Consider the following 116,354-nt stretch of genomic DNA (forward strand, 5'->3'; position numbering starts at 1 on the left):
AGTTTCTGAAATAAATAACCAAACACATGTAATCGAAATTTGCATTGTACCAAGTTGACGGTGTAAGTTGCTGGGTTAAAGTGGTTGCAATATGTTTGTCTGTTCCTCAGCTTCCCTGTTTTTTTAAAAGACAATTAGGATAAAGCGAATCTTTGGTATTGTTTATATTTCTTGACATACTATTGATGTTATGACAAGATGTTGTAACAAATCCAGTGTGAGGCATTTTTGCGTTAGTGGGGAGCATTAGGTGTTGAAGGTTAAACGTTTAAATTCCCATCTATGGGTACGTTTAATTACCACAGGATTCACAAGTATATCCCATCTACACCCAATTGGAATATTGAGTTAGAAAATAAACGCTAAACAGCCAAATATTTTCAGTGTTGATGAGAAAGTGAAGAACAACTGCTCAACAACCACAACCGCAACAACAACAACCAAATACATGAGGGGAAAGTGGGGGTGTTTGGTAAGTAAAGTACCTGATTGTTTAGACTTTAGACGGAAATCAGCAGACTGAATGAAAATGGTTTAGATGTTTACGTGCATTGCGTAGGTTCTTATACCAACACAATGTACTTACTCACTTGCTGAACAAATTCCAGTTTAAACACAAGTTTGCAACAGTGTTTGCGCAGTCAAACGTAATTTTAACACACACATAAAAGATATTGGCTAACTTCGCCAATCGTGAATAATTATTACCTTTTTTTTCAAAACTACTGTGGAACAAACCAATACTCAGAGACACGAAGCGAGTTACAAGCAATGTTGTGATTTTGCATTTTCACTTGTTCGTTTAAAAGTGAACTAATCCACGAAGCACATGGTAATGATTTTTTGATATGATACCTCGTCCTTGTTTAATGAAAGAGCGTCGAACTTGTGAATAAATAACCACATTAAAAGTTTATGATCGGTAACTTCTCGACACTGCGCAATTACCTGTGTCTCGAAAATGTTTGTGTTAAATACGGCAATGTCACAGCCCCGAGACAATCCTTTTATTTCAATTGGTTCCTGTCTGTGGCGCAATCGCGACCATTTTAAGCACTATTGCATGTAGTAGGATTACGTTGCGCAGGCGTTGTTATATACCGGTGGGCAATATCAATTGCTCATAGGGTGAATATTATACTTCGCATCTCACTTAGTACGTTTACTAGTTAGTTCTCGCTTTCGTCCCAAATTGTATTTGTTCGTCAAGCTTATCTTGCCATTTTTGTTTTTGCTTTACATAATTTTTGGCTGTTTTGCATCTTTACCTAGTAACAAAAATTTTTCTATATTTTGAAGTAATTCAAGGAAAACCTTAAGTTTGAAGGGATGCAAATGTATGAGGTTGCTGTTATGTAGGTAGCAACTCCCAAACATACGTAAGTTTATTTGAAGGTCGATCGGTACTTTTATGGTGCCTCGACCAGGGCGACGTCTTGAGGGCCATAACAGTCGCTACAAAAACAAATCACTTGGCAGAGGTATTTAAGACGTTACTGGTTTACCACCAATATCTGTACACTGCCAGTATGTGGGAGCGGAACGCCACTAAAACTTGACTTATCTGTAAATGGTGGCCATTATACCTAGTTGATGTAAAAACTTAAACAAAACTTGTGAGAACTAAACATCTTACAATGCATGACAACCTCCTAGTGGTGATCACATATCCGGGTATAAAAGTCTAGAACAAGTTTGCTGTCATGATGTCGGTTGCTGTCGATGTGTCGTTAGACGTTGTTAGGTGTCCAACATGGGCACAGTTATCTGATAAATTGAGTTTGCAAGCAAAACGTTTGCGGACACAAACTTCGCAGATTTTGTGCCAGAGATATCTATTTTAAAATTTACTAACGATAAAGCCTAAAATATTAATTCCAGCATCAGCAACAAATGGAGGGGGGGATTGAGATGGTCGAAGATCTCGAAGTGGTTGAGGTGGTCGAGGTGGTCGAGGTTAGACAACAAACTACTGTGCGATGGGAAGAAGGATTGCATCAGTACGATCTCAACCCTTAACAGAGGACAACGCTTCGACCACGATGAAGATCCTCAACTTTGCAAACATCGGAAACGCTGCATCACAAAAGACGGACTTCCCAATATTCCTCTGTCAAAAATCTGCGACGGTTTTATCGATTGCAAGGATGGAAGTGACGAATATCCAGAGAAAAAGTGTAAAAAGGAAGGAAGATTCTACTGTCCAACGTTGCACAGAACCAAAGTAAGAATTTTCCAATTGAACACAGCTTAATTGCAATAGTTAGTTGGAGTTAAATCCTTTTAAAGTTGTATTTTAACTACAAAAGACAAATTGGTATCGGTGTGTGTTGTTCAGTATTATTTGTCATAATGCCCTTTGTAGAATTTTCGTTAACTGCAAAGACGGTTAAGTATTTCCCAGATTCTTGTGACAGATTTCTGTCAACGAATCGGATGTTTGTGACCTCACAATTAACTGCGATGATCAAAGTGACGAACTAAACTGCACAAATGACGGAAGGTTTTATTGCGAAAACAAAGATCCATTGTTCGTTAAAAAGGAAAAGGTAAACTCACGTTGACGATATTTAAAAATTTTTATCCTGTGGCAAAGATGTTTTAATTCCGTGCAAGCGAATTTGAATTCGGACTAAAGTTATGGGGCGAGCGGCTGTGAAAGTATCATGAGCAATTCAGAAATACTATTTCTCCGCATGTAGAAATAACACACGAGAAACTACTAACTTTTCTTTTTCATAACTAAGTTAAATGACGTCCACATGAGTAAAACTTTGATTCACCCAATGTTAAAAGCACTAATTTAAGTGCGACCCACTGCACAAATCAAGTAAAACGAATATTTACTTTTCATCAAAGTGAACAGGCATACCTCAAAGGCGTGATATCAGAAAAAAACACCAACCGATTATCATTATTTTTTGCCGCCATTAGCCTTTTAGCCAATCAGAGCGTCACACGCCTTCCTCGTACCCAAAAGTACACGAGTATATTGCAATGCACAATTTTTGTCGAATTTCCATTGTTCCGTTTTTCACCAATTACATAGAAGACTTGATTTCGTAATTTACTGTTTACGGACGCCAATATGGCCGACCTAACTACAAAGTTATCATAAATTTAATTCATGCAGAAATTCAATGGAGTCGGCGACTGCTCTGATTGGTCAGACGAGTGCCCAACAAATACAAAAAGGATCAACGAAAACATATTTTCATCACGATATCAATTGATTGCAAACCCAATTCTACGAGCCATGGTGTGGATAATGGGGATGTTCGCCATTGGCGGTAACTTGGTATACTTAATCAAGTTTGTTATGTCTTTGTTGCACAATAAAAACATGTGTTATATTAAAAAAATAATTTTGAGGTTGTCATGGTGATGGAAGGCAAAACTTTGGCGAAGACAGAATCACAATCTGCTGCATTTCGCACAAACCATCTGCTCGTTTTAAATCTATCTGTTTCCGATCTACTCATGGGAGTTTATCTGCTCATGCTGGGGGCTGCTGGTGTAAGATACTCCGGAAAATATTGTGCCAAGGACCTTATTTGGAGATCAAGCGGAAGTTGCACCACAATGGGTGTATTGGTTTTGCTTTCAAGCGAAACATCGGTGTTTACAATGGTTCTGCTGACCATATTCCGACTGTATGCTGTGAGAAACGTGAGTAAAACAATTGTATTTGGTTAAAGCCTGCTGTTGCCAACTTCGCTGAAGCGGTGACGGCCCTTTCCAAACGTTCATGACAACTTTCTTTCCCGAATTCTTTCATCTCCAGAAACATATTTGTTGTCACTGCTACAGCAATAGCTGGTTTCTCAGCCTGACATGTTAAACGAAACTGACACGAATATTCTTGTACGCAAGCTTAGCAAACCCCAACGTGGTTGAAATGGCGCTGTTCGGGAACCACAGTGTATAGAAAGAGGGAACAATTTTCAGTCAGATGGAATTCGAACTGACATTTACATGCCCCGTTCCTCGATTAGACAAACCACCGATCTTGCAAACTTATTGTTTCAAATCAAAACATGTTAACGCATTTTTTGTTTCAGCCACTCGAAGCATCCTTGAAACCAGAATTGAAAACAGTCATCCTTTCCATTATTCTTTCCTGGGCATTCTCGTTTACAATTGCTTTTATTCCACTCACAACTCAACTTCAACATTTGTTTGAAACCAAAGCTTGGATGAATGAGAATCCGTATTTTGACAATGTTGCGGTCGACTTTTCTGGTAAGATATTGTCGTAGATGTTGGTGTTCAAACCAGTTTCTAATGAGACTAGCGTTACGTATATAGACATGAATAACTTCATGGATCGATTTGTAAATTTCCAACACAACTTCACAAGCAACGATTCCCAAGTACTCAACACTGCCATCATACGAGTAAATGATGCTAATTCCTGGATGGATTTTATGGATATTCTTGAGGATTACAATTACACTGAGCTATAATATTTCTGGATATTTAGGGTTCGATCGTATTTATTCGAGTAAAATTTTTAATTTTATCGCCACAAAATTATTTATGTGCAGATATTACAGCAGCAGCAGTGTTTGCATCAGCAAACTGTATGTAACAACCAACGACAAGGCATGGGGATATTCAATCGCCATCATTACTCTCAACTTCCTAGCCTTCATGTTTGTGGCAATTGCGTACTTTTGGATTTACAAGAAGTCAACTGCCAGTGCCAGGCAAGTGAACGAGAGACCTGGAAATGGAATGATGGCAAGACAAAACAAAGGTAAGCGCATTCGTATTTGCAGACATAATATTCCAATAATGCAGATTGTTTCGGCAGAAATGCAAAAGAAAATCGTCCGACTGATAATTACCGATTTTTTTTGCTGGGTTCCAATTTCTATCATGGCATTTGTAAACTTCAGTGGATTCCATCTACCCCCAGTGATGTACGCTGTTTCAGCAATCCTACTCCCCATCAACTGTTTTCTAAACCCTCTTATCTACTCCAACGCCCCGAAACTGCTTTATGATAGAGTCCGTGATGGCCTACGTGCCGTTTTCAGGCGTCAAACACCGGTAGACGACCAACAGGAAAATTTGGTTGTCGTTGAATACTTACTTGTAGTAGAAGCAGAAACCGCTCTGTAAATAAATCTTGCATACAATTTGTGGAAAATATGAAGTGCTTTTCGTGACGAACTGACAAAAACGAATCATTTTTTGTCATTTTTAGGCCTTACAATGATGCGGTGATTTTCCTTGCTTCCATTAATTTTTCCACATCAGTTTGTTTTCTATGGAATTGAGGAAACATTTGAGGGCGTTGATGTCGTCCAAAGTACCAACCATCATGTGAGATAAAATATAATGAAGTTGGAACAAATGGCGATGGAGTCGGCGCGTCTAACTAAAATCCCTTTTTAGTTCCTGCTTCTATTGGTTTTATCAATGACACCAATTTTATTCGAGCGTCTCTTAGTTTACTCGACAGTTAATCTCACCACGAACAATCTTTACAACTGATTGTCAGTTTGTGTGTAAGTTACATTATTATATTTATGTTGGTTTTCAAACTGCGTTGTTTGTGTTTTCAGTGATACTGATGATGCCTGCAAGCACAGGCGAAATATATAGTCTATGTATATACGAAAATTATGAAAAAAACGTCTCAGGATTATTTAAGCGAGCTGTGGTCAGCTTAAATAATTTGTATTTCGCGCAAAAAGATTACCACGAGGGGTCAAAACAACGAGATCGCTTGTCTTACGTCTGCAACCGCACATCCGGTGGATGGTTTTACACCTGCATTTGAAGGTCGTGTCATCCGCAGGGATAGCACTTGGTGTGCTGGTTCTTGGGAGAAGGGCTCATTTATTTCTTTTCTTGCTTTCCACCGTAAGGGGTACATGTTGATGGTATGACTTGCACACGAACATGAGACTTTTTTGCTTTGATGGTTATTGGCTTTGTCAACGAAAATGTCGATGCTTGCGTAGATGCGCCACCCTCGGGATACCAGTGCGTAATCGTTCAGCAGAAGAGCTATACCTGAAGAGTTATAAAGCCTGTAAAAAGCAGTTGATGCTTTATTCAGCAAGTTGTGCGGTGAAGAAAAGCGAGCAACACAAAACACACGTTTATAAAGCGGCAACCGCGACACAAGGAAAAGGCAATGTACGCTTTAAAGCGCATGCGCACAATTTGGTCCACCACACTGCAGTTTTTATTGTGTTAAGCCTTTTTATGGACGACATGCAATATTTTATGGCTCAGGTGGAAATTTTATTACCTTATTCCGCCATCAATCGTTCAGGTGTCTCGGTTAGACGGAAAACGTTCGGCGTTCCACTAATGGGGGTTGCTTCCTTTGGCGTTGCTGCCTGTTTTACGCCTAGCTTTCATATCGGATACCTTTGATTACCTTTGATTAGCTCTTCATTTAGCTTGATCTTGTTCTCAAGGAAAAAAGCCTTCGCCCTGTTTATCAGGACATCTGCTTGTTGATTCCTGTTGCAGAAAAAAATTATTCGCTCGACGCCTCACGTGACCGGATACGCATGGATGTGTTGCCGCTAGTGGGCAACACCTGACTACCAGTTGCGAATCAAATTGTGAGCGCTCGACCAAAAAGCCGAGTAAAGGAAGGATAACGCTGGCATTTTTGCTTACCTGAATATTTTTAAATACCTGCTTAACGAACGTAACACAAGAACAGAATCAACCTAGCTTAATCAAGTCGACTCATTAAAATCAGTGTTGGTAAAAATTGGTATTCCAGGTAGTACTCGAGCACCTTTCTATGATTTGAGGAAATAGTTCGAATTTACAAAATCGTAAGTGATCTCAAATGTTTGTTACAAAGGTTTGTAGTTTGTTACTCAATTAGGTGGTACGCGTCGAAATTGTTTTACCTCCAAGTGGTACGCAATTACAATAAGTTTGGGAATCACTGCATTAAATCGACTCCAACATTATATCCTCGCCCTTAAGCGCATAACAATCTCGTAAGTAAACTTGGCAGATGATAAGTATATGATCGGTTTGCAGGGTAAATTTAACGCCATGTAGTCAACGCCGAAATACATACAAAAAAATAGTTGGAAAAGAAACATAATAATCTGTATTCACTGTACGTGTTACACTTATTGGTAATTGGTCATGCCATGCGGTAGAAAAAAAACTAGAAAAAGAGTTTAACAGATAGGCCTATAGCAAAAATGCAATAATTAAATTCTTCGTTGAAATATATAAATGCTAGTGGGAAATAAGGATTCCGTCTAAACTGAAAGTTGGAATTAGTTGGGAAAAAAAAGGTTAAGAACCACTGGCGTATGGCTTCGAGCGCACTGGTTTATCATTTGTCGACTGAATGTGATGCTTCTGGATTGAAACGTTGCCAGGTACATTACTAAACACTCTTGGGTTGGCTCATAGGTTTATTCCTAACTTAATGCCCAATATTTCTGCGCCGCCGCCGCTCTCATCGGCGTCGATTGCATCATTGCAAAAAGCGGTACTTGACTGAAAAGAAACGACTGTCGGTTGTTTGTCGATCGTTTGGCAATCAAGCTTCACACGTCACATATTTTTTAAGCATAAATGACTTTAACGCTCCTTACAACCGACAAGTGCGTAGTTGTTAAGACCATTTTTCCGCGTAACTTTAAATGGGCCTTTCCACTGCAGAAGCAGCTTGTTGTGGGGTCAGCGCCATGTCCCTACAGCAAACTGACGTGTCCTGGTTTTCCTATTGAATATCTTTTGCATCGTTGCCTTACTATAGTGTAAGCCAACGCTAGTGTGGTCTGTAATTTTTCTCGCAGGTCGATGGATACAACTTCTTCGTCCCTTCCAGTGTTCGTCCATATTTCTCTCGTAAATTTCGCGAACCGATCTCTCGTAAATCAATTTGAAGAACGGAATTCCCGTTGACACTTGCGGAACCTCACGGTATGCAAAAAGCAACGCGTTAATTAACCTGTTCCAATGTTTGGGTTGATAGCAACACGGACATTTTAACATCTTTCTCCACAAGACCGTTGCACATCGCGTGGTATGGCGTAGTTGTCGGGTCTCTCTGACACAAACTGTGTACCCAAGTTGCTCAAGACTTCGTCTGGGATTCCGAGTCAACTGCTTCGGTCGATATCGATTTCAAAGTACCTTGTTGCGTGGTCTATGAGCGTAAAATACTTTCCAAATTTTGCACTACTTAAAATTCCCACATCTCCTAGTATTTTTTTTTCACCAGTTCAAACTATGTCTTCCTTGACCAAAGAGACGCTAGTCGACAAAACTTTTTTCCGGTCGACAAAACTTCACACGCACATACCTCTGCTGTTTCTTAATGGATTTCGATAATTTATTGGCACGATGCATATATTAAAAATTCCTTGCCACGTATTTTGCAACCATCGTTTATTGACTTTAATTAAATTTTATTCATCATTTGCCTTAAAAACTACATGCAGGTATCAATTTTTATCTCATTAAGTTTATAAACTGTTTGTCCAATTGACGAAGAAGAAAGTGACCGACAGAAAAGTAAAACCAAAACTGCAATGTGCGTAACTCAAAGTTAAGCAAGGGGATCGAAAATTGTGTATATATGCCTTAACAGTTATGCATAAAAGCGGGTTTGTACCAAACAATAGCACAAGAATAACAATTGTAAAAAGACTTCTGCCATACTGCCCAATTGCCAGTGTTTTCACAATCAATAGAAAAAATTATGACATTATCAAACATTCGAGTTCGACCAAATTTGCATATTTTTCCCCTGCGGCCCAGGCACTATTCCAAACGCAAAAATAGTACACAACAAAACATCATCAGCATTTGGGCGGATCTAACACAACTACTGGATACGAGAGATGTCCGGAATGTGAAATCCAATGTGATTTGAGAGAAAATCTACGCAAATGTGAAAACAATTACGATGATGGAGAATAAACAAAAAATTGACGTGGGCACCGATAAAATCATAAAGGTCATAAAATCGAAATTAATCGAACAGAATTTTTTGTGTTTTGCTCACGGTCTTGTAGGTAAATACCCGTTGCTCTGGGAAACCCAGCGAACACTGGTGACTGTGCAATATCTTGTTGTTGATTATGTTAAGGCACGATAAAAAAACGTTCGTTTTGATGCAGTAGCTCCGCGCCCAAAAATATCATATGTACAAGTAACTTGTCGATGACGTTTACCAAAATATGAAGCAAAGAGTTAGCAAAAAACAGTGAAAGCTGAAATTCAAAAGCTTATTTGCATACTGTGGGCTAATGTACAAGCTTACATTGATAACATGATGGAAACTATGAAATAGCAACTAAATATACAGAAGAATCGTAGCGAAGTGTGGTCACAGCGATGTGAGTATGAAGAGTTTGGCATAGCTACACATCGAAATCGTAGCGATAATGAGGATCATTCATCAATAGTGACGAGGCATGTACGGACTAGATGGTATATAATGGCCACACGTCACTCTTTGGGTCAACAAAAATTTTAACGCTCGAATTTTTTAATCGCAGATTCACAACGAAATACAGCGTTTTGGCCTCAACGACAACAAGTGTACGTTCTTTACCATAAAAAAGTAATGACACTACGGTCTTTAAAACTCACAATGAATCTTTCAATTATGTATCACATATATCCCGCCAACTTGTATCAAATCCGCAAGAGCCAATGGTCGATATTTACGTTTTTCTACATGGAAAGTACGGTGTTCAACAAAGTCAGGGTGGCGACAACCATAATATTAATTTTAAAATACACAGGGATGCCAATATACACAGCTTTTGGTACGGGAGTTCAGTTTACTCACTTCAGTAAGATACGGACGTGGTAAAACAGATCAAATCGACTCCAGTCCCATGAAACGTTTCCTTAAATATTTTTACAGAGGTTACAGAAATGGTAGCGGCTACTGGCAAAGAATGGACACTAAATTTCATAACACTTTAGTAAGCCGCTGGTCGCTATAAGCCAAACATCTACATGAAATTTTACACACACTAACAGGCAGTTTTATGTACTATGACGTTTGAGGCCAGCCACAAACCAGTCAGGACATTTGCCCTACATCAAGCACTACGACTTTTGTGTTTGGTATTACACAACTTGCTACTTAACACGGGGAAGAATACTGCGGCATGTTTCCACCAAACTCTTGAGTTCTGGGTTGCCTGAAAATAAAATCACTCGATTAGCATTGGTAAAAATCTAACTTTAACCCAAAATGCCTATGATCATATACTCACAGCAGTAATACATAACAAATCAGAATTTTTTTGCATGATTGTAATTTTTTTGTTATTTTCAGAAAAAAAAACGCACATGATCCGAATTTCCTGCAACAAAACTTCTAATTCTTACTATATTATGACTTACTTGTGGACAATTCCGACAAGAACTCTTCAAACGACTCCATTTTTGACTCGAACCAATGATCTTCAACACTCATTGTGATAACACACATTAATTTTCTTTCAACCACACGTGGGTCGGCCAGCAAAAAAGCCATTGTCATCAACAGTTTGGGGTTCAGATCTGCATCTGTCTTCTTTACCTTCAATACTTCATCAAAATCGGCCAGTGACATGTTGTACACATAGAGGAGTGCCAGGTAATATGGCCGTCTCTTCAGTGGGGTGTTTCCACTGGAGCTCAAAGCTTGCTGAAGCTGATCTTCGATGTAGACTTTTGGACTTGTATCCGGAACACCCAGGGATTCCTGTACAAGATCTTCCAGGTAGGCATTTAGTTGATCAGATACAACCTCAATTCTGCTCGCATGAAGTTCATTCTGGGGAGGGACAGTATTTTAATTACAAAAAGTAACAAAAACAGAAGAAAACATCTAAAAACCAACCATTACAATGCAGTAAACAAACCTATTGAATCCATATAATTGTGCTACTATAAAATTATTTTAGTAACAAGTGCATAACAATACATTTGCACAAAGGTCATCTTATGAACACACCTGTCTTGCAAGCATGTGTCGGGGCAGGTTGGGAAACATGGACAAAATCTGATGAATATAGTTTGGTCCCCTTGTTCGCAGCAGGAACTCACATCTGTGCAAAAAGGTAAACTTACATGAAAAACAATGTGTCACTTAGAATGAATGGCAATCGTTTCGTGCTTAATTACAGCAAGCCTGATTTACTCATAAAAAACACAATGTAGCAACAAAATGGTTTGTATGAAAGGTTTTTGGATACTTACGTTGGAAACTGTTTTGCATGTTCAGCCCATGGTTCGTCTTTATCATCCAACTTCTGCAATTCTCCATTACAGTAGTAACACTTTACTCTATCTCGCTCTCCTTAAATAATAACCAGAAATTTAGTAAATAGTGATTTCTTTATTTAATCATAAGGTTCACAGGGCAAGGCATTATATTCCAGGCATTGCAGCCAAGCTGGATCAGCTACTTTTTCTGACAAGTCATGGAGCGAGATCTGAAAAATCAAGCTCCCGGTAAGGTTTGAACTCACGACACTGGGCTAACCAGACCAAATGCTCTACCAACTGAGCTACAGGAGCTAAATGGTTTCACGGGGTATATTGTGGCCAAGGTACTCTGGGCGAAAGCGCAAAACTTGTTAGGCGATCTTCACATATGAAGGGGGTCTCCACCACCGCACACAGACAATGCAGAAGCAATACCATGCTATAAAAAGGCAGGATCGCAATCGCCTCACTGTGTAGGCCCCTTATATTTGGCAATTACAGCTCTATTTTTATCATAATTAAAGGTTCACAGGCTTCACAGCCAAGCTGGAAAAATTCTTTATTTAACTCATGCACAACACGAAAATATGTTAACCTCCATTAACAAAAAAAATATTACATAAAGATGTTGTGTTATACCCATACATGACATACAACAACACTTTTTGTTGATAAAATTTGTTCTAGTTAATAAAAAGATAATTATCAACAAACCACCTCACCAAGATAAAAAAATCCAGCTCTTGCAAGTTGCTCTGGAGTGGCAGAAGTTTGTGATTGCCATCCGTGCTTAAACATTTCCAACCTTGATTCCTCATTTCTCAAAAAAGGGTATGCAGGCTTTCCAAAAGCCACAGAATCCTGGTGATTTCTCTTCATGACACAAACACAGTGGTGAGAAAATAATGAGAAAATCAATAAAGCTGTTTATGCAGATACATTAGTGTTCACCACAAACTATTACTCTAGAAACCATTGGTTAAATAAACTCTATAATGTATAATAGAAACATGCACAAATACAAAAGTATTTACCAGTGTTTCAGTTCTTCTTGGTGGCAGAGGGTTTTCAACAACTGTGCCTATTATAAACACTGTGTAAAAATCGACAAGAAAAAAAACAAAAACAGTTCGACATACCTTGTGATCTAGCAGTATTGTTGTAAACACTCTGAAATAGAATTAACATAGTTAACAGTTGGGCAGTTGCACATCAGTGTCATTTATAAGTAATAATATACACATAAATATGAAATATTACTGATTTACACTTTCAAACACCAAGGGCATTTATAAGCTTCATTGTATGACTTACCACACTTGGGGCAATGCCAGTATCAACACTTCGAAGGGGTCGATTTGACATGTGGCAATCAGGCTTGTGCCACTTGGCCAACTTGACATTATCATCAGGTTGCCAATTGTCAGCATATTTTTCACAACTGCAAACAACAATTGGGCCACAATTGAACTAAAATAAATGGTAAAGACTGCATATACTGTTCAAAAAGAATTCATACATAAAAAGCCTTTTATTTGCAGAAAAATGGCGCCAGCCTTTGCAATCCAAACAAAGGGTCAAATTAAAATAAGATTCAAATCAATTCCTTTTTTTATGGAACACAGGCCCAGAATTTCTGAGAATATGCTTGCATAAAATTATATAAGGTTGTTTCTGTTGTATATAACCACGTACTGAGCCAACCCAGTACTTTTAATATCTCTATTTTATCTAATATTTTTATAATTGTTTTTAGGTTTACTAGAAACTCAGGATCAGCAACTTTTTCTGACAAGCCTGGGTGATATTTGAAAATTAGGCTTCTGTGAGGTTTGACCATTGGCTAATCAGTCCCTATGTTCTACCAATTGTGATACATGAGCTGGAAGAGATTTAATATAGTAAAGATACATTGCTGCTCACACAAGCAAATTGCAAGATGACCTTAACAAACATGTTTTTTTTTATGTCTTATGTCTGTACAGCAGCACATTTTTCATGATGCCACATATTTAAATTTTGGTAAGAACTAACAAGAAACTTAGTGAGACATGAAATTACAAAAAAATGCTTTAACACAAACTTTTAGTATCTTGAAAGGTGCCAACATTTTATTATTATGGACTATACAATATGAAATCAAAATGCAGTTGTAGATTTTAGCTTAATAACAGAAGCCCACGTGTTATGCATAGAGTTGATTCAAAACTTGTCTTCTAATAATCTACCAACATTTCCATAAACAATAAATGTGGTGTAATGGTAAAGTTTATATTCATACCTAAAGCACTTCACTCTGTCTTTATATCCAGTGTAGTAAAATCCAACCGATGCCAGAAGTGTGGGGTTACCCAGAGCTGTTTGAGGAAAATTGGCGAATGTTGTCACCCTGTATGCTTCTTTATGGGGGTCTCCTGGGAGAATGTACAGGCAGCGTTGGTCTGGTGGCTCTTCTTGACTGAATGTAAAAAATTAAATAGTCCAATGTTGCATAAACTTTTTGTCTGTCAAAACTGTAATGGTAAAAAAAACCTAGCGAGCTAAGTTTTGCGACTCCAAATATGTATTAGTTCAGTAAGAAAGCAGTGTAACTGGCTCTTTGCATGCCAAAGGTTGCCGGTCTTAGCCAAAATGCACAAAGCAATTTTTCAATTTTTGACAAGCTATGGAACCTCACACTTTATAGACCAAAGGAACCTACTGTGGGAAATGCTATGGTAGTCTTAAAAGCAGTTGCCGCCGAAAAAAACACACTGCACACTTTGTGGCACGTCACCCGAGTCTGACCAATTATTTGATGAATTAGTTAACCTCACCTTTCGTAAATCCTGCCATTGCCCACAACGATATCCTGCAAATAGTTCAATACACATTAAAGTATATTGGAATGCTGGCATTGGTGATAACATATAGTTTGTCAACTAGAATCAAGTGATGCATATTTCACAAGGATGTAGAACATACCACAATCATGGAAACACTAATTTCCAGGTTAAAAACAGCCAATTTTGTATGCGAGACAAATTCATTTTTTTTTTAAATTGCATCCTCAGTGTCTACAAAAAACTGTTTAATATTTAATTGTTACCATGATTGTCGTATTATTATACATTAAGTGAAAACGGTCAGAATCGCATGCAATAGAATAAGAAATGATTCCCAGAATTACTTTACTAGATGTACAAGATTTTAAAAATATGCTATAAAGTGTTGAATAAAGAGAACACAAATAGCACCTCATTTACCTTTTGGATTTCTTTATTATCCTGCAGTAGTGCACTACATTTGCTCCACAATTTGTTGTGACCTTCGTTAGGCTGTGGTTCTAGCAATACAAAAATTCATTTAAATTCTGTTTTTTTTTCAACATTACATACATAGTTTATTCGAGTATAATTTGGTACAGCACATTTTATTGGAGTATGTAATTTGATTTTGAATATATACAATTCATTTTATACTGGAACAAATCTTTATGTTGCACAATAATCATTTCAAACCAAAACAAATATATACCTGATAAAATCCTTGTTAAATGACTTTTTAGAATATCTTTTTTTTTGTCATACCATTCGATAACTCGTTGATTCAATGCAAAACACAATGGAATGTTTGGATTGTTCAACAGATATGAAACAAAAATCCACACATATTCATTCGTAGCACCATCTGTAAGCATCTGTACAGTACTTTCAAAATCAGACAGTGAGACATATCCAACCAAATACAAGGCAATGGCCATATCTTTTTCAAATATTTCTTTACTGACAAAACCTTCCGAACAGGCAGATCGAACGTATGCTTCATATTTGGTCATGTGGTGTGGCCAACCAGTTGATATTTTCTGTGATAAACATTCAATCAGGTATCGATTTACAAACTCTGCAATCTCCGAACTTCGCCAATCCAAGGGAACATTTGACTTTGAAGGTAGTCCTTTTGAATGTGTGGCCTTGCTGTAGTCGTTATCTGTCTGCGACATATCTGAATAAAAATAAATGCAAAACGTTGTCTCTTGGATATTATCAACAAAGCACCTTAGTTATTACATCATATAAAGATGTGTAAAGCTGCAAACCTTTGTATTGAAGAGCTCTAGGCTTTTAGACAAAAAGCCATAAGGTTGAAAGTTGGAGCACATAATATACATAGTTATCACTTTTGCTAATGTCAAATGCAATACTTTTGACTATTCTAACAGCAATCATGCAGAATCTGCAATCTTTTTTCTTGTAACACAATAATACATCGATGGAAGATGAAGTCTAACAGCACTGCAATGCAGTGTCATAATGACACCACTTTTGTGTATATTTTGTTACAGTTACTGACAAATAAATTGCAAGTCATATGCTAGATGGGAAAGGTTGTAATTGTTAATTGCCCGCACAATGCACAGATTATCATAACATCTGTTGTTAAATGCTGTTTGGAAAACTGTTATTTAGCACAAAAAAATTGTGAATGTGACAAAAATTAGTGCAATATTATTAAATTGCTTTGTGATCATAACAGAAACATCTGGGAAGTTGTGCAATATGTTCAATGCATGTGTGTGTTAAGCAAATTCTGTTGCTCTAAATTATGTAGCCGGGTGGTTGGTCATTCTATTCTGTTCGGTTCTATTCCATGGATTTATGTAAGCAGCTAATTGTGGCAAGGTTTAAACATTATCATTGTCCTCCTTGTGTATGGACACTTGGTAAGAATGTAAATGTAAATATCGTTTGGACCTAGTGAATATGCAGTATTACAAAGAGGGACAGCAGACCAGGGGTAGTGTTAGAAGGTACCTGATAGACCTGGCCGAAGAAAATTATCATTTAAGTCATATGACAAAAATGTCTTTGCTTTCTCCAAGACCTACATTAGTTAAAATAAACTTTAGAATAAAATGTTGTCTTGCATGCAGTGGGCTGTTATATCCGTGGCTAACATTTATTAAAAAATAGCACTTAATTCATAAAAATGCACATTTTTAGCAGCAATGCCATGTGTTCAGTAACAATGCTCTGCAACTGGAAAAGTGTTTTTAGCTGCATGTTAAGTGATGTGCTGTTTTTTCATGGATTGTGTTTATTTAGCTATCTAAAATAAGAAAAGAATGTGGTCAAACTTTTAATTTTGAAAAAGAGCCAAAGTATCTGATTGCTGTAATGGCACCAGCGTCTTTGTATTACTTTTGCCACAAAAATTGTCAACAGGAAGTGACTGATACACATGCTAAATATGTTCATAAAAGAAGAGCACATTATTGTATAGAAGATTACAAAAAAGTTAATAAAATGATGGACTGTGGTTGATAACAATAGTGTAATTGTGTATGCAAAGCATGGCCATGTAGAACACTTACAATGGTGCAAATAGGAAAATCAACACCTTGAACATGGGCTCTGGGCTTGACTCAACAACCTATTATTTATTGTTTTATCAGTGCCCATGCTACTTTATTTCTTTTGTGTAATTAATCTGTTTCGTTGTTTTTGCACAAAATGCCTATAGCTTGATTTGGATTAAGCAAATTTTTTAGATATTTTACTGTGTGAAACATATAATGCTACTCAGCAAAACATTTTTTAATAACTGTGAATTGGTTCTAATATATAGGTTATGACTAACACAGGAGTAAGCTATAAATGTGCAACCATTGCATCACTTTAGTTCTATGTTTTTTAAGGATTTTTAAGATATTTATAGTCCTGTCACAGAAATGTAAGGCTATTTTCTTGTGTGTGAAAGAGGTCTTTTCTTTTACACCTTTGTCATAAAGATAGTCGTCATACAAAGCAACCACAATGCAGTAAGGTCAAATTTAGGGTTGAATGCAATTTTCAGTGTGTTTGGTGAAGTTTCAGTGCATATTTTGGCTTTTTCAGTCAGCTGGTTATTTGGTACTGTGTGTAGCCAATAAGTTAGTCGTAAATGTTCAAGGGGGATAGCTAAAAATTTATTCAAAAAAGTATACCATCATTTGTCATTTTATGTTAGGCCTGCCTCTTCTTTTCACATTCGGGTCAAAATCAGTTGCAGGATAGTTGCTTATATTTTATGTGTTATTGCAGATAACCTTCAAAACTTGATTTTGGGGATTTAATACTGAAATGGCTCCTTAACATTTTATTTGATCTATCCAAAGGCTTTATTACATAAATTAACCTTGTGTAATAAAATTACATACATCTGGAAAGGACTGTTGAGTTTTTACAACATACAAATAAGTTGTCCTTTTCAAAACATGTTATGACTTACTCATTAACTGGTGTCTTTAAAATCTTCAGCTAATATCCAGGTGTGATGATACAACAGAATGCAAATCTCATTTCACAACTAAATGACAACATGAAGTCACATGCATGTACACCTGTGTAAATAACAATAATTAAGTTTTAAACAAACATTTATCACAAGTAAAGATATGTGAAGGTGCAACATGAACAAAATACTGATAATAGTTTATTATTTAACAAAATTACTTTTCAGCAAATTGGAGTTCAATAACAAACATAAATTATATCATTAATTATTGAGCAAGAATGGCCACAGAACCAGACCCACATGTAAACAATATTTAGTATTTGTCAAACACTTAATTGGTAAAATACATGTATTTTCCACACCAACTAGGCAGCAAAACCACACACCACAGACAAATTGTTGCCAGATGAACTAGTTGTTGTTAATTCTAACCTTTATTCTTCGCATAAATGAAATATATACCAATATTCTTCGAAAATTTATGCTTGTCTAAATGCAAAATTTGTCCCACAAAAGGACTTGATGCGATACTCCATGCATTCAATTAAAAACCAGGAATTTTCAACCTTTTTTTTTACAAATCGCACCCTTTATAACATTACAAGATATAAAATCACAAAAACAATGAACATGTAATTTTTTTTAATGCGATGGTGTTTTCCTCTGATCTTTCAAAATGCTGTACAATATTGGCAACCAGTATGAAAGCAGTATTGAAACCTTGAATTTGTCCCATAGTGGCATGAAAACAGCCAGAAAAAAAGGACAAGCTAGGCCATAATACTTATGTCGTGCAGCACAATTTAACTACAATGAATCTGCAATCTTGTTTTTTACACAAAAGATTTTTTCAAGTCAATTGTATGCAATGCAATATGGCCTACTGTGACGGTAAAAAGATAGGAGGTAACATGTGTTTAATCACACAGCAGTAAAACTCACAGCCCGAAGACGATATTTGAAATGTGTAGCAGACTTGTCATGCAAAAAATCAAACACCAAATGTACGAAAACCAATAATAGCCACGTGGTAAACAAAATCACTCCCGTTGAAGAACCCCGGTCTAAGCCAATGCATTTTCAGCCATTTAAGTGATGTCAGACCCACTATTGCTGCAAAATCAGAACCATGAACATGCATTTATAGTATAGTCAGTTGGGGTAATTATCGGACAGTTGAAGTTATTGGGTAATTAGTGGACGCCACCATAGAAAAAAAAGGATGGTTCCCTCGAACTTTATCTTGTGCATGTGGTAAGCTGGAAGCCTCTTACAGTTAAAAATACGTTGTGTTGTTTCTTCTGTGAAACACTGATAAAAAAAATTTTGTGAAAGGGGATTCTTTCACACACTTTTTCAAACTAAGTGGATATAGTAATTCGCTAAGATTTAACAGTGTTTTAATGATTTGAAATTTCATTTAGGAAACACTAGCAGGTCAAGCCCTTAAGTTTTCAATGAAGGTTAACTTTAACCTCTATCTAGTCTGTTTTCAATGAAGGTTAACTCAAACCTTTACCCAGTCTGTCCTCTTAGATAAATGTGTCCAATAATTACCCCATGCACATTTTTGCATTCAGCGGTAAATTTTGGACACTGACTGACACTAAAGTCCCTTTTTTTTTGCTTACACAGCCAAAACCGCCAATTGCTGTTGTTGTGAGTCAGCTGATCCAGGAAAAAAAGAATCAAAACAGAGATTTACCACGTGTTTAAAGGCAGTGGTGGGATTCAGCCGGTTCGCACCGGTTCTACAGGTTTAGCACACTTACGTAGACAAGTCGGGTCACGAAAGAATTGATGTCACGAAATTTTATTCGACGCATGTCACGGTTCGATAAATACGCAGTAGTCGCTACAAGGTGACCATTTGACACGAGAAGCCACATATGCACATCTGTATCTTGAAGGGGGACAGTGCTTGCGGACTTATTTATTGGCATATACAGAAGTGTTTGTAACATATGGCTTTGGGCAGTGGATGTAATATTTAAAGAGTTTGGTGCAATCTACTACAAACTACTTTCCATATTTTAGCATTTTGATCGGCTGTGTCTCAAAAACCTGTAGCCATATCAAGCCATTGTTTTCGCCAAAATTTTCATAAAATTATGACCATTTCATAGTTTATTTGTTTTTTATTTTAATTTTTCATGTCACATTCACTTCAAAGTTTCGACACTGCTAATATTTTGTTTATTAGTCATTGTTGAGCTTGTCAAGGACCTACGACGATAAATGTGAAGTGTAATACGTTTGATGCTTTCCTTCACTGCGGAGTTCACTTTGTACAATTTTACACTTTGTTCGCCAATACCATTGAGCACCGCGTATGCAATTTGATCACAACGCGTTTAGTTGCGGTTAATTCTTCGCCAAAACCTGAATTTTACGTATTGGTGCTTGGTACTGTAAATAACTCTAAGGGTCTCAGAGATATTTAACAGGGTCTCGATGGCCTGAGTGGTTATTGGGTCTCTTTGATGGTTAAACCTGCTTCTGCCCCGTTCTATAAAGCACCCAGAACCAAGATATCTTCCCGAATAATTGTATTCATTTCTGTTATCTTCTTCATTACGACGGTACATTACAACTTTCAATACAACGTTATTAGGATGCCAGCAAAATAGAATCAAATAGAATGAATTGAACGGTCTAAACTGGGCTCTTTAACGCTCTCCATTTTGAGAGCTGATTGGTCAATAATGTCACGTGATATCATGAGGCGCTTGAAGTAATATAATACAAGAACATAGGTGTGATGTGACATAAGCATAGGAGAACATTTTATGTGGTAAACAGGATGTTGAATGAATCACTTTACTCGAGAACATTCGATGAATTTATCATATGGGCCGCAGCATGGGATTATGCAGTACATGTGCAAAGCTGCGCGCAAAACATTACGCAATACAAGCACTGGTTTCTGTGACGTATGTTACACACGCAAAACATTACGCAATACAAGCACTGATTTCTGTGACGTATGTTACAGTACTTACTTTCTTCGTCAATTTCTGCTTTGCCTAAACCAAAAACAATTGCCACAAAATGATTTACTGCAACGCTACACGCGTTTAATTAAAGAACTCCTAAACCAATGCATTTTCAGCCAAACTTTTTACCTGCAACATTGTGACGTCATACCCATTGATGACCCGAAGTTCGAACCATGAATATCGAGTAATTTAACATTCATATCCTTTTCTGCGGCGGTGCTAACGTGGCAGGAAGTACAGACGGAGAAAAGTGTGGGAAGCACAACATATCCCATGCAAAATCGTTAAAAAATTATTTTGTTTTTCGAAAAAATGAAAAATGCATCATGTCAAGTAGATCTAAGAAAAAAAAAGTTTTTACCATAATTCAAACTTGACTACTAAGAGAGAGGGTAACTCTGAATGTTAGTTAAACCAGAGGAAGTATGTGTAAATGAGCACCGGGTACCTACTTTTATCTGTTTATGGGACTAATTCCGGTTAATCGAATAAGATTGCGTTACTTTTTTAACTATCGCTAAAAACACAAACATCGCAGACTGAAATATTTATCTCAATAAAACCTTTCAATCACATTACTCGATGGTTTTGCGATGGCAAATTGCAACACACTTTTTAAATAACAAAAATAGGAATGCAATTGTAAAATTATACCAAATATAATTATTTTGTAGAAAAGAAAATCAAAGAAATTTACACGAGGTAGGATTGAAACCAATGCAGAAAAAAATGGACTGACTGAGCGATAAACGTTGCTAGGTCTCATATCGTAAAAAAATGCATGTATACAGATGCATATATGTGATAGATGGTTTGCCACATGCCTGGTTGCCAGTCCAACAATTACATGGTTGGTATAGCTGTGCTCTCTAAAGTAAGAGGGCTGCATAATAATGATTTTTTTAACAGTTTTAAAAGAGGATGACAGGCATTTCTGGGCTTTTGGAAGAGCCATCCGGCTGCAATGGACGGAAAATCGAAAAATAACCAAACACAATCAAAAATCAAAACGAAACACATTGCATCACATTTATACACTACTACGAAGGTGCACAAAGTCTAAGTCACAGTTGAAAAAAGACAAAAAAATAGTGTTGTGTACAGGTACCAACCCAGCAAACAATTTGACGTAATTTCTACGTAGATTTCGGGTTGCGTTTTGGTCTAATCTACGTAGTGTCGGAATGTTTTTTTTACGTAAATCTGTCGACTCGAAACTACGTCTTCAAAACGTTTTCAAAAACGTCAACCACAGACGTAGAAATGACGTTCTGTACAGTAACGTTCAAAACCAACGTTGGCTGGACATTCGTTATAACATTACTTTTACGTAATACTGTCGACTCGAAACTGCGTCTTGAAAACGTTTTTGAAAACGTCAACCACATACGTAGAAATGACGTTCTGTACAGTAACGTTCAAAATCAACGTTGGCTGGACATTCGTAACAACGTTATGTTTACGTAGAAATGTCGACTCGAAACGATGTTTTCCTGACGTAGCTGTTTACGTCGCGAAAGGACATTTGTTTTACGTTACATTTTACGTCACAGGATTCGTCTATAAAACGTTTACGCGAATGTTTCTTCAACGTAAAAACATTGACTACTGTGACGTTGTTTAGCCATAGTTTCGGAACGTTGGGCTAACGTTGCAATTAACGTCTAATCTGACAACGATCTGACGATTTTGAAACGTTCTTTCAACGCCAGATATACCTTTCAAAAAATTTAGATTTTGTTAATTAATAATTTTTGATTTATCTTACCAACGCCTGCACAATAAGCACCACCTGCAGTTTGTCAACATAAAATAATTTATTAAAATAATCCCAGCACAACAATACTATGCTAAATCCGTCAATATGAAGACAGTGGTGTCGTATAATCCGCTGCTGGAATAGGGGTACTGCAAAAACAAAGCAAGAATATCACCAATCAATATAATTAAAGTTTTATACAGCAGTGTCACACACTAAGACACAGTTTTAAAATTTACACAAAAACATACCCTTTAAAAGTCGCCACATTGCCTTTCTCTCCGCATTGCCTTCTCGGTGCATGCTTAAAAAAACAACCCACTTCCTTTTGATTTCTTGGGGGCAGAATGTAGTTTTTCGGCAAGCTCCTGTAAAAATGGAAATTTAACTTTAAAGTGCATTAAACAAGCCGTGACATGTACCGCAGTACCGGGACATAATATGTTATACCCATAGCAAGTATTATCTGGAAAAAAGATTTGTATACTCTATAATTATAATTTAACACCCTATAGTTGATTTAAATAATCCGCTACAAGTTCATTATTATGGTATCCAGACAAAACCAGCACCTACTTATTCATTTGTCCTGTGGGTGTTTCGTTTTTTTCCACATTCCCAGAAGTACCGCCGAGAAAATAGAATATCTAAAATCAGGTTTTGGTGTAAGATTTAAAACACATGTCTTTGATAATTTTGGAACCAACGTAACTGTACATGAAATATGAAAAATAGCAATATATACAATACAACGATAAAGTTAAATTACCTTTACTTTCTGTAGGTTCCTTGTCCTGCTTTTCAGAATGATTCTCATGGAACTTTTGAACTTAACAAACAAATAATTTCACACCAAAGCCATTTACAAACGATTAAGCTGCAAAACAATCCAAGTACATTAAAGGCCAACAACAAACACAACATTTGCTAAATAGAAGCAAACAAAATATATGTTGTAAGGGTATGCTATCATAGTATAATACTATAATATCATCTGATGCTATTTCTGTTTCTGACATGTCAAAAGACTGGAGGATACCAATAAGTTTGATTTGACTCGCAGCCAATACCAATAATATATCCCTCCCGAGAGGAATCCAACGGTACTTTGAAAAACTTTCCCGCCAACCGGCTTCTCTCCCACAAGCCGCGGCAAGGGCAGATAGCGCTAAATTTTCTTTCACGAACATGTGAGGTATGCGGTGCGTTGACTTGCCGAACTGTGACCACACGCTGTGGCAAATCCATAAGGGACGAACTATAGCGAGGTCGGTGGACAGTCCCAATTAATCACAGTGTGTGTGTCAAAGGGATGTAGAATTTGTCGAACTGTGTACGGGACAAATACTGCGCATATGACGTTAATATTTGCAAATCATCACTCTAAAAACAACTGACCTTGCCCCATTTCCTAAAAACAGATGTTTAGAAGCATCTATAAAACCACACAAAGGCCTTTCCATCACGTTTACGTTTTCTTTTGCAATTTTGGAAAGACTTGTCCTTCACTATCCTGCGATGCAAAATTATGCACAGTATTACAACACTCTGTTTTGAGTTGAATTACAAAAACCGCTTTCTTTTAAATGGCTTTTAAGATCGAAACGACTAAGCATTGCTACGTGCGCAGACAATAGCCGACCGCGACGGTCGTGCCTTGTCTTTAAACAAGTTGTCAGTCCCCCATTCGTTTGTTTCAACTTCAATCGAAATCAAATTTTGCACATTATTAGAACACTCTATTCTGAGTTAAACTGCAAAAACCGCTTTCTTTTAATTGGAATGGCTTTCAAGAGCGAAACGATTAAGCATTTCAATGGGCCGGTCATTAGCAAAGCGCGCCGGTCGTGCCTTGTCTTCAAACAAGTTGTCAGTCTCCTATTCGTTTGTTTCAACCTCAATCGAAATCAAATTTTGCACATTATTAGAACACTCTATTTTGAGTTGAACTGCAAAAACCGCTTTCTTTTAATTGGAATGGCTTTCAAGAGCGAAACGGTTAAGCATTTCAATGGGCCGGTCATTAGCAGAGCGCGCCAGTCGTGCCTTGTCTTTAAACAAGTTGTCAGTCTCTCATTCGTTTGTTTCAACTTCAATCGAAATCAAATTTTGCACATTATTAGTACACGCCATTTTGAGTTGAACTGCAAAAACCGCTTTCTTTTAATTGGAATGGCTTTCAAGAGCGAAACGGTTAAGCATTTCAATGGGCCGGTCATAAGCAAAGCGCGCCAGTCGTGCCTTGTCTTCAAACAAGTTGTCAGTCTCCCATTCGTTTGTTTCAACTTCAATCGAAATCAAATTTTGCACATTATGAGAACATGCTATTTTGAGTTGAACTGCAAAAACCGCTTTCTTTTAATTGGAATGGCTTTCAAGAGCGAAACGGTTAAGCATTTCAATGGGCCAGTCAATAGCCGAGCGCGACGGTCGTGCCTTGTCTTTAAACAAGTTGTCAGTCTCCAATTCGTTTGTTTCAACTTCAATCGAAACCAAATTTTGCACATTATTAGAACACTCTATTTTGAGTTGAACTGCAAAAACCGCTTTCTTTTAATTGGAATGGCTTTCAAGAGCGAAACGGTTAAGCATTTCAATGGGCCGGTCATTAGCAAAGCGCGCCAGTCGTGCCTTGTCTTCAAACAAGTTGTCAGTCTCCCATTCGTTTGTTTCAACTTCAATCGAAATCAAATTTTGCACATCATTAGTACATGCTATTTTGAGTTGAACTGCAAAAACCGCTTTCTTTTAATTGGAATGGCTTTCAAGAGCGAAACGGTTAAGCATTTCAATGGGCCAGTCAATAGCCGAGCGCGACGGTCATGCCTTGTCTTTAAACAAGTTGTCAGTCTCCCATTCGTTTGTTTCAACTTCAATCGAAACCAAATTTTGCACATTATTAGAACACTCTATTTTGAGTTGAACTGCAAAAACCGCTTTCTTTTAATTGGAATGGCTTTCAAGAGCGAAACGGTTAAGCATTTCAATGGGCCAGTCAATAGCCGAGCGCGACGGTCGTGCCTTGTCTTTAAACAAGTTGTCAGTCTCCCATTCGTTTGTTTCAACTTCAATCGAAACCAAATTTTGCACATTATTAGAACACTCTATTTTGAGTTGAACTGCAAAAACCTCTTTCTTTTAATTGGAATGGATTTCAAGAGCGAAACGGTTAAGCATTTCAATGGGCCGGTCATTAGCAAAGCGCGCCAGTCGTGCCTTGTCTTCAAACAAGTTGTCAGTCTCCCATTCGTTTGTTTCAACTTCAATCGAAATCAAATTTTGCACATTATTAGTACATGCTATTTTGAGTTGAACTGCAAAAACCGCTTTCTTTTAATTGGAATGGCTTTCAAGAGCGAAACGGTTAAGCATTTCAATGGGCCAGTCAATAGCCGAGCGCGACGGTCGTGCCTTGTCTTTAAACAAGTTGTCAGTCTCCCATTCGTTTGTTTCAACTTCAATCGAAACCAAATTCTGCACATTATTAGAACACTCTATTTTGAGTTGAACTGCAAAAACCGCTTTCTTTTAATTGGAATGGCTTTTAAGAGAGAAACGGTTAAGCATTTCAATGGGCCGGTCATTAGCAAAGCGCGCCAGTCGTGCCTTGTCTTCAAACAAGTTGTCAGTCTCCCATTCGTTTGTTTCAACTTCAATCAAAATCAAATTTTGCACATTATTAGAACACTCTATTTTGAGTTGAACTGCAAAAACCGCTTTCTTTTAGTTGGAATGGCTTTCAAGAGCAAAACGGTTAAGCATTTCAATGGGCCAGTCAATAGCCAAGCGCGACGGTCGTGCTTTGTCTTTAAACAAGTTGTCAGTCTCTCATTCGTTTGTTTCAACTTCAATCGAAATCAAATTTTGCACATTATTAGTACACGCTATTTTGAGTTGAACTGTAAAAACCTATGTGCAAAACGAATTCTGGACTTTCACTCTCATTTTGAATGTAATCGCTCTCTGTAATGGGAAAGTCCGTATTTTAGGTGTTTGTTTGATTTCAAAGAAAGCAAATTTAGCAGTTTTGTGAAATCCAATCCTGAAAAGTTTCCTATTGCACTAGAATTGACGCGAAGGGAGTCGGTCGACGTTGAGCAAAGGAATATCTGAAGCGTAAACAATTGTCAGATTTTGACTGATAAAACCTTTTTCCCATGTGAAACGTTTGCGGCCAAGATTTAATGGCTGCATCAACGGGGGATAACGCGCCAAGAGTTTAAGCGAATGCGAAAATGATTTTTGTTCTTAACCCAGATAGTTTGTTTGTAATTTAACTTTCTGAATGATGAATCAAAAGCGTGTTAATAACAATGTCTAGCCCACTTCGCCTCAAATATTAACGATATTTGACAACACTCTTATCTGGCCTATCTTGTCAATAATAATATCCTGCTAAAATACTCACAATTATATTTTTTTAAATATATCAAATTAACATTTTCGCTACGTTTTACGGAACGTAAGAATACAGGAACTAGGACTTTCCGAAAACAAGGTTAACATTGACGTGCAATTGTGGTCGCATTCGGGTTGCATCGAAACGTATCAAATCAACGTCTTTCTTACGTTAACATTGACGTGCAATTGTGGTCGCATTCGGGTTGCATCGAAACGTATCAAATCAACGTCTTTCTTACGTTAACATTGACGTGCAATTGTGGTCGCATTCGGGTTGCATCGAAACGTATCAAATCAACGTCTTTCTTACGTTAACATTGACGTGCAATTGTGGTCGCATTCGGGTTGTATCGAAACGTATCAAATCAACGTCTTTCTTACTTTAACATTGACGTGCAATTGTGGTCGCATTCGGGTTGCATCGAAACGTATCAAATCAACGTCTTTCTTACGTTAACATTGACGTGCAATTGTGGTCGCATTGGGGTTGCATCGAAACGTATCAAATCAACGTCTTTCTTACGTTAACATTGACGTGCAATTGTAGTCGCATTCGGGTTGCATCGAAACGTATCAAATCAACGTCTTTCTTACGTTAACATTGACGTGCAATTGTGGTCGCATTCGGGTTGCATCGAAACGTATCAAATCAACGTCTTTCTTACGTTAACATTGACGTGCAATTGTGGTCGCATTCGGGTTGCATCGAAACGTATCAAATCAACGTCTTTCTTACGTTAACATTGACGTGCAATTGTGGTCGCATTCGGGTTGCATCGAAACGTATCAAATCAACGTCTTTCTTACGTTAACATTGACGTGCAATTGTGGTCGCATTCGGGTTGCATCGAAACGTATCAAATCAACGTCTTTCTTACGTTAACATTGACGTGCAATTGTGGTCGCATTCGGGTTGTATCAAAACGTATCAAATCAACGTCTTTCTTACGTTAACATTGACGTGCAATTGTAGTCGCATTCGGGTTGTATCGAAACGTATCAAATCAACGTCTTTCTTACGTTAACATTGACGTGCAATTGTAGTCGCGTTCGGGTTGTATCGAAACGTATCAAATCAACGTCTTTCTTACGTTAACATTGACGTGCAATTGTAGTCGCGTTCGGGTTGTATCGAAACGTATCAAATCAACGTCTTTCTTACGTTAACATTGACGTGCAATTGTAGTCGCGTTCGGGTTGTATCGAAACGTATCAAATCAACGTCTTTCTTACGTTAACATTGACGTGCAATTGTAGTCGCGTTCGGGTTGTATTAAACGTTTCAAATCAACGTCTGGGTTACGTCAATAATTACGTGCAAATATGGTCGATTTGGGGTTTTCTGAAACGTATCGAAGTTACGTCCCAGTTACGTTAAAATTTACGTACATAAATAGTTGCATTAAGGTTTTTATCTAACGTATATAGTGAACGTTTTACTTACGTTATTTATGACGTACTTTTTTGGTGAAGACAACGTTCATTACTAACGTCAGTGTTACCAACTTTCATACGACGTTTAGTTTGAAAATTACCTGGTATGCAACCAATTTTCGACTTTCCAGCGACGTTGCGAACGTCGAAACTACGTTGTGTGTTTGCTGGGAAACCATATAAAGAATACAACAGACTACAAACAAAAGCTATAAAAACATGACGTTTTCTTAACTTGGAGTAAACTGCGATAAAATTTGAAAAGTAAGTACGTTTCACTAGAACCTGCTTCAAAAATTTTAAGTACAAAAATGCGGACAACGTAAAATTTCGCAAAAATTATAAAATTCTTCAACCAACCGTAGCTCCACAAATGCGTACGTTTTCTGTTCACGGAAATTCTACCGGAGGTAAAAGCAAACGAGATATCGTTGCGGAAAATTATGTTAACTTGACTTGGTTACTGTAAAGTTACCTAAACCAGCAAACCACGTTTACCACACACTAAAATGTATATTATGTAGTATTGAGCAAAAAGCATCACGCGTCAAATATTCTTTCAGCATGTTCGAATTCGTGATTTTTACGCTCCTTGCAACCGACGGCAAGTGTGTACTAGTTAAGACCATTTTCCGCGTAACTTTAAATGGGCCTTTCCACTGCGGAAGCAGCTTGTTGTTGGGTCAGCGCCACGTACGTGTCTTGGTTTTCCTATCGAATATCTTTTGTATCGTTGCCTTACTGGCCAACGCCAGTGTGGTCTGTAATTTTCCCCGCAGGTCGATGGATACAACTTCTTCATCACTTTCGGTGTTCGTTCATATTTCTTTTAATATTGTCAACAGGCCGCGAACCGATCTCTCGTAAATCAATTCGAAGGCGAAAATCCAGTTGACACTTGCGGAACATCACGGTACGCAAAAAGCAACGCGTTAATAAACATGTTCCAATGTTTGGATTCATCGCAACACAGGCGTTTTAACCCCTTTAAAGTACCGTTGTACTTCTCCTCGAGACCGTTGCACATCGCGTGGTTGTCAGGTGTTTAATCATTAGAAGTCGGTTGACTTCTGGAATGCAATCTGATCAAAACTGTGTACCCAAGTCGCTCAAGATTTCGTCTGGGATTCCGAGGCGACTATACATGTCAACCATAGTGCCCCAGCAACTGCTTCTGTAGACATTGATTGCAAATCAACCGGTACCTTGTGTTACGTAGTCTATCAGCGTAAAATACTTTCCAAATCTTATACTACTAATAATTTCCAGCATTTTTTTCACTGGTCCAAAGTATGTCTTCCTTGCCAAATGTTTTGCAACCAATTGTTTATTGACTTTAATTGAATTTTATTCATCATTTGCATTAAAAACTACATGAAGTTATCAATTTTTATCCAAGTAATTTTAAAAACTGTTTGTCCCATTGAAGAAGAAGAAAGTGACCGACAGAAAGGTAAAACCGAAGCCTGCAATGTGCGTAACTCAAAGTTAAACAAGGGGATCGAAATCGTGCATATATGACATAACCGTTATGCGTAAAAGCGGGTTTGTACCAAACAATAGCACAAGAATAACAATTGTAAAACGATTTCTGCCATACTACCAAATTACCAGTGTTTTTACAATCAATAGAAAAAATTATGACATCATCAAACATTCGAGTTCGATCAAATTTGCATATTTTTCCCCTGCGGCCCAGGCACTATTCCAAACACATAAATAATATACAAAAAAGCATCATCAGCATTTGGGCGGATCTAACACACCTGCTGAATACGAGAGATGCCCGGAATGTGAAATCCAATGTGATTTGAGAAAAAATCTACAAAAATGTGAAAACAATTACGACGATGGAGAATAAGCACAAAAACTGACGTGGGCACCGATAAAACCATAAAGGTCATAAAATCGAGCAGAATTTTTTGTGTATTGCTCACGGTCTTGTAGGTAAATACCCGTTGCTCTGGGAAACTTAGCGAGCACTGGTGACTGTGCAATATCTTGTTGTTGATTTTGCTAAGGCACGATAAAAAAACGTTCGTTTTGATGCAGTAGCTCCGCGCCCAAAAATATCATATGTACAAGTAACTTGTCGATGACGTTTACCAAAATATGAAGCAAAGAGTTAGCAAAAAACAGTGAAAGCTGAAATTCAAAAGATTATTTACATGCTGTGGGCTAATGTACAAGCTTGCATTGATAACATGATGGAAAACAGCAACTTAATATATACAGACGAATCGTAGCGAAATGTGGTCACAGCGATGTGAGTTTGAAGAGTTTGGCATAGCTACACATCGAAATCGTAGCGATAATGAAGAACATTTATCAATAGTGACGAGGCATGTACGGACTAGATGGTATACAATGGCCACCCGTTGCTGTTTGGGCCCACAAAAATTTTGACGCTCGAATTTTTTGATCGCAGATTCACAACGAAATACAGCGATTTGGCCGCAACGACAATAAGAGTACGTTCTTTACCATAAAAAAGTATAATGACACTACGGTATATATCCCGCCAACTTGTACCAAATCCGCAAGAGCCAATGATCGATATTTACGTCTTTCTGCATGGCAAGTAGGGCATTCAACAAAGTCAGGGTGACGACAACCATAATATTAATTTTTAAATACACAGGAATACCAATATACACAGCTTTTAGTACGGGAGTTCAGTTTACTCGCTTCGGTAAGATACGGACGTGGTATAACAGATCAAATCGACTCTAGTCCCATGAAACGTTTCCTTAAATATTTTTACAGAGGTTACAGAAATGGTAGCGGCTACTGGCAAAGAATGGACACTAAATCTCATAACCCATTCAAGCCTAAATATTTCTACGCACACTTCAGTAAGCCGTTGGTCGCTATAGGCCAAACATCTATACAAAATTTTACACACACACTAATAGGCAGCTTCATGTACTATGACGTTTGATAGTGCGAGGCTAGCCACAAACCAGTCAGGACATTTGCCCAACATCAAGCGCTACGACTTTTGTGTTTGATATTGCACAACTTGCTACACGGCGAAGAATACTGCGGCATGTTTCCACCAAACTATACAGTTCTGGGTGGCCTGAAAATAAAATCACTCGATTACCATTGTTAAAAATCTAATCCTAACCCCAAATGCCTATGATCATATACTCACAGCAGTTATACATATCAAATTGAATTTTTTTGCATGATCGTAATATTTTTTGTTATTTTTAGAAGGAAATGCACATGATCCGAATTTCCTTCAACAAAACTTGTAATTCTTACTATATTATGACTTACTTGTGGACAAGTCCCACAAGAACTGCTGAAACGACTCTATCTTTGTTTTGAACCAATGATCTTCAGGGACATCAAACATTAAGTCAGAAACCATGTTTGGGTTGGCCAGCAAAAAAGCCATTGTCATCAACAGTTTGGGGTTCAGATCTGCATCTGTCTTCTCTGACACCATCACTTCATCAAACTGGGCAAGTGAGAAATTGCATACCGAGAGGAGTGCCAGGTAATATGGCTTTCTCTCAGGTGGGATGTTTCCATTGGAGCACAAAGCTTGTTGAAGCTGATTTCTGATGTAGTACTTTCGACTTGTCTCCCGAACACGCAGGGATTCCTGTACAAGATCTTCCAGGTAGGCATATAGAGCAGATACAACCTCATTTCTGATTGCATAAAGTTCATTCTGGGGAGATACAATAGCATTTTATTTGCAAAAAGGATCAGAAGCAGAAGAAAACATTTAAAAATCATCCAGTGCAATGCCGCAACAAACCTAATGAATCCATAGCATTGTGCTACTATAAAATTTCGTGAATTCCTTTGGTAACAAGTACATAATAATAGATTTGCACAGAGGTCATCTTATGGACAAACCTGCCTGAGAGGAGTAAGTTGGTTCGAGTTCTGCCTTGCAAGTGTGGGTCGGGGCAGGTTGGGATACATGGACACAATCCGATGAACGAATTCTGGTCCCTTTCTTTGCAACAAGAATTCACATCTGTGCAAAAAGGTAAACTTGCTTAAAAAACAATACTGTCACCTTGAATGATTGGCAATGGTTTCGAGCCTAATTACAACAAGTCTGATTTATTTGTAAAAAAACACATGTAGCAACAAAATAGTTTGCATGAAAGGTTTAGATACATACGTGGGGAACCATTTTGCATGTTCGGTCCACGGCTCATCTTCTTTATCCCAGTTCTGCAAACCTCCGTTGCAATACCAGCATTTCACTTGATCACGTTCACCTGAAAAAAATAACCACAAATTCAGTACATAGGAATTTCTTTATTTAACTTACACAAAAAGAGTTCACCTCCACTAATAACACGTCAGCAACATTGATCACCTCAGCCACAAAATCAGGCAGCTCAGGTTTGAATCCCGGTGCCGACCAAGGGAAGAAAACCCTGACAGAAAATCACAACCCAATACATGATGGTGAAAACAAAAATCCATGCCGAATCAGACGTCGACAAGAGGTCGGCGTCTTGCTCTGGAAGTCCAGGAAGCAATGGTGAAAAAAGGGCTACTTGATGAAGGAAGTGGATTGGACAAGACAATCTTGATGTGATGATCTGCTATAACAAGTCAAAACTGTCTGTACAAGGTTATGGTAAGAGGACGCACACACTGAGGAAGACACAACATCCACATTACATCACAGAGCAATGACTGCTTGATCAGAAACGGACAATCGAGAAACACAACCTCGCAATCTCTGTAGAGATCGCGAATCTGCAGGAAGACTGCCATTTGCATCAGTCTGACAACTCTCAACACGATGAGGTTGAAATGCAGGTGGCAGAATATAATACCAAGGATACACTGCATATCGGCAGCGTCAGGCGCTAACTAGACTACGACAGTCCAAGGAATTGACGAAATAAGGAACAAGCAAATAGAGTTGCAATGCTGATTGACAGACTTCCAGCATCTCAGACACCAACGGCCAAAGTGGTTCAAGATAAACTGTTCAAACTAAGAACCTTGTGTATTCCGCCATTATTGAGAGACCTGACTACAACATCTAAGTCTAGACAGCCTTCCCGGAACGCACAATGCATTAACCCCTGCGAAAGCAGCGACGCACAGACACAACACCTACTGACCAAGAGAATCGTAAAATAAAACGTAAAACAAAAAACAAAACTTGTTGTTAATAAGGTTCACAGGCTTCGCAGCCAAGGCATTGCAGCCAAGCTGGATCAGCCACTTTTCCCGACAAGTCGGAGCGAGATCTGAAAAATCAAGCTCCCGGTGAGGTTTGAACTCACGACCCTGGGCTAACCAGGCCCAACGCTCTACCAACTGAGCTACAGGAGCTCAGTGGCTTCACGGGGTATATTGTGGCCAAGGTACACTGGTGCGCAAGCGCACAACTTGTCAGGCGACCTTCACATGCGTAGAGGATCTCCACCACCGTAATCAGACAATGCAGAAGTAATGCCATGCTTACGCATAGCAAGGCGGGATCGCCCCACTGCGCAGGCCCTTTATATTTGGCAATCACAGCTCCAATATTCCGATCATAAGGTTCACAGGCTTCGCAGCCAAGGCATTGCAGCCAAGCTGGATCAGCCACTTTTCCCGACAAGTCGGAGCGAGATCTGAAAAATCAAGCTCCCGGTGAGGTTTGAACTCACAACCCTGGGCTAACCAGGCCCAACGCTCTACCAACTGAGCTACAGGAGCTTGTTGTTAATAAAGTTTGTTGTAGTTACTAAAAAGATAACTATCAACAAACCACCTCACCAAGATAAAAAAATCCAGCTCTGGAAAGTTGCCTTGGATTGGCTGAGATTCGTGATTGCCATCTGTGATCAAACGTTTCCAACCTTGATTCCTGATTCCTCAATGAAGGGTATGCAGGATTTCCAGATGGAAAAGAATCGCAAAAATTTCTCTTCATGACACAAAACACAGTGATGAGAAAATCAGTAAAGCTGTCTATGCAGATGTTAATATTTCAAACAACTGTTAATTTAATCTACCATAGGTGAAATGAACTCTGCAATATATAAAAAAGCATACAAATACTTACCAGTGTTTCAGGTCTTCTTGGTGGTTGAGGGCGTTCAACACCTGTGCCTATTATAAACAACCAGTGTAAAAACTTCCTGCAAACCACAAGTAATAAAAACAAGGTTCAACTTACCTTGTGGTCTAGTTGTGTTGTTGTAAACATTCTGCAAAGGAAATATTATATTTAATAGTAGTGCAGTTGCAAAAAACTAGAAATACACCACAAAATTGTTATTCCTTTTTAAATTAACTGTTTTATTCATAAGAAAATACATAAAAATGATATATTACTGATCCACACTTTGTAATACCAATGGCATTTATAAGCATTATTGTATCACTTACCCCACTTGGGCCAATGCCAGTATTCACAATTCTATGTGGGGGGGTTCCTAACTGCAGTGGAATATTCCCATTTCGAGGTACGTGATTTGACATGTGGCAATCAGGCTTGTGCCACCGAGCCAATTTGACATCATCACCAAATTTCCAATTTTCAACACATAGTCCACAACTGCAAAAAGTAATTAGGCCAGAATGGTACAGACTGCATAAATTGTATATTACATGAAACATAGACAGAAACAGTTGTTTGATCTTACAGTAAAACAGTCTTGCCATTAATATGGTTTTACAAATAGTTTGTTTGTGAACATAAATGGAACCAGCCCTCGTAACCCTAACAAAGGATCAAATTAAAATAAGATTTAAATCGATTCCCTTTTTTATAAAAACACAGACCCGAATTTTCCTAAGATGTATTAAGTCTGTTTCTGTTGTATACAACCATGTACTGAACCAACCAAGCATTTTTAATTTCAGCATTTTATGTAATATTTTTAAGGTAATGCTTAAATTCATACCTGAAGCACTTGACTCTGTCTTTATATCCAGTGTAGTAAAATCCAACTGATGCCAGAACTGTGGGGTTAACTGGAGCTGTTTGAGGAAATTTGTTGAATGTTGTCAACCTGTATGCTTCTTGATGGGGGTCTCCTGGCGTAATGTACACGCAGCGTTGACCTGGTGGATCTCTTTGTCTGAATGCAAAATACAATTAAATAGTCCAATATTGCATAAACTATCTGTCTGCCAAAACTGTTGTCATGGTATGTCCCCTAAAAGAGAAATAATTTTTCCAGCTCAATTGTTTGTCATTCGTTTTATTCTTTTTAGTCTAACGCCTTTTGTTATTTTGTTGCACTGCGACGGAGGTCAGCAACCCATGGCTCCCGGACACATATGGCTTACCACCCCCCATATGACTTCATAAATATGACAGACACATTTAGAAACAAACACACACAGTAAATAAAACACAAACATTTAAACTATGGTGCATTTGCTATTTCTATTGCTGTATGTTTTGCATTATATACACATAATGATGATTAATTTGTTCTTGTCCAATAAAGTTTACAAAAATCTAGCGAACCTAAGTTTGCGACTCCAAACATGTTTTTGTTCAGTAAAAAAAGAAGCAGTGTAACCGGCACTTTGCATGCCAGTGGTTGCCAATCTCAGCCAAAACACAAAAAGCAAATGTTCAATTTTGCCAAGCCATGGAACCCCATACTTGATAAACTAAAGGAACCTACTGTGGGAAATTTAACTATTACGCCTCATGCATTGAAACTCAAACACAGTTTTTGGAGCCTATGATTTTGTCAACCAACGTTTGGAAAAGTATTGGGCGACCGAAGCTGGAGTCCACTAGCGTTGCTTACTGATCCGCCTCCCGTCATCCCCTTAATATTATTGGTTCTTGCCGGTTGAAAGTCCACATTCCAAATACAGATATCATGAGCGTGCTCACGTTTTGCATAACACAGCTTGACAATTTCAATATTCTGGGAAGAGACTGCATTAAGAAACTGAAGATTTCTTTCGACAACATTTTGTATGGAACAAGAAAGCTGTCCACAAAGTTGGTGTCTCGCATGAATATTTCCAAGAAGAATATATGTTTTGCATTATCCAGTGTATCACAAGTCAAGGCCGGTTCCGTTTGCACTGCTTGACAATTTGAACCAATGTTACGAAGCAGGAATTCAAAACGAAGTATGGATGCTAGTGCATTTTAACGATTGGGGTAGTTCCAGTACGGAAATCTCCATTACCAGGTCGGACATCTGGTAAAGTGCGTTAATCCCCAATAGACACACGCCGCCAGCCACTGACGTTACCAAGTGATCTAATGCTGCAATTGGGTGGAGGTCACGGTTTTACCAAGATAGACCTGGCAGATGCCTACAACCAGGTTAGGCTTGGCCCCGAAAGCCGAAAGAGGTTAGCGCTTAGCACTCATCGAGGTGCTTTTCTTCAAAATGTTTTGCCATTCGGAATTTGATCGGCACCGGGTTACTTCCAAAAGTTGATGAACGACATCACACATGATTTACCTTGTTAGTGGCTCTTCTAAGGAAGATCGTTTGTGGAATTTGCGTTGGTTGCTTTACTGTCTTGATGAAAAGGCAAAGCGTCGAATACCTTGGGCATCTTCTCACTATGGAGGGTATTGCCAAAGGTAGTAAAGTCGACGATGTCATTAAAATGCGGCCACCAGAAACTGAGTTAGATCATTTTTGGGTGCTGTTCAGTTTTACAGCAAGTTTCTACCCCCGGAGTTTTCAACAGTCACAGAACCATTGTACAGGCTAGCGAAAAAGGCAGTTACATGGAGGTGGCAAAAGAAAGAACAAGAGATTTTCAAGTGATTGAAACATCGTCTTTTTTCAGACAATGTTCTTACACATTTTGATCCATGCCTTTCGATTAGAATAGCATGCGATGCATTCAGTGTAGGAATTGGTGCAGTTTTATTTCATTGTGTTTGCGGATGGAAGCAAATATTTCAAAAACACTTACTGAATGCCAGATCCAGTAGGAAGCTTTGACAATTGTGTTTGCTATTTGAAAGTTTTTTCAGTTTCTTTTTGGCCGAAAATATATTTTGGTGACTGACCACAAACCTTTGTTGATTTTCGGACCGTCGAAAGCTGTTCCAACGCTCGCAGCAAATCGTTGGGCAAGATGGGCGCTGATACTCAATCAGTTCTCTTACGATACTGAGTTCAGAAAAACTTCCGACATTAACAATGTTGACACTCTTAGTCATCTTCCAGCTTGAAAGGATCTTACATTTGATCAGGAGGAAACTGCTGTTGATACGGACACAGTATGTCTGATTACAATGTTGAGTAATCAAGTGAAGCCCGCAGATGTGACAGCTATTGTGACAGAAAAAGACCGGATTCTGTCCGAGATCATGAGGAATATTCAAGAAGTTTGGCCAAATAAACGTTTCGACAAGGAAAGTTCGCTCAGTCGTTGCAGTCAGATTGCGGACTCCCTTAGCATCAGTCATGGTTGCTTGCTGTACGGCTGCAGAGTTCAACCCGAAGTTCTCAAGTTGTTGCATCCAAGACACTTGGGAATGCAAAAGATGAAGCAACTAGCTAGAACAGCTACAGACCAAATATCGACAAGGATATTGTGGACATGTGTCACAAATGTCAAAACTGTGCTGAGCACCGAAATGCTCCATCCAAAGCTTTATTGCATCCTTGGGTCTTACCCGAAAAACCTCGATGTCGGCTTGGTTATCCCAATACACTAATCACTGATAACGCCTTGACATTCACCTCTGACGAACTCAGAAGGAGAGAGGGATAGTTCACTTCACCGGAGCTCCATACCACCCAGACAAATGGAGCAGCTGAACGTCTTGTTCAGACTTTTAAACAGGCATTAAAAAAGTCTGTGAAGCCTCCAAAACAAGCAATCATGGAATTTCTCATGTAGTACAGAAGGACGCCGACTGGGAATGGTTATTCGCCAAGTCAACTTCTCAACAATCGGCAAATGCGTACGAAGATTGACGCGCTTATACCTTTACCCCTCCAATATTGCTCAGGGAAAATTGTCGAGAGAAACTTCTGCTGCCAACTCGTCGGAACATCGCAGTGCACAGACTGTGTACAAAGTAGGGATGCCACGCTACGCATTGTATAAAGGCCCAAGGAATTCTGGCCGTGCACCGCGTTGGGTTCCAGCTGTCATGAAGGAGATTCACAGCACCCGATCTGTTGCAGTGAAAGTGATGCCAAGCGGACAAATATGGATTCGCAGAATTTATGTGCTGGAATGTTAATTGAATTTCCAGCAATAAAGGTAGGTCTCCCTGAACTTACATTGATTCTATTATTTTGTGCTATTCAAAAATACAACAGTTTTATCAGTGCCCAACTGCCTATGCTACTTTATTTCTTTTGTGTAATTCATCTGCTTAGTTGTTTTTGCACAAAACGCCTATAGTTTGATTTGGATTAAGCAAACATTGTACTGTGTGAAACATATAATGCTATAGCAGCAAAACATTTTTAATGCATATAAAGCCTGTGAATTGGTTCTAATATATTGGTTATAGTCATAACTTATGACCAACACATGGAGTAAGCTATAAATGTGCAACCATTGTAACAGTTTAGTTTTACCTTTTTAAAGGATTTTAAAAATATTTTTAGTCCTGTCACTGAAATGTTAGATATTTTCTTGCTTGTGAAAGATGTCTTTTTGGATGCCAAATGTCAATTCAAGTCTTAAATCACTGTTTGCATAGGTAGTCCTCTAATAGAGGCACATAACTATGGTGGCCCATCGCTATCACACACATTTTAACAAAAAAATATCAAATGCGTATTTTGTTTTGCATTATGACTTTATTTTTAATTACGTTTTTAAAAGCGATAATAAATTGAAATGGAAAACGCATTTTTAAAATTAACTTCGTTTTAAAACAGATTTCAAACTTGACTTTGAGATGTATTTTGAATGGAACTTTCAAATAAATTTTTAATATCACTTTCAATTTTATTTTGGAAATCAATTTTACATTTCATTTTCAATTTTATTTTAAAAATAGTTTTAAAATCTATTTCGAAAACCATTTTCATTTTGAATTTCATTTTCATTTGAAATATGCGATTTTTTAAATCCCCACGTAGCCCAGCGCTATCAATCCCATACACATACAATAGCCATTGGCCCAGCGCTATCAAATTTAATAGAAATCATACAACGTTCTAAACAAACTTCGTAATTAGTGCTGCAATAAAGTAAAGTGTTGTTTGGTTGCAGACGATGTATTTATTTGTTCCACATCGTTCTGTTGTACTTGTTTGTGCCATGCGAGGCTGAATTAAAACTAGACAACAATCTTCTTTATCATTCCAAAAAGTTGCGCCAATTTTTGGGAACGAGATTGCATTGACAGCCTGCGATGCCAACAATAGGTTTTTGGGGGACTGGAGGATATAATGGTCCAACGTTCATCTTTAACACCGTGTGGAAGAATAAAAACAATTAAACTAATGCAAGTTTATGCACCGCTGCGCTCGAATCTTGAACTTGATTTTAAGTTTCTTGGTCTTATTTTGGCATTTTTTGCAAATTTTCTTATGATGTCATATTTTTGCAGCTTTGTAGAATTGATGGTCTAGTCACATCCAGGTGCAAAAGTTATAATGTGGCAACAAAGTAGTGATTTAAAAGCTATGTTACAAAATTGTGTTGCAAAAAACATGAAGCGAAAAGAAATTTTGCAGTTGGTGAAGAAAAGGTTTTCTGAATATTCTTGGAGTGTTGCAACTCTAGACCGAAGACTTCGCTATTTTGATATTACATACATAAGATACGACACTTCTTTGAATGAAGTTTGTGCTGCTGTTGATAAAGAGTTACAGGGACCTGGAAAACTGTTAGGTTATCGAGCAATGAATCAAAAGCTACGGTGTAAACATAAAATTTTTGTGCCAAGGCATTTAGTTCAGAAAGTGTTGCAAGAAAAAGACCCTGAGGGTGTTGCTAGTCGAAATGTAAGACAGAAAATTAAAAAACCCAAACAACTGTTTGCTTGTAGTGGCCCTCTTCAACTTGTATCATTGGATGGGCACGACAAGTTGTGTGGATATCAAAACTACACTTTTCCGCTGGGCATATATGGTGCAATAGATACATTTTCACGTTAAGTGTTATTTCTCTTTGTTACTCACTCAAACTCCAACCCTCAGATTATCGGAAAGAAATATTTGGAGCACATATATGAAACTCAAACAATGGCAAAGTTTTTAAGACTGGATAGAGGAACTGAAACAGGAAAAATGGCAACAATACATACATATCTCAGGAATAAACATGGAGATTTAGAAGATCCGACAGAGAGTGTTATATATGGTCCTTCTAACACAAATAAAATTGAGCGCTGGTGGAGGGAGCTGCATGAAAGATTAGAGCTTTTTTTCAAAGCACAACTTAGATCATTAATAACAAATGGAAAGTATGATCCACATTGTCTAACTGACCGTCAGCTACTGTTTTATATTTACAAACCTATTGTACAACGTGAATGTGATATTTTTGTGGCAAATTGGAACAGTCATCGCATACGCAATCAAAACAATATTCTTTTACCTACTGGTGTACCTGAACATATTTTTGAATGTCCTGAATTTTATGGCACAACTTGTAAAGGTCTTACAGTTAATGACTGTGACCTTAAAGAAGTTGCTGAAATATCTGGTGTTTTACATGCCCAGGAGGAATGGTTAAGCACCAGTATAAAAGATAAATGTTTTCATCTCGAACAGGGTTTACGTTTACGTCTTATGCAACTGTAGTATGAATATACTACGCAATCTCGTTCCCAAAAACTGACGCAACTTTTTGGAATTATAAAGAAGATTGTTGTCTAGTTTTAATTCAGCCTCGCATGGCACAAACAAGTACAACAGAACGACGTGGAACAAATAAATACATCGTCTGCAACCAAACAACACTTTACTTTATTGCAGCACTAATTACGAAGTTTGTTTAGAACGTTGTATGATTTCTATTAAATTTGATAGCGCTGGGCCAATGGCTATTGTATGTGTATGGGATTGATAGCGCTGGGCTACGTGGGGATTTAAAAAATCGCATATTTCAAATGAAAATGAAATTCAAAATGAAAATGAAAATGAAAATGGTTTTCGAAATAGATTTTAAAACTATTTTTAAAATAAAATTGAAAATGAAATGTAAAATTGATTTCCAAAATAAAATTGAAAGTGATATTAAAAATTTATTTGAAAGTTCCATTCAAAATACATCTCAAAGTCAAGTTTGAAATCTGTTTTAAAACGAAGTTAATTTTAAAAATGCGTTTTCCATTTCAATTTATTATCGCTTTTAAAAACGTAATTAAAAATAAAGTCATAATGCAAAACAAAATACGCATTTGATATTTTTTTGTTAAAATGTGTGTGATAGCGATGGGCCACCATACATAACCACAGATTTTATATTTGTGCAAACCTGAATGATGTGCAAGATTAGTATAGGAATATTTATTGGAAATTATAACATATTTGTATAAAACAATTACTACATGCCTGTTCATGGCATGGGTTTGTGTGACTAAAGCACAGAAGCTAATTTGACAACAAAAAAGGTTAAATCCTCTGTTGTTCAAGGCTGCATATCAGTATCTCTATTTAAAAAAGTTTTGCTTGCAGCAAATGCCTATCTTTTACACCTCTGTCATAAAGAAAGACGTAACACAACAAAGCAACCGTAAAGCAGTAAGGTCAAATTTAGGGTTGAATGCAATTTCCAGTGTGTTTGGTGAAGTTTCAGTGCAGTTTTTCGCCTTTTTATTCAGCTAGTTAGTCAAAAAGTTAGTTGAAAAAGCATCAAATGTTCAAGAGAATGTAGTCAAAATTTAATCACAAAAGTATATATACCTTCACTTGTTATTTTTTGTTAGGCCCACCTCTTGTTTACACATTCAGGTCAAAATTAGTTGCAGGATAGTAGCTTAGGGCATTATTTTGGCCACAAAATTCAGTGTTGGCCCCAACCCTTTTTGCATGCGATGGCGAAAAAATTATCACAGAAAGTTGCTTCGACAGACCCCTGGGACTGTTTCTGCTATCCATTAGAACATAATATCCTCCTGGAAGCTCCACAGATCCTTACTGTGTTTTGTCCAATGCAGCTACAATCATTTGTTTTTCCTTTAAATAGTGCTAGTGGACCTTCATTGGTCTAAACAAAGTCACAGGAATTATTTTGGGCAAATAGTGTGTTATGCAGATAACCTTCAAAACTTGATTTTGGGGGATTTAATACTGATATGGGTCCTTAACATTATATTTGATCAAATCAAAGGCATTATTATGTTGCTATAGCCAACTCGGTCATGGCTTTTTGAAGGTTTATTATATTTTGCGAAATCAACTGTCTGTAATTATTTTGTTGTATGACAGCAAAAACCATCATTGGTCAAGCAACATATTCCGGCGTGCGGGATGCAACCAAGGAACCCAGCAACTATCGGTGATGTCATACAAACACCCAGATATATTGGGTTCGTACGAATAGTGTTTCTTATTTACTCTGCTTCGCAAGAACCCGAATCTTTGCCCATTTGGCATATCCTTACTATTTATGCCTTGATGTTTAACTCACAACAGAGAAGTACAGTGATATTTGTTGCCCTAAGTCACAGCAGCATGTATACATAAACCAGACTGGAAAAAATGTTGGGATATATACTCTGCGCACTTTTGCCAAAAGTCGCTGATAATCCGTGCAATTTTAATTAGCTAATGCATTAACATACGAAAAAACATTGCGATCGTCTACGCAATTAACCATCGCAAAACGAAATCCTCTGTGCAAAAAAACAAACTTTCCAATCTGGTACATAAATGTAGTAAAAAACCTTGTTGTGTAATAAAATTACAGACATACATCTGGAAAGGACTGTGAGTTTTTACAATTTACAAAAAGTTGTCCTTTTTAAAACATATCATGACTAAGACCACTTACCTACTCATACACTGGTGTCTTTACCTTAACCTTTAGCTTATATCCAAGTGTTGTGATACAACAGAAAACACTTTGATGTAAATCAAATTTCAAACTTAAATAAATGTAGCCACATCTTTACACCTATGTAAATAAGAGCAATTATGTTACTTTTTATCATAAATAAAGCATAATCAAGATATGTGATAGGGCGACAGGCAAGGCAGATAATAGTTTATTTTTTTAACATAAATATTCTTCAGCAAATTGAAGAGATAAACAACAAAAATAAATGATACCAATAATTATACAAGAATGTCCAGTTGCACAGAACCCCATGTGAACAATATCAGCATTTGTCACACACTAATTGGCAAAATACATACATTGTGTATTTTCAACACTAACTAGGCAGTAAAAGCACACACCACTGCCAGGTTGTTGCTAGTTGTATTTAATAACCAAAATAAAACCATTTTTGATGCTTGGTACTAAAATTCTGTTAAGAATTTATGCTTTGTCTAAATGTTATTTTTCCCACAAAATGATTAAATGCAATACTACATGTGTTTCATTTGAAAACTTGAATTTTTAACCTACTTTATTAAATCGCGCCCCTTTTTGTACTTTTTATTACAAAATACTACGAATAACTAAAATCAGGAACAGATAAATACACTTTTTAATTAATGTGATGCTTGTGTCTGGTGCTTTCTCCAATCTTTCAAAACCTGGTTGCAAGTTGGCCAGCTCTAGTTTAATTCCATTTCCGCAGTGCTGTCCAAGTCCTATCTATTATGTTATTTATTCCGCATGTGACATGCTTCATTCAAAGTTTGCTTCATTCAAGGCCAATATATGGGTAATAATCCCACAGTGGCAAAGCTCATGACCGGAGCCCGGAGGATGATGGTTGAGATGTCATGTAAAAATTAATCCCCAAATGTATAAAAACCAAAAATAGTAGCGCATCGCCATCGGTAACAAAATCACCAATGCATTTTCAGCCATTTTAAGACCCATCATTGCTGCGAAGTCGGAACCATGAATATGCATATGTACATAATATATATAGTCTACATACAATCAGTAATAAATTTGACACCATTTTGAAAATAAAAATGGGTAACAGACAGCATGTTGCTACTTTGCGAAACAGTAGAACTGGTAGCCTATTATTTTATTAATTGCAGTCATGTTGGGTTTGTCCCGAGGATTTATCGTGTACAGTTATCCACTTAATCTCGTGATAATGACTAGATTTGCTATTGCTTGACTTTTAGCTGAGTCTGAATCGCATTAGGCAATTCCATTGCCAATCTGTCAGTGTAGGTGTGGCAGTGCTGCATGCTAGCTAGACCAAAGAAAAACTGGATCTGTTATTTAAACGTTTGCGTGTACATGTAGAACAGACTTATGCAAATGCAACGCTCAGGCTCACTACTCAAAAATAGTTTTTTCACTGAAAAATCACGCCATGAATTGTAAGTAAAATTTTTGTTTTTGAGGGAACTCAGTCAACCATGACAGGGATACGATGCACCAAATTAGACGTTTTGGTCTGGCTATTAAAGCTGGCAAGATCTTCGTACGTCACCAAAGCTAGATAGACCTTTTCGGTCAAAACAGAAGTCACAATGCAACTAACCAAAAAATCTGGTTTTGTTTCAAACGATGACCATAAAATACTAAAACAGTATTCTATGCCTTGAAAAAAGCATAGTACGGTTTGCGTGTGAGTCCTACTCCTAGTACTGGCACAAACTTTTCATATTTTTTTAGACGCTGCACTTGCTCGATACAACAATTTTGCAAAATTTTATTTTTATTATTTATTTTCCTTACTTCCTTTATGGTAACCTCAGCAAGTGCGAAAGATTTTTAAAAGAACAGTATTAATTTCACAAAACACAGGCCCTATTCAAGTTTCACTATGCTGACGTGGCATGAAGCACTTCAAGAGAAGGGCATTGTGGGAACACAACATCTTCCGAGGAAACAGGTAAAACATAATTTCGTTCGCCGAAAAAAATACAAAAATGCCTGTAGCGAACACAGTGTAATATTAATATGAAAAATATAATATTGGCATTGTTTATATTCGTGACCGGTTTTCCACGTACAAAAGGACAACACAAACGTGTGTAAAAGTAACAGTGTTGGTTGCATAATCCGCTAATTTGGTCGTTTTTTCTCGGCGGTCTTTGCCAGCCTCAAAATTCAATTAACCTACTTCTATCTTTTGCTGTAAGTGGACAAAACGATAAAGTTAAATAGACGGCTTGTCTCCGTCGTATTTTCAGAAGTTCATGTATCACGTTATAGCAATCTGTCGGCAGCTCGAATTAACATCAAAATCCGTTTGTTGCACTTGTTCACTTGTTGTCCCATGTTTAATGCAATACTATACCAAACCAGTTTTACAATGTTTTCAATTCCTACACATCAGCCTTGCTGCCAGCACTCGCACGACCAAAGCGCCTTCTATGACGTCATGCCACACAATAATCTTGCTTTCGCACGATTTCATTCGCTGCGGTAAAAATGCGACTTTGGCCAGCTGTATCTCAAAAACCCGTCGCCGTGTATAAAGCTACTTTTTTCGCTAAAGGTGTTTTAACGTTATGAACATCTCTTTTTTTCCGTGTCACATGCATTTTAAACAGTCCAATCGTGGTGGTTTTAGTTGGAGATGGTCGGCATCGCCTGGAACTTTGCGCAATTTGAATCATCGTAGGTCTTGGGGATGGTCAAATCGCATGTTGTGATGTTGGTGTGCAGCACTCATGTAGGCGTAGAGTGTACAGTGAAGTAGATAAAAACACAACAAAACACCAGAAAAAAAGTAGAGGAAAACGCAATAAACGACAAGAGTAGGAAGAAAATGGTAAATGTACTGATAACAGGGTGAATGAAAATGGATGTTAGTGCCGAGATGTGAAACATAGGCGGATATTTTTTTAATGATGGACGGGAGAGTGATCTAATGGAAGGGTTTTTTCCCCCCATATCCGTGGGCCTTATATTCAAGCATGCATAAGCCGAAGTAGGCGTTAACCCATGGGTGAAATAGGTTCTTTTTCGATTCCTTTCTTGTGAAATGACCATTTAATTACATATATAGGTTGTAAACCATAAAAAACAAGGCTCAAATCTCGGCGTGTCTTTTGTAAAAAATAACGTGGTTAATCGCATGACGTTTGAACCCAGCAATTCAATATAAACGAATAATGAAATAACCGTTATAATGATTTGTAAATTAAAGCTACACTGCATAATATTTCTCTTGAAACATGTAAAGAATAAATTAAAGGTCAAAAGACTAGGATACTACATCAAAGGCAGTCGCACATTCCTATGCTTGTTTGCGTTGTGTAGCTTGTTGCAATGTCAGTAATTCGATTCATTTGTACGTGTTAAGTTTCTACTTCAATGGCAGTAACTATCGCTTAAAAAACTACCAACATATTATCACTGAAATGTTTATTACATTGTAACTTGCCAATTACAGTACACGATGGGTTTGCGATGGTAAATTGCAACACAGTTTGAAAATAACATTAATAGAATGCAATTGTAAAATAACGCCAAATACATTTTTTTGTAAAAAAATTAGGAAAATTCTTTTCGTACGAAAAGAAATCAGAGGCAAACACGAGGTAGGATTGAAACCAACATAGAAAAAATGGACTGACTGAGCGATAAACGTCGCACTAGTTCTCATATCGTAAAAAATGCATGTATACAGACACAATGCATATATGTAATAGATGGTTTGCCACATGCCTGGTTGCCAGTCCAACAATTACCTAGTTGGTATAGCTATGCTCGCTGAAGCGTGAGGGCTGCATAATAATGATTTGAACCAACGTATAGGATCAAGTTTAAAAGAGGATGACAGGCATTTCTGGGCTTCTGGAAGAGCCATGCGGCTGCAATGGACGGAGAATCGACAAATAACAATTAAAATTCAAAACGAAACACATTGCATCACATTTATATACAGCTCACACTACTACGAAGGTGCACAAAGTCTAAGTCACAGTTAAAAAAATAAAAACAAATAGTGCTGTGTACAGGTATCTACCAAACCAAACAAAGAATATAACAGACTACAAACAAAAGCCAAAAACATGACGTGGTTTTCTTAACTTAGAGTAAACTGCGATAAAATTTGAAAAGTAAGTACGTTTAGAAACACTATTACCTGCTTCAAAAATTTTAAGTAAAAAATATGGACAACGTACAATTTCGCAAACATTATAAAAACTCTTCAACCAACCGTAGCTCCACAAATGCGTACGTTTTCTGTTCACAAAAATTCTAGCCGAGGTAAAAGCAAACTAGATATCGTTACGGAAAATTATGTTAACTTGACTTGCTTAATGTAAAGTTACCTAAACCAGCAAACCACGTTTACCACACACTGAAATGCATATCATAAAGTATTAAGCAGAAAGAACTTCATGGTTGGTTACAAAGACTTAATAATGAAATTTTATCCCAAGTTGTTGTGCATCGTGGCGTTTTAGGAAATTTCAAATAAACGAAATTGATTTAAAAACGTTAACAACCTCACGCATCGGATGAATCAGCGCGATCCGGTGAAACAGCTGACCCTTGACCCGGCCGCACGTCGACAGTGATTGGCTGGGATGAGGAACCACGTGACGATCTTGCCGAGCCAGGAAGGTTGGACATCTCAATCATCTCAGGAGTTATAGGTGAGAGTCTGAAAACAGGAATTGCAAAATTTTTTGAAGATGCAATAACTTTCAGCGATTAGGGTATCACAATTTGGGCTGAAGCAAAGCAAAACCAGGCCTACCTCACGTCTGGTTCCGGTTCGCTTGGCACAGGTGCAACCATGCGTGCAAGCACTTCGTCGTTTACCGGTTCTTTTCGCCTGTGAAAAATAGACGGTTTTACACTTCTGAAACTTCCTGAGATTTGGACGCATCAATTCAATTTCTACTAAAATATATTTCACCAACGTCCAATACTGCACTTTAATAAGGTGTGCTTCTAGAAAATTATTCATGATACAGCAATGTAAGCACCAACGTAGGCGTACACATGTTTGGCAGTTTCAAGACTAACATGTATGTACACCGTTTGATTTGGATTTTTCTGGTTACCGTTTTTGGAAGATGTTGCTACTATCCGCATTGCCTGCTATTGGAACACCAGAGCGTTGTGCGAGCATAACATCAACAGTAATAGGACCACGTGATGGCGCCCTAAAAAGAAACGTGTGATGGGAAAGCATTCGAATGCAGAAGGTCTTGTTTTACAGCACGTTGGGATGACAAAAAACACTTTCCTAGTTTCAAAAAATGTAATCCGGAGCTGTACCTCGTGGATGAGGAGGAAGCACTTCTATCCTGCTCCTCCCTCTCATCCGATCCCCCTCCGCTTCCTGATGACCGAACCAACTTCCACAGGAGTTGTTTTATTTCCTTTACGTCGTTTCGGAGACGCTTCTGTGATTGTTCCTGTGCCGATTGCGCCTCCTAACGACAATTAAAATTAAGGAGGTATTTTAACAAGTGACTTGTAGTACTGTGGTACGTGGGGCTCTGATCAACAAAAGTAGGTTACTATCGTATGACAAACATGAACTGGGAGTGTGGTGACAGTAGTTCAGACGGCGTTGAACTATTTATACAGAAATGTTCGGAAGGGGAACAGCTGTATAGTTTTGGTACAGAATCTGTTTGTACACTCTTAAATGTTCCAACAAATAACTTAAAGAAACAATAATTCCGAAATTTTGGGTCACGACCGTATATTACGCATAACAAAATACAAACTATACTCACTGGGCCACTGTAAATAATACCTGCAGTTCTTTTAACAAAGAGGTTACGTCCCCAACTCTACGCTGAATCTTCGCCATGGCGTCGCCGGTCTGAGAGGCCAAAGCTAAAAAAAAACACAAATAATTTACCGTTGTAACTTTTGGCTTCCGAAAACTACACAACATTAAACTTACTCAGCAGGTTAAGAGTGGAATGAAAACGACTACATCATATTATAAGTTAAGACAAAACAAGAGAAAAACAATTGCGCTGATTTCACTTTCGTACATTGATAATCGCAAATTAATGGGAAAAAAAATTATCCACTGCTCAGAACGCATTTCCTTCCTTCCTCTCCCAGTACAGGAAGAGAGAACATTCCTCAAAGCAGAGGAGGAGAATAAACTCCAACCTCTACCAAGCTTCATGCTCAGAAGGAAACACCGCATCTCATCTTCGCAGTTGAGGGTCCGTCACGTTTTAATGACGTTTTCAAGATACATACTATAGAAATGATCCCTAAAAGTATGATCTTAACAAATGGTATTGTGGTAAACAAAAAGATTTAGAGGGAATTCCTTACATTTGTGGCACCTCAGACTTGTCAAACTCAACTACAATTTAGTGGATCCGAAACCCTGTGTTCCGGGCTGAAGTAATATTGCTGCAATACGGTCTTCTGGCAATAATTTATTACATCAACGTTTCGGCAACCATGCAGCAGTCTTCATAAGGATGTAAAAAATGTGAATAATGCAACGTGGCATTTTTTACATCCTTATGAAGACTGCTGCATGGTGGCCGAAACGTTGGTGTAGTAAAATTATTGCCCGTAGATCCGTATTGCAGCAATAAAACATACCCTGGCAGCATCAGTAGTAATTTAATTTGAGTATTAATGTCTCCCATAATCGAAAAAAAATTCTCAAACCCTATTTGCGCCGTTGAATAGGTGAATGTAGTCAAGGTTGGACACAGCTTACGTAAACATTAATGTTTGCAGAGAAAGACATGTAACGATACGAAACTAAATACAGCAATTTTCTTTTTCTTGTATCAGCCAAAAATACTATAATAGTTTTCGTTTTGGTATACGAGAAAAATTTCAAGAAACAGAAGAGGTTGTTAAATGCGACCACATGAATATCATTTATACACAAACAAGCAATCATCAACATCAACCATTACCGAAATGGCATAACGCATGTGTTAGACCTTGCAATTTTAAAAATAGGTAAATTTACCTCCAGCTGTTACCGCTTTTTGGACTGCAAACACGTCAGACAGAGTTTTTTTCATGGTGGGTCTTCCGCTTCTTGGAGTGGTTAAACTGTCGTCCTGCGCAAAACGTAGATATTTACATTACTGGGAATAAACGTCCCATGACAAAGATTAGCACACATAAGCGTCACAACACTACACATACGTGGTTTTACTCTTAAAACCAACACACAAAAGCAACGCCAACAAACGATTATTTTATAATTCACTGGTAAACTGCTCAGAACGCGTTCCCTTCCTCCCTCTCCCAGTACAGGAAGAGAGAACATTCCTCAAAGCAGAGAAGGAGAATAAACTCCAACCTCCACCAAGCTTCATGCTCAGAAGGAAACACTGCATCCCATCATCGCAGTTGGGGGTCCGTCACGTTTGAATGACGTTTTCAAGATACATACTATAGAAATGATCCCTAAAAGTATGATCTTAGCCACTAAGTTTTCACTAGTACAAATGGAATTCGGAGGGAATTCTTGCATTTGTGGTGACTTACGTGTCAGAAAATCGCTTATGATTCCACCGTGTCTACAAGTTATTCCCCAAGCATTTTAGAACGCGATCAACAACAACCCAGGTTTTGAAAAAATACTTTGTCCCGGAATCATACAAGGTTAAGATTCCCTGGTTTAAACGAATCTTGCACCACAAGCCAAACGAATCCCACGACTTCCAAGCTATTCCGATAAAGTTAGGCAAAACAACACGTCTATTCAATACACAACGCAACCACAAGTTAGTTGGTAAAGCTAAGCATTATCAACGAACTGCGTTTAACAAAGCCCGTCACAGTCACATCAAATCTGATCTTACACTAGTCGCTGATCGACGAAGCGAGCCTCGTCGTTTTATTACGTCATGTTCAGCGTCAGAACCGCCCTCATCGGAAAGAGCAACAAGTTCATGCCGAAAAGTCTTAATTGCCAAAAGAGCAACGTCAAAGACACTTGTAGAAGCGATTTGGCAGCGGTCTCAGTCTATTTGGGGGCGAAGCGCCTTACAGGCATTACTTAAATCAGAAAACTTGTCTTGTCAAACGCCTTGTTCAGCATGTACAAGACAGAATTACGAAGTGTATGTGGTGAAATAACATGTTCTAATAGGTATCCTGTAAGTAACCTCACCACCGTAGATTTTCACCCAAAATATCATTTATCAGCCTTCTTAATTTAGTATTCGCATGTCGCTTGTTTTTTAGCATAGTGTTGCATCGCATGACCCATTAAATTACGGATATTTATATCACTAATATCCCTAATCTCTATAGTAATAACTGTTGTTGAAGTTAACGAATGACCTTTTACTGGGACTTCACGTATGTATTACCCATAATATCGAACTAGTTAAAATCGTTACGGGGATCCATCAGACATCGTACTTACAGCCAATCTTTTGTCTGTTTCCGACTGGTGAACATGTTCGAGCAGTTCGTCCATTTGGTCCTTGATCTGAATAGTAACCTTCTTTAAATCTGCATCCTGCGCAACTGTGAGATCGTCGTCGTAGTAAAGCTCCTCAGGGCTGCCTTTCGATTCAATGTATCTTAAAATAATACATTATTGAAAGATCAGTACAACGGCACGCTGTTGGTAATTTGTTTTGTATGTTGTCTCTGTGGGAAAGACAATATACTTTTCATTTCACATTTTGAGCCATAGGTAAAAGTTGCTCCGCATGTTCAAATAGGTATTAGCAACACAAAGCAATTCTGCAGTGGCTGATTTCGTACATTGAGACCACATTGCTCTAACGCGTATCAATCATATTCCCGAGTGTTCGAATCTTGTATTTAACTGCAGCAATAGTTTTCTTTTTCAAAAACCATTCGCTAAAATTAGAAACTATTTTCTTCATTGCAGAAAATTAGGTTCACATACTTATGAAGACAGCAATGCCTCCCAAAACAAACGTTTGCTAACAATTTTTCTAAACAACAGGTGCACTTACTCGTTTGTTAATTTCCTTCCAGTATTGCTTGCATTGAATAAACGTAAGCTATAGAGTTAGTGAGTACATACTTGCTTACTAACATACATAATATCTTTTTTATGTAAAGGTAAAACTGCTCAGAACGCGTTCCCTTCCTCCCTCTCCCAGTACAGGAAGAGAGAACATTCCTCAAAGCAGAGAAGGAGAATAAACTCCAACCTCCACCAAGCTTCATGCTCAGAAGGAAACACTGCTTCTCATCATCGCAGTTGGGGGTCCGTCACGTTAAAATGACGTTTTCAAGATACATACTATAGAAATGATCCCTAAAAGTATGATCTTGCACAAACGGGTGCAAATTAGGCAACTGTACGCCGTATAATTTTTCCTGTTTGTGGTGTTCGCTGCACTAAAATATGGATAAATTACGATAAGTGCCCTCTTAAACGCATATTTTTTTTCTAATGTGGCACTACATCAGTATTGTTGTTTTGAAATATGTGTTAATTTAAACACTGTGTTTATGAACGACGCACTACGTCAGAAAGTAGGCGTGTCTGGAGAGAACAACACACCCCTTTTGCACGCGTGCCTTTTCTCAATACGCCATGGCCGACCAAACAAAATAAACGCTCGAGTGATTGAGAAACAGTGCGTCTGGTCCTGCTTCAATATTGTATTACGCATCAATTGTAATCTATAAAATGTGAATTCCAGCGTTTTGTAGAATAAAAAGTTTTTCAATTGAATGGAGAATTGAACCTTGTTGGGCAATATAGTGGTAACTGTATGTATTATATATTTTTATGACTGGACATGAAATCTTGACAAACTTTGTCAAATACTCACTTTCTGACCCTTTTGCGAAGATGAAGAGACAAACTTTCTTCAATATTCAACATTAATGTGGCTTGTTGCATCACAGCGTTGGCGTTAGCGTTGTCGTATACACTATAAACACAAGCAATATTTTGATCACTGAACACAAACATTGTTTTATCACTTCATAGGATTATCAGACAGAGAAAGATGTCACTGCATTACTTTTATGGGATTATCGTGGAACCGCTTACACTGTTTGACCAAAAGAACATTAAGAATTTGGTTGCACGGTTTTTATCACATTTCCAGCCATTCGTTATAGCTACAGAAAGTGCTGTTGGTTACCAGATGACAAGTACCGGGTAGTCACACGTAATCGATACTCGAAAAATGTGTGTAAGGATTGTAACGGTAACCTGGTATTGCCTGTAACAGTCCTGTGACCAAGAACACTCCCTTACCGCTGGAACGTGTCGGACAACAGGGCGATAAACAGGTTTATGCAGAGAATAGCGGAAATGCCGAGGAATGTTCCGACCAGGATATACGCCATCACTATGTCGTAAGCTTGCATCTCGTTGAACTGGTAGTCGTCAACCAAGGTAATACGGTAGAGGGAGAATAGCATTCGGTCCACGGTTGACATGGAATCAATCAGAGGTAAATTGCCTGCGGAAATGCGTTGTGGTTATTGGTGGAGGCTGCTTAACACGTTGAAACACAACTTGCGTTTAGCTGTAAATGTGTTTCAAGTTAATGCAGACAATTTGCAAACTATAATTTTGTCGTTTAGTTTTTGCCAAAGCAAGAATATTAACTTCAGGTTGGTTGAATTTGCAGTTTTCGAAGAAAAAGTTCGAATAAAGATATTTAGAGAAGGCAGGGCATAATTTACTCACCAAAAATCATCCAGAAGGCGCACGAGTACGGGATGTAGAACTCGAGGTAAAGGTAAACGAAACGCACAATATCCCACGTCATCTTTCCCAACATAACTATGAAGGGACCGAGAAATCTAACAATAGTTTGATGTTTTGGAACGCTTGCTCGGAACAAATAATCACATAGATTGGCAATCGAATGAAAATAATGAATACGGTAAAGGTTATGTTGGCGAAATCAGTATGTTTTTTAAGATTAGCTGCATTGTGGACCGCAAAGAAATTAGCGGCGAACTTACTTGCTGGAAACTGATTTTTCTACTTCTATTTTAGACAATTTTAAAAACAATTACTGCACATTTTCTGCTGTAGTTACGTGCACACAGACAGGCCACTGGAGAAATTATACAGGTTTTGAGGCCAAAAAAACTCTAAAATCACTTTACGTCCTAAGCAAACCATACATCAAGTTGCAGCCTATAAAATTAACACTTACCTAAAAGCTCTCGTGTCCTTCATGAGTCTCAGCCACAGACAAATGACGAGACAGACAAAAATTCTGTTGTTCCAAACACTCAAGTTCAAGTTGTTGACGAAACCATCCTGACAGACTGACGGATCCAGGCTGTTGTTGCAAGCCGCGTTGAGGCAACAGAAGGGTTGGAACTGCGGAGTAGCCACGTCCACTATGTGTATGATCTGTAAATAAGTATCGGTAGATACTACTACGCGTTTAATAAGCAAAAAAGCATCGTTAAAAGTAACTGCTTGTTGTTTAATGACCTATAAACTACACAAATTGTATATCAAATAGTTTTAAATGTCAAGATAATATATTTTCCCAAGTTAAGTTTATCCCTATCTCTTACCACAACACTGAAGATAAGAAAGTACACGGTCCAATCAAAGTAATTCCAAAAGTCTCGAAAGTAACTTGGTAACATTTCATCCAAACAATCAACTTCACGTTTTAGATATTTCTCTTCCTGTGAACGTTGTCACAGTAACAAATTAAATAGGTTTTCTTTTTCTAGTTTTGTTTTTAGGTACAACCGGACTAACCGGACTTTAAATGGCTCTTCTTCTATTTGCAATCAAAAGTCTGTATTGTAAAGCCTTTGGTTCACCATCAGTGGGTATTTAGCAAGTATAGGCAGTCATGAGATACAAGCTAGTCCCAAAGTGGTTAAAAACCAAGGACAAACAACTACTTTAAACTAGAATGAACAACAAGACGAAAAAAACAGACAGATAACCTACTTCGGGCCATTTTGGATGACAGAACTGGAGATCTCTGTTTATTTGTTTTTCCCGCCATTCCTTCCAAAGTGTGAATTTCTCACGTGAGCTGAAAATCTCCCGTATTTCAAAGACAACGTAATATGTTGCCATCAGACATCCCAGCACTAAGAAAGCAACCCTCCAGCCATCCTGTAGAAAAAATAAAACAGCGTCAGCAATACAATTAGGTTGTTATGTTTCAAAATTAAACATTCTTTAATTGCTTTTAAAAAATGCTTAGTTGTTACATCACAAAACAATCTTGCATATTGAGTGGAATTGAACTCACACTTGGGAAGTTGTAAACTCTTCTGTAGAACCACGGAACACCGACGCCCAAGATCGTCCACACAATCACAAAGAACAGGTTAAGAAACAAGGCCTGGAGTGCTCTCCGCCTGTAAGTACACATGTGGTTAACCACTTAAAAACTGCCCTAGCACAAGCACAATACAATGACAACAAAATATACTAATGTTTCTATTATTGAGGTCGTTTATGTTTGCGGGAAATCCCCGAGCACGAATTTTTGTAAAGTTATTATTTGGCAAATTTTTTTTTAGGTTGTAAAAAAACTTTTCATTGAAACAGCGAAATGCTGTTAAAATACAAGAGGATATTCAAAGTAACATTTTTCGTACCTTCCAAATAGTTTCCATTTCACGTCAATTAATCTCATTATGACGGGATGCATGATGAGGTCCAGTTGTCGATAGGTCACAATAACTTCGAGCTGCAAAATGGCGATAATTTGAAGTAAGGCTGACGACTTCACGATTTTATTTCAGTAAACCTTGCTGTTACAACCAAGTATAAGGAAGGGCCTATTCTGCAAAGTTATAACTTGCCCTGAAATTAAAAATGTTTACTCTTACCGGAGTTTTTGCCAAGCTGTGACCCTTTCCCTCTGCAAAACAAAAAATATGTGCAGTTTTGTGTTTCCCACATTAAATTTACGACCTTCTTTATCCCCAGCAATGTGTTGGCGAACTTCAACTTGGAATGGGGAAAACGAATGTGCTGTTTTAGGACAATTAATTTTCCACATGTATTGTAGTTTGGCTACACTTTAGTAAAACCGGCATATTATTGCATAGAAAGGCATTTTTGCTTGTAAAGAAAATGTCTCGCACTTCGCTGGATTGTTAGTGGACATGTTGTTCTTCACATAAAATGGAATCCCTGTGCGCCCACTTGGTCACAAACTTTTATTTATTTCAGTAAGCTGTTATTCCAGAGCTCAGCGGAGGGCATTGTTACGTGACAAACGGCATCTCGCCAGAGCGTGGGCGTGTCTCACCACGACTGTTTACATTCAAATGATGGTTAAGTGGCGCCCACGCGAAGTTTTCTGTATTTTGTTATTGTAACGCTACGAATTTTTGTATTTTTCTCCAGAAAGAGGTTATGTTACACGTTTCTGGTCATGGTATGGGCAATCAGCAAAGCCATAAATCAACAAAATGGTCAAGTTACCAGACCTTGCCTTAAGAGTTTGTTCGACCATTCTACCAAACCCATAGCTGACAACTAGGCCGATGTAAAATTTCAAATGTCGCACAAAAATTTAAAGCTATTCTTGCAATTATGTGCGATTGCGTTTGAAAACTGCCTGCTTTTATTGTAAAAAATTTAAAAAATATTTTTTTCATGAAGCTCTCGAAAGCGTGTAGAATTTCAAGATTCTTAATATTGCTACACTTAAAACAGTTACGTATTCGAATAACTTACGTATTCGCATTGATTCGAGAAGATTGAGAAAGAAATACTGTTTTCTATTCGCTCTGTCCTTTCGGTGAAACTGGTCCAGAGCTTGACGAGCCTAAAAATGACAATAATAATATAAAAGTTTAAAATGTAAAATTTTGTGTTATGTGTCGTACATAGTAAGGCGGTTGATACATTGTCAAAACAGTGTCATTACGAAATTTCAATAAACTCAACTATGGACATTATTTTAAAATGTACTGCAGTGTGAGCTTTGTACGCAAACTACAAGAAAACTAGAGCTTACCACAGGTCCCATATTGGTAATCATGTGCGTCATGCAACTCTGTCCAGCATCGTCAATAACAGTAGCATCGGCATTTATGTCAATCAGAAACCTAGCCGTGTCGCTGCGATCTAAAAATTGCAACAATTATTACCCAGACCTTAGACAACGACAATACAACCATCGTAATTTCACGAGGACAAGTAAAACGTTTTATGTATACACAAAAGTATCCGTGGATTGTATACAATCCAACAGTAGGCAAAATAGAATATTGGTTTTTCTGTACACAGTAGCATATATGACACTACATAGGTAGTAAGTTCCAGAAATTGGAGGCGAAAATAATACGTTATTATTGGTGAAACGCAGGACAATGAACGATCAATTTCATGCGAACAGCAATTTTACGCGCTTGATTTTCAATCTTACCAATTTTGGGATTACGCACTGTTATACTTATAAAGAATCGATGATCTTTGAAAACGGTTAGGAGGAAAGGTTTTGCCATATATTTTTGTTTCTTACCCCACGTTTCAGTGGATGTCGTTTTGTTAAATCTGTTGCGACTGGTGCCAAATTTCGTTTCAATGAAAATATAAATACGATATTTTTACTGGGGCCTTTGGTGGTAGATATAAAAAGTCTCACAAAGGAGCTTTAAGTACAAATACGTTTAATTACCAAGTTCGGCGGCTACAAATAGCGGCGTTCTGCGTCTGAAATCTTTGCATTCCCTATTGGCACCAAGTTTGATCAGCACTTTTAACGAGTCAGTGGCGTCGTTTCGAGCCGCAAAATGCAGAGGTGTTTGATCTTCTTCTCTCGTTTTTACTTCGATGTTTGCTGTAAAGATGATGAAACACGTGTTTAAGTTTATCGAAAGTGAAAGTACATTTTTAAGTGAGGTACCTTTTGGGTTTATCTGTACAATATCTATTGTACCACATTATAATGAAATGATAATAAAGGATAAAATCGACTGCTTAACATCGTCATAAAAAAAATTAGTCAAACACGAACCTCCTTTTTCAACTAGAACCGCAACCATTTCAGGGTAATTGGTGGCTGCTGCAATGTGAAGAGCAGTTCTACCATATCTATACAACAAGATGAGTCTCCATTTGAAATAAACATGTTATCAATGTGTGCTTACAACATGTAAGTTCAAGAAACATTTACTTGTAAAAAATTTGAGCCATTGAAATAGTTCATGGCAAACATCAGGTCAACTTTAATGTTATGGTACGTACAGTGTATATTGTATTTTAAATAAATTGTTTTTCATGAACAGGCAATGGGCTTTTAAATCAATTGAAGAGCAGTTTATGGACTTATTTCAATTTTAAACTTATGCATTTCTGCAATAAAATCACTAAAACAAAGGTTGTATTCCATTTTGGCAAAACCTATTACTGGATGCACTGACTAAATGGGCTTGGGCCATTCAACCCATCCTACACAAACAAATAATGTGAAACCTGCCTCACAATCTGACCGTTGCCTAAAACAAGAAAACATTTACAAAAGAATTACCTGTCTGCTTTGTTGATGTCGGCCCCTTGTTCGATAAGAAAGAGTGCAACATCTGTATGCCATGTACGAGCAGCCTAAAAACAGAAGGGTCAGAACTTACAATTTTTAACTCTTCATGCACTTTTACAAACATTTATCGGTAAAAATTAACAGCAAACCATTACTATTTATTTTTAAATCGAAGTGCAGTAGCATAAAAGAAAACCCAAAATAAAATTCGATAACAAGCACAATTATTTTCATACCTGCAACTAAACGTTTCAAATAATTTATCAGACAGATAATAAACTCGGTAACATTAAGCAATAACAGAATCATATGGGTTGCAAAATTTGGCCTAGACTGTTTGCAGAGAAATCCTGGATTATTTCATTCTGTCAGCGCAAATATTTCAAAAGAGCACTTACTTCATGTAATAAGGTTTGTCCATGCTTATCAGCACAATTTACATCTGCCCCATCCTTGATTAACTTTTCAATAAGATCAAAATCAACCTGAACACAAATTTCAACATACATCCAATTTACAGAAATGCTTTCATGAAAATAAGATTATATTTACCACATCTTCATCACTGTTAAGTTTCTGAAGCTCAACAAAGTGCTTGATTAATTTCTGGTTCAATTTTCTTTGATTTAAGTTTGGTCCTGTATATATATATTATGTAAAAAGGCAAGTTTATGATGAGGTAAACAATAAAAAATAAATTATATAACCAAATGGATATATTGTATTGCTTGATGCAATGTGTGGTGTTTATAGCTAATCTTTTAAAATGTTGTTAGTGGGAATAAAAACCTGAAGAAAAATTTCCACACCTTTATTTTTTTTCAAGAACATTTATAAAGTCACTTTTTTTACTGTTATGCTTAAAAAATGTGTAGAAAATGTCACAAATTTGTAAATATGCTACTGGTGTTGACCATACCTTTGAAACCATTTTCTGTTTCTTGACTCAATTCATCTTGACTTAAATCCAAACCAGTGTGTGTAGTTCTCGCTGCAAACATTAAAAAAAAATTGTCTTATGGTCTGTTGATAGTTAAATGTTGCTGATTTTAGCATAATTCCTTTATTTGTGAAGGAACTACTTACATATTCAACCAAGGACAACCAAGCTTTCATATTAAACCAAAGAACAGAATACACTTAAAGAAATGTAAAAGTGAAAAGCCACCACATTGCGTTTAGATAAACCTACCCAGCATAAACCTTCTCGTCCTGGCCAAATCTTTCCATTTTGTTGCTGCTGTTGTTGCATTTACAATCTGAGCCAGGCCACCATTGGCTTTCTAAATAGACATGTTTAACGTTGGTTGTAGAGCACAAATACTCAAAAGCCAATTGCAGTTTTTTGCTTTAAATGTTTATGTTCTCAACTATGGTTGGCCATAAAGTATTGTAAAAAACAACATTCAAGTGTTCACCACAGACAATTAAACGTCTACTTAAAAAGTTTTAGTAGATGGGCCGCTGCCCATAATGTTAACATGTTCCAGTGTTGAAAATTGTGTTTAAAGATTGAATAATACAAAAAAATACAAAATTCCACTTCATTATAACTCTTTATGATTACCACAGTTTTGTCTCCATCTTCACTGAATGCCTCATTTTCATACTTGAAAGTTGGGGTTGCTGAAAACACAAACACCATAAACTGATGTCCAATAAGATTGTCACACAAAAGAAAACAAACTTACGAAATACAAATTCTTGGGGCATTGTAGGTCTTTACCAAATCTTAGTGTTGTATTACTTTACCAAACATATTTACATGCTATATGCTGTCAGTTAGTAAAATAAAGCAAATATTACAGCGCACAATACAGCGAATATTTTGAAAAAACAAACAATTGACACTAAGCGCAAAGAGATTATCACAAAACCAATACATCCATTCAAACCCGCGCTACTCCATATTTACCTGGTTTCAAGTCACGTGTCTCATCCTGCGCTGTGTTCGAATTTTGATCTGTTGTCATGTCAACGTCAACCCCACCTAGCGGATCGCGATTTTAGATACAAACCTACTTGTCGGTGAAAACTTATACTGAAAAAACAGACTGCACGCAAACAAATTTGTGGGTTCTGTTTGCACTAAATTCTGACGCAAATCTTTTAGCAATAACACCAAAATTTAGCCAATTATTCCCTAGAAACTTTCGTTGAAGTTTTGATATTGCCCGAAAAAGAAACATTAGTTTCACTTAAAAATAATCTGCTGGAACGCAATGCGATACTGTCTGCTATCTCTATACAATAGATATTTTTTTTATTGGCTGCTTCGAACACCGGCCTCGACTGAGAGAAAATCCCTGAATGAAAGAGGGGTTGAAGAATGGAACGCGAGCAAAACGCATCAACGCCGAATTTCTGATCCTACACAACAGCAACAATGGGACCTGGAATTTTTCGTAAATGCGTAGGCCTGTAGTCTTTCACATTTGAAAAATGGTCCTTTTTCTCAAAAAGGTGGAGGATAGACCTGGAAGTAGAACATCCTTATCAAAACTGTGCAACACTTCATAAAGGAGGTCTCTATCGAGCAATGAACTAGAAAGATCATTGGGTAAATTTCACTGATTACTTGCACTCTGAATTAGTGACTAATTGGCTTATCGCCACTCGGATAAATATGCGTGTGTTTGGTCCGTATACAGTCATCTTTAAAGCTTCGGTCAAACTCTGGACAAATACCGGTTCTTTAACATGACGTTGATTAATTTCCCTCATTTACCGAAAAAGGATTCTGTATTTGATAAGTTTGCTGGGGAGAAAAGCGCGATAATCTTCGAGGCTACTGTATGGTCGAGACCTGCCCTCAAAAAGCTTCTTGATTTGCCCAAGAACTAACATTTTGATACTTACGGCAACGTGTGCCCATTTACGATGGGTTGGCGTGGTTGTATACATATATGCCACTGAGTGCCTGCATGATGTTATTATTACTGGGACAGATTTTACATTTTATTCTGATAAGTTTATGTATAAGTTTATTCTAATTTTAAGATCATTAGTGTTCCCCATTTAAGGTTTTAATAGGCTATACAGTTTACACGAAATTAGCTTTGCCTTTTTTGAATTTTGGACATCACATGTATAGGTTGTAGAGTTTTACATTTGATGGCTGCAATAAACACAAACGCTTAACGTTTTCCCCATCTTCGATACGTCGTTTTTGAGAAAACCAGGGTTTTGGGTGCTGCAGCATGTTAATTTGTAAAGACCACGAGTATTCAAAACAAATTTAAATTCCAAACAACATTCAGTTTCTGTGGTTAACCTAAAATATGGACCTATATGTACTCTCACAGAATCTGAACATGGAAAATCAGCCAAATCAATACGCGAGGTGTGCTTAGAAAAGGTGTGTCGACCTATTGCGTGTTTACTTTAGGTTGGTGATCAATTGGATGCCCGTTTAGCGGGGCAGCATCAGCTTGCGGGCTCGACAAAAAATATTTGCTTTCTAATAATATTTGATCTGTTTGCGGGGCTTGGGCTACAATGTGCGAGACGATGGGACAACATTGTTGAAGTGCCGAGGTTTGGTGTGGAACGTTTCTCAACACATCAAACTTAATTCGGGGAACTTCCGCTGTTTCTATGCCAATAAATCTGATATTCTCAAAGGTTTCTGTGGTAGTCACTTGCTCAAAACCACCGACTTCATTTTGTTTTAAACTAGGGATAACTCTTTCCATGTGTACCTCGGGTCCCTTAAAGGATTGCATTCAAATATAACCTAATATTTTTGTTTGCTTTGCGGCGGACACAAAAAAACGACAACGACAACCGGAATATATTTCCATTGACTTCAAATGTAATGATTGGAGCGGCGTTCTCTTCTAGTTTTATTCAATAAAAACAAAAAAGAATCGTCAGCGTTGGCTACGTAGGCTATGTGTGCCTTACATTTGAAAATACACTTCCTCTTTCCTCCAATTACTAACGTAACAAAAACGAGCTTTCATACTGATGAGCATAAGTTCTTGCCGAAACGTTTTTCGTACATGAAACATGACAATGTTAACAACAGTATGGGCCAGTCTTTTTATTCCCAGAATTATGAGCAAAACCGTTAATAGTGTTCCTAAAAACGAGCTGTTGCCATGGCACCAGCAACCGCAAACATCTCTTGGTATCTTTACAGGCAATGACATTGTCGTCGTCGCTTTTTTGTCATTGTGGATTAACACACACACACCCATTGGTGCAAATACTACATTATCGCCAACAAAAAAACCAAATAAAATAAAATAGTAATCTAACAGTAATATTTTTATTGTCCGCTATAAAAGCGTATCATGCGAAATTTTGGACGCGCTTATGAGCAATGTAATATATACTTTTAATACGTATGAACAATTGATTCGCAAAATAAAATGGCACAAGTAGGCACTCCTATAAGTAAATCAACAATATTATGCGCACAAGAATATTATAGTTAAATTTATAATATAGACTGGCAATACGAGGGTCAAATAGTTTCCAATGAACCAATGTTGTGATGTAGATACATTTGATATCCGGGAATTCATCACTTTAGATAGCGTCCAACGATAGAGCGATAGATTATATTTTCTCGCTTTAAATTGCTAATTGCGTCAGCTAATGTGCGCTGTCTAGCGACCAATTGTCGACTAATGGGGTGGAAGTTGTGATGTTTTTCATCGAGGAGTTAAAAATTATTGATACTTCAGGGGAAAATAATCTCTTTAAGGGTTCATATTATCACAGTTAGCAAGAAAAACTTGGTGACGGAAATATAAGCAATGAAGTACTTTTGAAAGATTTCTGTTGATTTACCGCTCTTTTTGGCATGAATCCTTACCGCTATTCCTAAATTTACCACGCGTTGTTACCAACTACAACGTACGCTACCTCAGATTGCCCAGAACCTCTGGAGTCGGCGCGCTTTCTTTTGTTTTTCTATCAATCAGTGATACTAGTCTTTCGGCCTAAACTTTAAAAATACAAAATTGCCTCATATAGGGTCATTTTGGTTTTTGCTTTTAAATGTAGGCTACTGTAGTTTGCAGATATACCGTGTGCAAAGGAAGATTTTTTAGCAGTAAGTTTAATGTTGTGATACTAAATCCATGCCACCGAAGAAACCTCCTGTCAGACCTGCTCAAAGGGGAACTGCTGTTAAAAAACCTGGAGGCAATGGTACACATCTTTTGCTCCATAACTGCTGCACTTATGCACATTATGTTGTAAAGTTTGCAATTTCTTTGATATGCTAATAAATGTCTATTTTATGTTTCTGTTACCATATTGCCTAATGCTGTTAATCAAACTTATATAAAAGCTACATTTTTGCAGTAACTGCTAAAAAACCCAGTGGAAATCAAAATGTAGTATCGAAGAAAGGAGGAACCAAACCACCAGCAAAAGAAACAAAGAAGGAAGTCAAAAAGGGACCAACAAAAGAAGATCTTGCAGCAATTGTAATTCAGAAGAATATAAAAAGGTACATACCCAATGTTTTTACCTTAATGACTTGCTGGAATGTGTGTAAAAGTATTACTAATGTTTTGCATTGGATGCCGTAAGATTTCTTGGTGCAGTAAAGTTAATTGTGATTGCTTTGGAATGTTTTCAAGATATCTTGCCAAACGGCAATTGCAGAAATTAAGAGATCAAAAGAAACAGTATGAAGAAACCATTGAACAGATACAAAGAGAAGTAGGCCTGTTGTATTTTTCAACCATTGCAAACCAAATCTTTAACTTGTCATTTTGATATCATTGTTAGGCCTTTGTTGCTATGGTAAAAGCAGAGCAAGAAGCAGCAGAAAGACAACTGGAAAAAGAAGAAGAGGAAAGGAGGAGGAAAAAAGAGGAAATCAAACGAAGGAAAAGAATGCTGGAAGCTGCATTTGATGGGGATGTTGATGAAATGAATAACATACTAAAGGAGGTAGCTTCCTTTAAGTATATGCATTATTCCATGTGATTTAGCTGTGAAGCATTTTTTTTAATTTATGGGAAATATAATTTACATAAATAAGCTTGATAAAAAAACTTGTGACAGTTTAAAATGCTTGACAGTAAAAATGTTTGTTTTTATTCCAAAAATAAAAAAAGCAGCAAAATAAATTTGTAAATAAATCATCTAGTAGCTGCATTGTGTACGGGTTTTCTGTGTGAAGGTGAGCGAACGCGATGATGCAGATGGTGTCCCCACTGATGAAATTGGTTGCATCGTCAGGCAGCAACACCAGATGGCACTGGTTGAGTGTGAAGATGCAAATGCCAACACACCACTATCAGAAGCTGGTGGTGGTGGCGGTGTCGAAGCCATAACTTTCCTCATTGAAAGAGGTGATGTGCTGTAAATTGTTATTGTTCCATCAGTCTGACAAATCCCTAGTTTTGTTTTCGTTTACCATTGCAGTAACATGCATTGTGTGTAATATGCATTGTGTGCAATGTGTATTGTGTGCAATATGCATTGTGTGCAATATGCATTGTGTGCAATGTGCGCAATGTGCACTGTGTGCAATATGCATTGTGTAGACTCATTTATAGAAAATAAAAAAAAATCCCTGCTTTTGTAAAGATGAGCCACTCATTGTGCATTGTTTGACATATATTAGGTGCGGATCCAAATTCCATTGGTGCTTGGGGCAGAACCCCATTATACAGAGCAGCATTCGGAGCTCACATGTCAGCAGTTAACTGTCTATTGCAATTTGGTGCTGATCCAAGACTTCACGCACACGATGGAAATACCCCAGCCCAGGTTATTTTTGAAATATGTTTTGTTCCACAATCGCACTAAATTTCCATTCTTATTTATTGTTTTATCTCTGGCGCTATCGCTGGAGCAAAAAAAGGCGTGTAGACATTCAAAGTAAGGCCGATAATTAACATCTAAAAGAGTCACACAGTTTGTGGCATTCAATAAGTGATTTACCAAATTCAGTTTTTTGCGGGCAATTTTTTTGCTTGTTTTGGAAAAGACTTTGGTTTAAAATCTAAGGTCTACAGCCTTTTTTACATAAATGTGGTAAATTCGTAACATTTATTATGAAGGTGGCGTCAGTTGATGCGATTGTAGAAACACTGGAGAATTGGGACGTCAGCGTCACCGATTCTCTCCTGGAGAAAATGGAGGCAGAAAAAGAGCGAAGAGAAGATGAAAACCTGAAGAGGAAATCTGCCGTTACCAACAAGTCAGTTTATTTGATTTTTTAGAACTGATGTTAAATCTTGTGATAAATGGGTTTAGCAAATAACAGTTATTCACCAATGAGTTTGAAAGCTCGCTTTAACGTAGCTTTTTTGTAGTTTTAACAGTTTATTAAGTTAAACTGGCGATACAAGGAATGATAAAGCACTTAAAATCACATTTTTTTCACGTCTTATAAAAAATAATTTACTTGCCAAACCAAAAGCAAAATTTTCCTTTCGGAAACTAGTGCTCTTTTGCGGCTAGGTTACAAAACGAACTTGACGAAATACAAAAGGAATACGATTCACGGCAAAGGATTTTGGAAAAAGCTTATACAGAACTGGAAAAGCGAATACATGAACACGACCATGCCGTTAGCACGGGCTTCGAAAACACCGAAATCACACTTGGCGTAAGTAGCGTGCATAGTGACGTCATGAAGTGTAATTGTTGTTTTCGAATGTAAAGGTTTGTTTGGATGGAATGCAGAGATCTTAACAGTAGTGACGAATGCGCGTGTGTTGTGCGTTGGTGTTCTGTATGTTGAGTATCTCGTAAGCTTTAACTGCTATTGTACCACAAAGTAAGTGTTTGTGTACACATTTAGCGCGAGTTTGCGAAGATTGTGGTTTGTCCCTTCGGAGGCTGTGAGTTTTGTCAAGGGTTTTGTATTGTTTGTATAGTCGCGCTTAAGTATGCTGTGGACAAGCGAGTTCGTCCACGGAAATTGATTTGGTTAAAACTACTTGAAAGTTGTCACCATTGAAAACCACATGAAGTGATTTAACTGTAGTTTTTAAACAAACCATTAATTTAGAATAATGATAGTGTTCTCTTATCCAATTTTGCTTTAATTTTAGTCCGAAAATTTAGATATTATGTGTTTCAGTTTGTTAAGATTTTTTTACATTGAACAGTCACATAAATCATACTGACGTATGCGTTGTATTTGTACGTGCAGACGATAAAAGATGCAGAAGGTGATCTCGAGATAGCCAAGCTGAACGCTATGAAAGCACGCGAGCATTTGGAACAAGCTAAATTAAAACTACGGGAACAGGAACACGAAGGTAAATGCTAATTGTTAATTAATCTGCGCTTAGTTCAATAAGTTAAGTTCGTGTAACACAACTTCTGAAATGAAGATATTGGATAAAACAGAACATTTTTTGAATTAAAATGTAATTTTCAACCAAAGTGTACCATATGCAAAGTATAACAGAATTTTTTGACACTTTTGGGTTTCCAACAAAGACCAAAATCAAGGTCAAAATCGCACAAACATCATTTACGTAACATAAACGTAGTTTTTTCTCAACTCAGGGGGTGAGGACAACCTTCCGGGCGTGAAATGCAACATCCGGGAGATCGACGAAGTGCTCATGCGTGACGTGGGCAACCGCATCCGGGACTCTGGCAAGTGGCCAATGCTTATCGATCCCACTGGCCAAGCAGGCATTTTTCTCCGCTACAGAGACACAAATTATCTCTGTGCCCTTAACCCCCAAAACATGCAACCAGAGACGGTTAGGCTTGGGTTGCTGGGAGCCATACGGTAGGTTGTCGTCGTTTATATTAGAGGTGCCTGGCTTTTATAAATTGTTGCTTTTTGTTGTTTGTAACAGTAATTCCACGAAATCTGAATGATTAGTTTTGTATTTTTTTCAAAATGACTCTCATTGTTCTATCGGAAAGGTATTTACTTGAATTAATGACGAAACTTAGGTGATTGCAATTACTTGCAACGTACAGCAATCGAAACTTCGGCATTTTCTACGTTTCCATAATGTTTAAATAACCCCTGACTTGTTCATAAACAAGTATTGCGTGATACGTGAAAACGGGAAACTTGAAACAAATTGTGTTCTTTGTAGCTTTGGCAAACCGCTTGTGCTGGACATGCTTGAAGTTGATATGTTCGAAACTGTAGAGGATCTTTTCAACCAAATCACTCCGAACTTGATGTCTGACATTATGACCCGAGAATTGCTGGAAAATGAAAAGTACGGATTACGTATAATTTTCCTTACGTTAATACTCGATTAGAGATATATTTGCCCTTGTTTTAACCAATGCATTTCAAAGTTTTTTTAATTGTTACCGAATAGTTTTCGCAAATTTGGAAACTCAAACCGATTGTTTGGCATGTTGTTGTTTAAAAGGTCATGAAACCTAAAAAAGCTTTCTTTACTTGAGCAGATAAAAGTTGTGTGATGAAACGTGCAAGAGCAAGATTTATTTTGTCAAATTCTAATGTCGGTGCCGCAACTAATGTGTTTATTCCTCCAAAATCTCTAAAAAACCCAAGACGATCGTCGTTTTTGGACCGTTCTTCTCAACAAAAATTACGCGTTGTAACCAGACTATTTTTAGGTACATGAAGTTGGTGAAGCCAACCGACCACGACGATTACCAAAGTTCGAAATTCCAACACCACAGAGCGAAGAATTTCATGTTCGTTATTCTCACAAAGAACAAATACCCGCCCGATCATATGATAGAGAAAACTTATCCAATAAGGATTGTGTTGCCGGATGTCTGACATTTCCATTGTTGGTGGTCGTCTTATTTTCATATTCGAGGGATTTTGTTGCATCGAGGTCAACACGCTGTTGAAATCGCTATCCACTGTCGTGTTTATATTCATCACAATTTGAATAGAAATGTTGACAAATTAATCGTTGTGAAAGCGTCACTGTAACGCGAAGTACAATTGATATAATCGTAATTTCAACAAACGTTATGGTTGCGTATTTACATTTTAACGGGTCATTTCGATCATATATCGGTTTGTGGTGATGAAAGACGCACAAAAAGTTCTTGTAACTACTTACCTCTGTAAAAACATTGACCATGTACTGTGTATAATGTATAGCTCTTAAATGAACCAACATTGGATCTTGCTGGTGTTTGTCCAATTTGCATTTAGCGCGTCGTGTTGGTCTTATGTATCAGAAGCCTACAACTACCTACTATTTTCATCTTTCCGCACTGTGTTAGTCCTATCCGTTTCTGTATAAACAGTTGACTGTTGATCTCATATGAGCAAAAAAACCGTGCGTTTGCCAAAGTGTCAACATTTCTTTTGCCTGTGTTGTTGCATGCCTCACATGGCCCTTTGCTTTACCTAGCTGTATCATTTTGTTGTTCTTATCCACCTGATACAATAAAGCTTTATTTCAGTTTATTAATGAGGCATTTTTCATATGTAAAGCTTCATGTTTAGGCAGTCGCAAACAAACAGTCATCACAAACAAAAATCGCAAGTCATTTTTTACAAGACTAACAACAAAAAGAACGAACAAACAAAATCCTTGAGTTTAAATACATGTGTAGCGCGGTCGTCTCAATAAATGGTGGGAAGTTTTGCATCAGCCTCCATGTTTTAGTTGTTTACAGTCGCGTGTTGGTACTCTCGCCGTCGATGACAACTTGGTTCTGCCGACGAAAACAGTGTGGAATTCACAAAAAAGAACATAAGGAAACAGAGATATAGATGCGAAAACCTTTGGAGGTGATTACAAACCCATTCATTTTAATGTTAAAAATACTTGGTTATATTTCTAATTTATAATCTCGAGTCATTTTTCACAGAAACGCTCTCGAAAAAAGATACCGAAATAGGTATTTTTTGTATTTGAATTTAGGTTACGATAACGACCATTAAAACTCCGCATGTTCCATACAAGAATCTAAATCAGGCATTTATCTTAGCATGTGGATCGAACGCCTTTATAAAAAATGTCTAGTCGCACCACATAAATGCTGTCATCATCCAGAGCTACCGTCACGCTGTCTGTCCTCGTGATGGCGCTGTTGAGCATTTTGACAAGTTGTGCGAAAGAGGGGCGGGCCCAGATTTTCCACCTCCAACATTTGCTCATGATAGAAAACCTACATTAAACACAAATGCAATTCACCGTTGCAGGTAAGGTTAGCCGTAAAGTTTGTTAACATCAACAATATTAAGCAAAATGTTATTTAACCGTTACTGGAATCTAGACATTTTTAGCAATATATGTTTAAGCCAAAGATTTCCATAAGTGCGACGCGATGCAGAAGTACATTGTTTTCATACTGTTTGGAAAAGCTTATCAGGATTTAAGCATTTTATTTCAAATTTAACTCAGTGACCCTTCAGCTTTTGCGGTGATTTAAAGACCGCATCAGGCTTAATATCTCATGGGCGCGTCGTTGTGACATTTTACTAGAGATGAGTCACCGGTTAGTAATGTTGGTAGCAACTGGCTTAAGTTGTTTCCACCGATACAAATTTTACGCATTAACATTTTAGTCATATTATCCGTATATTGTATTCACAATTACTGATTTTATGATCATTTTCACAGTCAAAACATTAAGTGGCAAATGAAGATGGGCATACGCGGAAAAACCCAACCACTAAAATGGTGCGGTTTCACGCGCGATTTTCGCTTGGCCTCTTGCGCACGACGGCCGAAACAAGTCAAAACATACCTATTTGCGGAGATTCGCTACTTCGCTTCTGAAAAGAAATGCCGAACACGGAAACTGTTGCGTTTTGAGTCCCTTTGCACGCAAGTATAAAACGTTTGCCTAAAAGTCATAAACGGCTACTTTACAACGAAAAATTACCTGTGACGATAATAAAAAAATCGAAGTTATCAACTATTGGTTTTTATTTCGCAGAAGTGTTTTATTCAACGTCATGACAGGTAGGATCGCCTACTGCGCAGGTCCTTACTTAGCGATTACAGCTATCGCATCAAGATCATTAGGAAGGCATTTGCTCAGCCAAAGCATTGCAGCTTGGCGGGATTAGCTTTACTTGCCACAAAGAGCCAGTTCTGATAAGAAAAACAAGCCCTGGGCAGTTTTTAAACTCACGACCCTGGGCTAACCATGCTTAACGATCTACCAACTGAGCAACAGGAGCTCAGTGGTTTCACGTGGTATATTGTGGCCAAGGTACACTTGTGCACAAGCGTACAACTTCCCATGTAACCTCTACATATACCTAGAGGATCTCTACCACCAAAATCAGACAACATAGAAACGTACTTGGCAAAGCTTTGGTTTACTGCTTGATCTTTTTTCATCCCTATAGCGTTGTACTGCTTCGCAAGGTTGGCAAACTATATGTTAGTTCTATACCAAATGCTTACATTTCGTTGCTGCATGATTCGGGTTGTTCCATTCGATATCCTGCCTTCAATTTGTCAAAAAGTTGCTCATGCGAAACGTCATGATGTGGCGTGCAGCCAAGTGTGACCATCTCGTACATAAGGTTCCCAAATGACCAACTAAAAAAGAAAACCAGTTAATGAAAGAAAATCAACCACACCGGATTACAAATTGTCTCGTATATTCCTTATCCAAGGAAATTTTGCTCGAAATTCGACAGTTATTTCGATTCCGTTTTGTCTTTCAATGTAGACTACTCTTCCTATACCCACTTTTGTCGGTAAGGTACTATTACACCGTGTCACAAAAGTTTTGCCAAACTTGATTCACATATAAGCCTATGTTTAAAGTAAAAATCATTATAATGCGCATCGATTCCTGTTTTACACAGACTTTCATGTGGATTTTAGTGACACGGTGTTGTAGTATTTTCCTTAATGTCGCCTATAATCATGACTTGTTTCAACTTCGCTGTAAGCTTTGGAACAGAATCAAATTTTGTGTTGGGTCAATCGTTAAACGGAGAGACATCGATTTGGCCATTTTATTGTGTAGAAAGAATGTCTTAACCAATTAAATTGCATTAAAGTTGTTTAAGGGAAAACTTACACGTCGCTCTTTGTAGTAATGGGAAACTGCCCTTGCTTCATTCGTTCAGGACTGATCCATTTGAAAGGAACCGCTTTCTCCGCACGTGACTTTAACAATCCATATCTGTGAGGACATAACAACGATTCAAAGCAATGTAACGGATGATTTGTCTGTTTAAAATAATTTTGCTCCAATGTATTTTAATTATCACTACAATACGCAAATCATTGATATAGTTTATTTTCCAGAAATGTTTATTTGTGTGCGTGTTTTGTGACTTGATAAAATGCAAACAGTCCAGTATGTTCGCAGCCAAGCCATTATTCCGTACTTGATATGTAGTTTTTAAACTTTTTCGATTGTTTGGTGATGGGGCTATGTTTACTCTCATACACAACATTTCATCAACGTACCTATAAACATCATTGGCAAGTCCGAAATCAGCTATTTTGCAAACTCGTTCCTCCCCCACAAGAATATTGCGAGCAGCCAAATCTCCGTGGATGATTCGGTTATTTGTGAGGAACTCCATTCCCATGGCAACTTGATGAGCCATTTGTGTGAGTTCCTTGAGCGTCACTCGGTAAGTCGGGTCAGTCTTGTATAACTGAGGCTGTGGTGCAATAGTGTTCTTTTATTTGTTTACCTATACCAGGAGCGCACTACACAAAGCGTGCGTTCCATATGTGGCAAGAAAAGGGCATGCAGGCAACATATTTCAGCAACACCAGTAAAATCTACAATAAATGCTATTACTGCGACACTTAAAACTCCTTTTATCGAAATCACCAAATATTCATAAGGGCGACAAAGACTTTGTATTTGATAAATCCCCAGTCATTTGTCGATATGTTTTTTTCTAATAAATTTATTTCGCCTATAATTAGGCATCGTCAGTATCGTGATCCTGGTTTTAAATCCATACCTACCTCTCTGACACCCTGCAGAAAGTTTTTCAGATCTCCGTACTTCAGAAACTCGGTAATAAGTAGAACGGGTTTCTGGGTCGTGCAACATCCCAACACAGAGATCACGTGAGGGTGGTTTCCCACGTTGACCATGAAGCTTATCTCGTGAAGAAAGTCGTGGAGGCGATCTTCCTGCTGCAAACCCTCTTTCCGAAAAAAACATACAAAGAAACGAGTCTTTAGAGCGTTTGGGTTTGTTTGGGTATCAATGGACTTTAATACAGTATTATTTGTTGTACAAGTAGGCATCATATACCTTTGCAAAAGAGCTATACTTATTATTTAACTGTTGTAGGCAGTAGAGTAGTGCCTTATTGGTTGGAATCTCTCTACAGGCTACATTAAAACAGTTAGTCCAGTACTACAGTCACTTGCTGCACTGACAAACTAGTTTATACCGACTTACGTGATTCAAGGCCTCGTATTTAGCATTAGACCCATTCAAAGAAGTCAAGGAAATATTATGGTTGTATGATGGATTTTGACCTAATTTATTAACCTACATTCACCAACCCTGTATAGTTTTAGCAGCAACTTGAACGGATTTGGTCTCTGATTTTATGAAGGCTTTGTATACTATCCCATAGTTTCCACGACCAACCACTTCTCCAATTTCTAGTTTGTTTCTATCTATTTCCCATTGCTCGCCAAACATGGGGGAACAACTCTCTTCCTGGTTAAAAATTGGATTATTTGAGCAACAAGAAGTTTTATAACAAATACCGGTGTCATACATACACCAGCTTCACCAATAAATGTACATCTTTTTGTTAGGTTTAAATGCAATCCATCTACCTGAATTTTATGTTTCAAGTCTTCTATATTACAAACTACTTCGTTCTATTTCTAATTCATATCAACAGCTTCAAAAAATTGCAAAAGGTACCCCGATTTTTTCGACTACGAATTCCTTTTGAGTCACCAACGACTTGTTCGCGACGAACTGTTCCCACGTTAAAACCTTCTCGCGAATTCGACGTTCTCGAACTTTCCACGCGACCACAGCTATCACCAGAAACACCACTGCAGCCAGAGGAATCAATATTGCCAGTAATAGTATCGTCAACGAGTTACAACCACTTTGGCCAGAGATTCTACAAAAACGACTTGTCACACATAGCCTCAAGGTTAGCCGTTTTTTTGCGAATGTGTGAATTTAAAAAAATGTTTGAAGATTAGAATATATTAAGACAAGTGTCAGTGAAATATGCAAACCCAAACCATCACAAACAGGTACTTACTGAGGTTAAATTATTTTAACCGATGTGCCGTAAATGAAAATATCACAAAAAACTTTGAGCAAAAAGGTATTCCATAATGTTTCATTTAAAGTAAACGATTCTGAAATCAGCCTAGAAATACACAAACGACTGCCCTTACCCGTCTCCATAGAAACCTTGTCGACATCTGCAGTCTGCTCCGGTCAGAGGAGCCTCTCTGTCAAAGCAATCAGCCTCCGGCACACACGGGTTGGTATCGAGAAAGCAGTAGTTTGTGTCTCTGCAGCCGTCGCCTTAGGTGCAAAAAGTCGTAGATAAAAGACAATTGAGCATGTGTATCTAACTATTGGGTTTGGTAGATTCTAATAGCAAAATCCTAACAAAAACACAAAATTGAAAAAAACTCTTGTTTTGTCATGGAATTGGTACATTTCAAAACACCCACCAGAAGAGTTACTGACTCCATTTCCTTCGTACCCTTCCCTGCATGTGCAGTTAGTTGCAAAACTATTCAAACCATCGGAGCAATTGGCTTTGATGTCACAAACGTCGAACTGACATACGTCCAAATCTAATTTGCAACAAAAATTTTATGAATTACGTCACCAATGAACAGTCAATATCTATAAACAATCTAGGTGTTTAGATGACAAAATTCTGTCTTTAAATTGAACTGTTTTGCGATTGCCCAATTTTTATTACATGTTTTCTTTTTGACCACATAGTATTATCTCACCTGTCCTGAATTCCAACATGCTTGTGCATTTTCCAGAACCTAATATGCAGTTGATATTTTCATCCACTTGTATTTGAACGGTGTAGCTCCTTCCTATTTGCAAACCCACTAAGGTGCTTCTGTGCGCAACCGGGCGATCGCATGACGTAATAAAGGGTTCAGAAGGTGATAGGTCAAAGGCAACGGAAGGCTGCAAATTAGTTGTCAAATTGACATCACACACCTTTGTTATTTTTGCACACATTATGCTGTGGCACAAATTGTGAGTAGTGTAAAAAAGAATATTTTTTTGTTTCTTTTTTCTAATTATTTTGAAGTTTTCATCTATTTGAAAGGGCATCATGATTTTCTAACTAAAAAAATCAATAAAAACAAGACATGTCGTTATAAAAACTGATTTCAACCGCAATTTCAAGTTTTACTACGGAGCAAACTCAACATTTACCGTTCCTGTAATTGATGATCCTTCGAGATCGTTTGTCAAGGTCGCCACCGCCGTTGAATTAAAGTCCCTGTCTGCCACTGGATCCAACCACGTTATGGTAACAGAGACGGTTTTGTTTACTAGGTCCGGAACCATTTCAACGATGGTGAGGTTACGAGGTTTCACGGGATCTTGACCGATATCTGATTCATAAATACATCGCAAACCATGAATAAATTCATTATTCCGATACCGACATTGGGAAATTTTGCACTAGCAATTTGATTTACACAATCGCTTTTTTCTTTCATAAGCTCATAAGCGTGTATATCAATACTTGTTTTATTTGATAAACTTACATATATTCCTGAAGTAACGCATTTAAATTGAAAAAAGGTCGGTTTCCGAAACATGGTCAAAGTTGACATTCATAAAAGCAAAACTGTAACTCCGTTTACCGCAGCAAAGCTTGGCGGAGTAGGTTTGGTTGAAGCCATCTTCGATAAGCTTTTCACTACACTCGGGGGTGGAACCGATATCCATAAACGGCAAGAATGCATTCCACGTGATTCTGAAACGCATGTTCTGGATTAAAAGTAAATTTAAGAAAAAATGGCCCTGGCCCAAGTCACACACATTTCGTCATTCCGCTTAAAATGCATTAACTTGTTGCAAAGGTTGTGACTTTGGGTTACACGTTTTTGGATATAAAATTTTGGATATAGTAAACTCTTGCGATCCGTTCCCTTTTGTTGATTTGAAGGGACTGTATTGAAGGGACTGTAGCATGCATGGAAAATTGACAAAAAACGATAAGATTTGTCTTGTCTATCCTCGTCACGGGTGTAACTTAACATGGTCTATGTATAGTTTTAATAAACAAAAGTACCCAGCATATGGAAGCACTTCAATGACGTAAGCTGAAAGAAAATCCCCGAGAAAAGTGACGCTGTTGACACCCTGTAAAAGTGTAACTTCGTTTAAATATTTTCAGTGGAGCAAAGTAACATTATACAAATATTTGTATTGGTTATTTATAGATGTCCTGTGTTAACTTCTGAATCGGGACCAGTCTTTCTCAAATAATGGTTCATGTTCTCTTCAATGCAGTATTGCAATTTTATTATTATGTCTAACGTTATTTTTCTGTCCAATGTAATATCTTTGATTGCCGTTATGTTCTATTGAAATAAGTCGTACATATTAATTTTAGGAAGATTCATGAACATTCCAATACGGTCTAGGTAGTAATAATAAAAGTTTTATTGCTTTTATTATTACTACTACGTAATTTTTGCAAAAACTGACGATGCTTACATAAGCGAAATCGATTATTTTTACAAATAAATCTGCTGACTTCAATCTGAGCCTTGTTGCTTCATGATATATGCGAACCAAAGTAATTTGCTGTCGCAGATAATAAAACAATGCATAACCGAGGGCTAGATTCCTCTACAGCTACTAAGCAAGTAGGTCCAGGTTAACATTTAGATTTTAAAAATTATTTTGTTATGTCGAAGTGTTAGTGTTGTGCTGGTGGCATAAAAATGCATCCAAAACGCAAAACAATGCTTCTGTTACACATACCGGGCCAACAGAAAAAAATCCGACTCTTAACGAATCTCCAATGCTTCTCCTTCTTCTAGAACAGGTGTTGTTTCTGTCGGGGCAGCGGTGAAGGTTGCACACGCATACGTCATTTCGGGTCGGTAGGCCATTGGAACAAACGGGTGAAGGAAGGGTGTCACAAAAACTGCTGTTGGCCTTAACCCAGAATGACGTCCTACAAACCGATGGAAATATATTGCCAACAAAAATGTACGAAAGCAGGTTATGGAGCCTTTTATTCTACTGGCATTAAGTAATTCGTTGTCTTTTGGAATCAGGGTTTCACATACGTACTTTCCAACATCACAAATTCCGCGTTTTCTGTTTTCGTTCTCGTCTCTTATCTGAACTAATGTCCCATCCAAATCCACACCTAGAAAAAGGTGGAAGTACTTCACGACACTCTACTCCACAAGTGAGTCTGAATACTATTTACCATTATCTTTACATTGGAAAACGAATGTAAAAATACTTCTATTTTACTTCGTCTTACTTTACCCGAGTATATTTATTGGGTTGGCATCAGGTTGCTTCAAAAACAGCTTTTTCCATTTAGCTGCTTATATATAAAACCTTATCATGTTTCTCTGATTTCTGATCATTAAACAATGCGAAATGATGCTTATATATAAAACCTTGTTCATTTGTTATGCTCCAGGAAACTGTCACGTGTATCGAAATATTTCCATTTGTTTCAAGCACTGTGTAGTTCGTAGATGTGAGGTTGGTGACTCCAGTGCTACGAATGAAGGCTGAATGAAAGAAAACAAACATAAAATTGAAGCTGAAAAAATAGTCGGATCACTTAGGGGTACAAATTTTTGTGAAATTGCCGAGAAAATTAGCTTTAAATTGTTTCGGCACAAAATTTTTATTTCAGGGCATTGGACGGAGGAAATTAAAATTTTCATGCAACGGTATGGTTATGAGTGCGATGTAGGTAAATATAAAAATAGCCCAATGCTCGACTTATTTGCAAGCAAACTTATCACCCAAAACACGCATTGGGGCTATTGTTATTTTTTCTAAATTCTAAGTCCCCCTATCCTATATTTATCCGCGTAGTTTTCGAGTTCGTCCGTCGAGCGGTCGCTTTTAACCGCAGACTGACGTCAGCACGCACTTACCGGGTTGGCAATTTTGCAGTTCACCGCCAGCGAAAAGGGATGCGTAAACCGCGAGGGCCAAACCAAGCGAGAAAGTCATTGTTGAAACAGATTTTCGGGGCTTGTAAATACAAACTGCGTCGCCCTTGATTTGACGTAAGTTGAGCGTTTGAGACGGCCAAGCTCAAGGTCAAATAAGCTGTCGGCAGGTAAGACCTTTTTAAAAGAAAGCGTGATCCCGGTAAGTCCTTTCGAGTGCACTGCTCTTATAATGGGTCCCTTTCTCCCAACACGCTTTGAACAGGAGTTTGGAACAGGAGAATTTGAACAGATTTTGATATAATTTTGTCTACTATTCAGCACTGGCATGTGTTAGGCCAGTTTGAAAACAGAGTTTTATTGCGAAAGTATTCTTAAATGTAAATGAGTAACAAAGTATGTTTAACGATTTCCTGATGCGGTAAAACGTTTTATTCCTTCAATTAAAGCGGAAAGCACGAAGATTTGCGACCGTACTGTCAACCTCTGCGCTAACCGAATACAAAAGAGACAAGGTTATTCGAGGTATATTTTACACAGATTTTTTTCGAATTTGATTTCTTACAAAGCAATATTGCTTGTCCAGCGAGGAGCAGAACAGATTTTTATTTGAAATAACGGTTGAATTTTATGCCATTTAGAAGAAAATTTAACACTTTTAGGTTTGAAACAAACTATATGAGCCTCAACATCTAAAAACATCTTTCTCTGCTTTCCTTCGTCGCATTACTAAACCCTCTGAATACAAAAAATTATTTCACCATATGGTTTTAGATTTTTGCGAGTATTTTCATTTTTCCCCCTGGAACTCAACCGTCTGACTATAGCAACTGACCAGAGAGCAACCAACTCAAAATTATCATCTTTTCCCTCGATCTCTATCTCGTTTCCTGTGCGCTGCAAAATGTATACACCCCCTATGTACGATTTTTGTAGGTGAAGGGGGCAGGGGTTGTTTCAGGGTGCGTCGTCACGGAGTATGGAAGCGAACGACAGGAGACAATTGGAAACCGCGGGTCGCCAATACAAACTTTCGCAACAGCAGGAGCGTGTCGACCGTCAATATTTACTTTAGGACTTCCACCCGATAATCCGTAATTAAATTGAATCAAAAATCCGATACTTTAGACAACTTTACAAACTTTGATTTCTTGTTGAACAGGATTTTTTGTGGAAAACGTGTTTGCAGATCAAGAAAACTGATTATTTTGCATTTAATTGACGATTTGCAGCTTTGTTCAGGAAGTTTGACAACAAAGTTGTAAACTTTTAAGTGTGATATCGTTGATTCCAAATAAATATCGTTGATATCCAAAATTTAAACTGTATCAAAATAAGAAATAACCAATAGAAACACGTACAAAACCGACGAGTTTTGCGTATCAAACCAATTTCCCTTTGTGATTGATCAGAGGTTGTCAATACAAGGCCTTCCCATTTTCGTGTTAGGGCGTTGATAAATGAGGCCGCAGGACCTTTCTTAACGTAGTCGATGCTCCGTGACAATCACATGTACATGAATTGTGGGTCACATGTATCTATCGACTACAATCATTCACCTGTGAAGCATTTCGTGCGGAAACAAGTTATCATATTAATCATGTGGTTTTCGGTGACGCTTTGTCAGATTTTTTGGGTGATTTTTTTACGGCGGTTCAATTGATTTTTGATTGGGAGAAATTGTCCGCCTGAAGATCAAAGACGAAACTGATGTTGCGGACACCAAATCATATTAATATGTGACGTTTCTTGGAAAACTTAAAGTTTGTCCAAAAACCGTCGAGATTTTTGGACGTCGGTCTAGGACTGACGGAAGTGTTCATAATTGCTGCGTAAATGTAATGCATTTTTTCTAATGACATTTAAAATTTTGACACTTACGCAAGTATTTAATTATGATTTAATTAACTAGTATACTAATTATTCGTCTGTTGAGACTTTAACGATAGGCTGGTATTGAAGCAAACACTTACGTGCTTGCGATGCGAAATATGCCGTGTTTGCGCAAATAATACTTTTAAATATGGCCAATGTAAACTATAAGCATGTGTATGACACAAGCTGCACGCGTCGCAATTGCAGAAAGCCGTATTGGTTACACAAGAACGCAATCGGCGCCGTTTACCGTCGTCGATGGTCTTTTTAGCGTCACACCGTGACAATCTCAAATCAAAACACAGCCTTCAGTCAAATGACATTAGCGAAAGGCTTTTAACGCGATCCAATAATGTCAATAGCCCCGACGCGACAATTTTGGCTCAAGTGAAGCGGGTGTTCATCCGACCGTAACGAAAGCGTGACGTCACCTGACCAGCAACAAAATCTGTATGGAATTTGACGTTGAATTTTTAGCATTGTGTCTCAATTAGTTTCACGTATAAATGTGAGTAATAGTGCAAACCACCTATAGCTCTTATTGTTACAGCGAGTGTTACCTTTTCTATGTTTCCCGCCACTCTCTTTGTGACGTTTGGCGTCTATGACGTAATATTGCCCAGTGCTGGGCACGCTTAAATGTAGCAGTGAATGTGGTGTATTTTGGACTGTTCAAGTAGAACTTACTGTGTCTGTTTGTATTTAGAGCCAGGTGTTAATGAAACTAAGTTGTTATTATTAATGAAAATGGTTTCATTTGAACCTGGACTCCGAAAAGTTGGTACGCTGTTGTTATGGTTGTAAACATTATGTGCTGTGTTGACATTAAGTACTATGTTCGTTTACAACAGAGAACCGATGTTGAGTCAAGTCGTGTTCACTATAGGAAAAATTGTAATGTGGTAGCTGGCACCCTCCAGGCCGTGCAAGTTCTACAGGGCGAACAACAGCTGTTACACTTACAATGTAATCGACAACCATGTGCAATGGAACCCAGCCGTAGAAGTCAATAGGTATTTACACCCACGCCAAGCAAATCAACCCGTTTAAAAATCGCTTGGTAACTTACCTCCGACACCTAGCGGATATTAAATGAACACACTTATTTCTATAAATTTGTTGTTCTGTAAATAAATGTTTTGGGTTAAGACCGTTGTATTTAACACACTGTACAGCATGCAGTGTTTTCCAACCGGTGGTACGCGTGCCACTAGTGCTACGCGATAGCATTCCAGGTGGTACGCAAGCACCATTCCGTAATTTGCGGATATAGTTCGAATTTAAAAAATCCCAAGTGATCTTAAAATGGTTGTTACTTCATCCCCTAGTTTACTTTGCATCACTCAACTTGGTGGTACGCGTCGAAAGTGTTTTGCCTTCAAGTGATACGCAACCACACAAAAAGGTTGGGAATCACTGCTGTACTAGATATGAATTGTTTTCGCTGATGTGGTTTCCTCACCGTTTAAACTGCAACAATGTACGGACAGAATATAAATCTGCATGACGCCTGGGCCGAATAACTTTCTGTGTCAACTGTGCTTTGTTATTATTTTTTTTAAATGTTAAATTAAAGCAAATCCTGCCCAACTCTAGCCCTGTACAAACATTTTAGTTCTGTTGTGACTTAAATACCGTAAATGTTGGATCGTTTTATTCGTTTTGTCAAAGCAACTTGTTTACTTCGTGTTTTATGTATTTATATCGATCACCAGGTAATTGAATATGTGCACAAATATTCAAACATTTACAACTTACTTCCAAACCAAGTTCAATTTATCTTCATCAAATCGTGTGTCTGCTTTCATTAAACAATGAAATGAATATTCAAATGGAAAATATACAGACTCGGACAAACAGATGAGAATGGTTGAACGTAAATATCAGTAGAGCATTTTTGTGACTTTCTCGATGACGCATGCAGATGAACAATGCGGCTAAACTAAAAAATGCAGATGTTGAATAACGTATAGGCACAAAAATCTTATTTCGTTTCTTTTTATGTAAAATCCATGTAAAATGAAGCATAACATTGCGTTTGTTAGAGTCAAACATTGTGGTTACTTAAGCGAGCAAACAACACAACGAATTTCCCATCCGTCAACATAAGGCTCACACGGCAAGTTGTAAGGACAGTCGGCCTCCACGACAAACAAATGAGCCCCGTTCTGATTGCCTTGTGTTGATGGAACAGCTTGGGGTTGGTCATCGACGCAAATAAATTGATTAGTTTGCTTCGCATTGTGTGCATTGGCCATGATATAGCCTGTGTATTCCACATTCCATCCTTGTGGACATGTATCCCGACTTGGAATCATCAACTAATCATTGTGTTATAATATAAAATGTTATTTTCATACGGTTAGTATGAAAACAGTTCCATATGAGTTTTATCATGTAAACACAAAGTTAATGTCATTGTTCCATAATGAAATTTTACTATACCTGGGTTGGACTTTTGACCAAACAAACTGCACAGGGAACGCCCTGGTATTGCAATGCACCCTCCTCGATTAAGGATAAATCAAATAGTGGATATCTGTTTGGACCATCGCGGTATTCAACTCCATAAATGTAGGCTGGTCCTAAAATTACCCAAGTTAAAACAGGAATATATTCAAGCTGCAATAATATACCTTGGGCGCCATTTACATAATGTCCGTCAGGGTAGGAAACGTTTTCATGTAGACACAAGAAATTAGACCCACCACCAGTGTGTGAATGAAACTGACCTCCAGCGTAACCTGCAAATCAACGTAAACAATTTCGTTTGGTTTGCTTTTAAGTTGTTGGCAAAACGTTTGTCACGTTTGTGCATATTACCCACTGTGATTTACCTCGGTAAACAAAACTCGTTTCTCCTTTTTTCGGGCAGTCACGTCGTCCCCAGCGAACGTATGTTGTACCCACTATAAAAATATTGTTCGTACATCATCATAGTAAGTTTGGATGCAAAACTCTTTGTTTGACTTCGTTTTTGATCAAGTTAAATTAAACGTGCAATTTTCTCAACGCTATAACGGCACAAATTTAAACAGATTCTGTGTCACTGAATTATTTTTTAAATTATTTAAACTTGACTTGTACCTGATCCAGTAAAGGTTGGAACTGATGGTGGATCTTCTTCCTAAAACGTATCTAAGTCAATTATTTGATTCTATTAGCAATCAAATTCGTAATTACCGCGGATCTTTTGTGAATGGCGTGCTCCAATTTCACTGAGTGTTTTGAATTCTCAAAGTGGTTTTCTAAACTAAAACGAAACAGTGAAAATAATTTTATTGCACTTGAATGAACAAAAAATGTCAAGTTGTATCAGACAATTCTTTCGATAATCAATCTTACCGGTTTAAATGGGCGAAAGCTTGGTGAAGAAAGCTCGCAGCACAAATCGCCACAATCAGAAGCAGAAACGATCCAAACAAAAACGATCCTTTGGCAAGTTTGCGCCCTGGAACCTTGTAACTTTGCAAACGCATAGCTCTTTCCATTGTTGCGTGTTTTACACACTGACACGCCCAAACTACCCATGATCTGAAATAATGCCCTTGTTACACGATTTCTTTGTAACATTGCTTAAAAAACTCTGAATCGTGCCGCATTTTAATTAACAAGCAATAACCTTTGACGGTTTATAATTTCCATGAAAATCATTATGTTTCGTGCGAAATGTTCGTGTTGTATTTAAATAAGAATATATTTTGGACTTCTAGAAGCACGTTTTAATGACGTAGAAACAACGTAAGATATTTAGGAATCATTGCCATTCGTAGTTTTGCAGAATTTTGCATCCAACTTTTGCAAAATTAAATCTGAATTCTGTATGCACTGCGATCTAACGAAAAAAAATTTTTGTGTCAGCGCAACGCACAACACTTTTAATGGCAAATGTTACTTTACATTTAACCATGGCAGTACAACCATGGAAGAGTGCTATTCCATTGCAGCGCACCGCATGGCCAAAAACATACGACAAACCAATAATCATGACTATCTCAAAAAATGTTTTCAAACGACTCCACAGTCACAGGGTTTGCAATAGCGTCCTGATTATCAGCCGGCATGATTCAGAAACTGCACCTTTTCGAATGTTTTATTCATGTAGCGACGTTTATTGAAACGTGTGCAGAAAGGAACACTTCCGTAAATCTAACTCAATGCTACAATTAAACCCGTTAATAGATGTATTTATAATACGTAAATAACGCACGACGATTAATGACAAAATTTCCCAAACAAATTTGAATTTTATATTCTGAAGCTAATTAATTGAACAACAAGCAATAGATCAACCGCAAAGAACTGCAAAACCTGCATCACTACAACAACCAATATTAGACAGAGAAATTGATCTGATGAAAGAATAAGTGGCGCATAAACCTATTGCGTTATACGAGTGGTGTAAAGAGACCATTCATCTCGCAACCAAAACCAAAAGTTTGGGTACTGACAACTGGTGTAAATTTAAAGTTTATGTAACACGGAAAAACAAAACATAACAATAATTAACTAAGAGATGGTCATAACTTTGAAACAATTTTGGAGTAACAAGTAGCTTGATACGGCGACTAGTTCATGATATACAGCTGATCAAGTTACGTTTAAAGCCGTTGCAAATTCTGGTGGTCAAAGCATTTATGCTCGCTAACGTGACGCATGAACTATAAAAAACACGACAGAGACAAACCATCAATTAGGCATTGTCGATTTGTCCACTCACAGCAAAAGATCGCCGAGAAAAGAACGACCAAATTAGCTGATTGTGCAAAACATTCATATTCTGTCATAATACCACTTTTTGTCTGGCAGTAGCGTTGCCTACGAGTTTGCGTCATAAAAGATTTGATCAATTCGCCACATTCAACCACTAACGTTTTTTTTGCAATATAATTTGTAACTAAAAATGTTGGAATCACCAAATTACGCACCATCCCCTTCATATCGAAGTACAGAATAGTGTCGTTGCAAATAAACCTTTGGTTTGTGACGTCACAGCGACATATTTTTGTATGATGTAAAAGTAACGTAATTTGTGGATTCTCCTATGATCGAAACTATTTGATATCTGCAATATAAGGCGCCTTCTCCTATGTGAACAATGCATTTTTTTACGCGAGCGCCTTGTGTTGCATCAAATTCGCTACAGCGATAAACGTTCTCGATTTTTGGTCGCCGCTACTTTTCGTGCAGTTTTCTACATTTTTTAGTTAACATAGAACCGAAAATCTGAAAATATGTTTGTTGTAGATGTACCTTTAGTTTTACACAAAGTTACCTTGACCGTGTCACACGAACTCTGAGCAAATGTGTCAAGAAAGCTTAGATTGTCTTTCAAATAAATGTACAGACAAAATGTGCTAGACTTAGATACTTCCTCCTGATGAAGGCTGTTGCATCAAAGCCGAAACGTCGAGAAACGTAAATACAATAAAGTTTGCCAGAAGAGCAGTATTAAGCAGTACAGACAAAATGTAATTTCAAGTCTCGTTTTTAAGAGATAATCTATTTGCGCAACACAGTAATATTTCAAACCAACTTTACTTTACACACTTTGGGCACAGCGATACAATAAACAATGTAACAAAAACACATATAACACAGTATGAAACCATGTCGTTTATTCCAGCTTGCATAAAACTTGCTACTTGTTAAGATTTTCAGTGTCCATTAGCAATTACGGACCTAACATAAGCACATAACAACTATCATTTTTGATAGAAACCATCAGGCAACATTGAGAAACTGCTTGACTTCTTCAACTTTTTCGTCCACTTCTTTCCTATTGTAGCTTCCGTACTCGTTGGGAGTCAACATACTAAAAGAATATGACTGTATTAGCGTTTGGCATGTAATAATTTATGAAACCGCAATCTAGTGTTTATTTATATCGTGTTATGCATACATGGAACCGGAATATAGTTAAATACATAGATTGGTCAACTCCCTTGAAAAAAGATCAAGTGCCAAAAAATCACTATTTTTACCATTTTATGATATCTTTGGCGTTGTCGCGTCGCATTTCATATCTGTAATCTTTTTCTTGTCGGGGATGAAATGTAGCATTTCGTTCTCCGAAAACTTTCTCCAATTGTTGACAGTCTCCCGCCTCGATGGCGAACTTAATGCAAGCAGCAGTTGGAATGTGTTTGATTTCGTCATGTTTTTTATGGTTGCGAAAATACGGTTTTGCCATTTCGAAAACCAAACCATACAGAACGTGGCGGTATTGCTCGCCGACTTTAACAATTGGCTGAGACCACATGTCAAGAAACTTTGCTTTAAACGTTCCTCGAATTTTTTGTAGGTCTTCCACATCATAATTCTCAAGACCTTCGTTTTTCCAAAAAGCGCACCTGCTTTCGTAAAACAGTTGATCCCAAAGACCCCTGCTTCATTAGACTTCTTTGGCTTGGTAAGAATTTCAGGCCTACCAGGGCTTAGTACCACAACGGCTGCATCTTCTTCCTCGTTTATAGTCAAAGCAATACATATGCCAGGTTTGTACAAAGAATCGTCGTTCAATAAAGCAATGAGTTGACGGATTATTTGGTTAGGTGTCACATTGGACACATCGTGCGACTTGCACTTAAGCGAGGAGAAGCTAATATGCCGTTTCTTTTTCGTTTTTAAATTCTCGATGATTTTTAAAACCTTTTCTTTAATGGGGCCTCCTTAACCCACAACTCTGCAAATTGTATAGCATCATTTTCTGATATTACTTTACAAAATTCCTCAGTAGCCTCTTCGATAGTACACGACATTGTATCTTTTGGTCAACTCCAAATCCAATTGCACACGTTGGCAAATGTTGGTAAAACACGTGATGTACGGTGACAGGCCTGAATTTTACTGAGGCACGAAACGACATTTTCGCTTCACCAAAACTACGTTCTCGCTAAAATCTGTTTTTATCATCACGCCTCAGTAATTACACACAACAGTGAAGACGCGCTTGCATGCCACAGTTGCGTGATTTGTGAAATGTAACCCAATCTATGGCGTGGGTATTCCATTGTCTATGCTGTGAATGCGTGTACTTTTCATTCTATTGTTTCGCAATCATAAGAAGAAAATTCACTTTTTAGTAATCCCCATCCATATGTCCATCTTGGTGGAAAGCAAATGGTTAACTCTGTCTAATGACGTATTTAAATTGAAGTTTGACATTAAATTCCAGAACTTTCATTGACATAAAATCCAACTATTGCAACGTTCATGTAGTAACAGTATACTAACCGCTCGAATAGTTGTTGGACTGCATGGTTGCGTTGAAACCGTTCGTTAATTCTGCTGTTGTCGAAGTCTACCACGCGAATATTTTCACCAAGCGTCCGAATCAGCAGCCACGCAGATAGTACAAAGGCGATTTTGGCGAGATGTCTCATACGTAAGGCTGATGTAAGAGCCTTGCGTTTGACAGTAACAAACACACAACAGTTGTGTTGGTATATCCATGATTTTTGTTTAGATTAATATGCTCGGTTATACCCTGGCATGCCTCCAGAAGCCAGTGGTTACTTTGATATCGAATCGGGTGACAACAAAATCACCGGAAATCGTTTCTATTTAACCAACAGACCAGAGGGCAGTGGACCAAACCGTTTCTGTTCATTCTTTTCAGCTTTCACGTACTTTTATTACATATCTACTTTGGTGACATTTTAGATAAAATTACTGACCAACATAAACTCATTACTGGGCAACATCTAAAACGTTGGTGATTTCCTTGTCGTTGTTTTCTACTTGATCTCTTTGGAAGCTTCTGTTCTCGTTGGGGGACATTATCAAAAAAAAAATATCATCCCCGTTGGCATTTTGCCAATGATTGATGTTAGTTTCGTCATATGTGCATTGGTCGGACCACTTAGGTTTAATGGTATTCGACACATCGTATGACTTGCAGATTAACTTGGAGAAACTTACAGGCTTTTTCTTTCTTATTCGTTGTAATTGTAATCAAGACTATCCGAAGACGGTAGTGCCTATCATGGTTTTGCAAAATCCTTAAAAGTTTTCAATGAGATGGTTGTGGTGGTGTCACATAAAATCTAAAGTTCTGCCGCCAAAACTTTATATTATGCATTAAACTTTTGCGCTATCAATTTGTATTGAACTTACATTAAATGTGTATTTCATGGTTAATTGAACAAGTTTTCGCGTAATATATACTCTTGGGTTATCTAACATTATGTGAGGAAATGGCGTATACTTCTTTCAAATTGACGACAAAGCGTGCTTTATAAAAATTGCAATTTTTTGAGCTAATCTGAAAAAAAATTAACTCAACTTAATATATTCTAACTTAACTTAATATGTGGTAAACTCACTTCATAAACATTACAATTCATTTAATGAAATGCGAAACTTTGCCTTATATGTGCGCTGAGAACGCCCCTTTCCTAAAATCTTCACCTTTGACAAACTTTGGTACTTGACCGAAATAATTTACATTTACAAAAGTGCAAGCATGATGTCATGATAACTACCCTGTAATTTCCATCACTTATTATCAAATATATAATCTCTAGCAGCAGGTGTATGTGATGTTTAAACATCTTGCAGAACTTTGTTGATTTGTGTTATCACATCGAATCAAGAATATTGATTACCCGATGGTTTCGAATCCTTATGAGATTAATAAATATAGACAGATTGAAAAAACAGCATTTGTTGGTTGTTACGTTTCCCGCGAACATTCGGATAGCCACTTTAAGTACACAATGAATTACTTGTTCATTAACAGCAAGTCGATCGTAATCTTGGGAACCAACATACTTTTTACATTATATTTTTCGCGACCCAGGTTGCAATTTGCCCGTTTTCACAAGAGAGCTACCGCTTCTCAGTCAATAAAAGGCTCGGAGCAGTCTCAAGAAGTTGGGTGAAGTCGTTGCAGCACATCGAAACCACTGTCCCGTCTAGGGGACCTTTTGACGGCAAATAAGTGCATACAGACACAATTGCTGGTTTCGAATGAAGGGATTTCTATTATTTCCAGGTATGGTTCGTATATTATTGAATATAAAGTTTGAATAACTTACAAATAAAGAATGTAAAACCTTATGCAGTACATTTATGCAACCGCATGTTTTGTACATTTACTGCTATATTGTCGTGCTCAAATTTCCACAGCCAATGAATTATAAATAGTGTACATCGAACACTTTTTGCGCAACGTGGGGCTGCAAATTCCTTTCTCCTTTCTTGCTTTCATTTGATTACATTTCATCATTCACCGACTAAAATACAATGTCCTCCGCGGACCCTGAGAGAAAACGGAAAAAAGGCTATTGTGACGTCACACACGCGATACTGTGTAGTTTAATATTCACACATATTTAAAATAGACTGATCTTTTTAACTGACTGTATTAAGCAATATTAGTACAATATTCACAAATATATTAGCATCATGGCGTTTGCTGTCTGAAGTACACTACGCCTAAGCGATGTACAGCAGTGCAATTCATTTTCTGCACAAGCAACAGATCATCCGAAGCTTAAATTTAATATGATCGAAATGCGCCCGGGTTAAAAAAAAACGTTTTAATGTCAGATGCCAATTCTCTGCGTCACATTTTTTTTGCCAATGAACATTTCTGTGCTTGTTTTTTTAGATTTTCATCACTTTGTAGAATCTGAAAAAATTCTGCACGCATGTGATAGTAATGTGATCACGTTTTAGCGATTTACTGACGTCATCGCCTAACGTATAAACATAACAGCATTAAATAAAATAGTTTCATACTCTTGACGTTGGTCGTTTGTTACTCCCTAATTTAGAATATCAGACCAGCAAGGACAGATCCATCTCCACGCAGAACATCCTGATACCTGTGGTCATTATGACATTCCCTTAGTTTTAAAGTATTCATCGCTTAGTTAAATGTTGGGTTAAGTGTCCAGTCTGGATGGATTTGCAAATTTAAGGAAAAAACATTACCATGACAACTTTGTGTCAACGCTTTTAGTTTTGGGAAACATGTTTCGCTTTGTTAAACACAATCAGTTCTTAAATCAAACATTGAAGTTTCACTTTTGTCACGCCTAAGTGTTGCTGGTTAGGTTGATTTCGTGAAGTTAATACATTTTCATTGTTAAGGAAAAACATGTATATTTTGTTATTTTTGACTCCACGTTTCAACCCAAAACGCCGTCTATGTTCAGGGCAGGGCCTCTACTGTTTTATAGCAGAATTTCAAGTGTTACGTCTTAATCCCTGATTGTTGAAAACGTGTAATTTCGAAAAAAATGCTGTTGAACCCAATTATGAAATTTGCATTCATCTGACAACATCCGTGTGGTGGAGCTTTAGCTACTGATCCTGGAAGCACTTCCAGCGTTTCTGTCAATTTAACGCTTTCAAGCAAGTCATAAAATGATGACATTAACAACATTATATACTGCGTTGCACTAAAACATTCTGTTGAAATATATATTTATGTCCCGAGAGCGAGGGGACTCGCATTTTTACAGAACTACTTCTGGATGACAAAAATGTTCCGTGCCGCCAAAAACGTTTAAGAACACTGATTCAAAATGAATCTCCAGCTCCACCAAGCGGAAGTTATGCAAAATAGTTCTTTGGGCCCACCACATGCATGTTATTAAAAATAGTGATCTAGCTCCATCACACGGCTGTTATTTAAAATAGAGCTACACAACCTAGGTTTCGCAGAACCTTGATGCTTCAGGGAGCGTTTCCAAGGGTTCCGACAACTTTGAGGGTACCACGTAAATATCGTGACATTTACTACATTAAATACTGCGTATAGTGAAACATCCTGTTGAAATATACATTCATGTACGGAGAGCGAGATTGTGAAATATACATGTTTTGCTTTCTGTGTGACAAAAAATTTTCACAAAATTTGCTGAACTTCTTTGACGGATCCATGGCGCTGATTATAACTAGATTACTATTTTATCAAACATCTGCGTGATGTTGCTATAGGCGACTATTTTTAATACCCTCCATGCGGTAGAGCCAGAGGTTTATTTTAAGTAACATCCGGGTGGTGGAGCTAGAGGACTAGTTTTAATATTATCCGTGTTAGTAAGAAAGATGACTATTGGGCGAGTGATTTGCAGCATTGGTCAAGCGGCCGACCCGTATACCAAGAAGAAATCCTGATCGGGTTTCATGCGCAAGATATCCTGAGTTCAAACACCGATGTGGTCATAAAAAAGAAGGACTATTTTAAATAACATTCGCTTGATCGAGCTGTGGGATTATTTCAAATCACTGGTCTTGTAGTACACTAGGACACAACAGAATTTGTTTTTGACTTGCATGGAATCCTTAAACTTCACTTTATGTATTTTTACCTCATATAAGTTCTTTACCCCACTTCGTATGCATTTCTTGGACATCACTTGGCTTTACACACATTTAGGGGATTTATTTTTCAACTGTGTTCTGTTCAGTTGTTTCGTCAATGTCTAGGTACTATTTATCTTTGGACGTGAAGAATATGGTGTCAAGAGTATTTTTTAAATCTTCTGTTCGAACTTGATGTACATTATAGTGCAACTATACTAAGAGGTCGCAACTCTAACAACATAAGGCCATTTTGACAACTTAACATAATTGACACAAAGTCAATTTCAACTCATAAAACATTTCACAGGAAGTTTTCAGGAAAAAATGTGACAAAGTGATGGGAATTATTGAAACATGTTTTCGATCTGCGAATTGTAACGCATAGCGCAACAAACTTGATTTACGTTTTTTTATTTTTTTTTTAATTACAAATCATCACAGCAATAATTTGTGATTATAGTATGTATTATATTGTACAATGCATGTTAAAAATTTCAAATATGTTGTATTTGCTTCAACCAATATTTTTACATCGCAATCCATGTAAAATGAAGCATAACAATGCGTTTGTAAGAGTCAATTATTGCAGTTATTTAAGAGAACACACAACACAACGAACTTCCCATCCGTCAACATAAGGCTCACAAGGCAGGTTGTGAGGACAGTCGGCCTCCACGACAAACAAATGAGCCCCGTTCTGATTGCCTTGTGTCGATGGAACAGCCTGGGGTTGGTCATCGACGCAAATAAAATGATTAGTTTGCTTCGCATTGTATGCATTGGTCATTATATAGCCTGTGTATTCCACATTCCATCCTTGTGGACATGTATCTCGACTTGGAATCATTAACTAATCAACAAAGAAAGAATTCGGTGCCATTCAGACCATGTAAACATAAAGTTAATGTCATTTTCCAAATAAAGAAATCCTACTATATACCTTGGTTGGACTTTTGACCAAACAAACTGCACAGGGAACGCCCTGGTATTGCAATGCACCCTCCTCGATTAAGGATAAATCAAATAGTGAATATCTGTTTGGACCATCGAGGTATTCAACTCCATAAATGTGAGCTGGTCCTAAAAATACGAATGTAATCAAGGGAACATGAATTTTAAAACTGCTCTAATACTAACCTTGGACGCCAGTTACATAATGTCCGACTGTGTAAGAAACATTTTCATGTAGACACAAGAAATTAGACCCACCACCAGTGTGTGAATGATACTGACCTCCAGCGGAGCCTACGTAAAAATGTAAAGAATTTTGTTCGGTTTGCTTTGAAGTTGTTGGCCGAAAACTTTTTTCTAAATCGTCAAATTTGTACACAATACCTGCTGCGATTTACCTCGGTAAATAAAACTTGTGCCTTCCTTTTTTGGGCAGTCACGTCGTCCCCAGCGAACGTATGTTGTACCCACTAAAATCAATATTGTTCGTACATCAGCATAGTAAGTTTGAATGCGAAACTCTTTCTCAACACAAAAACGGCACAAATTTAAACTGATTCTGTGTCACTAAATTAATTTTTAAAATTATTTAAACTTCGCTTGTACTTGATCCAGTAAATGTTGGAACTGATGGTGGATCTTCTTCCTGAAACGTATCTAAGTCAATTATTTGATAATATTAGCACTCAAATTCGTAGTTACCGCGGATCTTTTGTGAATGGCGTGCTCCAACTTTACTGAATGTTTTGAGTTCTTAAAGTGGTTTTCTAAACTAAAACAAAAACAGTGAAACTATTTTATTGCACTTGAATAAACAAAAAATGTCAAGGAAAGTTGTAACGCACAATTCATTGGATAATCAATCTTACCGGTTTAAATGGGCGAAAGCTTGGTGGAGGAAGCTCGCAGCACAAATCGCCACAATCAGAAGAAGAAACGATCCAAACAGAAACGATCCTTTGGCAAGTTTGCGCCCTGGGACCTTGTAACTTTGCAAACGCATAGCTCTTTCCATTGTTGCGTATTTCACACACTGACACGCCCAAACTACCCATGATCTGAAATAATGCCCTTGTTGCACGATTTCTTTGTAACATTGCTTAAAAAACTCTGAATCGTGCCGCATTTTAATCAACAAGCAATAACCTTTAACGGATTATCATTTCCATGAAAATCATTATGTTTCTTGAGAAATGTTCGTGTTGTATTTAAATAAGAATATGCTTTGAATTTCTAGAATCACGTTTTAATGACGTACAAACAACGTAAGATATTTAGGAATGATTGTCATTCGTAGTTTTGCTAAACTTTGCATCCAACTTTTGCAAAATTAAATCTGAATTCTGTTAGACTGTGCACAAAAGAAAAAAAATTGTGTCAGCGCAACGATTAACACTTTTAATGGAAGCAAATGTTACTTTACATTTAACCATGGTGGTGAAACCATGGAAGTGTGCTATTCCATTGCAGCGCAGCGCATGGCCACAAACATACGACAAACCAATAATCATGACTGTCTTAAAAAATGTATTCAAACGACTCCGCAGTCACAGGGTTTGCAATAGCGTCCTGATTATCAGCCGGCATGATTCAGAAACGGCACCTTTTCGATTTATTCATGTAGCGACGTTTATTGAAACGTGTGCAGAAAGGAACACTGCCGTAAATCTAACTCAATGCTACAATTAAACCCGTTAATAGATGTATGTATAATACGTAATTAACGCACGACGATTAATGACAAAATTTCACAAACAAATTTGGATTTTATATTCTGAAGCTAATTAATTGAACAACAAGCAATAGATCAACCGCAAAGAACTGCAAAACCTGCATCATTGCAACAACCAATATTAGACAGAGAAATTTAACTGATGTAATAAAAAGTGTCGCATAAACCTATTGCGTTATACGAGTTGTGTAAAGAGACCATTCATCTCGCAACCAAAACCAAAAGTTTGGGTACTGATAACTGGTGTAGATTTAAAGTTCATGTGACACGGAAAAATAAAACATAACAATAATTAACTAAGATATGGTCATAACTTTGAAACATTTTTGGAATAACAAGTAGCTTGATACGGCGACTAGTTCATGATATACAGCTGATCAAGTAAGGTTTATGCCGTTGGAAACGAAATCGTTCGAAAGCGTGATTAAAACAGTTTCTGGGACAGGGTGTTCTGACACGACAGACACAAACCATCAATTAGGCATTGTCAATTTGACCACTCACAGCAAAAGATCGCCGAGAAAAGAACGACCAAATTAGCTGATTGTGCAACACATTTATATTCTGTCATAGTACCACATTTTGTCTGGCAGTAGCGTTGACTACGAGTTCGCGTCATAAATGATTTGATCAATTCGCCACAATCAACCACTAACGTTATTTTTGCAATATAATTTGTAACTAAAAAGGTTTGAATCACCAAATTACGCACCATCCCCTTCTTATCGAAGTACAGAATATTTTTGTTTCAATAAACATTTCAAATAAGCCTTTGGTTTGTTACGTCACAGTGACATATTTTTGTATGATGTAAAAGAAACGTAATTTGTGGATTTTCCCTATGTTTGAAACTATTCGATATCTGCAATATAAGGCGCCTTCTCCTATGTAAACAATGCATGTTTTACGCGAGCGCCTTGTGTTGTGTCAAATGCGCTGCAGCGAAAAAGGTTCACGATTTTTGGTCGCCGATACTTTTCGTGCAGTTGTCTACATTTTTTAGTTGACATAGAACCGAAAATCTGTAATATGTTTGTTGTAGATGTACACAAAGTTGCCTTGACCGTGTCACACGCATTCTGAGCAAACGTGTCAAGAAAGCTTAGATTGTCTTTCAAATAAATGTACAGACAAAATGTTATTTCAAGTCTCGTTTTTGAGAGATAATCTATTTGCCCAACACAGTAATACGTCAAACCAAATTTACTTTACACACTTTTGGCACAGCGATACAATATACAATGTAACACGAACACATATAACACAGTATGAAACCATGTCGTTTATTCCAGCTTGCACAAAACTTGCTACTTATTAGGCTATACAGTAAGTGTACATTAGCAATTACGGACCTAACATAAGCACATAACAACTATCATTTCTGATAGAAACTATCAGGCAACATTGAGAAACTGCTTGACTTCTTGAACCTTTTCGTCCACTTCTTCCCTATTGTAGCTTCCGTCCTCTTTGGGAGTCAACACACTAAAAGAATATGACTGTATTAGCGTTTGACATGTAATAATTTATGAAACTGCAATCTAGTGTTTATTTATATCGTGTTATGCATACATGGAACCGGAATATAGTTAAATACATAGATTGGTCAACTCCCTTGAAAAAAGATCAAGTGACAAAAAATCACTATTTTTACCATTTTATGATATCTTTGGCGTTGTCGCGTCGCATTTCATATCTGTAATCTTTTTCTTGTCGGGGATGAAATGTAGCATTTCGTTCTCCGAAAACTTTCTCCAATTGTTGACAGTCTCCCGCCTCGATGGCGAACTTAATGCAAGCAGCAGTTGGAATGTGTTTGATTTCGTCATGTTTTTTATGGTTGCGAAAATACGGTTTTGCCATTTCGAAAACCAAACCATACAGAACGTGGCGGTATTGCTTGCCGACCTCAACAATTGGCTGAGACCACATGTCAAGAAACTTTGCTTTAAACGTTCCTCGAATTTTTTGTAGGTCTTCTACATCATAATTCTCCAGACCTTCGTCTTTCCAAAAAGCACACCTGCTTTCGTAAAACAGTTGATCCCAAACACCCCTGTTTTCATTAGACTTCTTTGGCTTGGTAAGAATTTCAGGCCTACCAGGGCTTAGTACCACAACGGCTGCATCTTCTACCTCGCTTATAGTCAAAGCAATACACATGCCAGGTTTTTATAAACAGTCGTCATTCAATAAAGCAATGAGTTGCCGGATTAGTTGGTTAGGTGTCACATTGGACACATCGTGCGACTTCCACTTAAGCGAAGAGAAACTAATATGCCGTTTCTTTTTCGTTTTTAAATTCTCGATCATTTTTAAAACCTTTTCTTTAATGGGACCCCCAATACTCTCCTTATCCCACAACTCTGCAAATTCTATAGCTTCATTTTCTGATATTACTTTACAAAATTCGTCAGTAGCCTCTTTGATAGTACACGACATTGTATCTGCTGGTCAACTTTATATCCAGTTGCACTCTCCGGCAAATGTTGGTGAAACACTCGTACGGTCATAGGCCTGAATGTTACTAAGGTACGAAACGACATTTTCGCTTCACCAAAACTACGTTCTCGCTAAAATGTGTTTTTGTCATCACGCCTCAGTAATTACACACAATAGTGATGACGTGTTTGAATGCCACAGTTGCGTGATTTGTGAAATTTAACCCAATCTATGGGGTGGGTAATCCATTGTCTGTGCTGTGAATGCGTGTACTAGACTTTTCGTTCTTTTGTTTTGCAATCATTCGACGAACATTCACTTTGTTAGCAATCCCTTTCCATCTGCCTATTTTCATCTTGGTTGAAAGCAAAAAATGGTTAACTCTGTCTACTGACGTATTTAAATTGAAGTTTTGCATTAAATTCCAGAACTTTTATTGACACAAAATCCAACTAGTGCAACATTTATGCAGTAACAGTATACCAACCGCTCGACTAGTTCTTGGGCCGCATGGTTGCGTAAACCGTTCGTTAATTTTGCTGTTGTCGAAGTCTACCACGTTATTTCCCGCTAAGCGCCCGAATCTGCAGTCACGCAAATAGTACCAAGGCGATTTTGTCGGGAAGTCTCGTACGTAAGGGTCATGTAACAGTCTTGCGTTTGACAGTAACAAACACGCAACAGTTGTGTCGGTATACCCATATATCCATGATCTTTGTTCAGATCAATATGCTTTGGGTTATACCCTAGCATGCCTCCAGAAACCAGTGCTTAATTTGATATCGAATTGGGTGATAGCAAAATCACCGGGAATCGTTTTTCTTTGATCAACAGACCAGAGGGCCGACCAAACCGTATCTGATCATCCTTTACAGCTTGTCTCTTCCAGGAAAGTAGCACGCGCATGAAGTCCCAGAATGAAATAGAAGATACGCTGTAGGCCTAAGGGATATAGAGGCTGAATGTGTGCATACGCATAGTCTAACGTGGTTCTCAAAAAAGAGCAGGTGAAAAGGAATATTCATCGATTATAGAAAGGTGATAAAGTTATTTTTTGATCCTGAAAAACAATGCCTAAAAGTGTTCTAACAATTAGCAGCAAGTTAATGAATTAATCCAACTACGGAATACTGACAGATGATGAACATATACCAAAGAAAAAGTTCATGCAACAAACGATTTCCTGGGATTCCATTTTAAATCGCTACATTTTTTAATCCTGTTAGAATTGAATGTGTATCCTCTAGAATAGATCCCTTGGTCTAATAAAATTTCTGTGTTGTTTTTTATTTCCTTCCCTTTTCATAAATCTATATGTGTCGCTTACACTTTTGAAAAGTCTTTAGCTCAAAACTACGAGCGACTGAATACACAAAAAGTTTTATATTTCAAATGACAGAAAGCACAAGTGGTGGAGTCACAATGTGCTCGATCAAATAATTAGTTTCCCTTACGAGAAAAGCTTTAAAACTTACAAAATTATGCTTGGTAGACTCGGCAGAAAGTTTATGATAAAACCCGCCTTACAGCAATCACGGACTTATTGCATAACTACTTTAGTGACATTTTAGATAAAATTACTGACCAACATAACCTCATTACTGGGCAACATCTAAAACCTTCGTGATTTCCTTGTCGTTGTTTTCTACTTGATATCTTTGGAAGCTTCTGTTCTCGTTGGGGGACATTATCCAAAAAAAATATCATTCCCGTTGGCATTTTGCCATTGATTGATGTTAGTTTCGTCATATGTGCATTGGTCGGACCACTTAGGTTTAATGGTATTCGACACATCGTATGACTTGCAGATTAAATTAATTTAAAAACTTACAGGTTTTTTCTTTCTTATTCGTTGCAGTTGTAATCAAGACTATCCGAAGAATGTAATGCCTATTATGGTTTTGCAAAATCCTAGAAAGTTTTCAATGAGATACTTGTGGTGGTGTCACATCAAATCTAAAGTTTTGCCGCCAAAACTTTATATTATGCATTAAACTTTTGAGCTATTAATTTGTATTGAACTTACATTTAATGTGTATTTCATGATTGATTGAACAAGTTTTCGCGTATTGTATACTCTTAGGTCACCAAATGCTTTGTGAGGAAATGGCGTATACTTTTTTCAAACTGACGATGAAGCTTGTTTAGGGCATTATTTATTCAAACTTACAAATTTTGCAATTTTATGTGCTAATCTGAAATAAACTTTAACTCAAATTAATATATTCTAACTTAATTTAATATGTGGTACACTCACTTCATAAACATTACAATTCATTTAATTAAATGCGTCTTGGTGCAATCATTGAAACTTTGCCTTATTTGTGCACTGAGAACGCCCTTTTCCCAACATCTTCACCTTTGACAAACTTTGATACTTGACCAAAGGAATTTACTTTCACAAAAATGCAAGCATGATGTCATGATAACTACCCTGTAATTTCCATCACTTATAATCAAATATAGTCGCTAGCATCAGGTGTGTGTGATGTTTAAACATCTTGCAGAACTTTGTTGATTTGTGTTATCACATCGAATCAAGAATATTGATTACCCGATGGTTTCGAATCCTTGTGAGATTAATAAAAATAGACAGATTGTAAAAACAGCATTTCTTGGTTGTTACGTTTCCCGCGAACATTCGGATAGCCACTTTAAGTACACAATGAATTACTTATTCATTAACAGCAAGTCGCTCGTAATCTTGGGAACCAACATACTTTTTACATTATATTTTTCGCGACCCAGGTTGCAATCTGCCCGTTTTCACAAGAGAGCTACCGCTTCTCAGTCAATAAAAGGCTCGGAGCAGGTCTCAAGAAGTTGGGTGAAGTCGTTGCAGCACATCGAAACCACTGTCCCGTCTAGGGGACCTTTTAACGGCAAATAAGTGCATACAGACACAATTGCTGGTTTCGAAGGGATTTCTATCATTTCCATGTATGGTCCGCATATTGTTGAATATAAAGTTTGAATAACTTACAAATAAGGAATGTAAAACCCTAAGCAGTACATATATGCAACCGCATGTGTTGTACATTTACTGCTATATTGTCGTGCTCAAATTTCCATGGTGCTTGCTGTCTGAAGCACACTACGACTAAGCGATGTACAGCATTGCAATTCATTTTCTGCACAAACAACAGATCATCAGAAGCTTAAATTTAATATGATCGAAATGCCCCCGGGTTAAAAAAAACGTTTTAATGTCAGATGCCAATTCTCTGTGTCACATTTTTTTTTGCCAGCGAACATTTCTGTGCTTGTTTTTTTACTTTGTAGAATCTGAAAAAATTCTGCACGCATGTGATAGTATGTGATCACGTTATACCGATTTACTGACGTCATCGCATAACGTATAAACATAACAGCATTAAATTAAATAGTTTCATACTCTTGACGTTGGTCGTTTGTTACTCCTTAATTTAGAATATCAGACCAGGAAGGACAGATCCATCTCCAAGCAGAACATCCTGATACCTGTGGTCATTATGACATTCCCTTAGTTTTAAAGTATTCATCGCTTAGTTAAATGTTGGGTTAAGTGTCCAGTCTGGATAGATTGGCAAAATTAAGGAAAAAACTTTACCATGACAACTTTGTGTCAACGCTTCTAGTTTTGGAAAACATGTTTCGCTTTGTTAAACATCATCAGTTCTTAAATCAAACATTGAAGATTCACTTTTTGTAAGTGTTGCTGGTTAGGTTGATTTCGTGAAGTTAAAACATTTTCATTGTTAAGGAAAAACATGTATATTTTGTTATTTTTGACTCCAGGTTTCAACCCAAAACGCCGTCTATGTTCAGGACAGGGCCTTTACTGTTGTAAAGCAGAATTTCAAGTGTCACGTCTTAATCCCTGATTGTTGAAAACGTCTAATTTGGAAAAAAAATGCTGTTGAACCCAGTTATGAAGTTTGCATTCATCTGACAACATCCGTGTGGTGGAGCTTTAGCTGGTGATCCTGGAAGCACTTCCAGCGTTTCTGTTAACTTTAACGCTTTCATGCAAGTCATAAAATTATGACATTAACAACATTATGTACAGCATTGCACTAAAACATTCTGTTGAAATATATATTTATGTCCCGAGAGCGAGGGGTTTCGATCCAACTACTTCTGGATGACAAAAATGTTCCGTGCCGCCAAAAACGTTTAAGAGCACTGATTTGAAATGAATCTCTAGCTCCACCAAGCGGAAGTTATACAAAATAGTTCTTTGGCCCCATCACATGCATGTTATTCAAAATAGTTATCTAGCTCCATCACTCGGCTGTTATTCAAAAATAGAGCTACACAACCTAGGTTTCGCAGAACCTTGATGCTTCAGGAAGCATTTTCAGGGGTTCCGACAACTTTGAGGGTTCCACGTAAATATCGTGACATTTACAACATTAAATACTGCGTATAGTGAAACATCCTGTTGAAATATACATTCATGTACGGAGAGCGAGATTGTGGAAATTATTTGTTTTGCTTTCTGTGTGACAAAAATAGAGTTTTACAAAATTTGTTGAACTTGTTTTACGAATCCACGGCGCGGATTATAACTAGATTACTATTATTTATTTATTTTTTTAATCACATCCTATTTCTTAAATAACATCCATGCGGTAGAGCCAGAGGACTATTTTAAATTACATCCGTGTGGTGACGGTAGAGGGCTATTTATACAATATTCACGTGGTGGGGCTAGAGGTTTATTTCAAGTAACATCCGGTTGTCGGAGCTAGAGGAATATTTTTAATAATATCCGTACGTGGGAGCTAGACGAATAATGATTGGCAGCATTGGTCAAGCGCCTGACCCGTATACCAAGAAGAAATCCTGTTCGGGTTTCGTTCACAGGATATCCTTTCAAACCCTGATGTGGCCATAAAAATAAAGAATTATTTTAAATAACATTCGCTTGATCGAGGTGGGGGACTATTTTAAATCACTGGTGTAGTTCACCAGGACACAACAGAATTTTTTTTTTGACTTGCATGGAATTCTTAAACTTCACTTTATGTAATTTTACCGCATGTAAGATCTTTACCCCACTTCGTATGCATTTATTGGACATCATTTAACTTTGCACACATTTATCCAGGGGATTTATTATTCATCTGTGTTTTATTCAGTTGTTTCGTCAATGTATGAGTACTTTTTATCGTTGGATGTGAAGAATATAGTGTTAAGAGTGTTTTTGAAAGTGTTTGCAAAGCCGTGCATTACCTGTATTTTCTGTTCAAACTTTATGTGCATTAGTGCAACTATAGTACTGAGAGATCTCAACTCTAACAACATTAGGCCATTTTACCAACTTAACACAATTGACACAAAGTCAATTTCAACTCATAAAACATTTCACAGGAAGTTTTCAGGAAAAATGTGAAACAGTGTTGGAAATTATTAAAACATGTTTTAAAACATATCGCAACAAACTTGATTCACGTTCTTTTAATTTTTTTTAATTACAAATCATTGCAGCAATTATTTGTGATTATAATATATATTATATTGTAACATGTATGTTAAATATTTCAGATATGTTGTATTCACTTTAAGAAATATTTTTGTATCGCAATCCGTGTAAAATGAAGCATCACAATGCGTTTGTTATTGTGGTTATTTAAGCGAGCAAACAACACAACGAATTTCCCATCCGTCAACATAGGGCTCACAAGGCAGGTTATGAGGACAGTCGGCCTCCACGACAAACAATTGAGCCCCGTTCTGATTGCCTTGTGTGGATGGAACAGCCTGAGGTTGGTCATCGACGCAAATAAAATGATTACTTTGTTTCGCATTGTGTGCACTGGTCATGATATAGCCTGTGTATTCCACATTCCATCCTTGTGGGCATGTATCCCGACTTGGAATCATCAACTAATCAACAAAGAAAGAATTCGTTGCCATTTGTATCATGTAAACATAAAGTTAAGGTCGTTGTCCAAATAAAGAATTCCTACTATAAACCTTGGTTGGACTTTTGACCAAACAAACTGCACAAGGAACGCCCTGGTATTGCAATGCACCCTCTTCGATTAAGGATAAATCAAATAGTGGATATCTGTTTGGACCATCGAGGTATTCAACTCCATAAATGTAAGCTGGTCCTAAAAATACCAATGTAATGAAGGGAACATAAATTTTAAAACTGCTCTAATACTAACCTTGGACGCCAGTTACATAATGTCCGACTGTGTAAGAAACATTTTCATGTAGACACAAGAAGTTAGACCCACCACCAGTGTGTGAATGATACTGACCTCCAGCGGAGCCTACGTAAAAATGTAAAGAATTGTACTGCTATTTTTGTTGCCAGGCATACTAGTTAATCAGAATTGCTCTTCTGGCACTTAGTTTCTAAAGTGTTTATTGGAAACCAACGTTTCGTCTGCCATCCGGCGAGACTTCTTCAGGGTAAAGAATTTTGTTTGGTTTGGTTTGCTTTGAAGTTGTTAGAAAAAAGAAAACTTTTTTCTAAATCGTCAAATTTGTGCACAATACCTGCTGCGATTTACCTCGGTAAATAAAACTTGTGCCTTTCTTTTTTGGGCAGTCACGTCGTCCCCAGCGAACGTATGTTGTACCCACTAAAATCAATATTGTTCGTACATCAGCATAGTAATTTTGAATGCAAAACTCTTTCTCAACACAAAAACGACACAAATTTAAACAGATTCTGTTTCATTAAATTAGCTTTTAAAATTATTTAAACTTGACTTGTACCTGATCCAGTAAATGTTGGAACTGATGGTGGATCTTCTTCCTGAAACGTATCTATGTCAATTATTTGAACATATTAGCAATCAAATTCGTAATTACCGCGGATCTTTTGTGAATGGCGTGCTCCAATTTCACTGAATGTTTTGAGTTCTCAAAGTGGTTTTCTAAACTAAAACAAAAGCAGTGAAAATAATTTTATTGCACTTAAATGAACAAAAAATGTCAAGTTGTAACGGACAATTCTTTTCATAATCAATCTTACCGGTTTAAATGGGCGAAAGCTTGGTGAAGGAAGCTCGCAGCACAAATCGCCACAATCAGAAGTAGAAACGATCCAAACAGAAACGATCCTTTGGCAAGTTTGCGCCCTGGGACCTTGTAACCTTGCAAACGCATAGCTCTTTCCATTGTTGCGTGTTTTACACACTGACACGCCCAATGATCTGAAATAATGCCCTTGTTACACGATTTCTTTGTAACATTGCTTAAAAAACTCTGAAACGTGCCGCATTTTAATCAACAAGCAATAACCTTTAACGGTTTATAATTTCCATGAAAATCATTATGTTTCTTGAGAAATGTTCGTGTTGTATTTAAATAAGAATATGCTTTGGATTTCTAGAAGCACGTTTAATGACGTAGAAACAACGTAAGATATTTAGGAATGATTGCCATTCGTAGTTTTGCTGAATTTTGCATCCAATTTTTGCAAAATTAAATCTGAATTCTGTATACACTGTGATCTAATAAATAAAAATTTTTGTGTCAACGCAACGCATAACACTTTTAATGGCAAATGTTACTTTACATTTAACCATGGCAGTAAAACCATGGAAGTGTGCTACTCCATTGCAGTGCACTGCATGGCCACAAACATACGACAAACCAATAATCATGACTGTCTTAAAAAATATTTTCAAACGACTCCACAGTCACAGGGTTTGCAATAGCGTCCGGATTATCAGCCGACATGATTCAGAAACTGCACCTTTTCGAATGTTTTATTCATGTAGCGACGTTTATTGAAACGTGTGCAGAAAGGAACACTGCTGCCGTAAATCTAACTCAATGCTGCAATTAAACCCGTTAATAGATGTATTTATAATACGTAATTAACGCACGACGATTAATGACAAAATTTCACAAACAAATCGGGATTTTATATTCTGAAGCTAATTAATTGAACAACAAGCAATAGATCAACCGCAAAGAACTGCAAAACCTGCATCATTACAACAACCAATATTAGACGGAGAAATTGAACGATGAAAGAAAAAGTGTCGCATAAACCTATTGCGTTATACGAGTTGTGTAAAGAGACCATTCATCTCGCAACCAAAACCAAAAGTTTGGGTACTGATAACTGGTGTAGATTTAAAGTTCATGTGACACGGAAAAATAAAACATAATACTAATTAAAATAACAGATTGTCATAACTTTAAAACATTTTTGGAGTAACAAGTAGCTTGATACGGCGACTAGTTTCTGATATACAGCTGGTCAAGTTACGTTTATGCCGTTGCAATCGAAATCGTTCGAAAGCGAAATTAAAACAATTACTGGGACAGGGTGTTCTGGTGGTCAAAGCATTGATGCTCGCTAACGTGATGCATGAACTACAAAAAACACGACAGACACAAACCATCAATTAGGCATTGTCGATTTGTCCACTCACAGCAAAAGATCGCCGAGAAAAGAACGACCAAATTAGCTGATTGTGCAACACATTTATGTTCTGTCTTAGTATCACTTTTTGTCTGGCAGTAGCGTTGCCTACGAGTTCGCGTCATAAATGATTTGATCAATTCGCCACAATCAACCACTAACATTTTTTTTTGCAATACGATTTGTAACTAAAAATGTTGGAATCACCAAATTACGCACCACCCCCTTCTTATCGAAGTACAGAATAGTGTGGTTGCAAATAAGCCTTTGGTTTGTGACGTCACAGAGACATATTTTTGTATGATGTAAAAGTAACGTAATTTGTGGATTCTCCTATGTTTGAAACTATTAGATATCTGCAATATAAGGCGCCACCTCTTTTTTATTTTTTTGACCGCACCGGGATTTGAACCCAGGATATCCTGGGCACGAATACTGAACAGGTTTTCTTCTTGGTATATGGGTCGGGCGCTTGACCAATGCTGCCAATCACCCGCCAAAGGCGCCTTCTCCTATGTAAACAATGCATTTTTTTGGGCGAGCGCATTGTGTGGCGTCAAATTCGCTACAGCGAAAAAGGTTCACGATTTTTGGTCGCCGCTACTTTACGTGCAGTTTTCTACATTTTTAGTTTACATAGAACCGAAGTACTTTGAAAATATGTTTGTTGTAGATGTACGTTTAGTTTTACACAAAGTTACCATGCCCGTGTCACACGCACTCCGAGCAAATGTGTCAAGAAAGCTTAGATTGTCTTTCAAATAAATGTACAGAAAAAATATAAATTCAAGTTCAGAACGATTCTGTCTCGTTTTTAAGCGATAATCTATGTGCGCAACACAGTAATACGGCAAACCAAATTAACTTTGCACACTCTTGGCACAGCGATACAATATACAATGTAACAGAAACACATATAACACAATATGAAACCATGTCGTTTGTTCCAGCTTGCATAAAACTTGCTACTTATTAAGCTTTACAGTAAGTGTCCATTAGCAATTACGGACCTAACATAAGCACATAACAACTATCATTTCTGATAGAAACTATCAGGCAACATTGAGAAACTGCTTGACTTCTTGAACTTTTTCGTCCACTTCTTCCCTATTGTAGCTTCCGTCCTCTTTGGGAGTCAACACACTAAAAGAATATGACTGTATTAGCGTTTGGCATGTAATAATTTTGAAACTGCAATCTAGTGTTTATTTATATCGTGTTATGCATATATGGAACCGGAATATAGTCCAATACATAGATTGGTCAACTCCCTTGAAAAAAGATCAAGTGCCAAAAAATCACTATATTTACCATTTTATGATATCTTTGGCGTTGTCGCGTCGCATTTCATATCTGTCATCTTTTTCTTGTCGGGGATGAAATGTAGCATTTCGTTCTCCGAAAACTTTCTCCAATTGTTGACAGTCTCCCGCCTCGATGGCGAACTTAATGCAAGCAGCAGTTGGAATGTGTTTGATTTCGTCATGTTTTTTATGGTTGCGAAAATACGGTTTTGCCATTTCGAAAACCAAACCATACAGAACGTGGCGGTATTGCTCGCCGACGTCAACAATTGGCTGAGACCACATGTCATGAAACTTTGCTTTAAACCTTCCTCGAATTTTTTGTAGGTCTTCTACATCATAATTCTCCAGACCTTCGTCTTTCCAAATAGCACACCTGCTTTCGTAAAACAGTTGATCCCAAAGACCCCTGTTTTCATTAGACTTCTTTGGCTTGGTAAGAATTTCAGGCCTACCAGGGCTTAGTACCACAACGGCTGCATCTTCTTCCTCGCTTATAGTCAAAGCAATACACATGCCAGGTTTGTATAAACAGTCGTCATTCAATAAAGCAATAAGTTGCCGGACTAGTTGGTTAGGTGTCACATTGGACACATCGTGCGACTTCCACTTTAGCGAAGAGAAACTAATATGCCGTTTCTTTTTCGTTTTTAAATTCTCGATCATTTTTGAAACCTTTTCTTTAATGGGACCACCAATACTCTCCTTATCCCACAACTCTGCAAATTCTATAGCTTCATTTTCTGATATTACTTTACAAAATTCCTCAGTAGCCTCTTCGATAGTACACGACATTGTATCTGCTGGTCAACTTTATATCCAGTTGCACACGTTGGCAAATGTTGGTGAAACACTCGTACGGTCATAGGCCTGAATGTTACTGAGGCACGAAACGACATTTTCGCTGTACCAAAACTACGTTCTCGCTAAAATGTGTTTTTGTCATCACGCCTCAGTAATTACATACAATAGTGATGACGTGCTTGAATGCCACAGTTGCTTGATTTGTGAAATTTAACCCAATCTATGGCGTGGGTAATTCGTTGTCTGTGCTGTGAATGCGTGTACTAGACTTTTCGTTCTTTTGTTTTGCAATCATTCGACGAACATTCACTTTGTTAGTAATCCCCTTCCATCTGCTTATGTGCATCTTGGTAAAAAGCAAAAAATGGTTAACCCTGTCTACTGACGTAATTTAATTAAAGTTTGTCATTAAATTCCCGAACTTTATCAACATGAAATCCAACTAGTGCAACGTTCATGTATAGTAACAGTATTCTAACCGCTCGAATAGTTCTTAGACGGCATGGTTGCGTTAAAACCGTTCGTTAATTATGCTGTTGTCGAAGTCTACGAAGCGAATGTTTTCACCAAGCCCCCGAATCAGCAGCCACGCAGATAGTACTAAGACGATTTCTGGCGAGATGTCTCATACGTCGTAACAGCCTTGCGTTTGACAGTAACAAACATACAACGGTTGTGTTGGTATATCCATGATCTTGTTCAGATTAATATTTATACCCTAGCATGCCTCCAGAAGCCAGTGGTTATTTTGATATCGAATCGGGTGACAATATGCATCGATTTTAGAAAGGTGATAAAGTTATTTTTTGATCCTGAAACACAATGCCGAAAATGGTTCTAACAGTTAGAAGCTAATGATTTAATCCAACAAAGGGATACTGACAGATGGTGAGCATATACCAAAGAAAAAGTTTACGCAGCAAAACGATTTCCTGGGATGTCATTTTAAATGGCTCCATTTTTTAATCCAGTTACAATTGAAAGAGTATCCTCTAGAATATATCCCTTGGTATAATAAAATTTCAGTGTTGTTGACCAGGGGGTTCTGCAACTGCTTTTTTTATTTCGTTCTCATTTGATTAGCCTATATGTGTCGCTTACACTTTAAAAAGACTTTAGCTCAAAACTTTACGCAACTGAATACAAAAAAAATTCTTATTTCAATTGACAGAAAGCACAAGTGGTGGAAGAGCTCCGTCGAAAAATGCGCATCAACGTAAAACCACACATTTCTAGGCACAATGAGGTCGAACAAATAAATAGTTTCCCTTACGAGAAAATCTACAAAACTTACAAAATGTTATGCTCGGTAGCCTAATCAGAAATTTTGTAATAAAATACGCCTTACAGCAAACACGGACTTATTACAAAACTCTTTTAGTACCATTTTAGATAAAAATTTTGACCAACATAAACTCCTTACTGCGCAGCATCTAAAACCTTCGTGATTTCCTTGACTATGTTTTTTTGCGAATAAACATTTCTCTGCTTATTTTTAAATTTCCATTACTTTGTAGATAAAGTTTTCGGGATTTACTGATGTAATCGCCTGACGTATAAACATCACAGCATTGAAAAAAAGGGTTCATACTCTTGACGTTGGTCGTTTGTTACTCTTTAATTTGGGATATCAGACCAGCAAGGACAGATCCATCTCCACGCAGAACATCCTGATACCTGTGGTCATTATGACATCCCCTTAGTTTTAAAGTATTCATCGCTTAGTTAAATGTTGGGTTAAGTGTCCAGTCTGGATAGATTTGCAAATTTAAGGAAAAAACATTACCATGAACACTTTGTGTCAACGCTTCTAGTTTTGGGAAACATGTTTCGCTTTGTTAAACATCATCAGTTCTTAAATCAAACATTGAAGTTTCACTTTTGTCACGCCTAAGTGTTGCTGGTTAGGTTGATTTCGTGAAGTTAATACATTTTCATTGTTAAGGAAAAACATGTATATTTTGTTATTTTTGACTCCACGTTTCAACCCAAAACGCCGTCTATGTTCAGGGCAGGGCCTCTACTGTTTTATAGCAGAATTTCAAGTGTTACGTCTTAATCCCTGATTGTTGAAAACGCCTAATTTGGAAAAAAATGCTGTTGAACCCAATTATGAAATTTGCATTCATCTGATAACATCCGTGTGGTGGAGCTTTAGCTACTGATCCTGGAAGCACTCCCAGCGTTTCTGTTAACTTTAACGCTTTCATGCAAGTCATAAAATTATGACATTAACAACATTATGTACAGCATTGCACTAAAACATTCTGTTGAAATATATATTTATGTCCCGAGAGCGAGGGGTTTCGCATTATTTACAGAACTACTTCTGGATGACAAAAATGTTCCGTGCCGCCAAAAACGTTTAAAAGCACTGATTTGAAATGAATCTCCAGCTCCACCTAGCGGAAGTTATACAAAATAGTTCTTTGGCCCCACCACAAACATGATATTTAACTAGTTCCATCACACGGATGTTATTTAAAATAGAGCTACACAACCTAGGTTTTGCAGAACCTTGGTGCTCCAGGAAGCATTTCCAGGAGTTCCGACAACTTTGAGTGTTTCACGCGTGACATTTACAACATTAAATACTGCGTATAGAGAAACATCCTGTTGAAATATACATTCATGTACGGAGAGCGAGATTGTGAAATATACATGTTTTGCTTTCTGTGTGACAAAAAATTTTCACAAAATTTGCTGAACTTCTTCGACGGATCCATGGCGCTGATTATAACTAGATTACTATTTTATCAAACATCCGCGTGATGTTGCTATAGGCGACTATTTTTAATAACATCCATGCGGTAGAGCCAGAGGTTTATTTTAAGTAACATCCGGGTGGTGGAGCTAGAGGACTAGTTTTAATATTATCCGTGTTAGTAAGAAAGATGACTATTGGGCGAGTGATTTGCAGCATTGGTCAAGCGGCCGACCCGTATACCAAGAAGAAATCCTGATCGGGTTTCATGCGCAAGATATCCTGAATTCAAACACCGATGTGGTCATAAAAAAGAAGGACTATTTCAAACAACATGCGCTTGATCGAGCTGTGGGATTATTTCAAATCACTGGTCTTGTAGTACACTACAAAGGACACAACAGAATTTGTTTTTGACTTGCATGGAATCCTTAAACTTCACTTTATGTATTTTTACCTCATATAAGTTCTTTACCCCACTTCGTATGCATTTCTTGGACATGGCTTTACACACATTTAGGGAATTTATTTTTCAACTGTGTTCTGTTCAGTTGTTTCGTCAATGTCTAGGTACTATTTATCTTTAGACGTGAAGAATATTGTGTCAAGAGTATTTTGGAAAGTGTTTGCAAAACTGTGCATTAACTGTATCTTCTGTTCGAACTTTATGTACATTATAGTGCAACTATACTAAGAGGTCTCAACTCTAACAACATAACGCCATTTTGACAAATTAACATAAGTGACACAAAGTCAATTTCAACTCATAAAACATTTCACAGGAAGTTTTCAGGAAAAAATGTGACAAATTGATGGGAATTATTGAAACATGTTTTCGATCTGCGAATTGTAACGCATAGCGCAACAAACTAGATTTACGTTTTTTTATTTTATTTTTTAATTGCAAATCATTACAGCAATTATTTGTGATTATAGTATGTATTATATTGTACAATGTATGTTAAATATTTCAAATATGTTGTATTTCTTTCAAGCAATATTTTTATACCGCAATCCATGTAAAATGAAGCATAACAATGCGTTTGTAAGAGTCAAACATTGTGGTTACTTAAGCGAGCAAACAACACAACGAATTTCCCATCCGTCAACATAAGGCTCACAAGGCAAGTTATTAGGACAGTCGGCCTCCACGACAAACAAATGAGCCCCGTTCTGATTGCCTTGTGTTGATGGAACAGCTTGTGGTTGGTCATCGACGCAAATAAACTGATTAGTTTGCTTCGCATTGTGTGCATTGGCCATGATATAGCCAGTGTATTCCACATTCCATCCTTGTGGACATGTATCCCGACTTGGAATCATCAACTAATCAACAAAGAAAGAATTCGGTGCCATTTAGATCATGTAAACATAAAGTTAAGGTCGTTGTCCAAATAAAGAGTTCCTACTATATACCTTGGTTGGACTTTTGACCAAACAAACTGCACAGGGAACGCCCTGGTATTGCAATGCACCCTCCTCGATTAAGGATAGATCAAACAGTGGATATCTGTTTGGACCATCGAGGTATTCAACTCCATAAATGTAAGCTGGTCCTAAAAATACCAATGTAATGAAGGGAACATAAATTTTAAAACTGCTCTAATACAAACCTTGGACGCCAGTTACATAATGTCCAGTTGTGTAAGAAACATTTTCATGTAGACACAAGAAATTAGACCCACCACCAGTGTGTGAATGATACTGACCTCCAGCGGAGCCTACGTAAAAATGTAAACAATTTTGTTCGGTTTTCTTTGAAGTTGTTGGCCTAAAACTTTTTTTAAATCGTCACATTTGTACATAATACCTGCTGCGATTTACCTCGGTAAATAAAACTTGTGCCTTCCTTTTTTGGGCAGTCACGTCGTCCCCAGCGAACGTATGTTGAACCCACTATAAACAATATTGTTCGTACATCAGCATAGTAAGTTTGAATGCAAAACTCTTTCTCAACTTAAAAACGGCACAAATTTAAACTGATTCTGTGTCACTAAATTCATTTTAAAATTATTTAAACTTGACTTGGACCTGATCCAGTAAAGGTTGGAACTGATGGTGGATCTTCTTCCTGAAACGTATCTAAGTCAATTATTTGACCGTATTAGCAATCAAATTCGTAATTACCGCGGATCTTTTGTGAATGGCGTGCTCCAATTTCACTGAATGTTTTGAGTTCTCAAAGAGGTTTTCTAAACTAAAACAAAAACAGTGAAAATAATTTTATTGCACTTAAATGAACAAAAAATGTCCAGTTGTCACGGACAATTCTTTCGATAATCAATCTTACCGGTTTAAATGGGCGAAAGCTTGGTGGAGGAAGCTCGCAGCACAAATCGCCACAATCAGAAGCAGAAACGATCCAAATAAAAACGATCCTTTGGCAAGTTTGCGCCCTGGAACCTTGTAACTTTGCAAACGCATAGCTCTTTCCATTGTTGCGTGTTTCACACACTGACACGCCCAAACTACCCATGATCTGAAATAATGCCCTTGTCTCACGATTTCTCTGTAACATTGCTTAAAAATCTCCGAATCGTGCCGCATTTTAATCAACAAGCAATAACCTTTAACGGTTTATAATTTCCGTGAAAATCATTATGTTTCGTGCGAAATGTTCGTGTTGTATTTAAATAAGAATATATTTTGGATTTCTAGAAGCACGTTTTAATGACGTACAAACAACGTAAGATATTTAGGAATGATTGCCATTCGTAGTTTTGCATCCAACTTTTGCAAAATTAAATCTGAATTCTGTATGCACTGTGATCTAACGAATAAAAATTTTTGTGTCAGCGCAACGCATAACACTTTTAATGGAAGCAAATGTTACTTTACATTTAACCATGGCAGTACAACCATGGAAGTGTGCTATTCCATTGCAGTGCACTGCATGGCCACAAACATACGACAAACCAATAATCATGACTGTCTTAAAAAATGTTTTCAAAAGACTCCACAGTCACAGTGTTTGCAATAGCGTCCTGATTATCAGCCGACATGATTCAGAAACGGCACCTTTTCGATTGTTTTATTCATGTAGCGACGTCTATTGAAACGTGTGCAGAAAGGAACACTTCCGTAAATCTAACTCAATGCTGCAATTAAAACCGTTAATAGTTGTATTTATTATAATAAACGCACGAGGATTAATGACAAAATTTCACAAACAAATTTGGATTTTATATTCTGAAGCTAATTAATTGAACAACAAGCAATAGATCAACCTCAAAGAACTGTAAAACCTGCATCATTACAACAACCAATATTAGACAGAGAAATTGAACAGATGAAAGAAAAAGTGTCGCAAAAACCTATTGCGTTATACGAGTTGTGTAAAGAGACCATTCATCTCGCAACCCAAACCAAAAGTTTGGGTACTGACAACTGGTGTAGATTTAAAGTTCGTGTGACACGGAAAAATAAAACATAATACTAATTAACTAAGAGATGGTCATAACTTTAAAACATTTTTGGAGTAACAAGTATAGCTTGATACGGCGACTAGTTTCTGATATACAGCTGGTCAAGTTACGTTTATGCCGTTGCAAACGAAATCGTTCGAAAGCGAGATCAAAACAGTTACTGGGACAGGGTGTTCTGGTGGTCAAAGCATTGATGCTCGCTAACGTGATGCATGAACTACAAAAAACACGACAGACAAAAACCATCAATTAGGCATTGTCGATTTGTCCACTCACAGCAAAAGATCGCCGAGAAAAGAACGACCAAATTAGCTGATTGTGCAACACAGTGATTCTGTTACAGCAACACTTATTGCCTGGCAGTAGCGTTGCCTACGAGTTCGCGTCATAAATGATTTGATCAATTCGCCACAATCAACCACTAACATTTTTTTTTGCAATACAGTTTGTAACTAAAAATGTTGGAATCACCAAATTACGCACCACCACCTTCTTATCGAAGTACAGAATAGTGTGGTTGCAAATAAGCCTTTGGTTTGTGACGTCACAGTGACATATTTTTGTATGATGTAAAAGTAACGTAATTTGTGGATACTCCTATGTTTGAAACTATTAGATATTTGCAATATAAGGCGCCGCCTCTTTTTTTATTTTTTTGACCGCAGCGGGATTTGAACCCAGGATATACTGAACAGGTTTTCTTCTTGGCGCATTGTGTGGCGTCAAATTCGCTACAGCGAAAAAGGTTCACGATTTTTGGTCGCCGCTACTTTACGTGCAGTTTTCTACATTTTTAGTTTACATAGAACCGAAAATCTGAAAATATGTTTGTTGTAGATGTACCTTTAGTTTTACACAAAGTTACCATGCCCGTGTCACACGCACTCTGAGCAAATGTGGCAAGAAAGCTTAGATTGTCTTTCAAATAAATGTACAGACAAAATATAAATTCAAGTTCAGAACGATTCTGTCTCGTTTTTAAGCGATAATCTATGTGCGCAACACAGCAATACGGCGAACCAAATTAACTTTGCACACTTTTGGCACAGCGATACAATATACAATGTAACAGAAACACATATAACACAGTATGAAACCATGTCGTTTGTTCCAGCTTGCATAAAACTTGCTACTTATTAAGCTTTACAGTAAATGTCCATTAGCAATTACGGACCTAACATAAGTGCATAACAACTATCATTTCTGATAGAAACTATCAGGCAACATTGAGAAACTGCTTGACTTCTTGAACTTTTTCGTCCACTTCTTCCCTATTGTAGCTTCCGTCCTCTTTGGGAGTCAACACACTAAAAGAATATGACTGTATTAGCGTTTGTCATGTAATAATTTATGAAACTGCAATCTAGTGTTTATTTATATCGTGTTATGCATACATGGAACCGGAATATAGTTAAATACATAGATTGGTCAACTCCCTTGAAAAAAGATCAAGTGACAAAAAATCACTATTTTTACCATTTTATGATATCTTTGGCGTTGTCGCGTCGCATTTCATATCTGTAATCTTTTTCTTGTCGGGGATGAAATGTAGCATTTCGTTCTCCGAAAACTTTCTCCAATTGTTGACAGTCTCCCGCCTCGATGGCGAACTTAATGCAAGCAGCAGTTGGAATGTGTTTGATTTCGTCATGTTTTTTATGGTTGCGAAAATACGGTTTTGCCATTTCGAAAACCAAACCATACAGAACGTGGCGGTATTGCTCGTCGACCTCAACAATTGGCTGAGACCACATGTCAAGAAACTTTGCTTTAAATGTTCCTCGAATTTTTTGTAGGTCTTCCACATCATAATTCTCCAGATCACAGGCTGAACTTTCCAACAAAAGAAAAATCAAAAAAAAATTTGCATTAATATTCGAATATGAATATGATATGTTTGCTATGCCATAACTATAAGTAAACATCGATTTCCGTTGACATCCTTGAGGGTAGATATTCTTTGGCGTCCATACTATCTAAAAATATCAAACTTTTTCGCGAGGAAAAACGGAAAGCTTCTCAAATTTGAAGAATATTAACCATAACCCCCTATACTTTTCCACGTTTTGCGCCCGCCGCGAACAGGTTTCGGCCATGCAACGTTGCACAAGCAATAACCGCTGAAATCCCGTCAATCAAACAACCTGATACACACTCTTTGTCACATTCGCCTCTGTGTTTGGTCAGCCGAAGCTGCTTCCAGTCGCACCACGAGGAGGTACACAGATGACTTGGTGTTTGAGCCAAATAGGCCACAAACAACCCAGCGACCAACCTGAAAAATACTTTAAAAAAATGTTACACATTTGTTACATTGACAAGCCTACACTTAGCATATACTACAATATCCCGCTGGATACGTTAACATTTTCCGCAAAACCAATGCACGCCCTTGATTTTAGCTTCATCCGGTATGGCGCGCTCTAAACATTCCGGATGAAACCATTCTTTACACTTACTACACTCAATAAAATATTGTTGCATATTTTCTGCAAGTCTACAATTACAATGAATCGCAACCGTCTCGCTGTTCTTTCTTCTGTTTACGATAAGCTTCTTCATCTTAAAAAGAGGCTCAAATTCTGTTTTGCGCAACATTTTTCGCAAATTCGTGCAGGCCGTTAAGCTTTCTGCCGTTGATCCGAGTCCGCTTTAATTCCTGTTGACTCTTTTCCATGATTCCCTGCGTGCGATTATCGGCGAGCAACGTTTGTCCAACTCCGCGTTGTTGGACTTTTTGAACGTATTTAGAATAAGCGCGGTACGGTTATTGAAACGTGTGCAGAAAGGAACACTGCTGCCGTAAATCTAACTCAATGCTGCAATTAAACCCGTTAATAGATGTATTTATAATACGTAATTAACGCACGACGAATAATGACAAAAATTCACAAACAAATTTGGATTTTATATTCTGAAGCTAATTAATTAAACAACAAGCAATAGACCAACCGCAAAGAACTGCAAAACCTGCATCACTACAACAACCAATATTAGACGGAGAAATTAAACAAAAGAGAAAAAGTGTCGCATAAACCTATTGCGTTATACGAGTTGTGTAAAGAGACCATTCATCTCGCAACCAAAACCAAAAGTTTGGGTACTGACAACTGGTGTAGATTTAAAGTTCGTGTGACACGGAAAAATAAAACATAATACTAATTAAAATAACAGATTGTCATAACTTTAAAACATTTTTGGAGTAACAAGTAGCTTGATACGGCGACTAGTTTCTGATATACAGCTGGTCAAGTTACGTTTATGCCGTTGCAAACGAAATCGTTCGAAAGCGAGATTAAAACAGTTACTGCTGGGACAGGGTGTTCTGGTGGTCAAAGCATTGATGCTCGCTAACGTGATGCATGAACTACAAAAAACACGACAGAGACAAACCGACAATTAGGCATTGTCGATTTGTCCACTCACAGCAAAAGATCGCCGAGAAAAGAACGACCAAATTAGCTGATTATGCAACACATTTATATTCTGTCATAGTACCACTTTTTGTCTGGCAGTAGCGTTGCCTACGAGTTCGCGTCATAAACGATTTGATCAATTCGCCACAATCGACCACTAACATTTTTTTTGCAATATAATTTGTAACTAAAAATGTTGGAATCACCAAATTACGCACCATCCCCTTCTTATCGAAGTACAGAATAGTGTGGTTGCAAATAAGCCTTTGGTTTGTGACGTCACAGTGACATATTTTTGTATGATGTAAAAGTAACGTAATTTGTGGATTCTCCTATGTTTGAAATTATTAGATATCTGCAATATAAGGCGCCTTCTCTTTTTTTTTCATTTATTTTTTGACCGCAGCGGGATTTGAACCCAGGACATCCTGGGCACGAATACCGAACAGGTTTTCTTCTTGGTACATGGGTCGGGCGCTTGACCAATGCTGCCAAT

The 116,354-nt window shown here is 37.5% G+C and overlaps 11 protein-coding genes, 4 non-coding genes and 2 pseudogenes across 19 annotated transcripts; 3 read left to right on the forward strand and 14 right to left on the reverse strand.

Annotated features, from left to right (window-relative positions):
* Positions 1 to 5,127, forward strand: part of LOC145895806 (uncharacterized) — a 6,635-nt pseudogene extending 1,508 nt beyond the window's left edge.
* Positions 5,128 to 8,361: 3,234 nt separating this feature from the next.
* Positions 8,362 to 18,545, reverse strand: LOC145895262 (uncharacterized). Its single transcript, XM_082984038.1, has 14 exons — positions 17,911 to 18,545; positions 17,473 to 17,584; positions 14,740 to 15,207; positions 14,469 to 14,548; positions 14,040 to 14,074; positions 13,505 to 13,681; positions 12,538 to 12,664; positions 12,363 to 12,393; positions 12,258 to 12,304; positions 11,946 to 12,096; positions 11,215 to 11,314; positions 10,970 to 11,063; positions 10,375 to 10,789; positions 8,362 to 10,169 (listed from the first exon to the last, which is right to left on the reverse strand). Exons 2-14 carry the CDS (start codon positions 17,474 to 17,476, stop codon positions 10,108 to 10,110), a joined length of 1,791 nt encoding a protein of 596 aa, XP_082840164.1. The 5' UTR covers positions 17,477 to 17,584; positions 17,911 to 18,545; the 3' UTR covers positions 8,362 to 10,107.
* A 2,467-nt stretch (positions 18,546 to 21,012) lies between these two features.
* LOC145895261 (uncharacterized) lies at positions 21,013 to 60,527 on the reverse strand. 5 transcript variants are annotated; one of them, XR_014401608.1, is made up of 29 exons: positions 60,391 to 60,527; positions 60,043 to 60,101; positions 59,668 to 59,758; positions 59,395 to 59,466; positions 59,028 to 59,113; positions 58,874 to 58,960; positions 58,467 to 58,540; positions 57,954 to 58,030; positions 57,615 to 57,776; positions 56,952 to 57,061; positions 56,669 to 56,759; positions 55,813 to 55,844; positions 55,579 to 55,670; positions 55,227 to 55,335; positions 54,917 to 55,087; positions 54,526 to 54,642; positions 54,153 to 54,355; positions 53,675 to 53,790; positions 53,237 to 53,444; positions 52,803 to 52,904; positions 51,407 to 51,566; positions 50,838 to 50,939; positions 49,994 to 50,087; positions 48,791 to 48,873; positions 48,304 to 48,461; positions 48,087 to 48,188; positions 47,777 to 47,854; positions 46,640 to 47,680; positions 21,013 to 21,211 (listed from the first exon to the last, which is right to left on the reverse strand). XR_014401608.1 is itself a non-coding variant. In XM_082984034.1 (29 exons), exons 1-28 carry the CDS (start codon positions 60,446 to 60,448, stop codon positions 47,524 to 47,526), a joined length of 3,051 nt encoding a protein of 1,016 aa, XP_082840160.1. In that variant the 5' UTR covers positions 60,449 to 60,527; the 3' UTR covers positions 28,302 to 28,472; position 47,523. The 5 variants fall into 5 exon arrangements, 3 of the variants coding, with proteins under 3 accessions (XP_082840160.1, XP_082840161.1, XP_082840162.1); XM_082984034.1 differs by lacking the exon at positions 21,013 to 21,211 and adding an exon at positions 28,302 to 28,472 and having other exon boundaries at positions 47,523 to 47,680; XR_014401609.1 differs by lacking the exon at positions 21,013 to 21,211 and having other exon boundaries at positions 46,455 to 47,325; positions 47,360 to 47,680.
* LOC145895263 (inhibitor of apoptosis protein-like) lies at positions 29,395 to 43,094 on the reverse strand. Its single transcript, XM_082984039.1, has 10 exons — positions 42,970 to 43,094; positions 34,962 to 35,138; positions 34,444 to 34,612; positions 34,232 to 34,262; positions 34,118 to 34,164; positions 33,829 to 33,979; positions 32,222 to 32,321; positions 31,948 to 32,071; positions 31,357 to 31,756; positions 29,395 to 31,153 (listed from the first exon to the last, which is right to left on the reverse strand). The coding sequence occupies exons 1-10, from the start codon at positions 42,975 to 42,977 to the stop codon at positions 31,038 to 31,040; spliced, it is 1,323 nt and encodes a 440-aa protein (XP_082840165.1). The 5' UTR covers positions 42,978 to 43,094; the 3' UTR covers positions 29,395 to 31,037.
* Positions 33,326 to 33,399, reverse strand: Trnat-ggu (transfer RNA threonine (anticodon GGU)). Its single transcript has one exon. It is a non-coding gene; the product is annotated as a tRNA-Thr (tRNA).
* Positions 39,681 to 40,775, forward strand: LOC145894576 (uncharacterized; annotated as a pseudogene).
* On the reverse strand, positions 49,075 to 49,284 carry LOC145896497 (small nucleolar RNA U3). The gene has a single exon (XR_014401941.1). It is a non-coding gene; the product is annotated as a small nucleolar RNA U3 (small nucleolar RNA).
* Positions 50,246 to 50,455, reverse strand: LOC145896495 (small nucleolar RNA U3). The gene has a single exon (XR_014401939.1). It is a non-coding gene; the product is annotated as a small nucleolar RNA U3 (small nucleolar RNA).
* On the reverse strand, positions 52,086 to 52,295 carry LOC145896494 (small nucleolar RNA U3). Its single transcript, XR_014401938.1, has one exon. It is a non-coding gene; the product is annotated as a small nucleolar RNA U3 (small nucleolar RNA).
* Positions 60,528 to 63,496: 2,969 nt separating the features above from the next.
* LOC145893957 (IQ motif and ankyrin repeat domain-containing protein 1-like) lies at positions 63,497 to 68,829 on the forward strand. Its single transcript, XM_082982367.1, has 12 exons — positions 63,497 to 63,638; positions 63,795 to 63,942; positions 64,076 to 64,157; positions 64,227 to 64,391; positions 64,624 to 64,795; positions 65,071 to 65,216; positions 65,510 to 65,649; positions 65,913 to 66,060; positions 66,610 to 66,718; positions 66,972 to 67,203; positions 67,523 to 67,651; positions 68,022 to 68,829. Exons 1-12 carry the CDS (start codon positions 63,569 to 63,571, stop codon positions 68,188 to 68,190), a joined length of 1,710 nt encoding a protein of 569 aa, XP_082838493.1. The 5' UTR covers positions 63,497 to 63,568; the 3' UTR covers positions 68,191 to 68,829.
* Positions 68,822 to 78,340, reverse strand: LOC145893956 (uncharacterized). The gene is made up of 18 exons (XM_082982366.1): positions 77,486 to 78,340; positions 76,994 to 77,110; positions 76,653 to 76,731; positions 76,338 to 76,533; positions 75,640 to 75,710; positions 75,209 to 75,321; positions 74,772 to 74,953; positions 74,327 to 74,516; positions 74,036 to 74,161; positions 73,751 to 73,883; positions 73,257 to 73,464; positions 72,884 to 73,043; positions 72,332 to 72,516; positions 71,816 to 72,015; positions 71,421 to 71,525; positions 70,793 to 70,930; positions 69,404 to 69,542; positions 68,822 to 69,086 (listed from the first exon to the last, which is right to left on the reverse strand). The coding sequence occupies exons 1-18, from the start codon at positions 77,562 to 77,564 to the stop codon at positions 69,042 to 69,044; spliced, it is 2,466 nt and encodes an 821-aa protein (XP_082838492.1). The 5' UTR covers positions 77,565 to 78,340; the 3' UTR covers positions 68,822 to 69,041.
* Positions 78,341 to 81,335: 2,995 nt separating this feature from the next.
* On the reverse strand, positions 81,336 to 82,871 carry LOC145895134 (short-chain collagen C4-like). The gene is made up of 7 exons (XM_082983897.1): positions 82,724 to 82,871; positions 82,562 to 82,631; positions 82,466 to 82,505; positions 82,216 to 82,287; positions 82,015 to 82,122; positions 81,824 to 81,963; positions 81,336 to 81,699 (listed from the first exon to the last, which is right to left on the reverse strand). Exons 1-7 carry the CDS (start codon positions 82,867 to 82,869, stop codon positions 81,439 to 81,441), a joined length of 837 nt encoding a protein of 278 aa, XP_082840023.1. The 5' UTR covers positions 82,870 to 82,871; the 3' UTR covers positions 81,336 to 81,438.
* Positions 82,872 to 91,289: 8,418 nt separating this feature from the next.
* Positions 91,290 to 92,666, reverse strand: LOC145895807 (uncharacterized). The gene is made up of 7 exons (XM_082984590.1): positions 92,521 to 92,666; positions 92,354 to 92,423; positions 92,258 to 92,297; positions 92,050 to 92,121; positions 91,838 to 91,945; positions 91,641 to 91,780; positions 91,290 to 91,550 (listed from the first exon to the last, which is right to left on the reverse strand). Exons 1-7 carry the CDS (start codon positions 92,664 to 92,666, stop codon positions 91,290 to 91,292), a joined length of 837 nt encoding a protein of 278 aa, XP_082840716.1.
* A 2,039-nt stretch (positions 92,667 to 94,705) lies between these two features.
* Positions 94,706 to 95,891, reverse strand: LOC145895245 (uncharacterized). The gene is made up of 2 exons (XM_082984015.1): positions 95,038 to 95,891; positions 94,706 to 94,868 (listed from the first exon to the last, which is right to left on the reverse strand). Exons 1-2 carry the CDS (start codon positions 95,544 to 95,546, stop codon positions 94,778 to 94,780), a joined length of 600 nt encoding a protein of 199 aa, XP_082840141.1. The 5' UTR covers positions 95,547 to 95,891; the 3' UTR covers positions 94,706 to 94,777.
* A 5,544-nt stretch (positions 95,892 to 101,435) lies between these two features.
* On the reverse strand, positions 101,436 to 102,947 carry LOC145895808 (uncharacterized). Its single transcript, XM_082984591.1, has 7 exons — positions 102,802 to 102,947; positions 102,639 to 102,708; positions 102,543 to 102,582; positions 102,335 to 102,406; positions 101,984 to 102,091; positions 101,787 to 101,926; positions 101,436 to 101,696 (listed from the first exon to the last, which is right to left on the reverse strand). Exons 1-7 carry the CDS (start codon positions 102,945 to 102,947, stop codon positions 101,436 to 101,438), a joined length of 837 nt encoding a protein of 278 aa, XP_082840717.1.
* A 2,133-nt stretch (positions 102,948 to 105,080) lies between these two features.
* Positions 105,081 to 106,361, reverse strand: LOC145895228 (uncharacterized). Its single transcript, XM_082983999.1, has 2 exons — positions 105,517 to 106,361; positions 105,081 to 105,348 (listed from the first exon to the last, which is right to left on the reverse strand). The coding sequence occupies exons 1-2, from the start codon at positions 106,302 to 106,304 to the stop codon at positions 105,258 to 105,260; spliced, it is 879 nt and encodes a 292-aa protein (XP_082840125.1). The 5' UTR covers positions 106,305 to 106,361; the 3' UTR covers positions 105,081 to 105,257.
* Positions 106,362 to 110,001: 3,640 nt separating this feature from the next.
* On the reverse strand, positions 110,002 to 111,453 carry LOC145895809 (short-chain collagen C4-like). Its single transcript, XM_082984592.1, has 7 exons — positions 111,308 to 111,453; positions 111,145 to 111,214; positions 111,049 to 111,088; positions 110,842 to 110,913; positions 110,631 to 110,738; positions 110,434 to 110,573; positions 110,002 to 110,343 (listed from the first exon to the last, which is right to left on the reverse strand). The coding sequence occupies exons 1-7, from the start codon at positions 111,451 to 111,453 to the stop codon at positions 110,083 to 110,085; spliced, it is 837 nt and encodes a 278-aa protein (XP_082840718.1). The 3' UTR covers positions 110,002 to 110,082.
* Between the last annotated feature and the right edge of the window lie 4,901 nt (positions 111,454 to 116,354).

The sequence above is a fragment of the Ascidia mentula genome, chromosome 3 (assembly GCF_947561715.1).
Source record: "Ascidia mentula chromosome 3, kaAscMent1.1, whole genome shotgun sequence".
Taxonomy (NCBI): Eukaryota; Metazoa; Chordata; class Ascidiacea; order Phlebobranchia; family Ascidiidae; genus Ascidia; species Ascidia mentula.

Excerpts from the sequence above, each read along its gene's own strand:
- LOC145895262 (XM_082984038.1), bottom strand. Across the intron at positions 12,665-13,504 it reads GACAGAGTGAAGTGCTTTAG|TTGTGAAAAATATGCTGACA; the intron begins GTATGAATATAA and ends TGTTGTTTGCAG. Across the intron at positions 10,170-10,374 it reads CTTGTCGGAATTGTCCACAA|GCAACCCAGAACTCAAGAGT; the intron begins GTAAGTCATAAT and ends TTTTATTTTCAG.
- LOC145895263 (XM_082984039.1), bottom strand. Across the intron at positions 32,072-32,221 it reads CATGCAAAATGGTTCCCCAC|ATGTGAATTCTTGTTGCAAA; the intron begins GTATGTATCTAA and ends CTTTTTGCACAG. Across the intron at positions 31,154-31,356 it reads CTTGTGGGACTTGTCCACAA|GCCACCCAGAACTGTATAGT; the intron begins GTAAGTCATAAT and ends TTTTATTTTCAG.
- LOC145895261 (XM_082984034.1), bottom strand. The coding sequence starts at position 60,448 with ATGACAACAGATCAAAATTCGAACACAGCGCAGGATGAGACACGTGAC. Across the intron at positions 55,671-55,812 it reads ACAGCTTGGCAAAAACTCCG|CTCGAAGTTATTGTGACCTA; the intron begins GTAAGAGTAAAC and ends GCCATTTTGCAG. Across the intron at positions 52,905-53,236 it reads TTGTCCGACACGTTCCAGCG|TGTATACGACAACGCTAACG; the intron begins GTAAGGGAGTGT and ends TTGTGTTTATAG.
- LOC145893957 (XM_082982367.1), top strand. The coding sequence starts at position 63,569 with ATGCCACCGAAGAAACCTCCTGTCAGACCTGCTCAAAGGGGAACTGCT. Across the intron at positions 63,943-64,075 it reads ATTCAGAAGAATATAAAAAG|ATATCTTGCCAAACGGCAAT; the intron begins GTACATACCCAA and ends AATGTTTTCAAG. Across the intron at positions 67,652-68,021 it reads GAATTGCTGGAAAATGAAAA|GTACATGAAGTTGGTGAAGC; the intron begins GTACGGATTACG and ends GACTATTTTTAG.
- LOC145893956 (XM_082982366.1), bottom strand. The coding sequence starts at position 77,564 with ATGACTTTCTCGCTTGGTTTGGCCCTCGCGGTTTACGCATCCCTTTTC. Across the intron at positions 76,534-76,652 it reads GGAATTTGTGATGTTGGAAA|GACGTCATTCTGGGTTAAGG; the intron begins GTACGTATGTGA and ends ATCGGTTTGTAG. Across the intron at positions 74,517-74,771 it reads GATCATCAATTACAGGAACG|CCTTCCGTTGCCTTTGACCT; the intron begins GTAAATGTTGAG and ends ACTAATTTGCAG.
- LOC145895134 (XM_082983897.1), bottom strand. The coding sequence starts at position 82,869 with ATGGAAAGAGCTATGCGTTTGCAAAGTTACAAGGTTCCAGGGCGCAAA. Across the intron at positions 81,964-82,014 it reads TTATGTAAATGGCGCCCAAG|GACCAGCCTACATTTATGGA; the intron begins GTATATTATTGC and ends GGGTAATTTTAG. Across the intron at positions 81,700-81,823 it reads TGGTCAAAAGTCCAACCCAG|TTGATGATTCCAAGTCGGGA; the intron begins GTATAGTAAAAT and ends CACAATGATTAG.
- LOC145895807 (XM_082984590.1), bottom strand. The coding sequence starts at position 92,666 with ATGGAAAGAGCTATGCGTTTGCAAAGTTACAAGGTCCCAGGGCGCAAA. Across the intron at positions 92,298-92,353 it reads CCATTCACAAAAGATCCGCG|GAAGAAGATCCACCATCAGT; the intron begins GTAACTACGAAT and ends GATACGTTTCAG. Across the intron at positions 91,781-91,837 it reads TTATGTAACTGGCGTCCAAG|GACCAGCTCACATTTATGGA; the intron begins GTTAGTATTAGA and ends TCGTATTTTTAG.
- LOC145895245 (XM_082984015.1), bottom strand. The coding sequence starts at position 95,546 with ATGTGTATTGCTTTGACTATAAGCGAGGTAGAAGATGCAGCCGTTGTG. Across the intron at positions 94,869-95,037 it reads GCCAAAGATATCATAAAATG|TGTGTTGACTCCCAAAGAGG; the intron begins GTAAAAATAGTG and ends ATATTCTTTTAG.
- LOC145895808 (XM_082984591.1), bottom strand. The coding sequence starts at position 102,947 with ATGGAAAGAGCTATGCGTTTGCAAGGTTACAAGGTCCCAGGGCGCAAA. Across the intron at positions 102,709-102,801 it reads GCTTTCGCCCATTTAAACCG|TTTAGAAAACCACTTTGAGA; the intron begins GTAAGATTGATT and ends CTTTTGTTTTAG. Across the intron at positions 102,583-102,638 it reads CCATTCACAAAAGATCCGCG|GAAGAAGATCCACCATCAGT; the intron begins GTAATTACGAAT and ends GATACGTTTCAG.
- LOC145895228 (XM_082983999.1), bottom strand. The coding sequence starts at position 106,304 with ATGTCGTGTACTATCGAAGAGGCTACTGAGGAATTTTGTAAAGTAATA. Across the intron at positions 105,349-105,516 it reads GCCAAAGATATCATAAAATG|TGTGTTGACTCCCAAAGAGG; the intron begins GTAAATATAGTG and ends ATATTCTTTTAG.
- LOC145895809 (XM_082984592.1), bottom strand. The coding sequence starts at position 111,453 with ATGGAAAGAGCTATGCGTTTGCAAAGTTACAAGGTTCCAGGGCGCAAA. Across the intron at positions 110,914-111,048 it reads TCCAACCTTTACTGGATCAG|TGGGTTCAACATACGTTCGC; the intron begins GTCCAAGTCAAG and ends TATTGTTTATAG. Across the intron at positions 110,344-110,433 it reads TGGTCAAAAGTCCAACCAAG|TTGATGATTCCAAGTCGGGA; the intron begins GTATATAGTAGG and ends TTTGTTGATTAG.